At 42.7% G+C, this 119,149-nt stretch overlaps 2 protein-coding genes and 1 long non-coding RNA gene across 4 annotated transcripts; 2 read left to right on the top strand and 1 right to left on the bottom strand.

The window, feature by feature from the left end:
* Positions 1–1,798: 1,798 nt before the first annotated feature.
* LITAFD (LITAF domain containing) lies at positions 1,799–6,657 on the top strand. Its single transcript, XM_068206342.1, has 4 exons — positions 1,799–1,901; positions 4,020–4,085; positions 5,204–5,363; positions 5,827–6,657. Exons 1-4 carry the CDS (start codon positions 1,799–1,801, stop codon positions 5,933–5,935), a joined length of 438 nt encoding a protein of 145 aa, XP_068062443.1. The 3' UTR covers positions 5,936–6,657.
* A 4,948-nt stretch (positions 6,658–11,605) lies between these two features.
* Positions 11,606–82,881, bottom strand: USP7 (ubiquitin specific peptidase 7). Of its 2 annotated transcripts, XM_068206719.1 has the most exons (32): positions 81,968–82,881; positions 51,909–52,013; positions 51,488–51,520; positions 46,014–46,212; positions 44,495–44,633; positions 43,712–43,800; positions 42,882–42,990; positions 36,936–37,066; positions 34,493–34,547; positions 33,885–33,965; positions 33,700–33,790; positions 32,841–32,923; positions 31,788–31,897; positions 30,781–30,937; positions 29,761–29,905; positions 29,047–29,177; positions 27,811–27,945; positions 27,504–27,605; positions 26,707–26,812; positions 26,273–26,365; positions 25,412–25,479; positions 24,390–24,490; positions 22,892–23,045; positions 21,522–21,589; positions 20,363–20,471; positions 20,193–20,270; positions 19,754–19,854; positions 19,064–19,163; positions 18,079–18,198; positions 16,770–16,841; positions 15,737–15,827; positions 11,606–12,990 (listed from the first exon to the last, which is right to left on the bottom strand). In XM_068206719.1, the coding sequence occupies exons 1-32, from the start codon at positions 82,047–82,049 to the stop codon at positions 12,884–12,886; spliced, it is 3,345 nt and encodes a 1,114-aa protein (XP_068062820.1). In that variant the 5' UTR covers positions 82,050–82,881; the 3' UTR covers positions 11,606–12,883. The 2 variants fall into 2 exon arrangements, with proteins under 2 accessions (XP_068062820.1, XP_068062821.1); XM_068206720.1 differs by lacking the exon at positions 51,488–51,520 and having other exon boundaries at positions 81,968–82,880.
* A 2,884-nt stretch (positions 82,882–85,765) lies between these two features.
* Positions 85,766–89,212, top strand: LOC137483539 (uncharacterized). Its single transcript, XR_011004503.1, has 3 exons — positions 85,766–86,951; positions 87,134–87,264; positions 89,022–89,212. It is a non-coding gene; the product is annotated as an uncharacterized lncRNA (long non-coding RNA).
* Positions 89,213–119,149: the final 29,937 nt, after the last annotated feature.

The raw sequence follows: 119,149 nt of genomic DNA on the forward strand, positions 1-119,149 counted from the left end.
TTGCGCTTGCACTCAGCAGTTACCTTGACAGGTTCTCGCTGTGTTAGCCATTATTGTTCCCTCCTACCCTGTGCCTCTTGCAGGCGCCTGCCCGGGCTTACAGGCACTGGATGGAATTCAAAAGCTCTTTCCTCTTTTTCCTGTTTCACGGCGAGATGAATTCTGCAGAAGTGTCACCCAAATGGACACCACCCAGTATTTAGTGTCCCAAGATAGGAATAAGACAAAAACTTGGAGACTCCCTGTAATTTTCCCCACTAATCCCTGTCCCAGGGGAGCAGCTCTTGGCCAACACCCGCTAATGTAACATTATCTATCACCGCGCTCCTGAGCCTTCAGTCGCTCCAGACAAACTATTTCTTCTCCCTTGGTTCTCACAGCTTCATCCTACTCTCCTATTCTCTTGACCCATCTTTTTTCTTCTCAGTGGGATCCTCATTAAGCTTCAACAATGCCCTATTAACACCTCTGCCATTCTCAATCCCGCGGTTGAGCTCATTTATAACAATTACACTGAGATGCACCTTTCTCCAGCCATCCTCTCCAATCCATGTATTTGCAATTTCCTTGTCAAGGCATCTTTGGCCTTAACATGGCCAATGCTGTATTTCTGATTTTTTCTCTACACCACCCTACCTATTCCCTTAATGCTTCATTCTGCTACCATTTTTCATATCACCTGCCGCTCATCCAGATTTGTGAAAATTACGGCACGTCTTCCCTGCTGATATTTTCAAGTTCCTCTTTTTTTTTTTTTTCTCCCTGAGGGGCTGATGCTTTAACTCAGCACTACTGATCCTCCCGCTTTTGTCCTGCCCGTCCAACGCTCCTTGCAAACAGACGTGCTGAGGCCGTCCTGCCTTGCCCAGCAAATCCTCTGCTGCTTTTCTTTGACCTCACACATTCGGGCACTTTGTGTATCTGTGCTCCTTTCCTCACCAAAACCTCTCTTTTCCCCCAAAACACTCTCTGACCTGTGCAAAAAGGTTGTGCCTTTCTTCTGCAAAGGACTCTTCCAGTAAATGTTGGTAGGAAATGAACCTGTTAACACCGGTTCAAGGGGCAGCTAGGAATAATAATCGCCTTTCGGCTGACAGGGATACAAACACACATCTCTAACCCTGTCCTCTTCCTCCCACCCGCCTTTATTGCGAAGATCAGCTCCTGCTAACACCTGCAAAACACACATTTTGTGGCCTCATCTTGCTCAGAGCCTCAGGCAGTGCAGTCACCCATAATAAGGATGTTTCCCAACAAAAGCCTGTCACCTACCGATGAGACAATAGTTTCACAGGACAAAACTGGTCACGATAACGATGATGATAAGTTTGCACAATAACCCGAAGATAGACGGATCCGAATTGCCGCTGATTGCACTGACTTAATCACACGTGAAGGTTTTTTCACAGGTGCTCCAAGTGTGCTCTTCCTTTTTTTTTTTTATTACTTTGACAATCCATAGAAAGAAATAGGTAAACTTTTCTGCACACTTAACTCTTTCAGTCCCGAATTTGCAGACTTTGAATAGTGTTTTCTAGGGGAAAACTTTAAGCGTCCCATCACAAAGAAATAAGTTAAGATGGTATTTTCTGCCCTTCACTATCCTCATCATGAAGCGCGACAGGAACTGACTGCTCTCCCACCTACAAAAAACCAGAGTGTGAGAACCGCTAATTTCCCTCTAAGAACACCCGAGTGTGAGAAGCAGGAGCTACAGAAGCACTGGCAAATGCAGGGCAGGGAGCGTCAGGCAGGGAAGGTTTTATTCTGCCCTCCCTTCGGCAGGTGAGCCGCAGAGATGTCTGGAGAGAAGCAGCGCCCGGAGGTGCCCATGGTCATGTACGAGCCGCACCACGAGCGGTACCGGCCGGAGCCCTCGGCCCCGCCGCTCGGCCAGGAGGGTAAGCGGGGCTGGGAAAGGGCTCCCGGAGGGGTCCTCGGGCTCGCTGGGGGTTGGTGTCCAGCACAGCACCGAGCACATTTGGGGCCCAGCCTTGCCAGGACGTGATGGGTTTAGAAAGCGTCTGCGCCAGCATATAAAACCCAGGGTTGGGATAGCATCTCCTAATAGGAACATCATTAAAATGTTTCTGCGCCTTTCAGCACAGAAAGTTCAAAATTTTCAGCATCCACAGTTCCAACTAATGGCAATAAATATTTTGTTGGTTTAGTTAATAATTAAAAACAAACAAACAAACAAACAAACAAACACGTGCTTTATTGCGGCTATATCGCTACAATAATTCCACATTCCTAACGTGCAAATGTTCAGCCAGCAAACTCTGTACGTGGATGGGCTTTGTCCTGCTTAAATTGTCATCTAGTTTGACAGAGGACTGGCCTTTTCCCTACCATCCCTGCTGGCCAAGCTGCCCTCCCCAGGCTCCGACAGGGATGAGCAGCCCCTGCTCCCAGGGAAGCGCTGACAGTTCAGCTCCAGGGCTGCAGGAGGGTGCCACCAGCTGCTGCTCTCCTGGGTGGGCTTTTCCTTCTGAAGCCAGGCACTGCTCTCACACCTACACAAGCACCTCAGAGCACTCCCCATCCTCAGTGATGGCACCTTCGTTACCTTCCTGCTGCTGAGGAAATTGCCATTTTCTGGACAGGACTGGAGGAAAAATCCGAATGGGAGATCAGGCAGTAACTAATAGGGCTCGATGTGTCAGTCGTGGGCTTCTAAACCTGACTCATTTTCAGAGCATTTCTCTCTGATCAGCTCTCTCTGTAAATATTTTTGTCTTCCAAGATCTCTCTGGCCTCTTTCTAAGCTCAGCAGAGCTCTCAGCAAGAGCCTGTGGAGAAGGAGTCTCAGTTGTGAGACCCGGCCAAGGCACAGGCACTGCCCACTCCCAGCGCTGAGCCGCAGGGTCGTGTCCTTGTGCAGGCAGCAGATCCCCCACCAACACACAGCGAGTGGGAGCTCACTTGTACTAAGCACATGCCTTTTCTAAATCAGAAGGGAATTATTTAATTTTTTGACAATTTTTCCCCCTACAAATAACGTCCACTAAAAACCAAGCAAAAAAAACCAAACAGAAAACTCTTCAAAACCAAAAACTAAACACCACCCCACCACCATGAAACCTGAATGCCATTGCAAATCTCTACAACTTCTGGCAAGCCATTCAAGCAATATTGCTGACATTTTTTTCACCTTTGCCACTGTATTTTAGATCACTCTGGAAAATTCTGGTTTTATATTCCATTTGTATCCCTGTGGGCTGGTTGCACCACATGGTTTGTGAAAAGCTTGAGCACAGGCTGGACTCCCAGCTCAGGGCTCTGCCTGGGGGTGAGGGTTTCTCCAATGCTGCCCAGGCTTGACCAACCAAGACTTCTTTTAGGGACTGTCCTGTCCCAGAGCAGTCCTGTGTTTGGTACCACATCCACGCCAGCTGGCTGTAACGCTTTTTACATGGGTTTATTTTGAATGTATTCATGAATGTATTCTTTAATGCAGTCATTTATTTCACCTCAGGTAGGCTGATTGCATTCTTAATTTGAAAGATTAGCAAAAGAACTGAAAAAGCTTGAGGTGTCTTAGTCACCAGCTTCCCTTCTCCCAAAGCAAAAGGAAAAAGATATTTTAACTTTTTTTTTTTTCTAAACAGAGTATGATGAAATATCTTTGTTGAAAGCTGATAAAGTTTAAACTAGTAAAAAGGCTCTTAATACTAAGTAGTAAGGGTAATTATCACCGAAGGTAGAAGTACTGTGGGTCCTTTATCAGTGGAATCCTTAAATTAAGATTGAGTATCATGACAGTGTTATGCTGGAATGATGGAGTTGCTGCCTTTCCTAAGAAATGATTTGGTTTCCCAGCTTTTGTTATAAAAGTGAGGCCAGCCAACCACTGCAGCTCTCCTGGCTTTGAAGACCCCGAATCAGTTCCGTGGCTGTTTCTCCCTGTGCTGGATTTGGCACTCCCTGCGAGGCCCCTCTTGTCTCACTCCACGGGGCTTTTGGGAGCCAGAAGCTGTTGGCACTTACAAATTTTTGCCCTGTTTTCCTTTGCACAGGGGGCTATGAGTATCCTTCTCCCCCACCTTACTCCTACCGAGAAACCACCATCATCGAGGAGCCCGGTAAGCCCAGGGGTTGTGCTCCTGACAACATCTGGGGCTGCGTGCCAACAAGAGTGAAATGGGTTTGGTTTTAATGTCAACAGGGAGGATGGGAGTTTTCTGACCCAATCATAATCTAATAAGCTGGAAAATCTCCACAGAAATGTCAGAAGATAAACTAATACAAGGAACTCAGACTTGATTTTCCAGCATTAGCCAATCTACAGAAGTACCCATTAAAAAAACCAAAACCAAACCAAAAACGCCAAAGCCAGGCTTTCAGAACAAATAATTTTAAGGCTAGTGTTGCTGTTCTAGTCACCTTTATGAAGTGGAGAAGCTCAAAGGACTTGCTGAGGAAAAGCTTTGAAGAACAGTCAGCAACACCTCATACAGGAGCAAAGGAGACATACATTTTTAAATATCCCTAAAACCAGAAGGCACTTAACTCAGACATGCTCTATCCTGTCTATCTAACAGATACATTCCCACTCCTCAAGTTTTGCCTCAGGCTACAGTGTGAAGTTGTACCCTAAACATGATTCGGGATCCTTAAAATGGTATTTTTTTACTGAAAACATTTCTGAAAAAAATATCCTTCCTGTACCTACAAGGGGTGTGCCCCTCAGGCAATATGATAGTCGAGTCTAGACTGCAAAAACATGAGCTAGAGACTAACTGAGGACAGCACCAGCAGCTGTTTGAGGGCATTTAGGTGTAACTGCTCTGATGAATTTCTCATACCTACTGAGAAGTTGATCCAAAAAGTTCCCCAACCTCCTTCAAATCTCTTCTTCAGGGAGAACAAGCATTTTCATATCATTTGAAATATCAGAAGACAAATCCTCAGTGTCAGAGTACATCCAGCAGAGGGTGTGGGGACTGCCTGCCTGGGGATTATCCCACAGACAATTCCCTGTGTTCGTCCTTGTTTGAGTAAACGCTGCCTGGTTTTAGGTGCAATGTATTGGGATACACAGAACAACCAGCACAGTGGCTCTTAGAAATTCACCTGAAATCAACAATAATAACATGAATGCCACGTTAAGATCCCACATTCTCCCAATTAAGGCTTTATAACTTGCAAAATATTTCCCGTGCTTCTAATTTGGCTGCTTCTCCTCTCCTCCTGAACTCAGTTTATTTGGTGCCCCAGCCTCCCATCATCGTGGCAGGGATCTTCTCCAGCAAACCAACATCCACAATCTGTCCTTCCTGCCGCCAGCACATCACCACCCAGGTCACCTACAGACTGGGCAAGCTGTCCTACCTCCTGTGCACCAGCCTGTGCATGGTTGGGTAAGTTTTCATGGGCACTGTGCAGATTCAGCACAGCAGAAGGTTAAAAATGAGTAATTAAAAAATCAAAGTTCTGGTTAGTGCCTATACAGACAGTTTGCCCTTCTCCACTTGATGAGAAGCCATCCTGTCCTTTCTAGATACAGTCATCATGGCTACAGGGGATGCAAACTTGCTAAATTTATCCCAGTATGTTTCACTTTTCATAAGACAGGCAGAAATTAGTACAACATTGTCTACTTCCCAACTGCAATTTAGAATCAGGCTCAGAAACAGATTCATGCATAAGACGTCAGAAGCAAAGAAGATTAATTTTTTGGAAGATAATTCAAACATTAATAGACTTGGAAAAGAAGTGGATTCACACAGTGAAAAGGCAGACAGAACAAGGCAGGGGAATATCACAGCTGTAAAAGGGAAGCAGTAATCATTCTGTGCATGTCCATCTCCCCTTTGGCTCTAGGTGCTGCTTCGGATGCTGCTTCGTCCCTCTCTTCGTGAAGATCTTCAAGGATGCAGATCATTACTGCCCATGCTGCCAATTTCACATTTATAGATACAAAAGACTATAGAAACAAAGTTTATGCAACCAGATGATGTAAAGCTTCCATTTCCTAATGGCATAAGATTCTGCACATAAAACTACTGCTAGGAAACTCACAGGACTATGCTTAGGTTCTGCAGCTCCCTTGCTGGTGAACCCACCTGGTAAACTCCAGTTTTCCACCACATGGTTGGACTGGCTTTAAAACAAAAAACACTCCAAGACTAATTTGCACTATCATTTAATTTATGCTCTATTTGATTCGCTGGCCTGTGCTGTGAAGTTTCCAGCTGGTGAGTTCTTCAGCTCCTCTCAAATCTCCCACCCAGCTGGGACACAGACTCCTCTGGACCTCTCAGCCCACCGCTAACCAAGGTTTGGACATGGATGTTTCAGAGAAGCTCTTACCTTCTCTGCACTGGAACTGACTGGCTGGGATTTCATTTCTCTCTGCTCTTCTCCCTACAGGATCTACCCCTGCAGGGCTGTGGGTGGTACAGTGTAGCTGATTATTTATTAACAAAACTCTAAGTTATGAGACTGTCTTTACTCTGTTAAGTTGAGGTAAGAAAATAAACCTGTTATTGTTCACAATACTGGCAAATCTGCTGTCTGCATTGCTGCCATGCCCCGTTGCACCCGGAGCTGAGATGCAGGTCACTGGGACACCCCCTTTACATTAACAAGCTACAACGCAAAAGGCAAACACACAAAAAAGAAAAATCAGCAAGCACAGCTTGAAAAAAGTCACCACAAGGCCTTTATTTTACCTCTTGGCCTCACAGTAGTGCATCATCTCTCAAGGCAGGGAGACTTTACCTTCACACAGAACTTTACAGTCACTTATCTTGGGCAATCAAATATCTGCAATTACAATGCCCAGGAGGTGCCCAGACCCCTCTCAACACCGACAGTAGCAGCAGCTGTTGCAGCTTATTGCTGGCTGGAAAAATAAATAGAGAGAGAAAAGGAGAAGAGAAGAGAAGAGAAGAGAAGAGAAGAGAAGAGAAGAGAAGAGAAGAGAAGAGAAGAGAAGAGAAGAGAAGAGAAGAGAAGAGAAGAGAAGAGAAGAGAAGAGAAGAGGAGAAGAGAAAGAAGAGAAGAGAGACTCGTGTATTTCCATGTTATAACATCATGAGTACTTTCACACTGGCACATGGATTGCTGAGGGCAGGGGGGATGCAGGGCACTCTCCAACCCTGCTGGGCACCGGGGCTGCACTACCGGGCACTTAAAGAACTTAAAGAGATCCTTACCAAGCCCTGTCCCTGTGCAGTGACCAGTGTCCCTGTCCCTGTGCAGAGACCAGTGTCCCTGTCCCTGTGCAGAGACCAGTGTCCCTGTGCAGTGACCAGTGTCCCTGTGCAGTGACCAGTGTCCCTGTCTCTGTGCTGAGATCAGTGTCCCTGTGCAGAGACCAGTGTCCCTGTCCCTGCGGTGGCAGTGGGCAGTGTCCCTGCGGTGGCAGTGTCCCTGTGCAGTGTCCCTGTCCCTGTGCAGTGTCCCTGCAGTGTCCCTGTCCCTGTGGTGGCAGTGTCCCTGCGCAGTGTCCCTGTCCCTGTGCAGTGTCGATGCGGTGGCAGTGTCCCTGTCCCTGTCCCTGTGGTGGCAGTGTCCCTGTCCCTGTGCAATGTCCCTGCGGTGGCAATGTCCCTGTCCCTGTCCCTGCGGTGGCAGTGTCCCTGCGGTGGCAGTGTCCCTGTCCCTGTGCAGTGTCCCTGCGGTGGCAGTGTCCCTGTGCAGTGTCCCTGCGGTGGCAGTGTCCCTGTCCCTGTCCCTGTCCCGCCCTTGGGTCACTCACTGACCGGGGCCGCAGCCGCCGTCCCGGGGCACCGCCCGCCACCGCCCCCTGCCGGGCACGGGGCGTACTGCGCGCTCCGCCCGCGGGGACACCGGGACAAGGACACCGGGACAAGGACACCGGGATAGGGACACCGGGACAGGGACACCGGGACAAGGACACCGGGACAGGGACACCGGGACAAGGACACCGGGACAAGGACACCGGGACAGGGACACCGGGATAGGGACACCGGGACGGGGACACCGGGACAGGGACACCGGGATAGGGACACCGGGACGGGGACACCGGGACAGGGACACCGGATAGGGACACCGGGACGGGGACACCGGGATAGGGACACCGGGACAAGGACACCGGGACGGGGACACCGGGACGGGGACACCGGGACAGGGACACCGGGATGGGGACACCGGGACGGGGACACCGGGACAGGGACACCGGGATAGGGACACCGGATAGGGACACCGGGACGGGGACACCGGGACAAGGACACCGGGACAGGGACACCGGATAGGGACACCCGGACAAGGACACCGGGACAGGGACACCGGGACGGGGACACCGGGACAAGGACACCAGGACGGGGACACCGGGACGGGGACACCGGGACAAGGACACCGGGACAAGGACACCGGGACAGGGACACCGGGACGGGGACATAGGGACAAGGACACTGGATAGGGACACCGGGACAAGGACACCGGGATACGGGCAGGACACTGGGACAGGGTCTAAAGGGTCAGGGACACTGGGCATAGTCCAGGTCAGAGTCGCCAGCACTCGTCCGGCGGCTGGCACAGCGACCCAGCGAGGGCAAATGGACACTGGGGTTGAAGGCGGCCATCAGGAATGGCACTGCCCACCAGCGCTGTCACCCCAAGCCAGCTGTCACAGTCCGCACCACAAACTGCCCCTACTGAGCTGATCCCAGCTCAGCTAGGCTGGGCCTATGCACTGATTCTTACTTCAACATCTACACATCACTGCAGCCTTCAGACCACAGAAACCCCAGTCTTCAGACTGTGAAACGTGAAAAAACGTAATCAATACACGTAAAAACTGTTTAACAACCATTTTCCCAGCCCTACATGAAACTCAGAGCCAACATTCTGCAGCCTCCTCAACACCCAGGCCATTCCCAGAGCAGCTGCCCCAGCTTTCACTCCTCTGTACCAAGGTCAGCGATTGTCCCCACCGGTCACCCAACCTACCGTGACTTAATGCAATACAAACACACAAGGATGAAAGGCAGCCACACAGATGGCAGCACAACAGGTTTTACCAATTCACACATTTTTTTAGGATGTTAAGATTTTTCTCTATTTTAAAATCTGGCTGTGAAACCACAAGCATTGCTGTTAATTAGTGGTAAATAACGCACCAAGTCAGTGACATTAATCAGGAAAGGTGCAAAACCCAAATTCACATGTACACACATAGTAAAACATAAATATATGACTTGAGATGTGCAATAGGTATTTAACAGAAGTAGTTAGGACATTTTTACACCGTTATTTATAGGTACAATAGTTTTACACAACTATTTAATAAAAAATAAAGGCTTCCAGCCTTAACAAATTTAATTTCCTGCTGTGCTTGGTATACAGCTAACTTCAACATCACCTGGGACAGAAATTAAATAGAATACAGGAGCCAGATTAGGACATATCACATGTGAACATTTCCCCCTTTTTCTGACCCCAAAGAGCAGGCAGGTTTAACAGCCAACAATAAATGACGCTTGCTGCTCTCACATCAAACAGTGACACTATCCACCTCAGTGTTTCAGGAAAAACAAGGGCTCAAAATGTGGAAGCTGACATACAAGTCACCTTCTGGCCAGCACACCTCACATTATGAATGCCATACCTGACACACAATTTGGCTGAATTTTGTAAACTTCATCTACTTGATCTAACCAAAATCTCCCCGAGTTCTGAGTGGCCCAAGAGCCGTAACTCCCACTCCTCTCCAAAATGAAGAGCCGAGACACCGATGCAGTGTTTACCCTGGGCTGTTTTATTTACAATATGTACAGTTCCTACAGAAAACGATTTCTCACAGAGGATATCAAACAGCAACCCCCCAGCGTGGCTCCGATGTGGGCGCTGCCGCCTGCAGGCAGCGCAGCGCCCGCGGCCGGGCGGTCCGAGCTGGAGGCTGGCACGGGGACGCTGGCACGGGGACGCTGGGCAGCTCCGGAGGGCAGCAGCTGAGGTAGATCCGGGATGCGGGAGGCACTCGCTCTGCTCGTCCTGCGGGGAGGCCACGGCCGGGCCCCGGCGCGTCCTGCGGCAGCACGGCCTCGTCGGGTCGGGGTCGGTGAAGGGGCTGGGGCTGGCTGTCACTCTCTAGTCAGCAACTATCACTGGTGTGATCTGCTCAGATTTCACAGAATGCTTTGGACTCCTTTAGGATAAAAGGCACTATGTAAATCTACAGGAACCACGCTCTATTTTCATAGGGAGAATTCGGATGGGCTGTTAACAACATGTTGCTCTGATGCTGTGTACCATGAAATTACATCCTTATTGCTTAACACTTATATTACCATTACCTTATTTAATGCATTCACTATTATCCAGAAAATTCCAAAATCTAAATAAAGAAATGGAAAGCATGGCAATTTTGAAGACTGCATTCTTGTAAATTTTTTTAAATTAACTAAACAAACATACTGCACCTGAGAAACCCTCCTGTCCTCCTCTTCATGGGTGTTTCCACATTTCAGTAACAAGTTACTTGTGCTCCAAAACATTTTTTTTAAAGAAAATTCTTCAGTAATTGAAAACTGCATATGGAATGCCTCAAAGTATGGACATCACCAAACTAGTGTGGGAATAGCACAAATACTGAAGCACATAAAATCCAGTCATCTAAAACCCAAAAGGCACCCAAAATCTACTGTTAGTGGCGTTTTCTTCTGAAATACGAAGGACTGTGTTTCTTGAGATAGTCCCTAAAAGCTGCCACCATCCCATAAATGAATGTGAAAACTTAGTGACATTCAGATACAAGCTCAATTTTCTATCAGTCTAAACAACACTAAATATAATTAGGGCTTACTAATGCTGACCAGAGCCTCTGATTCACAGAAACAGTTTGGAAACAAATCCTGACATTTACAAAAAGCCAAGTACCAGTAAAAACACCCCTGGGATGGTGCCATTCTCACCAGCCTGATGGAAATGCAAAGCAAAGGAAAGCTTTCTCCACTTAAGGCATGCCAGTTAAGCACTTCCCTCTATGCTAACCTACACACACAGACAGCAAAACAAAAGTAAACAACTAGTTTGCCTTGACTGGAAATAAGAGACAGTTAAAAGCACTGCAAGATACAAACTAAAAAGAGAATCAAACGTTCCTAGAACTTGCACCTTCTGTTTTGGTTATGAATACAGGGAACACATTACGGAGGGAATCTATCACTCTATGAAGACACCTTACCTTTAGAGACTCCAGATTTCACTTTACACCATTTAAAGTATTAGACTTGAGAATCTGGACCACAAAATTTTGTACAGGCAGCCAGAGTCCAGTCTACCACAAAGACTCCACTACAAGCTTTACAAACAAACTAGTAAAATAATTTTTCCATTTGTCTTTTTTGTACATGGCTCCTTTCCTGGAAAATCTTTTATTTGTTAAGCTCAAATGTGACTAGTTAGGACGTAAGAAAACCAAACCCCAAAAAACCTCCAAACCCCAAAATATTAAACAGAAGCCCCCACAGAGTTTCCCCAAAACAACGGATGAGGGTTATACAATTGTCAACACTTAAGGAAAAAGAAAACCACACCTTTAGCAAAATGTCATGAATGAAAACGTTTCCCAAAACTCTGTTTCCAAGGAGAGGAGAAATCTTCTTCAATGTCCATGTCATCACTCATCGAAAAAAATTTTATAGAAAATTTTATTCAACATACAACATTTTCCAGCAAAAAAAGGCAATATACAGGAAGAGGAGTTGTACACTGCGGCTACAGAAACAAAATAAAATACTGGAAAAGAATGTAAAATTAAGTGTGAATTGCTGATTCTATCTTTACTGCACTCAAAACTAGACACGCGGCTGGCATTAGCTCCAAAGAAAAGGAAGCAGTCTGGGGACTGAAATAAAACTACACACAATGAATATCAACATCAGTGAAATTCACTTGCAGACTCACCCAATAAAATTAACCTCCAAGTGTTAAATTGTACATGTTCATTCATTAAATATACAATTGCTTTTTTCGTTTTTTTTTCCTCTTTTTTCGTTTTTTTTTTCCTCCTTTTTTATACAAAGTCAACAGCTTACTAAACACTAGTGAGCATGCCCTCTGTGCTAAAAGGCTAGTTCTTGTGTTTTCCCCATCTCTTCCCGTGGTAACTAAATTAATGATATTTATAATCTTTTCACTTGCTTTTGCCAACTTTTGAGTGTCATTCTATTTGCCAGAAGATGGCATAATCAATTGCAACGGTATTTCTCAATGGCTGGAAATTTCATAAAAAACCCAAATATCTCTTTATAGGACTCGGGGCATCCACTTGGTAAAACAGGATGCAAAGTATTGACTAAATTAAATGAAAACTAGTTTATTAAAAAAGATTCTATGAAGCTGGAGGAGACAAAAATCCCGAATAAGTGCCAACAATGTACACAATAAAGTAGAGATTGCTATTTATTGATGATGTGAGTTTTTCTTTTGCATTTACAAATGCACAAAAATGTCATTTAAAGTATAACTGAAGGAAATAAATCTGATGTGAGTCTAAACATAAGACTTACTAGCTGCAGTGATGGTGAACACCACATGGGAAGGGCAGCCAGTCAGCTTATGCCATCTATAAACGTACTACAGACAAATAATTTTGCCAATGTCAACTGTTCTACTAAACTCTTCCCTCATTATGCTGACAATTGCCTTGCATTACGTTTACCATAAAATAACTCTCATTGGCATCCAAGCTTTTATAAAAACACCTTCATTTTGCTCAAAAAGGGCAGTCAATAGATACAGAGAAGCCAAACTGAACAGCCTCAACAAAATAAAATTAACATCAGCAGCAAATCCTCTTGCTGAAGACTTCAGATATAGTGCACGTGTACCAAAGTTCTACAGTTGTTAAAAAGGTGCACACACACACTTATTTTTGTCCCTTGCCTTGACAATCTGGTTAAGTAAGTCAGTTATGGATTTTAATAGCTTTTTCAAGGTAAGTGTAGCGACTTCTCTTTGGGGCTTTATTGAAATGGTCAAGCCCTAGCCATGGCCTTGGATGAGACATGTTGCCTAGAAAAGAAAAGAGAAAAAAAAATAATGAAGTTTTAAGACTAAATTGGAAAAGTGTTTCCATTACACAAACTAGTCCTGCCCACAGAGCGATGGGAATCACGGGGAGGGCAGAGGAGTGCAGAGCAGCCCCACAGCCAGAGGGGCAAAGTTTTCCTTCCAACAGCACATTCCCCAGCTCCTTCTGCAGCAGGCACCTGCTTTTTCTCTTCTTCAGTCACCTACAGGACTTCCCAGCAGGGAAGGGTGTGTTAAAGCAAGATAACCACTGTTATGGCCACAGGCACATCACAGTACCAACTTTCACCCAAGTACTGAGCCTGTTTCAAACAGGGAGGATCTGCATTTGAAACATGACAACCAACAGTATTTGTCATAATCTCTGCTATTCCTATCACCTGGTTTAAGTGGGAATATCTGTTTAATTAACGCAAAAAGCAAGTAATGCTAATTAAGAAATCATGAAACTGACCCTCCTCTTTATTTTCCAAGAAAAAACCCTAGTCACTTAGATTGCAAAGAAAATACACAGATTTTTTTTCATTTGTTCAGCTCAATATTATTTATTCTACTGTTAGATTTAATGAAAAACCACATACTTCTTGCAAATGGGAGAAATTCTCTTTTAAGATGTTCTCAATGGAGAGCATCCAATGCTCTTTGAAGTGAAATGATAAAGGCAGAAACTAAAGAGGCCCCCAGCAAGGAAAGTACATTCTACATTCAAACCATCAGCTGCAACCACTAAAGCATAAAACACATGACCTTGTTGGTTACCTGCATCTGCATTCTGTGATATATTTTCTTCAATCAAATTTTTTTTTCTTGTTTGACATAATGGTCAATATCAAATTAAAGGAGAACTGCCAATCTTAGTGGGAGAATTTGAATGTTTCTGAAGAAAGAAGATAGATCCTACATGGTTGGTGCCAGCACAGCTATAGTTAGGGTACCTTGGCAACAGCAGAGGGACACTACTGACATCAGCTATGCCAATCAAACTGGACAATGCCCCAGCTTTGGTTCCATCAGTGTAGCGTGTGTTAAAATTTGGCATTTGTAGAAACTAATTCTATCAAAGTATATTCTATCACAGGGGTGAAATCAATGAACAATCAAATTAAAACCTTTTGCTGTCACATTCCCTACAATTCCTACAAAGAGTTGAAGTTCTCCCTCTTCAACATTCTGACATGTTCTGTGCCTTTGACCTGGTCACCTGGTTAGTTTTTCAAGCTGTTTTGGCACCACTGGCTCTGCCTTGCTCACCAAGCCCATTGCCTTTCCCTCCCTGACCCAAGAGGGGTGACTCCCAGAATAAAATCAGGACTCTGCCTGCTCTGACCACACTGGATAGAGTTTATCTGTTTGTGGAGAAATGTCCACCTCCAAGCTGACCATCCAGAGACCCTTCACAAGTAGTGCACAGAGAGGTCCTGCAGTGACACACTCCTGGGCTCTGGGTGACTTGTGCAGCTGCAGGCACTCACAGCTCTGGCAAGCCACGAGCACACACAGCAAAAGGACTGTCGGCTAGGCTCCTGTAATAACACAGGTCTAACTCTCTGCAGGTTTTGAAATAAATGGACAGTTACAGGATTTCTTTACAGCTGTTACATCAATCCAGAGCACGCCTGGGAAAAATTGGAGAAAGCTCGACCCTAGCAAAACCTACCAATAAAAAGCAGGATTCCCAATTGTCAGAAAAATAGAACTGCAGCGAGTCAGTGCAACTCACAGAGAGGAACACTCAGCTAAGCTGGGAGAAGAAACCCCAATTCAAGGGAATTCAAGGGTTTCAATGGATCCCTGACTGTGGATCCAAAGGTGCCATTCCCAAACAGAACTCTCCAAAGAGGAAAAGGAGAGATTTGGATTTAGAAACACTGGTGCAGGTTGCCCAGAGGAGCTGTAGCTGTCCCACCCCTGGAAGTGTCCAAGGCCAGGTCTGATGGGGCCCTGAGAGACCGGTCTGGTGTGTGGCATCCATGGCAGGAGAGTGGAATGGGATGGTCTTTAAGGCACCTCCCAGCCCAACCCATTCTATGGCTATGTAAACACTCCTGGGGTGGAACTCCTGAAGGATTAACCTGGTTTCTCCAATGTGTAAATGTCTAAGAAAATAGAGGTTTAAATGTCAGTCAAGTAAACAAGATGGCAGCCCACCAGAGACAAATTTAGAATGGAGCTGCACTTCTTCCTTGGTGAATTGTTTCTTAGGGGAAAAAAAATCTAAACAGCATCTAATTGACATATTTAATGTTCTTGTTATAATCTTCAGATTCTTTGAGGATATCTTATTCTTGATATCTTTCCACAAGATTTTTTACAAGAATTTTCTTTACAAGATTTACAAAATTCTTTACAAGAATTACCTTTCCACAAGAATCAAACATGCAAGGGGGTAGATGGACAATAAAGACAAGGTGCAACTGATGCTGTAAAAGTGTGTTATACTGACACTGCACCCATTTGGTCATTCACATGCAATCTTTTAACTCAAAAGGAAACAGATTATTTATCTAAATGCCTGCAAAATACATATTCTTGGACTAACACATTCATGTAACACTGCTCAGTGTGCACACTGGTGTATATAAATACTTGCTTGGTCACTACATCTAATGTAAGTCACATAAAAAGAACAAACTCTTTCTGCATCCTGAGTTAAGGATGAACACATCATAAGAACTGGCAGAGCAACTTCAGAAGGCCAAAAGAAAAGTGAGGTTGTCTAACAACTTACCAGGTTGGGACTCAAAATCTTTCAAGTTCACTTCATACTCATCTTCGTTGAGATACTGGTGTCGGCCCATCATTACAATGGCAAATTTAAACTATGCAAAGAAAAAAAACCCTCAAAAACCAAGTGGTAGGATATGACATTAAAATTAAGTCTTCAAGCCTAAGTTCACAATCTAACTTGCAGCTGGTTATAAGTAAAAAACTTGTAACTTCAACTTATAACTTTCAACTTCAGGAATTGGAAAAGGCCCATCCTGGTTAAAACCCTCATCAACAACCTGGCTAATGGACAAAATAAATGCACAGGAAATCATGAACTCACATCCTGGAATACTGTGTCCAGGTGCAAGCCCTCCAGGGAAAAAGACAGGGCAACAAAGCGCAGCAAGTGCAAGCAACAGTCCAGTGAGACCTGGGCTTCCCCCAGAGAACTGGGGGGGAACCTGGCATTCAGGAACCTCTGGGAAATGGCGTCTGTTTAGCCCAGAAAAGAAAAGGCTGACAGGGTAGCTATAGTTTTTCACCACCTGAAGGATGGTGCACAGGAACAGGCTCTTCTCAAAAAACTGCACAGAGGTGACCTCCACAAGTTGCAAAATGAAACATTCTGATTATGTGCAAGGAAAGCAAAGCCTTCCCAGTGATAGTGGAAATACTCTAAAACAAAGTGTCCAGAACAGGGCACAATTCCCATGCTTGGGAGTTTACAAACTATAAATAAAAAGCCTTGCACAACCTGAGTCACATTCTGCTCTGAACAGGAATGTGATGTGAGGTGTCTTCTAAAGGTCCCACACCAGCTACACTTTCCTGGGTTACTGTAATGTTTTGCAGACTATCTCTCTTGATGCAGTACAGAAATACTGATCCTACCCACCCTAACTAATTAGTCCTAGGAAAAGCATTATTTCAGTCAAGCAGCTGTTCTATCATGCAAAATCTACACTTATCCCAAGTCTGTGGTGTTCCAACCTACTACAATAAACTCATTTAGGGTTTACAGCCAGCAATAAAATCTCCCAATCTGAAATTACCTTTTCAAATTCTTTTTCTTGTATGTCCAGCATTGTCTGAATCCGCTTCATAACCTCTCTGAAGTGTTCACCCTAATTACAACAAAATTTTTATGTCAAAAAAATACAGGAAAAAAGGGAAGCTGTTAGTATTTCTTGCTTTAAGCTTCATTGAAATAGATTGCCTCAATGTCTCTGTTATTTACAAAATTACACAAGTGTCAACATCATTCTCTACAATAGGAAACAACAGAAGTCAATTTGCTCTACATTCAGGAACTTTAAGTCTTATTGATTCATCATTATGCAAACTGCCCCACAGATTGGCCAGGCACTGCCACTGATCTGTCCAAGCCAGGTTAAAGTTAAGTAGCAAAATTAGAAAATAGGAATTTGTAAAAAAACCTCACATTCTTGCTAAGCTTGTTGCTACTTTTTGAAGTATGCTTCTGCGCCCTGACTATGTAAAGTGCCCCAAAAAGTGATTGATAATGTCAACTTAAAGATGAATAATATATATTAACTGTCACAACAAGGAAATGCAGAACAAATGGTTTCCACCAAAAATAGCCAAACAAGTTTTACTCTTTCATCAAAAATAAGGAAATTAGTAAAATTATAATTTTTAGAGGTAGAGAGATATGGACATATTTCTCATTCCAAAATTTTTAAAGTAGGTAGTTTTCATACAAAGTAACATACATGAACCAGAAAAACCTGAGAAGCAAATGGCTAACTGCTCCCTGAAATACACTTTGATATTAAGAGAATCAGGGTGACATTCAGCTGGAACAGCACCACAGGAAAAACTTGAGAATTTAAATTAAGCTTTGAAAATTAGCTTTTGTTCTTGTACCAATTTTCAGCCCTAGAAGATAAAGCACATCAAATTACAGAAGAGATGAAATGCAAAGTCATCTCGGAAAGTGATGGCGAAAGCAACCCCATTTTCCATAATCCTGTCTCAGTGAGAGCAACCATGGCAGGGCCACTTTGGCCAACAACTCTGCGCTGCAGTTACTCAAGTGCTGCTGGAAATAGGGTTCTGGCTTGTTGGGGGATTCTGCAGGGGGCAGGGGATGACAGCTGCTGCCAAGTGACAGCTTTTTACGTGTTGCACAGGCTCGCTGGAACACTGAACAACCTGGATATGCAAAAGGAACGGAGATGGGAAATGATTTAACATAAAAAGGCACAGATGAGGCAGAGCCTTTGATACAAGAGCTATATTTTCCTACACATTTCTTATATTAATGCATTTCTTCAACAGTACTTAAAGAAAACATCATCAGTATAATCCCACAGGGAGAAAAAGAGAGGCATACTGCACCTGGTGTATCCTCAGCAAGAATGGAATTCCAAATGTCCCGAAAACCTCTTTGTGGAAATGTGCCACTGTGATTAGCATCTCATTTTCTTTATCTATATCTACCTGGTCCAGAGGAATTTCCTAGATCCAGACAGAGAATTGTGACTCCAATCAGCTAAACTTCCACAAAAAGAAACTAATGTTTTGAAGTTATTTTTCTAGTTATTGAGAAACTGAAAGCATTATTGATGTATTGTTACTGATTTCAAACAATTCTATTCCAAACCAATTAAAAGAGCCATGTTGTTTGACAGTTTTTTACCAGAGTCCCTCATCCCTGGCATGACAGCACTTCAGCTTCCCCTACTCAGGAAATATTCTCCTGGCTTCCCTGAAAGGCTTTTTTGACAAGAAATCTTCTATCAGTGCAGAACTAGCTGACAGTAACACAGGCCTCTTGCCAGCTCCTCATTAGAGTTTACACTAGAAACTTTTTTTTCATTTCTGATCTTAGAGGCAAGTTAGTAGTTCTAAATGATGAGATGTTTAGAAAAAAAAAATCACATGTTAAGTATCAAATTTGCTTCAAGAACCTAGTGTAAAGAAGAAAAGGAAACAAGAAAACGAAACAAAACCTTCTAGAATATTAGAGTACAAAAGTGGATTCTAAGCATAAACATTTCTATCATGAACTCTCAAACAAACCTTGGAATTACTGACAAGACATTAAATGTCCTTTGGACAGGCTCTTGCAAAGTCTTCACGCATTGTTATAAAAACATATGTAAAAATCAAATAATGGAACCATTATAGGAAAGCAGATGGAACAAAGGACTATCTTTTTAAAAGCATTATCTTTAAAAATACATGTAATATCATAATGTAATCTTAGTACAAATATCACAGTATTTAAAGATCAGCACCCAGAAAAATAAAGTTACCAGTTGAAAGAGTTTTCTCTCTCCAAGTCAGGTTTCAAAGCTTCTCAAAGACAAGCACAACTTACCTCTATTCGAAACGTTCGACTTGTTGCAGGTGACAAACACTCTAACAGCTCATCCTCCTGATGGACACCGATTATTTTGTAACTTACAATTTCTAGCAGCCTTAAAGATAAACAGGAAAAGCATTTTTAAGAAGTGAATAAAAAAAAATCCAATGCAACATTTCTTTCTCAAATCTTGAGAGAGATTATTGTAGAATGTAAACTGATGCTGCTATTGTATTTATAAAATTTAAAATTAGATCTTTAGTAAAAATAAAACAGTAAAGCCATAAGAGGTTAAATTATTTCTGGCTCATGGCAAAAAGCCAAGATGTGCCATTACAAAATATAGGTTTCTAGTGGAGATTATTTTATACATACTCTTTAAATGACCTCACTTTTAACCCCTGTAACTCCTGAGAAGTGAATAGCATGAAATGCTTGGATGGGAAACAGTAACTCATGACTAACAAATGCAACTGATGAAACTCAAGGATGTAACTTTATCAAACACAAAATATATAAATAACTGTGTAAAAAGTATACTTATAGCCAAGAAGAAACCTTAACAGGGGCAATCTGGAAGCTTTTAACACAATATCACATTTCATCTGTTAACAATGGTTTCTACAGTATTTTAAATTCTACACATACTTTGCTGCATAAAATCTACATGATCACATAGAAGAAAACATTGTCTTCCAGCTTTACCTTAATTTCCCTGAACCTTTTTCAGAGAGTTCTACAACTTTTTTACATTCTTCTAACAGGTCCCGCACACACCCATGCTTATCTGGATATACTGTTATTTCCTGTGGGATTTGAAACACAAAAATCATTAGAAAATCTGAAAAAGTAAACAACCACATTAAAGCACAGAACACACCAGATTGTTCCCCTTAACCACTCATCTTGAAAAGATAACTTAAGTCAACATCTATGTCATCTTCAAAGTTTTTGTTAAGAGATCTCATTTTTTTCTTTACATTTTTTGTGCTCTTTGGGTTTTTTTTGCTGTTGTTTTGTTAGATCTTTTTTACATCATGTACAACTTTGTTCTAATTCTGTGTTACTCAGGGGCAGATCCATAACCACAGCCACACCAGCTCTGACACAGAAATGACAGCAAGTGTGTAATGGCTTCACTCACCTCTTCCCTAAACTGGCTATTTAGCCATATGCATTTAAAACTTCTTCTGTTTTCAAAATCAGTTATCTTCATTTTGAGCTTAAGAAAGAAAAGAAAAACACTTTAGGCATACTTTGAATAGGGCAGAATTATTTTTATAACTCACTCCAATAAAAAGATAAGACTCTTACCTGTTGATAGTAGAGTTTTTTTGGTTGCCTAGGCTTGAAGAACTGCAGAAGATCTCTTAGAGTACCTTCATAATTATGTCTAAGAGGATTACCAGGGCCATCCCTATAACTACAGAAGGAAAAACATGTTCTTAAACTCCATCTCTTCAAAATCCATTACTGCTCAGTAAATTGAAGCACCAAGAACATTTTTATTACTGGCTTCCAGTTTCATGTAATTGCTAACACAGCATAAGCAGCACAGCACACAGAACTTTAGTGACTTTTGAACACAGCTGGGCTGTGGGAACAGAAAACCATTCAGGGTGTGTGTTAACTCTCCTGGATGTTTACAAGCTCTCTGATGTCAGTGCTGCAGGCTGGCAGACCTACATTCCTCTGGAATTACTGGCATAGCAGCACATGCTTTAGATTGTGAAAGGTTAATTTGTGGAGCCATATGACACAGCAAATTCCACAGTGACCACAGCACTGGAAACTACAAAGAGCTATTTAAATTCTCACTGATGATGAAGGGAGATAGCCTCAGGTAACTAAAGAACATCTACACTCCATGAATACAGAGAGCTGTAAGTTTTGTGCGTGCATTATTCCTGAAGCACATACACAGAGCTATAATACACTACTTTCTGCTCTAGTTTGATACAGATTAAACCTAGTTTTACACAAACATGTAAAACCACCACTTTAACCAGAAATATCCCTTTGAGCACATGAGAACTTGTTAGATTGTAGTCATCTTCATAAAACCTCATTTGCAGACTTCAAGGGAGGAGAGGGGAATTCAGTGACGTAACTCCTGCATTTAAACTTGTAAACCAGCATGAATACTGTTTTTACGTGCACTCGATTCTGCCCTCCTCCAGTCTAGAAATCTGCATTCACTGAAACAGCACTTGCATTAGCTTAGCAATTTATCCCACAGCATCAGGCTTTGAAGTAATTAATGTTTTTTAAAATGACATTTACTAGAACTCTTCTAAAACATGCAATTCTTTGAAGCTCCAGAGACAGATATTGCAATACTTCAACTGTCAAAGCAACCTGCTGTGCTTGCCAGAAAGGTAACATCTTACTGGTAAAGAATTAGTTAATGACATAGAAAAGGCTAATTTTTGAGGAACAGCTTCGACACAGAATACTAAAGAATTTGTCTTACCCTTGGGACTTGAAAAATTGTAATAGCATTGGATCCGTGTTAAGTCTCTGAGCAACTGTCTTTGCAACCTGAAAATAAATTTTTGGTAAGTTCTGAATTGTTTCACACAGTTATGACATTGCTCTACAATCATAGAGTCATTCATTCCATGACAGGAACATTATGCTACTGGAATTCTGAGAGAACCCACTATGCCTACCTCCCCAAGGCTAAATAAACTAGTATTGTTAGCTTCTGAACAGTTGACACAGAATAAGATATTCTAAGAAAAAAAAAAGAGAGGAAACTGTTTTATTACAGTACATTACTGTTGTCAAAAGGCCACTATAGCCACAAGAATTGCTCCATTCTTATTTTGCTTGATTTTGTTTGGTTGCTTTTTGCTGTTGTTTTGGATTTTTTTTCTTAATTATAGTATAAGGAAAATAAGTAAGACTTACTCTGAAGATTCCCACTCCTTTAATTCACTCCAAGTTAGTTAGCTTAGTGAGTAATAACACCACATTATTCCCATGAGTACACTTCACATCACTGCCTCACAAAAGGCAGGGGCATTCTGGTTTTGCCTTACCAAAAAACCTCAAACCATACAGACCTTACACTTTAAAGTAAGAGGGAGCAATTGGCCTAAAAACAAATAATGAGAACAGTATAGCAAAACTCATCCCTGACTTTTCCTATGTATGCAGATGCTCAAAGTTTCTGCCTTTGGGGACAGAAAATAAAACTATGTGGTTTTAAGTAAGTTTTTTTTTTGACATTGACAAAAGCAACTGCAGGACAACTGCAGGGAGTTAAATCTACTCAGTCTCTTAATAGATCAGACCAACTATATTTCAGTTTTTTTCTTATGTTTCCATGTCCAGTTTTTCTCATCTAAACACCCCAACCCATCTATTATCAACACAACAGGTTTGATCTGTTAGTGTCACTGTGCGTTAAACGTCACTGTGTGAAGAAAGCAATACAGCTTGGTCTACAAAATAAATACTGTTGTTGATATTACAGACACAAAATAGGTAATCACTAGATTCCCAAGGTATTTTCCTTTTAATGGCCAAATAAGCTGAGCAAGTTTTACCTATCACTTTGAAAGCAAATGCATAATTTCATGAGAATATCATTTCCCTGACAGAGCAGAATGGTCTACCAAGAAAGAACCCGATTATCAAATAACTCATTATTAATAAAACTGTGGGGTTTATAGTATTTTTTTCTCAAAAGCCTTAGTGGCTTCCTTAAATGTACACTATGCAAAAAATGTATACGGATGGTTTAAGAACTTTTCTGTAAGTATGTACAATGCATTTGTGAACTATTGAAAAAGTTACTTTCCAAACAAGGAAACAAAAGAGAAACAGGACACATGCCTGAAAGTAATTCATCCTATTGGATAAAGTAACAACAAAGCCTGGGTCATTTGGGATGGTTTTATCACAGAAAATGACATCCACACGGTGATAGAGGTCTCGGAAGTATTCCTTAGCTGTTGGGAGCTCACTGTTATCATTTTCTGGGTCATCCCTACAAGAGCAAACAAATGATGATACCATTACACATCACATTGTTACACAGGCAGTTGGGGCTTTAAAAACATGTTCTACAGTAAGTCAGCAACAGTGGAGAGATACAGAGATGAAGTTTAGAAACCTTTTGCAAGAGCCACCAGTGGTACACAGTAGGACTGTGCAGTCAGCAGTGACCCAGAGCCCGGCGTGTCTGTGCGCTGCAGGGCCCGGTGCCCTCGCCTGCTCTGCTGCCCCCCTGGCAGCCTGGCCCTGCTGGGCTCCTGTGGGCTCACAGCACCACTGCAGCAGGAGCTGTCCCTCCCTCCCACCCTGGCACATCCCTGTGTGTCTGTACTAATGCTGCACAGCTTTCCATGAACCCCTGTATCGATCGCTTTGCACAGAGGACAGATGGACAGCATTCCTTGGCACAGAGAGGCAGAAGAGTGGGCACAGGGGCTGTTTTGGGTCATTCCTGACTGGTACCCCAACTTCTCTGCAGAGAAACAGCACCAGGGTACAAGCTGTGCACTTACCCAGGAGTCAGCAGCCAGCCAAGGGTGCATAACACCAACTGGGTCAACTGGGAATGCGAGTTCCAAGGCATGACATGAGAAATACATTCATCTCACATAATCTGGGGTAAGAGTGCTGAAGATAGACTAGCTGGCTTCCACCCACTGTCAGCCCATGGAGAGAAACAGAGCAACACAGTTGGGTGTGACCATCAGGAGTGAGAGCATAGACATGCTGATTTATAGCCCTGCCAAGCTTATGGAAGATCCCTTTATTGGCTACAAGATGCAGAAGCTCCCCTTTTGCCTTGGAGAAATCTCCAGCTGAAGCACCAGTACCTACGAGTGGCACGTGCTCAGGCAAACTAGGAGCATCTCATCACTGCAGACCAGTAAGGACCTGACTGTGAGCACAAGGGAGAGGCAAAAAGGGAAAGCAGTTCAGTGTAGTTCTGGGCTGAAAGAGCTCCAAGAGCCTTGTCCAGTGGCCATGGTATCTGAAATGCTGGAAGGCTCTTCGATGTCTGCGTTACAGTGGCTCCAGTAAAAAGCTGCACAAATCAGATGCATTGCTGAACACACTCTGGTAATATTTTGAGGTGTTTTAGGTTATTGGTTTTCTAAACTAGAAGGACACCTTTTCCTTAAGTAATGTGGCACATGATACTCAAATACCACTGATATTTACTCATTTCCCCTTGGAATAAACAAATGAGAAGTGCAGAGAACACATCTACTATTGGAATGTAATACTTAGCTCTTGATAAGAAAGCTTAAAGGGAGTTCAGCTCTCAAAGTGAACCAGGTGATATAATTGCAATAAGATGCCCCCTTAAAATACATACTTTTGAAACACTATGATGTCACCATCCATGAGTTCATCGAGAGCTTTATCAAGAGATACATCATAGTCTTGAATCCTTTCTGTTAAATTGGGTTTAACTTCCTGCAATAAAGAACAAAAATTATTGATCACACAATAAAAGACAAAAATAAAAGTCACAAATAAGTCACCAATAGTGAAGAAATCAGATAAGGTAACCCATATATTCTTTCAACTGAAAGAAATGGATAGATATGTATCTATACAAATCTAATGTATGTGTTATTAAATATCTATATGCATATTACATATTTATACTTGCTGACCTCTGGGCTGACCCAGGGTTAAAAGCACCTGTGTAAACAAACTGGAATGCCACTGTAACCCTGGCCTGCCCAGAGCAAGGAGTACAGCTCTGCTTTTTAGGATGGCAGTGTGTGTGTGCTGCCCTGGAACCACCAGAGAGCAACAGGACTGCTACCAGAAATTGCAACAAAAACCCAATTCCTTTTTCTTACTCTAGCAAGGACTTTGCCTTGGCAAGATCTGCATCATCAGCATGCAATAAATGTATCAGTTATGAAGATTCACTGCTTGTGTATTTGTGCAGAAACAGCATAGCAGACTGAGGATTTTGTTTACTGACTTTGGCTTAGGGAAGGAAGGAGAAGATGAAACATTTTCTCAACTTCATTAAGGTGGGCACTGGAAACACAATGGCCAGTAATGTCAGCAGCATTAGCTTCTCTAACTCAGCACCACAGGTTTAGCACAACAAAGCTGCTCATACAGGACCTCATGGAGATAGTTTTTTTTTTTTGTTGTTTTAAAGCTTTACACTTTTATCTGTTTAATATAAAATCTGTTTTGAAGTTAACTCTCTGTTGCTACTCTTTTGCAGCACTGTAGACTTCAAAGTTACAGATTATAGTGCTGATAATTTATTAATTACCATTGTTATGAGCAACTTTTTAAATTAATAAATATTTTTTTTTCTTTACAGCATGCAGAAGACAAAAAAGTGACAAGTCTATCAGTCCAAACCTCATAGAGGATAAGGTTAGTTTCTTGTGGAAATCCTGCTCTCTCACACATAACTGGAAGCAAGTCACCTGTTGGAGAAAAAAGAAGGAATGTGAAATGTGTAGCACTAATTGCTAGTGAGACCAACCACAGACAGGAGAGAACCCCTTTCTTTACCCTGGGTAGATGGTTGTACAATGCCTAAGAAAGAGCCTTCCACACTTAAGTTTCCCTTGTTGACATTCAACCAGCCACACATTTATGGTTCCTTTCCACTTCATTTGAACAACAAAAATATGTGCAAGTTCATTGAAAATCCAAGAGATTAAATAACACTGCTCCTTCCCCAGAAAAAAGGTTTACTATCTTAAAAAAAAATCCAAACAGCTAAAAAAGAAAATTAAAAAATATGTATAAGTTAACAAAATGAGACATTCAAAATGAAAAACTAAAACATTTTTAGTCAGTGGGTATTTGCTGAATTCCTTAAATGGACCCTATATGAAAATCAAGGCTCACACATAATTGAGGCTGAGCAGCTGCTCAGGCTGCCATAGTGGAAGGTTATAGAAGAGTTACGTGAAAAGCTATTGGGAGGGAAGTATCAAATCCCAGAGCTTCACAACAGGTCTCAAACAGCTGTAACACCTGGTGAGTACAGCAACAATGAACTGACCACCTGTGGGGTTTTGAGGCTCAGACCTGCAGAAAATGTCACTGACACCACATGAGGAAGAAAACTCTCATGTGCTGGGTGAAATAAGAATTTGCTTCTGTGGTGTACCTTTGGTTTCAGTGATGATATTACTATTAAATGAAAAGTGTGTGCAATCTACTTTAAAAACTTCAATGATTACAATGAAATTCAAATTCAGAACTCACGTATTTTACAGGATATAGGGGTGTAGATATGTCCACAATAATTCAAACTCCGAGTTTTCGGATCATACATCTTCAGAAACAACATTACATCATCTACAAAGTAAAAAACAAGATTTAATTTTTAGTAAGGCTTGGGATGGGGGAAGGAGATCACCTGTTTTTATTTACACAGTAACAAATATGTGTCTTTATTAATTCGGTGCCCTTAAAATACAGAGAGAAATTTATTCAGTGAGTCTAAAAACATGCAAAGCATGCCTTCCACTTCAAGAGAAATGAAGGAAAAACTGCATAAGAAAAACTAATTTCAGCACTGTAGCAGTTTGATGGATACATCAACGACATTGTTGAAAAAAGGAGTGCACAATGATTTTGGAGATAAACCCAAAATGAAAGCATTTTGTATTTTAGAAATGTTTAGTCCATATGCTTACGATCTTTATCAAATTTGGGTAATGTTGCTCCAGTAGCAGCCATCTCTGGATCTACTGTTTCCAAAAATATTGTCCATGGATTCTCATTGTCACTGAGCTCAATCATCTATACAGAAAGATGTGAGAGAAGAAAAAAAAAGTCTCTGAAGATCCTACTATAACCTGGTATCTGCATTTTAATCAGATACAAGAACGTTATGACATTGTACAATAAGTGGGAGAGGGTTTTTTTTAAAGTTGTGTTAAAGGAAGTTTATGGAATTTATTAAGACAAACAAATATAGACATGAAACTACCAAAAGCTTTGATGAAGCAGTAACAGTAGGTTTTACTTAAAATGAACCCACTTTATCTTTCAAAAGGTTACCTACAGCTATCTTTATAATGACAAGGACATAAATTAATTTTAAAAGGATAGTGAAACCAATCTCCGTTTTCTGTAGTATTTAGACACATTTTACACAACAGAATTCCTTAAATCCAGATTTAAGAATCCTTAAATCCAAAACTGTCTTTTGTCAAAAAGACAGTTCTGTTTTAATCTAACGTAAGAAATCATGATTACATCTTTTTCCCACAGCAGAAAAATCATGCACCAACCACAATTCCTGCCTCCTATCCAAACTAATCCACTAAACACCAAGTTTTCCCAAGTACCAAACTTTCCCAGATACAATGAAATTAATTTTAAATTAAAAGCCTGAAAAATCTTATGTCTTAAAGTTAGATATTCTTCAAGAGAACTAAGAATCACAGGAGATGTACAGAAGTAATATCATCTCTCAGTGACTACTTACCGTTTTATTGCCATCTGCTTCATTATCTAACATTGCAGGTCTTTTTGTTCCATTACTTCTAGCTTGCATTGGCCATAATCTGATTTGATCCTGGGGAAATCCCTAAAAGAAATAAAAATTGTGACAAGAAACTAAATCAAAACAAGGGACAAATAGGCTAAAATGTTTTCATTAAACTCAAACAGATCTTCCGTGTTACAAGGTCTAAATTATGATTGCTGTCAAGACGTGGAGAAGGTACGGGCTATAAAACAACCATAATGTAACAAAATAAACACATGCAGGTATTCAGCTACAGAAAACTCACCATTGTTTGAGAGAGGTTTTGAACAAATTCTGTAAGCGTGGAGTTTTTTAATACTTTGAAAACAGTGTATTTCACTTTTTCTTCATCATACATATCATTGCCTTGGTGACCACAGAACTGATCCTCTGCCACTATCTGAAAAATGACATTTAAAGATTACTTTTCAGATCAGCCCAGTTGCACCACATAATACCTTCTCAGGATGCTTTACTATACAACCTCACTGGCCCTCTGGCACAGTGCTAACACTATTCATGTATTCAGGAAGCAAATTTGCAAGAATACAGATTACAATGAAATTTAAAAATCGTGATTGATAATCTTATCAGTGAAAGTAATTAAAATACCTTAATTCTTACAAATCCTGAGCAATTAAAAACCAGTTGTGCTTAGATCCTGAGTCTTGGAACATGCTCTAACAATGCTGGCACTTGAAAAAAATAAAAAGGCTACATAATTCTGTGACTGCTGCAATGCAAGGAGGCCACTGAACCCCTTCCCTGTATTTCCCACAGCTCCCCTGCACTCTTTGTTAACAGAAGCACAAATAGTGCAATACTGCCAGTGTCCCACTGCAAACTCTGCAAATGCAGGGCAGAACAAGCTGGACTTCACCAGTATCTCTGCTTTATCAACACCACAGAGAACAGGCAAGGAAGCATGGAGGCACATGGAAAATGGGTTCTATTTGCCTGTGCCAGATGGGCTCTGGAAAGAGCCATAAACAGGGTTCCTTAAGGCAATTCATAGCAATCTAGTCCATCTGGCTTTTCCAAAAAGATAATTGCAAATATAAGCACTCTCTCCTTCTGCTTCTACTTGATGAGCTCCGTTTGGCAATAGTCCAGACCTGCAGCCTATGGCTAGATACATTCTAATTTTAGAAAATAATTCCTGAAGGAGATAAAAGTGCAGTGGCAGGGCAGCCATTTGAAATAACCTGGTCCTTTTCCCTTTCACCTGAACTTACTATTTTTATTCACAAGCACAATAAATTCTAAAGAAAACAAATGTTTATAACATACAGTACAGTGTGTTTTATTAAGATTCATTGCATATATAAATACACTTAAAAGCACTACAATTATAATTTATCTTCAAAAGCTACTTCAGAAGAAAAATGAAAAAAAAAAAAAAAAAAAAGAGGAAAAAAATCAAAGTTTGCCTCCAGGGTGGTTCAATATTCTAAATTTTCATGGTAAAGTAGTTGTGACTTGATCTGTTTCAAAAACTGACCTGCACTTGCATATAGAGGTGAGCTTCCTGCCTCTCCTTCCTCTTCTGAGCTTCTATCCTTTTCTCTTCTTGTAGCCTTTCTACAAGTTGTTGAGGAATATCATGGTCGGTGACAGGCTGCAAAACTTCACCTACAAAGCAGATTTTATGATGTTATTTCAAGATCTACATCAAACAAGTTCTTTTTCATACACGCTTGACTTCCTCCTGATTTGAAGTAAAAAAAAAAGCTTTCTTCATCTTTCACTTAAAAACATGGTTTGATATCATCATGCTTTGGCAAAAGAAGCACTTCTACGACAAGCCAAAATGCACTACACCCATGAAATATGTATCATAGACTTTTGAATGAAATATTCAGTTCAGAATTAAAGAAATATTTGCCACCACTCCCTTTTTAAAGCATATATGTAGCTACATGTCTACAACCAATTTGATTTAATTCCACTACCCAAGTCAGTTCACTAAGTTTTCCATCCTATCAACCAGCCAAGGTTGAAGCATTTTGCAGGTGCCTTACTGAGCTAAAAGATGACCCAGAGCAGCACATGCTCTCCAAAAGTGAGAGAACGGCTGGTAGATCCCACGGGATCTCTACGTGGCGACTGTAAATAAGGCAGTCCTGCTGTGCAGGAACACAGCCAACAGTTCAGAGGTAGGGCAGCCCTGAGTGCCTGCCTGTCAGTGCCCTTAGAGCACAGAGAGGGCACGTACTGAGCTTGGACTCCCTGATGTACACCAGCATGTAGGCGTTGGTGCAGTGCCGCACGGACAGGTCGTCGTCGTGCCCCCCGTAGTTGTGTTCGATCGCCTCCTCCTTCGTGCACCTCGACACAACGTCGTCATCGAACTTACACCACTAGGGAGGAAGTTTTACAGAAAGGTGATTTTACACGTAAAAACATGTTCCTGAATGATAAATTAATCCTATTTCTGGCATGTCTTTCAGCTCTTTGAAGTAACTAAAATTATCTTCAAGCGGTATGACTTTTAAAAGAAATCTAGTTCAGTATAATTTGTGCTACCTGCTACTTGTGCTCAGCATAAGGAAGCCCATAAATACCAAACCTCCACTGAACATTTTACAGTGATTACCAAAAGCACAATAATTATTCCAATAAGCTTCTCTTAAGACTTCAAATATCTAGTATTTCTGTAAGAAACAGAAAATTGACTTTATCTGTTGTAAAATGAAATAAAAAGCAGTGATGCACAAGACATCTAGTAATTCTTTATACATTTAGAGCAATATACATCAAATTTTAAATTAAACCAATAAAGCCAATTAAGACTAAATTAACAAATAGCAACAAATTCACAGTAAAATCTGACTTCTACTCTTACTGTGAACAATCATGTACACACAAAATCAGTCAACTCAAGGGAAGAGGCACCTGACCTATAAATGTCCGATCCAATCAAGTCACCTAAACCTGGAACAGTGGGACTTACACAAACATGCTGAACTTCTGAGTCACAGAAACACTGGAAATACTCATATTTGCTTTAGCAAAGTCAGTCTGAAAAAAATGCTGGATAAAATCTGATTGCAGAACTTTAACACATACACAAACACATGATGGGATTTCCTCAGTTAAAAAGTCTTTTGTTAAAAGCCAAGTATGTATGTACTCTTCTTTTAGGGGAAAAAAATTCTGAAGATTTGCCCATTATAGAAACTGCAAGTATGCATTTTCAACACAGAAATACTTTTAGATGCTTTTCAATACTCACTTTGCCATCGCCCTTTGGATTTAAATAAACAACGTAATGTCCGCCATGGTTATCTCCACTGTGTACTAGAACTGCATGGAGAATGTAATTTGCAGGATCTTTAGGATCTGTTTTTTGCAAAAATTCATCTAATGGCAACTGTTCAGGAAATTCAAACCTAGTTTTGAAAAGAATGAAGACAATTTTATTTGTAGTTAAGATAAACATGCATTATTAGGTACTTTACGGAACATTATGTGTACTCCTAAAGCAAAGGATAAAAATTGAACATGTTACTGTTACAATGCCACTTCTATCCAGGACATGCTGCACACAATGGCAGAATTTATACTGTTTAAATATGGAATAAAAATAAACTTTTCAAGCAGCTCAGGAAAGCATGCCCTCAGTAACAAGGGCAAGAGCACTTCAGCTGAATTAGGGCTGGTTTGGATTCACTGCGTCAAACAAAAGCTTTAAAATCTGTTATTTTCTAGCAGACAAATGCAGCTTCCCTAGCACAGGTACCAGTGGACTGGAACACTACTCTGAAATATCTCACCTTGTTGAGAATGAGATAATTGCAATAAACATTTAGCTTACAACCAACCGTCTATCTCCTCGAGAAATTATCAGCCTCTATTTACAGTGAGTGGGCAAATGGCTCTCCCTCCATCCATGGAAACAGATGGAGGGCAAGCAGGTAACTCCTTACTCATCCTGCTTACTCTGGTGGCAGCCTGGCCACACACTGCACAAAGAATGCTACACAAGCCATTAAAAGATGCAGGCACCTGCTCATGGTCAAAACAATCACTATGGATAACCAAACATTCAGTTTATCATTCTGAATTTCAACATTCAACCAGTGCACCTTTAGGGGACCTCCACTGTGTGTGACTGCTCATGCCTGCCTCTCAGAGCTTAGTCAAAACCAGGATTTTGGGAAGCTATTTTTTGCTAAAATACATTCACAGGTCTAAATGCTACAAAAAATCCCAACCCACACACCAAACCAACCCACTTACCTATCATTTATCTTGATGTTTTGGTCAGTCTGAGGATCATACATAAACCTCATGAGCTGTAGGTGTAACACTGGTGGCAGTGTTAGGAACTTCACACCTTTCTCTGCCTCCTAGACATTTTAAAGGAAATAGAGGGTTGAAATTGCAGGATTTTTAGCAACTCAAAATACTTGTTTGTTGCAGACACTCTTCACATGGACTTCTACAGATCTGACAACACAATGTGCACCGGAATGGTTCAAAATTTGGGTGCAATTTGAGTATCCTAATGCTGCACCAACCTCCCATGAGCTACACCAGTAACACGAAAACTCAATTAAATTAAATTTAGGCCACTCAAACAAGGATATGTGGACACCTCACTGCATTAAGAGCAAGTTACCTGCATAAAAATAAAACTGGGAGAATATGGAGGCAAAAGCTCATTTTTGCACAATTAAGAATTTCATGTTCATTGCATCCTGCCAGCATGGATTTGGCTACTGTGCTATACCTTCCTAAGAACAGCTAAAGAATATATAGAACATTACTGACAAAACCTGGTATGTCAAAGCTGCAGAAACAAGCTTTAGTAAAGTATTATTTATAAAGGACTTCAGCTTACTCCAGCGGGTGCAGCAAAGTGCAACTGAAGAGCTCAGAAACACGTGCACACATATAAATGTTTAATTTCCATGGGTTCACTTGCTGTTCTTGCTGGGAATACAAACATAAGCTGTCCAAAGTTACTTTTAGAGTTATGCTGCTTTTTTTTACTTGGCACATGGAAAAACAGACTACTCATAGAGGAACAACTTCTCAGTCTTGAGATCAGTGCAAAAGCAAACCATTCTAGCAACTGAAGATTTGGATCTATAAAACTCACAACAAATTAAATTGTTGTAAAATCTGAGCTCCATTTTAAGAAACCTAACACCAAATAAGAGGTGGTATATAAAAGGTTTGTCTAAGAAGAAACATCATCAAAATAATTCGATAAAAATCTAGAATGGGTTTTGAACATTGTTATTTTATCAAAGATAACGATTTAAAATCAGGTTAAAAAAATAATACCTGCAAGCCATGTTCTCCTGCATCATATTTATTATCACCATCCAACTGCTCCACTGCAACGTAGTCAATGAAGGACTCAAAAACTGAATGAAAAAAGATTGGGCAATTGTACAGGTGAAGGAAAAAATGTAAGTTTACTCTAGTCTGCAATATATTAATCAAATGAAATATCAGGAGAGGGGAGTTTGTGTTTGAACATTTCTGTCCTTACTTTAAGCATAGTTTTATATTGTTTAAGAATATCAAGAAATGCACCATATTGCAGAGGCATACCTAAGAATACCAGTGGATTTTAAAATCGCACAGTTACAGCTGTCTGCCACGACTCCTCACTTCACAACTGTTAAACATCAAGCCAGATGCCTCTGTTTGCTGGACTCTTACACATCCTTTCCGTGCCCCATACCCCAGGTGCTCAGTAAAGAGATGACAAGGGACCACTGTTATGCTGTTCTGAGTAGTTACTTCTTTTTTATTTCTTATTACTATGGCCAAGTCTAAATAAGAATCTATTTCATCTGAGTTCATCTTTATATATAACTACTGTGACAATACCACTGTGATCACCATGGCAGTTTTATGACATCAGAAAACTCCTAAAGTTCTTAGAGTTTTATGAAATGATACCAGTGAGAGAATTAGGGATGAAGGAGCAGGGAAAGGAAATGCAATAAGGAAAAAAAAAGAAATGTAATGCAGGCAAAAACATTCTCTGCATTGAAAATGTTTTCAATAAAGTGTCCTAAAGCACGTATTTCCAATCACTCTGCACCAACAAATCCATTTGAAAACAACAGGCACTAAAGTTGTCCAACATACTGAAGTACTGGATGGGTGCATATCACAATGTATCACTTACTATTTTTCTTTCCCTTTATACTTAGCTGGATGTCATAATAATCTTCTATTCGTTCAGATCGGTAGTCTACGTGCTTGCATTGGATATAAGACTGGAAAGAAAACCAAAACAACACAGAAGTTCAATTTTATAAAATTAATGAGAGCTAATTTAAATTATTTTTGAGAAAAGCATAAAATACATACCACCATCTTCCCTCTGAACAACTTAGGGATAGTGCCTTCTACACATGTGCCTTTCATTTTATTTTCCACATTATCAAGCAGCTGAAAGAAAAGTCAGTTTTACACAAGATAAACTTGTAGTTTTTAAATTTATTCATCACACACACATGACTACTTAACTGGTTAGATGCTAAGTCACTTGGACAAAAATGAAATGTTAGTCTGTTTGTACTGCCATTTCCTTTCTAGTCCTTTAAATCCCCCTCTTTCCCCTAAAGTAAGGGCTACTCCATTCCTTTGAGTCTGGAAACCCCCACAGACGTAACAATGCATTTCATCTTCAAAACTGCATTTCTCTCCATGGCTATATAAGTACCACTAGCACATGTTCCAGCAACTTTCAAGCTTCCCTACTCTTTACAAATTCCTAACCCACAAAAGGCCACAAGTAATCCCATTCTTAAAGAGAAACCAAGGCAAAAACTCTGCCTTTGAGACGTAATTTAAATTAATCAGGGCCGCTATTACACTGATAGTTCCTTAACTATATTTTATATATATATATACACACACAGAATATCAAGAGAAACTTATACATCACAGACCAGCAAGAAATAGTATAAACATACCACTCGACATAATTCCTGGACATCATGTTGCATGAAGCTGTCTAAAGTTTCCCACCTTTGTAAGGTAAATAAATAAAAAATTACTAATTAGGAAGAAAACAGCTCAGAAGACATTTTTTGATTTCTTTGCAAATCAAGAATGTAATACACAACAAGCTGTACAGACTGAGATTTAAGCCTGGCTGATGCACAGGTTCTCCAGCTGTGTAGGAAGAAGGGGCAGTGAACTTGTGAGAGATTTTGGCAGCTGTTCTGTGCCCACCCCACTTCTCCTGTGTGGGACTGGGGCAAGGACAGCAAAGGCACCCAGAGCCAGCTGAGGAGGCCATGGCCAGGCTGTTGCTCTTCCAGCCTACAACCCAGTCTCAGTCCGTGCCAAAAAAAACTCTTAAATAAAGGCTTGGGAGCAATTCAGTGCCATCAGTTTCCACAGCAGGTTTCCAGCTGCCTCTCTTCTGAGGGCCCTTCAGGTGCAGTCAAGTGGTGTTCAGGGATTATTTCAGCACAGGAAAGGAAGCAAATGGATTTATAGCAAAGACTGGCTCCTTTGTGCTCATCTAAACAGTTAATCCTGGGCATGCAGCAACTCCAAGGAGGTATTCAGCTTTCTGAACTGTGCAAACCCACGGTGTGAAAGCAGGGGTGAGGGCAGCAGGATCTAAATGCCTCATAGCCAGCATGGCACACTGCAACACGGGTGTTCAGTACTCCTGCCTTCAATAAAACAAGAAGTATTAAGTGTTTCTAGTTCCAGCATTAACTACACTGGTGAGAACTGTAACTTCAGCTCAAGAAAGCTTTTTAAGTTCTAAGTCTCTGACAACTTTTTTTGCAGCAGTCACCACTCCCAGTTGTACAAACTCTGTTGACTGCAGGCACCAGCTTCAGTGTGATGTTCCACCCTGGCCCTGGAACCAGCAGCAGGGTGATCAGGAGCAGTGCTGACTTTATCCTTCCTCCCACTCTCTTCTCAGTGACTCACCCCCACTGTCACACGGCACCAAACTAATCTCCAAAGTGTGCCAACACCTGTGTGGGGTCCACACTTAAACAAGCTGAATCAAGTGACCTGTCAGATAATTAAGAATAGAAAATAATGCCCTGACTCTCTAGGCTTTAAACACTAACCAGCTCATAGGACAAACGAAAGAAAAAGGTCACACACTAAAATTAGGATAAAGAAGGGTTCCTTCAGACATAGCATCATTTTCTACTTAAAGAACTCAAACACAGAAATTCACAACACTCAGTAAAAAGGAATACCCTAGTAATACCCAAGCACCTAAGGCTCACAAGGCCAAAAACCCCTCTCTGATTCAATGATGAAGGAAGGGGGAAACCTAGACCTTCAAACACATTCTAAAATTCTTTTCCAAGAACAAAAGCAGGCACAAACACATTTTTAAAACCCTGCTGTTGGATACAAAATTAAGCACCTGCAATGCTTTCCCTTGGGAAAGGCCTCTTCAAGCTACTGGATATGACACAACTGGGATCTGAACTCGAGATGAAATATTTACTCTATCACCAAGTCCTGTCCTGTAACAGGAGAGCAGGAGTACTGATACACCAAATATACAGTGTGCTAGTAGGAAGAGAGTATGGCCAGATAAACAGACAACACTGAGGCTACTGATTTAAGATTCCCCTAAAGGGAAAGAGTCAAGGCTGAAAAGAGGTTGTTTTAGGACAGAGCACGATTACAGGCTGTAGCAGCAGATGCAGGATGAACACAAGGACAACTGTATGAAAAAGATGATACAAAATGTGTTTTGAAATAAGATGTGTTCCTAATGTGTTTTGAAATAAAACAGGGCTTGTCAGTATTACTACAAGACTAGCCTATAAATACAGTGAGACAAAGTAATACAAAATAAAGTATTTTAGAATGGATTTTCATAAAATCCTACTCCACACTTACAAGATATGCAAAGACAAGACTCGTAAAGGTTATACAAATGTTAATCTTTCTGTCCTAACTTGTGTCTTCAGTATTTTGTAGGAAAAGTGTTACAGCAGCCATCAATGGTCAACAACATGGACATGCAAATTACTGCTGTTGCACTAAATCTAAAACAGATTCCATTTTTAAAAGACATTCACAATACATGAACTGCCATGTTTCAATGACTATTTTGTTCTGAATTTTACCTAAGTCAAATGCATCATACAATGTTCAGGTAAATGATAACCCTGCTTTTAACAGCTCTGTTTCTGTACCATTCCTCTTCCCAAAAAATCTGACTTTTGGATCAGCTGTCTTTAGTACTGGCTACAAATAAAAACCTATGCAAGTAGACTACAGAAAATTAAAAATTAACACCATGTTACATTAACACTTCTCTGCACCTCTCTAAAAGTAACCTTATTAAAATAGAATATTTTTAAAGAAAAGCTTTAGGAAGCCTTAGTCCAATAAACAGTCCACGTTTCTGAAACTTACCCAAATGATTTTGTTAACTTTTTAGTTCCAACTGGCTTGTCACTATGTTGCAGCTCATAAAACACTCTTTGCAATGCTAAAGGAACACTTTTGGATGAATCATCTCCTTCTGTGGGCATCATGTACACAGCCTGAAAAAGCATTTAGTTCAATTAGTATCAGAAAAGTTTATTGCTCATCCTGTTTAATGCATACTTTCCTCTTCAGTGACTTCCTTCATAGAACTCAATTTAATCAACACTTCAAAAAAGTCTGAAAAAAATCTTGCACTGTAGTGTAAAAACATTAATTGTCTGGAACAATTCTCCTTAGAGCACAGTGGTTAGAAAAATGTGAACAACAGACTCCATTCATGGTTATTTTATCTAAGTAGTTCCCTTATTCCAGCCTAGAATAGTAAATGCACTAAAGCATTTAACACCTTCAAATACCTTCTCATGCCTGGTATGTCTGTGCAATCATCACAGTAGGACCAGATAGAGCAGTCAATACTACAGACTTGAAAATAACTGGTTTTGTGAAAAAGCAACCACATGAAACCATAAAGGGCAACAAGTGAACAAATCCAGAAACAGTCCACATGGAGAAAGAAGTCAGAGGAAGCTCTGAGAGTCCCTGATTCATTCATTCCCACTTAACATCATCGCTGTCCAGCAAACAAACAGCTTAACAATTCAATTCACTGATTATACTGATCTGGGAAGGATTGGGAACAAAGAAATTACACAAATAGACCAAACAGGGATTAGCAGAGTTCAATAGTCACTGAGATGAGATTTACTTTTTTAAAAGTGTACATCAATACATCTAGGGGAAAGGAAGAGCAAACAAAAGGGAGATGTTCATTTGAGAAGTGTAAATATAAAAAGGAACAGACAGCACTGGAAGGAGATTAGGCAACAAATGAAAGTAAAAAAGACTCCAATATTAAGTAGCATATGAGAAAATAACCTACTAAAACCAGAGAAATTGCCATCTGAATTTTTGCCTATGAAACAACAGGGAATGATCCACTTCTGTGAGTGAAGTGCTGAACTGGGCCTCAGTGCCTCTCCCTCAGTCTGTGCATTAGCCAGAATTCCTGAGGTGTGCAGCACATCTGGCTTACCCTGGACTCAGTTCCCCACACACAGCAAGGGGAGCACTGCCTGCAGGCAGCTGGGGACTCTGCCAGGCACTGCTGCAGGACAGCTCAGCACACAGGGCTGGCAACCACGTGGGACACGCACCAGGTTAAGGCAACACTGACACAAAAACAATAGAACCATGTGGCAAAAGACAAAATAAGAAAGAAAAACAACAAAAGAAGTGCCTAAAATGTTGACAGGCCAGTTTTCTATTCCAGTTCTGAGGATCCACTACATTTTCCAAAAGTGCAGCAACAGAAATACTTCAAAGAATAAAGAATATAATCAGAATAGCTACAGTAAGATGAAATAAGAGAAACAATTTCATTAAGAAAGCAAATCCCTTCTGACAGAAAAACAATGGTTAATTATGCAACTGTAAACTACTATGATATGTCACATGACATATCATTAAATGTGACATTTAATGTGACATTAAAAATCTTTAAGATTTTTAATTTAATTTTCAGAAGTTACCACTTACTAGAGATGACCTAAAACAGAATCATGAACACAAGTAACTTCTAAATTTTATTTCTCCTCAGTTGCAAGCTACACCGTTAGCAGTACTTACACATATTAAAAGGAAGCATTAATAAAAATTCACTGAAATTTATCATCAACTTCTTTCTGAAGGACAGTGAACAGAAGTCTTCGCTAGGGTAATTTTAAGAACAATAGCCCAACCTCATCCTAATGACAACAAAAAAAAGTTTTCTTTTTGCTTCATTTTGAGATTTGCTTAAACTGCTTGTATAAATTTTATAAATTGAAGAAAATAGCATCTTAAATTTTATCACTGGCAACAGGTTTTAACTGTTGAAACTCAAATTTTCAACTTTCTAACGTGTTAAGCACAGCTTCAAGAGTTTCTAGTGATGCAGTCTGGAAGAGAACTCTCTAGGTTCTGATCTGTTTCTGCCTACAGGTGCCAAGTTCAGACTGGGGTCCAGTTGCTCAGGATCAGATCCAGTTAAGTTCTGAGCATCTCCAGGAATGGAGATCCCACCACCTCTCCATACATCCTAATGCAAAGCTGAAGCACCCTGATTATGAAAATTTCCTTCCTAAAATCAGAACATTCAATTTCAGAACAATTCAAATAAGCTAATAAAGTCAGTCACTTCCATCTGCTTTATTTTTATCATCCAAATGCAGAATCCCAGTTAACCAGATCGATCTGGGCAAACCCCCAATATCACTAGGTATTAGTTAGACCTTTGATTTCACAAGCAAAAGTTATTTCTTGCTTGAAAATATCAACACCAGAACAAGTCAGCACCTTGAAGAGTTAACTTTAAACCTCTTCCTGTACCTGGTTTATGTACCTTTTTAAGAGTGGGTGTCACTAGCTTAAGGTAGAAACAGAAGTAGTTGAATCAGATCTTCCAAAACTCTATCATCAGCCCCTATTAACATTTCTGAACATCTTATAAAGGCTTTTTTAAAAAATGAATATATAGATACTTGCTATGTTTAAGTAAATAGAAACAAGGCATGAAAATCAAGTGACGAAAAAACGCAAATACAGTCAGAACTGATGTGTTCAAAAATAAATACTGAAATGCTGAACCTACAGCAGGCTAAAAATCAATCTTGTGATTGACTCTTCCTTCAAAAATGCATCAACTGGAATTCAGAATACCTTGATAATTAATCATAATATAATCCTTTGCCTTTAGTTCCCATTTTTTAAAATGCTTTCCTCATATACCATCTGGACAATTAATTCCCTTCCTATAAGTCTTAAGTAATACTCAAATAATAATTTACAATTTACTTATAATTACTACATTCCAGCTGTCATTGAATAAAAACGCCAGTTCTATTTCTTTGGAAATTCTACATGTGTTATGACAAAGCAGATATTTAACACAGCCTTTCTTGGCTCTTCATTCTGTTTCTGTATTTAGGTAATATTGGAGCTTTCTCTAAGTTTAAGTGTTTCTCCACACTACCACTTTTTAAATATTATCCTCTTCAAACCTTTATTTTTTTTGTCTTACCCTCCCAGATTCTGAAAGCCTGACCTTACGATAAAGGAGTGAGGCATTCTGATCCATGTAAAAAAGCAGGGTCTCTTATTTAACACCTGAGAAGTTCCCTCAGGAAATGAACACTAAAGAGGGATAGGGACATGTAGAGGCATATTGAGAGATATGAGAAAAATTTTAGATATTTATATAATAATAGAATGCTACTGGTAACTTTGAACACATTGCTTAAAAACAGGAATTACTTAAAGAAAGGAAATATATACTGTGCATGGAATTCCAAGGTAAGGTAAAATTCACTGGATTACTTGAGAAGAGCCAGATCAGGGAGAAATGGACCAGCATTTACTATTTTAATGTATTTATATAAACATTCTGTAATGTTCTCATGAGTTGCAGGGACTTTTACAAGGGAACCAGCAAACAGTTCTAGAATGCAGCACAAGCGCTGACAGGCTGGAGGCACTGAAGGGACAACTCAGGTGACAGAGCCCAGGCTCAGACCTGGATCCCTCTGGGAAGTCACCACTGCCCCTTGCCCGCTGGACTGTGGTTAAGCACATATTTATCAGTCCCAAACAACAAATAACAATATGCTCTAACGTGAAAGTTCCTTTCTTTATTCCCTACCACTGAAGCCACCTCTAGCTGCTTAAAAGGGAGGCCTCATTTCAAACACCCCAGAGCCTCCCATGTGCTATGTGGAAGCAGAGCAGAGAAGAAAGGACCTCTCCATCAATCCTCACCCACGCTTCCCCAGGGCCTGACTTGCCATAGGTACGTGCCTGCCTTTGCCATTGTTCATTGCTTCCCCAGCTCTGCTCCTGACAGCAGCTTCTCCGTGAACAAAGCTCTAAGTAACAGCAACAGAAATCATTATTTCTTCCAAGGAAGGAGGATTCACTGAAATTATGGAAATGGTGAAAAGCAAACCAAGGATACTGCACGTTTTGTTTTATTTTACTTTGGTTTAAGAGGAACAACAAGTTCGGTCAAAGTGAAAACAAAATTGCAAAGAATACTTTTTTCAGACAAAGCAAAAACTGATTCTTCCTGATCTGTACCGATGGCAGATAAGTGCTAAAGCTGTCTAAAACTGCCACTGTCATCTGTTCTGTTTGGAGGGGCTCTGAAAGCCTGAGGAATGAGCAAGGAACTGAACATTCCAGCTGATGTCCCAGAAGACTTGGGAATAAAGGAAGCTGCAGCTACCAACTCTAGTAAATGAAGTTTTCTCACATGGTGACTAGCCAGATATTAAGAGATGCTAAAAGTTGCTTTTATTTTGGGGCTGGGGAAGAAGTGCAGGGAAATGCCTGGTAAAATTAGTTCAGTTGAAACCAATCTGTATTACAAAAAGAATTTCTTCTTCGCCACTTCATGGTACATATTGGTTTAGCGACTACAAGACAGTCTTGAACAAACTACTCAACTGCATTAGATGGAGCTATTGCAAAACCACTTTTTTTTCTCTCAAGAGCAAAGTGAGCTGTCCAAAAGAGTAAAATGCACAAACATTGAGTGCTGAGCAAAAAAAAAAAAAAAAAAAAAAAATAGGCATTATAATGAGTGATAAACAGAATTAGTAAATTATACCTCCTGCAAAAAAGGAACAGGTGCATCATTTAAAACAAGTCAAGTATTTATCTGTTGTCCATGGCATTGGGAAGACCTCAGTTACATTCTATTGGAGTTTGAGGCTGGGGTTTTTTGTTGGTTTTTTTGTTTTGGTTTTTTTTTTTTTTTTTTTTTTTTGGTTTTTTTTTGTTTTTTTGGTTTTTTTAGCACTTCAGAGTAAACAGCATTGCAAAGAGAAAAAAGAAATGCCAACTGGGACACTGACAGGCCACAGGGATATCAAAAATAAGATGGTGGAAAATTAGAAACAGCGGAAAGCAGATACATCAAAAAGGGAAAAGAAAGCTTAACTGAACTGCAGCTAGCCTACATAAGAGAAAGTCCAAGTTAGAACAGTTCATTTTCACTACAAGACAGACAGTATGTGCAGAAATGCACAGAAGGATGAATTAGGATCAATAGGAAACTCCAATACACTGAATACTGCCAAGCTGTTTTTTCTCCAAGTACATCCCCTCTTCTAAATAGCCACCTCCAATATCTAGTCATCACTTTTGTTTTTAATCCCAGTAAGGGTACTGCACCGTTTTAAAATTATACATTATCTAGTATATTTTATCCTGGCTTTAGATGAGATATTTATTAAAAAGGTATTTAAAGAAGATCTTTCCAGCAAATAATTAACATCTACAGTAAACAAAAAGTACTACTAAAGTAAATATAAAATTATTGCTGAAAATTACTGAAAATACAATGCTTTCCATCACTACAGAATGGCAGCCATAGTAACAAAAAAATTCTGCTGCATAACAGCATTTTCAAGATGGAGCAAATATGTATCTTTGTGCATTGTTTATGGGCTGAGAAGCCAGAATTCCCTATTTTAACTATTTCAGAAAAGGGAAATTGCTTCCATCTTTTACCTGCAAGATTAAACTGTTTTCCTCGCTCCCAGCAATTCCTAGAAATATTAACATATAATACAGTCAAAGAAACATCCCCTAAGCTCAGGTCTTCTTCAGGTGCTCTGCCTGCTTCCACAGAAGACAAAAGCTTGTGTTCCACAAACTACAAAAGGGAGCTTCCTTTACTCTGCCTGCAGTAAGACATGCATCACCATGTAAATCACAGCTCCTCTGGAAGGATAAAGGAGGCAAAAGGATCACACAGGTCTGTTCTGAAGCATTTATAAATGCTAATTAAAACAACCAATGTTATAATCTCATGTTCTTTCGTGTATTACTTACCTTTCGTAGCTGATTTGTGAAAAATAAAGTCTGTAACAAACTGTTCATGTAACAAGTTGCTCCCTGGTTCTTTAAGCCAACATATCCTGTGTGCTTCTTTGAATCCCACCTAGAAAATAGTTTGTGGTTAAAAACAAGGACGTTCTGTATTCCAATAATAAAGAGTGTTTGTTCTAAGGTAGTGCTGCTGGTAGGCATCAGCTACTCTCCACTGCTACTGAAGGTTCAAATAAACTCCACTTCACTACTGCTGCCACTAACAACAGTCTGTGCAAATAGATGCTTAGTGATTTTATTACTTCTTTCTTTAAAATATGTTCTACATGGCAGAAAAATGATGTCCTGTGAGAGTGTCCTGGAGCTCAGAGCTGTACTTTTAAGGGCAAGTCTGCACCTCTGTACAACCCCATTGTTTACAAGTGCCATGAAGGAGAACAACTGAGATGAAGCAGTTTGACAACAACTGTAAACCAAGGCAAGTTAGACAGCAGAGCCACTTGGCTGCACCTGAAACCCCATCAGCTCCCACACCACAAATACTCAGGCCAGAACTGCAGAGGTGTTAAGTCACAAACCAACTCACACAGAAGCTGAGGCTCCACAGCATTTTGCTGACTGATGCAGACAGAAATTTAAGCTACACAAAACCTCTATGTGACTATGAAAATATTGCCATGTGAGAATTCATCAACTAGTAGTGACAAAGTGAGAATGTCTGATGGGAGCTACAAATGGCAATAACACAGAATACTTGAATGATCACAAGCAACATAGTAATACTAGAATTAAGAATTTTTAATATTGTTTTGTTTTAAATCACAGATACTTACGCTACTCCGTGTGGAGCATCTGCTTGAACATAGACTTCAAAAGTAACTTTGTCTTCTTCTATAAAGCCTTTTTCAGGATCAGTAACTTCCTGTAAAACACGAATGACACAGGAACATGAAAAGTGGAACATGCAACATGACTGCAGTGAAGCATCCAGTTAGACATCACTATCTAATTTCCAAGCCTGAGCTATCTTTAGTAATAAACTGAAGAAGAAAAACCAAAGAACACCAAAGCAGTCGTTTTTCAGCTTAGTAGATTTTAATTCTTTTTTAGTGTCTCAGTGCAGGAAACTTGTTCCTGCCTTACAAAATTTTACAGCAGTTTTTCAGTTTTCAATGATGTAGGAGTTGGTAATCAAATGTTCTGCTGCTTCTGGACAATATTCCAAAACCTTTGCAAATGCTTAAAAAGCTCCCACAATTCAAGAGAAACCTTAGTAGTATTAGGGCATTAAATATACATGCACATATACACAAAGAACATACTGAAATGCAAGCAAATTTATGTTGCTTCAGAATGTCAGTGACTATCACTTAGTGATAACAAAACACAAGCACTCAGGCAGAAAATAATAATGAGGGACTATTTAAATTACAACATAAGTAAAAGCGCTCTGCAAAAATCAAATTAATAGAGTAAGAAATTGAAAAGAAATCTACAACAAAGATAGAAAAAAATAACAGCTTGGGGGAAAAAACCCCTTTGCTATCAGCATCTCAGTATACAGGTATAAAACTGCTCCTACCTAGCAACAGATTAACACATGTCCAACTACTTACACTCCAGGCCATGAAGTTAGAAAAGCCCCAGTCGTTCTCCTTATGAAAGAACAAGTGACTAATACGACGACTGAATGATTTTTCATCATCCTTGTAGTTTATTATCTTGAGAACTGCTTGTGCATGACAGGACCATGACCTACAAATACAGAAGAAACACTTGAAACTCCTTCAAAACCAAGCTTTTTATAGTCGTTACATAAGTTTTTTTGTTAGGAATTTTTGGTACATTACTTTCACACATCCGACTTTTTTTCCTTATTAGATGTTAATTGTTATTGAGGGCATGAACCTCTGGGGCTTTCTGAAGCCACATTATGAACCTGGAATGGAGATTTTCTTATGGCAACAGTGTTGACAAGAAAGTGTGTCAGTGACTTGCAGGTTGGTTTAAGAAGCTGACAGCTCCCCCAGGTGAGTTAGCTCTGATCTGCCTCACTGCACATGGACAGGCCAGCTCCAAGTGCTCTTGGTGTCTACAGAGTGGGAGGTCTCAGCCTTTGGTAAGCAAAGGATGAGGAGCTTCTACTCTCCCTTCCACAAGATAAACTCCCCAACACTAATTGTCTCAGCAGCACTTCTTCATGACCATTGGTGTTCAAAACCGCCCTACTTGTGCAAGGCAATCAGTCCGGACACAGCTCGGACAAGGTCCTGTCACTGCCTCATGCAGTGGCACTGCTTGCTCAGCTCCCCCAGCTGCACCTTGGTTGGTACTTCTGAAGATCACCCTTTTTCTGTAAATGCTTGGAGGTGAATCACATGTCCTGTGACCTGTTTATACACTTACAACCTTTCCTTTACATCCTACCCTGAGCACTCACCTCTAAATTCTAAAAACGATGAAGCAGGGCAATTTATTATCCAGAGTAAACAACAAGCTTTGTGAGATTCAGTGCCAGAATGGAGTTACCCTATTGGAAAGGACACCTGAGATGTCTGCACTCTTCCTGGATAAACTACAAGAGTGCCCCAGAAATCTGTCGTTATATTTTTAAATTTTTCTTTTACTTACAAAAGTGGTCAAAGGTAGTCAATGCTGATTTGCATGCAGGACTCCAACAACACACACGTGTTCAGATCCTTCTGGATGAGTGATGAACTCCACTTAAGGAGAGGACTCATGCCCTGCTCTGCCTGCACTGGTAGCAGTTCACATGCTTCACAGGGCAGCATTTATAGCTTGGCATGGTTAGAGAAGCTCCATTTTCATTTGAAATAAACCCAGAACATTTTCCATGCCAAGAAAACTGTCAGTCGAGGGCTTCTCCTTCAGCAAGCATATATGTAAATTCTACCACAAACTTCTAGTCACACAAGTTGATTTTAGCTCATCCTAAAGAGGGGATTATTCTTATGCTTTGAGATTTAGAAAGGTGGGGGGTAAAGGGCACTCAAACCCTTGCAAGAATTCTTTCCTCTTGCAGAAAGTAAGGGATTTTTTGTAGATGTTTGTATTTCTTGCAACAGATTAACCAGTATCAAGTGAGGACTTGTACAATAATTAAAAGGGTCTTACGTGGAATCAGATTCAGCATTGCACTGAAGGAAGAATCCTACGCTTTTCTGGTGTGGTCTGTCCGGGTAGAGTCGTGGCATTACCATGATCTTCCATGGCAAATTCCGAACGAAGCAGGGAGGGCTGAGCACTGACTCACTCAACCTGTTGAAGCGTTCCACTGTAAACTGAAATGTTGCTTCTGATCGCCAACTTGTATCTGTAACACACACATACCACTGCTTGAAACACCTCACATTCTTCACTCCAAAATGACCAACATCATGTAACATGAGCATGTTTCATGTAGTGGAATACTGGAAGCAACAAAAACATCCCCATCCCAGAGGGACAGTGAGCTACTTAATTACTGGCATCTCAATTTTTTCATTTTGAAAAACACCACACCTCCATTCAGGCAAACATGGCATTGCAAGACACATTCCTTTTGTACACCATTTCCTTAAATGCTTCTTTAGGATTTGTTACCACTCCAGCTTCTTCTAAAGCAGCAGGTGCAGTAAGACAGACACATCAAATGCTCTACAACTAAATCACAGCCCACTCTAACTCTTCTTGTTGTGTAGCATCTCCACAGCCCAGTTTAAGTCACTTCCCTGCGTGAACCCATATGCACAACAGAATTTCACAATCTGTTCAAATGCCCTGTTGATATCATGTCGCCATTTAGTTGGTTTTGGCTTGCAATAGTATATTTTAAAACAGAGGAATGTCATAGGTTGGTTGTTGGATTTTTGTAAAATTGTATTAAGTTTGCTGAAAATCAACTCAAGAGTAGGGTCCTGTTTTCTTTGTGCTATGCAAAGACTTTAGAGATTTTTAGTGGTCTAGGACTTAATTAAATGAGACTTTTTTTTTTCCAAAGAGCTTATTTTGACACACACAATTGAAGTAATTTCGCCTTCTTCCCACATACCCAGATTTTCACCTACCACAATCTGTTCTGCTTCTGCAGTACACAGCTATAACAGGGTGCTGGAGACTGTGACCGCTTCAGCAAGGCGCAAGGCCAGGCTCTCTTTACTGTGGCACGCCTCATATTGCACTCAGGGAGAGAAAGCCTGCAACTTATCTCAACAACTCGACAGGCCAGGGATGCACAAGACACTCCCTGGGATGCACATGACACTCCCACTCCATGGTTCCAGTCTGACACCAGTGTAACATGGAATCCTCCTGGCTCTAAGGAGGCTGGACTAGCACCCAGGGCAGCAGGCAGCACCCATGGTCACTCTGCTGCTCTCCCTGCACCCACGGGGGATGCACAACTGAAGGTGTGTCACACATGCAGTGACACCCCAAATCAAAGAGCACCGAAGAACAACACCACTGAGCCAGAAGTCAGAGTGTGAACTGTGACAAGGCACACAGTACAACAGATGTGTTCCTGCCATACACAGACAGCAGTCATTTACTCAACTTGGCACAGCATCAGACAGCACTGAATCATTTTTCCAAAATACAGGTGAATCCTGATTGCTACCTTACTTTAAAAATTGAACACTTGATTACAACATGCAACAGGGTAAAAATTATACATTTCATACAGAAAATTACCAAGTTTTAGCCACAACTGCCAGAGAGCTATGACAGATTTCATTCTTCTCCCTTGTGAATCAGTTTTCAAGCAGTTGTCCTACTCCTGAACTGCAACACAGAATATTTTTTTGTGTATGGTCTGACAGCCCTAAGCATTCCAGTTATCTCTTGACAGTACTACAGCTCAAATCTGCTTCCTGTCCCCTCCACTCCTGCAAAGACCTTCGTGTTGCCCTGTGCTATCAGCTTCCTCAGTAACACAAGAGTTCAAAGGATTACTTTCTCCTTTTTCCTTGCCTGGAAGTGCAGCTAACTAGCAGTCTGTCACCTACTTAAAAATGCTCTCTTCCCAGTTTCACTACTCACTGCCCGTTGACAGAGTGAAGAGCTGATCTTCTACACCCAAGAACCTGACAGGCTGCAGACAGAGGAGCTCTAACTTGATTTGCAGCCAGGATAAAACAAATCTGTAACACGCTTAACAATTTAAAATCAGTCTTGTATGACACGTGTATCTCAAACCAACTTGAGGCCACCTCCCTACTCACAATCATGATATCAGTGCTTCTGGGCTCAGTTTGAGCTTCCAAAAAACGAGCCAAGTTTGCTTTCTGCCTCCTTTGATGCACTTTCAAAGCACTTCAGCACAAGGGTGCAGCAGTGCTGCTACAGTGTCAGCTAAAAAATGCAGCCCACGCAGCATCTGCAGATGCTTTGGAGAAAGTTTGCCTGTATTTCATGATTTCTTTTCAGGAAAGCCTGTGCATGAGAGCTCACCAGGGAATGGGAACTCTTCTCTGTAAAATATTTGAGCAAGCACTAGTAACTGCTCCATAAAAACACAGCCTTGTAACATAGGTCAACCCTAAAATAGAAGTTTCTTTAAAAATAACAACCTTCCTTTCCTTCCAGTAAGCCTATTTTTTCTTAGGAAGTATAATGGATTAAAGGATTAATTTTATTAGAAGTTTACATAGCAAACGTGAAAATTATTTTGAGAACATCAATAAATAAAGCCTTTTTTTTGCCATCTTGAACATGTCCTCCAGATGCCAGTTAAAGACTGCAACTGGCAGCAGGATAATTTAGTAGTGACTGGCAAGTGAGACTTTTATAAATCCCAGAACTACAAATTGAACACAAGGTCAAAAGGACTGATCCAGCTGACAATACTTGGAGAAATTACATGCAATGGACTGTTTTTGCTATGTGAAAAACATTTTTTCATTGATGTGATGAATGTCACATTCAGCATCTTCACAGAAGAAAGATCCTTCAAATCAGAGATCCAAATACTGAACAGGATCCATTTTAAGGCTGAAACACATATTTAAATGTTGATACTTTTGGGAAAAGCAGTTTTCTTTATTCTCTTAGTAAGTGTTGCTACCTTGAAAGTGCACTGGAGTTATTAAAATATTCTGAACTTGAATTATTAATGGAGAAACTGGCTGAATATTCTATGAATATTTTAATAATGATCCAAATACAGCATGCAATACCAGCATATGGCTAAGACTGATGTTTCTGAAAGCCTTCTTGCTTCTGCAATTCTTCATAGAAATGAGACTTCAGGAGGTAATGGCAAAGCTGTGATTTTATGTTCAGCTAGGGACTTTCTGTTTGAACTTTAACTTCTAAGAGAATTTACTCTATGTGTTGCTTTGAATACTGATGCACTTGCAAACAAGTTTTGATCAGAGCCTTGTTTTTAATACTTTTTACTTTATTTGCAGAGGCTGCTATTCCGGCTTTTAAAGTCTGGTTCATTTAAGTCCTTCTCCATACAAAGCACAGCACAACCCTTCAGCTGGTTCTTTTTAATTGCTAAGACTTCACACAGAGCAGCAACAGGTACTGGTCACAGCGCTTGAGAGAACACAGCCTTATCTGAAAGTCCTGCTGGTGCTCCACTGCTGCTCCCGTTCCCTGCGCCTCACAATGCCTGCAGCCTGTTGCCTAGCAAAGGGGATGAGAGCTGCATTTTTTTCCCCCAATCTTATCAGTCATTTCTTTATGTGGTAAGCTGGAAGAACAAAATCAGCTCAAAAGTTTCTTGAACTCATAAAATCACCAGAAAGCCGATTTCTATGATCCAGCTGGAAGCATCAAGCTTTCATCTTCTTGTTCACCTCTCTCACAGGAACTATTAAACTCACTAATTTCGCTGAAGAGGTATCTAAATTCTCCTCATGCGTTCTGTATCAGCTCAGACTGATGCCTCTTTCTATGGGTAACAGCAAAAGAAAACTGCATGTTTATCAGAGAAGCCCCTATCTCCTATTTTCCCTGTCTTTGGAATCTCTGAGCTGTCCATTACCCATGCACATCACACTGCAAACCAGGTTAGCAAGAGCACAAACAGCAAGAGAACAATTGCACTGATGTGTAAATAATGCAACAGCAAGCAATTAATCTGATTTACAAGACTTGGAAAAGAGGCATCATCCACTTATGTGATGCAAGTCTTCAGGAATGTTTTTGCAACTCTTAACATTTTGCAATAACACTCTTCTCTATCTGTGTCAATGCACTGCTGTAGCAGCACCAACATGTAGCCAGACACTCCTTATTCAAATATGATAATGAGGAACTACTAAGAGCATTGCTTAATAATCACACTTGATCCCTGAAGGATGTCCCACTACAGAGTAAGCCCAAGCTCCTGACCATGCTGGAAGTCCATAAAGGCATGAGAAGCTTTCACAAACCTTCTGCCAAATGCCTTCAGATATTTCTTCTCCCCAGTGCAACACCTTCAATACTCAACTCTGAGAGGAGCCGAACAGTTGGGAATTCACACAAACAGGTGCACAGCAGTTTTTTGGCTAAAGGGTCAGTGTTATTCTGAATGAAGAGGTGAATATCTGATTACTTGCCAGCCCTGATATAGCCTGGCTTTCATCAGCTATTCCTGCAGTTTAAGTCCCTATTTTGTCTAATTTGTGCAAGTATATACAGACCAACTAGTGGACAAATGATTTTTCTAATTCACCAATGTGTTATGTACTGGTTGTATCAACAGCAAACACTATCTGTCTTTCTACATATGAACATCCCTACCAAAAACAGAGCTTAAACAGATCTGTTCTAGCCAGCTGGTGTCAACCCATGTGGTCTTCTCTTGCCACCCTCTAAATACCATGGCCTCACAGACATTTAACATCTTTTATAACAGTTTTTCATAAGAAAAGACTCTGAGCAATAAATCAAAACCCTCAGAATGAGATTAGGTAATCACACAAATAAAATTCATAGGCTAAGCAGACTACTTTTTTCTTTCATTGCAAGAATCTGGTCATAGAAAACTTTATCTTTGCCAGTGATAGAAAGGTGATTCAACCTTGAGATGCTTTTGTTAGGAATTTAAACCCTATTCTTCTTCACTATTTTTTATCAATATTTTATGTTCCTTGAACACATGAAAGTAAACACTTTTTTGACCTTTAATCTCAAGCTCTGATTTTTCTGGGAAAAAAAAAAACCACTCAAATTTTTGCACAAATCTAACTAAATGTTTAAGCCTAGTCCTAAATGTACTCTCACAAGATATCATGGGATATGGAACAAATCCCACTCATATGTTGTTCTGTTCTCCCAACTCAATTTTACTTCATTCTTCAAAATGAGCAGTCCCTGCCCATATCCTTTCCTAGGAAAAGTAATATCACTGCACATTTTCCTCTCTAAACATAACAGATTTAGAAACTTGTTACCTTTCTTTAAATATACCCAGAGTTATAATTATTTGATCTTCTGCAAACTGTTCATTTTATTTTCATTTAATGGACCAAGAAAAAGACTTCAAAAACACATGTCCCCTTTTATTAACAGGACATGAGTACATATTTTTTCCTTTGCTTTTGCAAGTAAAATTAGGTGTCAGAACTGATAACAAAAGATGTTCATCAACAGAATAGTTACCACTGACTTACCACACAAAGACAAAACCAGATCACAGCTGCCACCTGATAAGAGAGCAGGACAGATAAGGATTCTAAACACCCTGAAGGAATTGCATAACTGATAAAATTACTATTCAGCAAAGCCCAGCTGCAGCACCTTTAAAGGGCTGTATCACAAAACATAACAATGGACAGTAGTACTTTCAGCAATTTTTAAATGAGTATCTAGAAAGCGGAAGAAAAAAATCGCAAGCCTTCAGAAGTCTAATCCTATTGTACAGCTATGTCAATAGGATTCCTACACAGAAAACCAGCAGCCATAACTACAGACAGATTCATTTTTTAATGAGCTGCAGATCACAGGACATAGGTAAGAGATGGACTATTTTCTCCTCAAAATCATAATAATAAAGAAGCAAACCAACCATGTGTTTATCAAATATTTACTTACCATCTTCCATGTCTTCCTCAGTGTTGTTGTGTCCGTCAGCCATCGCTACATTCCCATTAATGACAGGATTTTGAGTAATTCTTGGAGGATCATCTGTATCTCCAGCTAAGACAGAAAAAAATATGTAAAAATTAAACATGTAATTAATAATCAGAAATTGTCTCAGGTAGTGTTTATGAGACAGATGAATAGTGCACACTTGCACAGAACAGTATTTAATTAAGTTATTGCTCAACAGTTGTACTGGTATGTATCTAAGGAAAATTCCACATATAGGTGAATATTTATGGACAAAGAAAGAAGTCCACATTAATGTGGAATATAGATACAAAGAACATAAACCAACTTTTAAGTTTTCAGATTGCCTTGCAATCAGTATCTCATAGTCAAATCACATTAAATAAGAACTTTCTCTTTTTTTTTCTTGCATTATTAGAATGCAAAAATTTTTACATAAGTTCAAGTTTCTAATAGCAGACTTTCTAAATTAATAAGTTACTTTAAGACTTCTTCAGTGTTACTGTTTTTTTTTTAAGAAAAAACTGAACCTCTAATCAAATGTAATGTAAGATTTAAATCTTGGGAAAAATTGGAAAGGAAATATTTTTAGGATTAAGGAACATTTTAGATATAACATTTTCCAGTTTCTAGCCATCACTGCCATTAAGTTTTGCTCCAGTGATCATTACACATGTAAATGCCACTAAACTAAGAGATATGAGACAACCTGACAAACTGAAATCCCACAATTTCTAAGTTGCATTGCCTTGATTGAACAAGAACCTTCCTGATTCCTCCAACAACTGAGCAACACATCCTTCCATTGCTTCCACACCAAAAGCCAGTGGACGGTTTCAGCATGATTCCAGAAAAGTGGATATATTCTTGGATAAACTAAACGGGCTTCTATCATCAACCTGTAAAACCTATAAGCCCTTGCAACCATCTCAAGGACAAGCATCACTTAAAAGATACTCTAATTTAAAAGGTCTGATGAGTTTCTCATTGCTGTACAAGTCATGCTATTAACTTATATATTCTACTACCCCTCAAAAGCCCCAAGGTCACTGATTTGTGTAACCAGGAGCAGTTTTATACCCAAAAGCTTCACACAAGTTACTGACCGTCTGCACTGCCGGGGATGCAGGTGACCTGTGCCACAGGATGGAAACCGGTCCCAAGGGACACAGCACGATCCCAGCTCCAGCACAGCAGCCTGGCCGTGCCCTCGCCCGTCAGCACCCTGGACAGAGCTGCCCTTGCCACCGGCCCCGCCGCGCTCCCGGGCGGCTCCGTGCTCCACACGGGCACGCGGGGATGCCGAGGGACCGGGCTGCCCACGGACCGGGCTGCCAGGCTGTTTGCAAGAACTGCCAAATAGCCCGGACACTTGCCTTCTACCAGAATGAGTTTCTCCTGGGCAAAAGAGACAAACACAAGCGACAACAGGAATCGCTGTGCGATCGACTCCCGAGTCTTTTAAAAGCCAGCGAGCTCCCACCAAAGGCAGGACAAGCCACGGGAGAAGTGCAGCAGCATCAGTCACCAGGAGCTTCGGAGCGCTCCCTCTCCTCAGAGCACGCCATGCTTCTGCAGCCTCATTCCAATTCACAGCACACAAGAAGATACTTTCACACCCGACACTTCTATTCTGATTGTTTACTCTCCTAGTAAATCCACACAAGTAGTAACCTCTGCCCTCGGCACGACAGAAACAGCTCAGGTTAGAGATTTACCCCTGGATTAGAGCTACGCTAGATCACAAACTTAAGCTCACCCACGGCTTTTGGACACTTATTAGGGTGCAGCAGACCTCACTGAGGTACCAGTGAACGGGGTGCTGTGAAACACACTGCAGCAGTAACACATGCACTTTTCTAAATTCTCAGCTTTAGAACAAAAGCAAAATCAAGTATGACTTGAAATTTTGGCTTTTGTAAGAAAAAGGTTTGCACAAAATTGGCTTGTGTGTGGTAGAGCCTCAGGGGCCCCCTCAGCAGCAATCGGCACTGGCAATGCTGCAGTAGAACAGCAACTCAAAGATTTACTACAACAAAATTATGGGGGTCAGGTTTGAACTCCTGCAACTTAAGAGCAGGAAAAATGACAAAAATCAAGAGTGAGAAGGAAAGATCTCAAATTTCATTTCAACATCCTGCCTTTCCCCCAGCTTTTTTAACCTTTTAACAGCACGTGCTGGTCTAAACAGAAAGCTGTCCACTGGATCACTGCATTCAAGAAGCACAGAGCATGTTCTCAAAATGCAACAATTGTTTACACTAAATTAATACTAAGTTTTTAAAAAATTATTTTTCTTCCTAAAGTTATCATCAGTGCAACTTAGTATCTGGAAACAAACTGAAGCAAACACCTGAGGAATAATTCTATTCGTCACTAAAAGCATATCTGATGTTACTTTTTAAAAGGGAATTAAAATATTGACCCCATGTTTCATAGGGAAAGAACTGTCCTTAACCAATAAAATAAAAAGATTTCTATGAGACACTGCTCTATCCGAAAGTATGACTTAGAGATCATAGCAACAGCAATCAACTTAAACAGAGACAGCTTCTGAGAGATACTGTTTAGTGATAAGACAAATGAACCATGATGAATGTCCCTGCTACTTCTTCTGACATAGATGGACACAAAGTTTGTGATACAGCTTTCCGATATGGAAACCAGATAACACCCGTCAATGGTTTTTTGCTGCTGTGAACAAAGGAAACTTTTTAACTGCTAAAAAAAGTGAACTAATCCTTTACACAAACAAAACACAATCCCTCTTCAACAGATGTACTAGCAAGCAGTATAACAAAATACATTTGCTGGTAGAGCACTGAAAACAAGTAATTTGTGTTTTTCTCTCTTGTCTTTAAGAGCTCATAGGAAAGAATTGGAAAATCATACCAAGGTTTAATTAAGAAACATGTTTTCCTTTGCCTCAAGCAGAGGCAATGCCAAAGACTTATTCAAATTATACATTACAGGATTAAGAAGAAGAAAAAATACCTGTCCACACTGGCCAAGAAAACCTTCCTACCAAACATACCACTTAATACACTGCTGTCTTTAATGCAGCTTAAACCACAGTGTGTCAACATCACTCCAGTCATGTCACCGTCTAATTCCACATCGGAATACCCAGTTTTAATGACATCCCAGGAATAAATTTGAGATGCGGTCTATAAATCAACTGAAAGTTAGTATAAACCACATCAATTAAGGAAGTATCACAACAAAGTGGCTTTAAGAATAGGAATTTTTTTTAACTCTTTAAATACATTACTGCAATATTCAATGCATACAGCTCTCAACAGCAAAATTGTAGACATTGTAAAAGACTGTTTGGTAAGCAATTCTTTTTCTCCTCCTCAAAATGCAACACATAAATCTCTGTAGATATTCCTTCATTACAAAAAGGAATGCAAGGCAACACAAAAAACAGTGATGACAATTTCTTCTGCAACATTTAACATCACATACCTTTTTCTCTCTGCCCATGGCACTTTGTTACAAATTAAAAATAGAAGAGTTTACAGGGGATCTCTGAGTTTGGAGGCTAAGACAACTTCCAAGAAGAGACATTTCAGATATTAGTGAGTTTGTGCACAAAAAAGAGCTTTCTCTTAGTTACTGAAAGATCATGAATGCTGAAATAAGTCTAAACACTGAGATATGCAACTGGAACAAAACTGAAGTGTGACGCCAGAGTTTGGGAAGCTGGTAAGAAGTGTCAGTCATCTTACACAAACAAATTACTGGATTATATATAAGTGACTCTGCAGGTGCACACTTCTCATCACTCATTGACTAAGTCTGTCAACTGAAGTGCTGAGATGAAAGGCTGAAAGCAAACTGGCTGTGGCAATTGCTGCAGGGGAAAGAGGGAGAGAGAAGGGAAAAATCCAACTAAGTTCTCTGAAACTATAAAATTGCCATATAATGACAGACCCTACAGAAAGTATATATATGAAAAAAGCCCCTGCTTGTTATGGACTAAGAGCTCAGTATTATCATATTCAAATACACTATTAAGCAATCAGAATTAAAACAGCATCACTGTTTTTTTTAAACTGTATTCAGAAACAAAAAAGGCTTTTCTGATGGATTCAGCCTGTTTAATAATATGAACTCAAGTATCACAGTAAGATACTTTGCTCTGTTGTTCTACTGTTCACAGCAATTCAAATCTACAAGGAAGGAATCTCAGTTTGCCATACTTTCTTCCTACCGATGAGAAAGTGGGAAAAATTTTGTCAAGTTCATGTGGCTTCTGGCATAACTTAAATGCAGTTCTAAGACAGGCGCAGTGCAGAGTGCTCTGTCCCTAAGCTGCAGGACACGTTGCTCAGCATAAACACGTGTTTGCAGTCACATGTGGCCAAAAGCTACAGAATGACTCCACAAGTGCAGCAATTCCACTACAGCAGAAACTGCCTCTATTTAACAATGATGACAGTGAGCTCTAACTTTAACTAAGCTTTCAGTCATGACTCACATCACAGCGTAGTCAAAGTCTGAAAGCTTATCCATAATGTTTGTCATTAGCTTTTTAGCTTTTGGAGCTGGCAGCCACACAGGAGAAACTGAAGCAGTCTCAGTAGCAGGTTATGAAACATTTGTTTCCTTTTGAGGTTAAGGAGACCACAGTGGAGTAATAGTGATACTAAAAACTTGGTTACAGTTATCACACACATCCGCCTCACGCTGGAAATCACTGGGACTGAGGGCTTTTACAGCCCCTGTGCACAGCTTGCACAGCTCCCCATGCAGCAGTGCCACAGCAATCCCAAAATGAGCAGGGAGTTGTACCAAGGGCAGCATCAGCAGCCTGAAGGGAGTCAGTCATTCACTGCCAGCAGCAGCTTGAAGAACACCATGAACTTAAACATCCAGGGTCTTGCTTTTAGTGGGGGAAAGCAGAAAACAACACGACTTTCCCCTCTTCTGCTGGACTAAATGGACATTCCAGAATTAAAGCCTTCATAAAGTTTTTAAAGGACATTTTTCTTTTAAAATATAAATACAACACTATATACAGATATGATAAAGGGGTGTGTGCGTGAATTCAAGTGGATGAGTGAACCTGCAGTAAACACTGGGAAAAGGACATACTGAGCAAAAATATCAGGTGGCAGGAGATAAGAATAAACTCAGAGAATGTAAATGAGCAAAATCCATGCTGTAGCAGTCATCCTACATCAGCATCAAGGATATCCACTGCATGCTCAACACATAGTCCAGGTCTAGCTTTGCATCTCAGTGTCAGGACTCAAAGATGTCACACTCCCTTAGGGCAGCCCAGCAGAACCATGGTCCTCTGCACTCACTATAGAACACCACTTCTATTGCGGAACAAACCATAACCTCTTCAAACATTTTTTTAAATTATTATTTTAAAATACATCAATATTTTAAATAAATCAACATCTAAAAGTTTATTTCAGTCATAGTTTAAAATACCAGCCGAACATGGATAATAGCACACAAGTAAAAAAAAAAAAAATTAAGAAATCATCACTTACTAGAAATCATAATGAATAAACATTCTGTGATTTCAAGTGCTATAATAAATACCACCTCTTCAACCACCAAATTGATCCTTGCTATTGGAGCTATTGGGCAGCATATCAAAATACATCATTGAGAAATTCCTAAAGCAAGCAGTAAATGCCACACTTTCCGAAGCAGCTACTGAACTGTGGTGGTGCAAAGAAGACACTCATGAGACTCAAATAGAAAGTAAGAAAATTGTTTTTTGGAAGCAAACAAGAAAGTTTGAAAAATGTGAAGAAGATGATGAACAAATACCTGCCTTAAGCTGGAAGTAACAATGCCAACAGTTTACTTCACAACTCTGGAGCACAGACTGCCCAGACCATGCCTGTAAGGGGGCTGCAGGTACTCCCGTGGAACTGGTTTTTTTATATGGCTGTAACAGCTCACAGGAAAACTTTTGGGCTCCAGAAGTTTGCTTCTCCTGAAGTCTGGAAACCATTGCTCTGAAAGCCAGATGAATAGAGTAGCTCCAAGGAGGGCGGTGTTTAAAAAGAACAATCAAAATCCAAACAAACAAAATACCAGATAGCCAGACCAAAAAATAAAACCAAAACAACCACACATGCCAAAATTAGCCAAACAAGCTCCCAACTCCATGATCTGAATGGAATTAATTTACAGAAGTCAATCTTTGAACTACTAAATGTGTTCAGAGCAAAAATTTCCCTTCACTTACTCTGAAAGAACTCAGCTTTCCCAAAGTAAGAGAAACTATTTGGCCCCTAATCCCTACCTGCAGTTAGAATACAAACACCACTTACTGCACAAAGGGACTCAAGAGAAAGGGAATTAAATGAAAAGCATTCCACACAGTTTCATTTGTGCAAGACAGTCCTAGGTTGCTATAACGAAAAATCTGAAGAGGAATCAAGCAATTTCTGTACTGTGGCGGCCTTTGAAAAGGCATCCAAAAATAAAGGAATTCACCTAAAACATTTCAAACATATCAAACAGTAACAGAGACTGAGATTAGTTTGGCCAGAAGAATGGAAGGAGGGAAAAGGGAAGTACACAAACCCCCATGATCCTATGGATCAAGATGCAGATAACTGCTGTCATGGATGTTTCCATTACTTGTAAATATTATGTCATTTATCTTAGTTAAAAGTTAATTCTCCCATTAGCAAAAGTGGGGAAAATTTGCTTTGGCTTCATTTATTATTTTTCTCTTTTCATAGTTCATTACTTGACCCAGTGCCAAAAGGTGTATCTAGTAATGTATGTACCTTAACAAGAAAGTGATGAAGGACAATGACTAAGTCTTAAGGGGGAAAAGCTTCTAGAGAAGTATCAGGAGACAGTGCCAAGCTTACAGACTAAGGGAAAAAGGTATTAGGGGCATAGGAAACAAGGGGAGTTCCAGCTAGGGCAACAAGGTTTAAAGATCTTCAATCCTTTCAAAATTTGCTCTTTTACATTTAGAAAGAAAGGAGAAAAGACATTTATTTTCTAAAGAGCAAGTAGCCAATGTTAAATCATTAAAAAAAAATGAAGCAGTATTATACGGAAGTCTTTTGCTCTCCAATTGTCATCTGAAACAAGTAATTATTGCATTATTGACTGGGAATTGCAAATCTCCCACAGAAGAAGATGATGTTACACAAGACAGCAAATGAAGAACTGGGATGGGACAACTTCCTGGAAGCAGACTCATCTCTGCCATGCCCACAGAATATGTAGCAATGACTAGACAGACAGTAACAGCAGTGCAGCCACCACTTATTATTACACTGATCAATCATTATGTTGCTGTGCCTTGCATTCCCATCACTGGGTCTGCCTGGCCAAAGAGGACATTTGACAAAGCACAGGATGGCCAGACTGGTTTCTAACTGCGCCAAAGTAACTAATGAATGGGAACAAAACTGTATTAATAGACTACATGATTGCTCTATTCTTAGATAAAACAAAGCAGTTAGACTCTGAGAAGCCCCTGAACAACATGCATGAACAATGCCAGTCTGTAAGGTAAATAGTATCAGAAGCATCATTCCAATGATACAGTTATCTTCATGGGAAAATACATGGAAGGTACAATGTAACTTTGTGGACAGAAAAATAGCTGAGAACAAATAGCCCATGCAGAACCTGCTCTATAACTAAGCAGTTTGCTCTAGCTACTCATTTATCTGCCGATCTTCAAAGACAGGAGCAGCCTGATGGCACTTTACAAAATGAAACTCTTATAATGTTTTTAAAATGTGATTTAACTTCCTACTGACACATAAAAAGCATTTAGGGTATTATCGATACAACTACTCAGTGGACTTTAGGCTGCCATTGAAGAAGTCAGCCCAAAAATTTACTGATACCAAGAGTGACTAAATTACCTGCTTTCAGCAGTTTAATCCTTTGCTCTATGAATAATTCGGTGTCAGATGAAAGACTGTGTGAACCAGTGTTCAGTTCGGACACTAACAACACACCTATAATTACTGAACAAAATTACAACTCTATGCTCTTGGTGAAGAGTGTGTATAGGCAGCCTTCACATTTCAAGGGATCTTTCAAAATCTTTTTAAGCCCCAGGTGTTTAATAAATGGGGTAGACAGCAGCATTGGCACGAGTTTTTCTTCATTACAGTCAAATTATTTAGCAGAAGATACCAACCTGTCTCATTATCCTGGCTTTATGCATTGTACAGTGTCACAACTTCTTGGCAGTGATCAGGATAAGAGAAGGTCTGCTGAAAAATCTTTCATAGTTCCTTTTCTTAGTCTGAAGAGCTTTTTAGCTCAGGCTATGCTTCTAGAAAACTATCAGATCAGGAAGAAAGGCAGGAAGACTGCTTCTGGCTACCCTGTAATACTCAAAAAACAGTAACTAGAACAGTTGACAAGATAAATTATTTTCTTCCATGATCAGGAAAGGCCAAAACATCAGAAGTGTCATGACCTATTATGGCAGCAGCTCCTGGACTTGCACTACCTTCTCCTTGCTGTATCTAGAGCAGCAAGGCTACAGAAGCAACTACCCCAACTTGTCACGTCCTGTCTCTGCACATTCCAGAGATGGCAGTGTGATTACATCTCTGCTGCAGGTCGGGCACTCGGTCCCAACCTAGCGAACACACCCTGAACAATGTGTTTTTCCAGTATCACACCCCTCTTTAGGTTTTACTGCTCTACTAAGTAATAGCCTTCTCTACTGCAACAACAAAGGCTACCATCTGTGGCATCACTAGAGAGGCTGCAAAACTACTCACAGAAAAAATGAAGTTCTGAAAGAGGGAAGAAAAGGATGCACCCTCAGCTGGAGCCGGAGCAGTCCAAGGGCCACAGAGTATTTACATTTGTCTGACACTATACCCAGCATGCTACAACTCTGTGGTCATGTTCTTGGTGTGTTTAAGACAGACAATTAAAAAGCAATTAAAATGAGTATATTTGGATGATAATATAAGCACATTATGTAATTAGTGATTCTGCTCCCTTTAGCACCTCCCTCTTTCCTAGTGGAAGTCCAGAAAAGCACACACCTCCACCACCTGGACCAGCCCGGTTTTTATTACTCAGATACATAAATTTTTCAGAACTCACTTCTCTGTAATTTTGGATGAGTGCAACGCACATTCTCAGAGAGTCTTGGAGTACATCTATTTAACTAAATACAATAACTGAACACTCACCACATGCTTAAGCAGCAAAAAGGTTTTGCACATTCACCAGTAGCATAAAACATTGCCTTACATGGGTACGATCACACACACCACTTGCCCAAACCAGCTCTGAAGGTACACTGCTTCTGCGCAGTAACTTTGCTACAAAGTATTATTCATCACTATTTCAGATTCTGTAACTCTGTTTTGAGACCAGATTCATCCTTACAGCAAATGCTAATTGCACTGCTCACGCCTGAACTCAGCCTTGAAGCACGTTGAGTTTTGCTCACATTAGCAGTAGCACAGGAAGGTAGCTTGAATGTATTTTCCTAATAGTGACGTAATTTTTAGACTGTTGAAGCACTGTTGATCTGCCCATGTTGGAGTTTAAAAGCAAAATTAATTTCCTAGTAGAGAATAACGCTGGATAACAATATGGATTTGCACTGGAATTAATTTTATAGGCACTAGGAGCAAAAAATATAAATCACCTACTTTAGCCCCATCTTTTAATTTATCTTTTAACAGAAAAGATCACTCCAAGCCACAGAAACTGTGCAACGTGCCCAAACCCTCACATTTAGGGATCTAACATCTCCAGCACTTCAAATACTTAAAACAACAGTACTGTTATTTTCAGTAATGCTTTTAAAGGTCTTCCGTTATTATTGGAGATTTGCTAACACTGATCTTGTTTTCCCTCCTCTTCCTCATGCTCCCAGCTGTGCAGAGAAATGGATAGATACATAAGGTATTCCAGGCTCACGGAATCTGACTCAGTGGTTGCAGGCAGCTGGTAGTTCTAGACTAGGCGAGAAGAGGGAAAGACAAATAAATCATATTCAGGAAAATAACATTAAAAACTATATAAAACTGTGAAAAAGCATGCAAGCACAATAAATCATATTTCCTTCTCACCTGACAACACAAACAAGCTTAAATCCAGGCTTCTTTGCTGCATAGTAAAGGAGTCAACATCAAATACACTCACAAGAAAGTATTGCTTTGAGGATAACTATGGAATGTGTTTCAGAGGTGGCTGTTACAGCAAAGCAGCCTGAAATCCCAGGCCAAAGCATCTCCAAAGTTCATCTGTTAGTCCCATGGCGAATCTAGAAAAATGCAAAAACTGTGTCCCTGAGGACACAAGGAGTGGTGATCTCTGCCATGCCACTGGATGCATACACTGCCCAGTTGGGATGCATAACTGGAAGATCTCAGTAGCACCAGTATCTGATTACATTTTCCTTGAGGTGGTAGCTTCTGCAACCAAGAACCACCACAGGCCCTAATTAGCACAGTGCACTGAGTACTAGAGCAATATGAAATGCAATATGGAAGCAGAAAGGTATTGTTTATACAGAAAAACTGTAAATCAAGACTGTTGTGTGTGCTGGTTTGGCTTCTTCATGAGTAGAGGGGGATATGGGATTTTCCACTACTTATAATACACAAGGGACTTCATACTAAATTACCAGATTGCAAGTTTAAAGAAACAAAATCTGCTCTCCAGACTTTTAGCACATCTTTCCTCAGTTATCCAGGACCCTTCCCAGTCTACTCGGACAGTACCTCTAAAAGGCCATTTGATACCTTGTACCATCTTTATTTTCCTTGTTGTAACTTCACTTCTCCTATACCTTTTCAAGATGGAGGAGGGAAGCAAGGCTGTTAACTAGGGTGCACACAGTGCTCGAAATGCAGCAGCACAGCGAGCTTACACAAAGCTTTTGTTATTCCCAGTTCACTTCCAAAGGCGATGCAGTGAATGGAAAAAGATTCTGAGGAGCAGTGAAAAGGTAGAGGCAGTGTGGCCAGGCTCAGACACCCTCGGGGTGTGCACAGCAGCGAAGGGAACTTATCATCCCTCCCCTGCACTCATGGTTAAAATCAGCATCTGCCACTCACAAACCTCAACACACCAGGTTAAACAAATTTTGCTCAATCCAGGCTGGCTAATCTTATGCAAATATTCAGGGTTTCCATAAGGAACTTTTGAACATTCATGGAAAAAACCTGTTACTAGCCTAAAGTATTTTTAAAAACCCAAAAATTCTTGACTGAGAACAGTTTTGCAGAATCTATAAAACTTTACTGTAGAAAAGAAATGCCTACGGCCGAAGTGTTTGGCACTTTTCATTCAAAACAAAGAGCAGGCCCAAGTCATACTTCTCTTCCACTTCAGGAAAAGCATGCCCAGTTGTGGAGAAGCATGCAGGCAGTGTGGGGCTGGGAGCAGGATCAGCCCCACACACCCAGGTGTGTTTCCTCCTGCTTTGGGCAGGGAACTGCTCCGAGCAGCCTCTGCTCTGAAGAAGCACCTCGGCAGTGAAGTGCAGAGCTGAACCAATTAGTGTGGGGTGCCTGGTGCTGATAAATCCTAACCTCACATCAGGGTCGCTTTTACAAGTGTAGATTAACTGTGGGGGAAATGACAACAACAATTAAACCATTCAAAGCCTGAGGTTTGAGGTTGCTCTGTTAAGTCCTTTATGTGAACTGATACACGTGCACAGCCTGGTAACACAGGAACATTTACTGCTTCCTGCCAGCCATACAGGGAGCACTGCTGACAAAATCCTTCTTTTCTACTGAAATTCAGTTTTCACTGTATTTAGTAACAGATACATTTCAAGTATAATAGTAAACCATGATTTTAAGAGATTGCTACAACAAAAAAAAAAATCTACACTATGGGTTAATTTTAACGTTTGTTTTCATTGTAATTAACAAGAAGTAATTACGCTCTCATCTAAAATTAACAACTGCAAAAGAAGCAAAACAAAAAATGTTCCTTTTTCAAATGGGATGATCTGGAAAAGAAGTTGCTTTCTTGTTCTCTAAGACATAGATTTCAGAGCTCTATTCTCCACTAGTTTCCCAAATTCCTAAAAGACATGGTTCCCAGGAGCTTTTGAGGTTGCCCCTTAATAAGCTCAATTTTCCAGCCTTGCCTGTTAGTGCTGTGCCATGTCCTACAAAAGCTTCCCTGACCAAAGAGGACAAACACAGAATGACCATCCATGGAAAGGGCGCTGAGCTGGGATGGGAGATTTGGTGATGCCCCTGCCTTGAACACGAAAAAGGCTCAGGGCTGGTGCCCCAGGGAGCAGAGACTGTGGGGTGATTTACCCCATCCTGCTCCCATTTGGAAATCCCCTTCCCTCCCTCAGTGTCCCCGTTTTGACTGGAGTCTCCATGAAGATTTTTGGGGTCTAGACACTCCCAAGAAACCTTAACCATTAAATTTCTAGCCAGCCTTAATCTACTGAATCATCTGCCAGGTGGCTGCTTTCTTCTGCTTTGTAGCATGAACACTAGCAATCATTAAAACAATTTTAGAAGCCTTAACAGAGCATTGATTCACTAGTTTTCCTCAGTCTCTAAAACAGAACCATTAAACCCCAAAGCAGTTTACACTTTCTTCATCATTCGTTTTAATTAAGATTTAACCTTTATTTTCCCATTCCATTCTGACAGCAACCTTTCTACCCCCAAGTGTTAGTGGAAGAAAATTATTACTTAGGCTCTAAGAAAGAGCTGATTATTGTTGTAAAAAGATCAGCTTCACTTCACTGCTTTGAAGATGAAAGTTACTGTACTGAAAACATCCAAATGTTAGCAGACACCAAAATTAGCACTAAACAGTGTTAATTATTTAATACTACCTACATGGAGAACAACTTTCTTCAAACAAATAACACAGCTGAAAGACTTTTGTATGGAATCTCGGGTGTCAGTCTCCACTATTTACCATGGAATTCTTAAAAGAATGCAGAACAGGAACTTTATAATCCTCAGTTAAGCACTCCACTGACAATTTTATCACTTTTTCTTTGTCAGCAATTTTAAGTCACATTCTTTTCTTACTGAAAACAAAAGAAAACTTTTAAGTGACTGAGAAAGCTTTTCCTGTTTAACTATTCAGCGTTAAATAGCCAACCAGCTGTTCTGGTGCCAAACAGGCTGCCATGGGACCAAGGAACCAAGTCCCTGTTTCCCCAGGCCTATTAGTTAAGCAATCACAATCAGGAATGAAGTTATATTCTCTGTATTCTAGAGAAAACAGCATACAGACCCAGCCATATACAGATTTTGAGGCTAACTTGCTTTTCCAAATCCTAACACAAACACACTGAAATCCAAGAGGCAAAGAAACTGCTGTGTACTCCACAGGCACATTAGCTGTGAACAGCCAAATTCAGATTTCCAACCCGAGCAACTTGTAATACAAACAAGAATAAAGAAGAACCTACTGATACACACTGCAACACCTCTAAACCAGCAATCTTTTAGAACCTCATCACAGACAGAGCTTCTTGAACCCTGTACCTCATACAGTAACATCTGCAGCTGCAAACTTCAAAACTACAAGGTTTGTGCAAACAACTATTTCAGAAACAGAAATTTGAAAGATGCCTTCAAGAAGGAAGACTTCACACCTATGTAATTTTATTTTTATTTCATTTTAAAGAGAAACCAAATGGCAGGAGTGGAGGGATAATGATGCTTCTGATGGAATTTATTGTATATGGTGGGGCTCTTGGATATTTCAGTGTTCTCAGTAATGTCCTGATGTATCACCATCCCAAATAATTACCCAGATTAGTTTTCCCTTGTAAAGGGAGACAAAACAAGTTGGTCAAAATTCTTCTCTTTCTGTGGAAAACCAAGTTACTCCACATGTGGCAGCAATTATAATTAACACATTTTTCGTCAGAAATTCTGAAGAGGAAATTGTATTTCACTGCTCACATGTTTGTTGCATATTTACTGTCTTACTACATATTACATTTATTTTTTGTTTCATGAGCCAAATCCTCAGACAGTATTTCAATAGCTTTCTGGTCAACTATTCTTAGAACATAAGGGCAACAAAACAGACTTGAAAACACATTTTAGGACAGTTGGCTACTGCATGTCACTCAGTGAATTACATCTTTCTTACGCTTTGCAGAACACCCTAATTCCAGAAACACATTCCCAATCTCAATATTCTATTCTTTCTGGTAAATCTTCCCAACTGCTTCTACTTTCACTCCACTGCTCCTGCCACTCATCTGAAGTAAACTTTGAGGACTTCCAAAATTAATTACTGCCTTCCTGCTTTGCCTCTGGCTAGAAGCTGGTATAAACACCATCACCAAATGAAGCTGTATCTCAAATTCCTATTGAGATGATGAATGATTCTTCCTTTGTCTCAGGACAACACAAAGTCCCTTAAGTATACTCCACACGCTGCATTTTTCTCTCTTAATAATGCAGCGTTTTGTGGTCTGTGTCATCATCAGCCACTACAACCTCACACACAGCTGGGACGGAAACCCTCACTACTCCCACTTCTTTTGCTCCAGTTAGTCCATTCACATTTCCTGCTACGACTTTTACCCCACAAATGCTCTCCCTATTTGGAGTATATCTTTGGAGCATACAAGAGCAGATTTTTCTGGTCAGTCCTCCCCACTACTGGATCCTCATTGCCTCTCTTTTTTCCTGGACTACTTTACGTGACTTTGGAACTGCTAACAGTTTTCCTTGAAGGGGTGTGAACATGGGATAGTTCGTGGCAGTGGATCACAGGGGAGAAGAGAAAAATAAACCCAAACACAGAGGTACCCCACAAACTGTCTAGTATGTAACTCCTGGCACTTCCTTAGCTCCAGACCTTTGCACAAAACAAAAACAAAACAAAACAAAAAAATAATTAAAAAAAAAACTAAGAAGCCATAAGGATGTTCCTTCTTTCAGAAGCAGAGAGGACTTAAGAGATCTTGTTGAAGAAATAGAAGTATATACAAAAAAAAGTATCTGCAATTAATGTGCATTATTTGCAGGTTTTTCCACTGAAAAGTGACTATTTTTTTATTCATTAAACTAACTGAAATGAAGCAGAGAGTTCCAATTTAAATGCCATTACAGTCAGGTCTGACCCAAACCTCAAACAAGCTCCAGATGTTACTGGTCAAAATCAGAATTAGAGCAGGATTTAAGAATTATTAGAGACAGTAATAATTTAACTGCAACTGTTATCCCTTCCAGAGGGGGAAACTTTTTCTCTGAAAGAAAGGAAGAGACACACTGTGCCTTTGCAATAAAGGATAAGAAGAGATATAAAAGACAATTTTGAAAAAGGAGAAGATAAAATAGGGACTGAAAAGAGAATGGTTACTTTAGTGGTTATTTTGCTGGAGGTTATCAGGGAGGAGAAGCTGCTCTCTGGAACACAGCTCTCTGACCAGCAAAAGAACCAAAGCGACCCTTTCAAAGAATATTCAGTTATTTTACCTACGGAAGCCAGGTGGCTACAAGTGGCACTGCTGTGTTTATCTGGGTGGTAACACAACACTGGCATACCTCAAACAACTAAGCTACACAACAGGAAATTTATCTCTGCACATGTAACAGGAGAGTCTTTACCTGTTTAAGCTTGTTCACAAACCCCATCAGACACAACACGTTGTCTAGATTTTTACCTAGCAGATGTACCTTTTTCCCCCCCATTACATCCTTTGACCATAAACATGTTAAAATAAACATATACTGATAATTCATATGGCCAAGCTCAGGTATCTTAATGTTCCTTGTGGATGTTTTGTTACTGATGCATTTTCAGCAAGCTTTAAGATCAAAGAAACCCCACAAGACCAAAAAGAGAGAAACACAGACAAGGGGACAGGCTGAGGACTCTGTCTCACTCTGACTTGGACAATCTGGGTAAACAAGATATTTCACTAAACATCTAGATGATAATCTGTGGGATTCTAGAGACCGCTGAGATTCTATCAGAAAACTTCTATCAAGCTGTAGGATCTCCCCATCCTGCCCTTTCAAGGCAGGGCCCTAGTATTTAAGCCACTTGCAGGTGAATTGTAGTAGAGAGGCAATGCACCCCAAGGACCAGGCTGCACACACAGGAAAATACCACATCCATTACTGCTGGGTTGCACAATGCAAGACAAAAAGGTGCTCCTTCAGTGTTCAAAACACTGCAAATGCCATTCTCTCTTCTTTGAAAATTAAAATATTTACTTCAAAGAGCTGACACAGAATAAATGACCCCAGAACAAAGAGAAACACCTTTCAATTAACTCACAGGCATCTGGCTTTAGCTTTTGCTATTGCCATCATACCTAACACATACAGTGTTCACAGCCAAATAAGTGCTTATGCCCAGACTTAATAAATCCTGAAGTCTGAGCACATTCCCAATCCCTGCAAACTTCCTTCTCAGGCACAGTTCTGAACTCACCCTAATGAGCTGTACAGGGAACTTCCACTTGAATGCTGAGCTCCAGCTACTAGGGAAGAGGAAAGATTATTCCACATCTACCAATAAATGCACCCCCATGCATTTGCACACATACAGACAAACTCAAGACACTGGTCCCAAGCACTCCAGCAGAATCCTGGCATCCCTCTGCAGCTGAGGTTAAGAACCAGCATGGACCAACAAACTCCTGCTACAAAACAGCACTGCCTGCATTGCATCAACTACAAGCTACAACTGCTGTTCTAGGGACAATTAGAACTTTTTTTAGGAAAAAAAGTCTGCTGGACGTGCAGAGTTTCCATGAGATTTTTGTTATCAGTTTTTAACAACTATGCAATCAGATTGGATCAACAAGATACAGCTTTCACACTTTCTGTTCTGTGAGGACTAAATCAGACACAGTAGTATTGATATTATTTATAGAATTTAGATTATTTTAGTATTACTGACACTATTACTGTAATACTTGATTTACATAAATACCTTATCTGAGATCAAAGAAATGATCCTACATTTTATTTCATATACTAATGTACTTGGTCTGGCCAGATCTTGAACAGGATCAGCAATCCAAGTGCCAGCAATGCAGTTTCTCAACATCCAACAATCAGCATCTGTGCTCTCACAGGTCCATAACCTTCATGATACTTTATCTTCCGGGGCAAACAGAAAGAAAAGCAGGAGTTCTAGGGCATTAAGGGTTTTCAGTTTCTGAGATTTGTTCAGAAATACAGAGAGGATGAGTGAAAACCTCACCAGGTACATGGTGTGCACACAAGAGCTGCTCCTGCCACTGCTGGCTCCTGCTATCTCACTGGTGCTCTGTTAACTCTTTAAAATGGTAACATGCACTTCAATATAGCTCCAACAATTTAACTCCAATCCTTGTATTTACTGTTGCTTGAAAGAACACATCTCAAAGAGCTGGTAGAACTCTGTGGAAAGGAGAAGGTATTTCTCACCACTACAAGTGGCATATCTACAGCAATTTGTATTTTCTCCCAAATCTTACAACACAGAAAGTGATTAAGCAATCTGGGTAGGCCATAAATCAAATTATTCAGGTGCTGTACTACCATTAAAATAGCATCTTGGAATAGCTTTTGCTGCTGCTGAAGATTACAGAGACAGCCGAAATTTCTCTGCAGATCAAGGAGGCAGCTGCATGCATTCAACCACTACAGAACTTAGTTACAGATCTTGGTGAGTGAATCAACATGGGAAAGAAAAACAGTATGGTGAGGAAAGCATTCCAGCTCCCAGAAAATTCAAGGCCACTCAACATAGCCAAGTATACAGCTAGCTATCTTTTGAATATAAGCTGAACTTCTGAAGTGAACATATACCACTTAAAATTCCATGTGAGCCGAGTGCTGGCAGCACTCCCTGCCTGGCAGGCAGTTAACACACCATCTTCTTTCTCGGTGGCAGCAGGAAAAAGGAGCAGGTATCCCTCCAGCCTCTCCTCTGCTCAGGCCCAAGGAGCACCTGGACAAGGCTGCAGCCAAAACAAGGCATTCTTCCCAGCTGCCCACTTCTCCAGGTGCCCTTCTGATCTGGTCCACGAGGTAAAGCACAGTTTTTCTTTTGGAAGCAGCTACATATTTTCAAAGCTTCTCCTCCCAAGGCAGCCCTTCCTCTACCTTTGGTGCACCCTCACCTGGGAAACACAAGAGCACAGAGCAGTGTCCTGGCATCCCAACAGGTCACCCAGCTGGGAGATGGCTCCCCAGGAAGGAAGCGCTGTCAGGAACAGGACTGCTACGGGCTGCAGTACATCCCCACTGGAGAAGCAAGTTACCAAATGAATAACCCCTTCCCAAATTTCTGAGCATGATGTAGAAATCAAAATTGCACACTACCAGCAGTGGGTTTACAACACCAGTGGGTTTACAACACTAGCTTCTCACAGAAGGCAACGGTCCATATTTAGGGTAGAAATCAACCATAATTGCTCAACAACACCACTTTAAAAATTTTCTTACTGCAGAAAACACAAATACCTATTTACAAAGCTGTATGCTGCCAAAATTTTAAATACTTCTATTGTACACCCATCCTTTGATTTAATAAAGCATGCATCTGAGGTGGTTAACGTGCATTTCAAGGTATATTAAAAATGAGAGATCAAAAATTAGCATTAGCCCAGGTAATCTCTGCCAACATTTTGCTCCAGCTATGCTAACTAGACCCTGTCTAGCATTAAGCTCATCAGTTCTAAGTTTTACCTTCTTAGGTCTAACCTGTGAATGTGATACTAATAGCAATAAGCACACTTTAAGCTGAATTCAAAATGACAGAAATTTCATGCATCTTCTTCTGCAAACTTTCCAGATCAGGAAGCAGGTTAACGCTAAAACTCGCTGCTTCTAACACACTGCTAAAAACCTTTATTATCCAACCATCTTCCAGAAATCAGTGTCTCCTGTATAAATTAGTACAACCACAATGGCCAGAAACCTTGGCTGATCAAACAGCTACAGTAAACACTAACTCCAGGTCTGAATGCAAACTGGAAATTTTCATCCCACACAAAAAGACAACTTGGACAAGAGTCTAAAACCCCCACAAATAAATTTAGATCATAATTTAATTTAAATTATTATTTAATTTTATATTTTATATTATTATTTAAATGTATAATTTAAATTAGGTAACTGTTTGACTTTTTAATATGTACTTGAAACAGAAAATAGTAACCCACTTTGTACAGATGAAAAAACTGAAGATCCTTCAAATATATCTCCAAGCTAGAAAATGCAAGAAGCTATATTAAACTACAAGGAATACCCTTGCGGGAAGAAAAGAAAAAAATAAGTAAAAGAAATGAAGACATGCAGAAGCAGACGTGTAATAGGAACAACTTCATCCCCAGAAGTGGTTTGCATCTGAACAACATTCAATTTTTATAATGGTAAAACCATGTGTCTGCACAAGAGCTCTGTAAACTTGGATTTTATACCTTTGGAACTTTGCTACAGTCCTGCAAGGCATTTCTTGGGGGAGACAGGCCCAGGTGCCCAATAAAGGGTCTTGGGTATGTTTTAAAAACAAGTTAGAAAAGCCATTAATGGCTTAAGAATTTTCTCATCCTCCTGCCTCCTCAGTACAGTTGACCCACTTGTCTGTGGGGCCAAACAATAAAGCAGACCAGTGAACTGAGCCATGTTAAAAATAAACACAAAATAAGGAAGTTACTTTAAATTCAGATCTCTTCATTCATCTCCTTATGAGCAAGGAGGCAAAAGGGAAGCAGAGAGGTCAAAAAAGCCTGCTCTAGAACACAACCTCTTCTCTGTAGCAACATTGAAGTGAACTAGACACAACTCTTCCCCTGGCTCTCAGCAGCATGTAGAAGTCATCTGATATCATGAAATCTGGTGCCCAGACCAGAATCAAGGACCTTCCATGCAGTTTGTGCTCAGTTTTGGGTTAAGTTCCTCTTTCTTGCAGGCATTATTCTCAGCTGGACTGCTGCACAGCCACCTGACACTATACCAGCCAAGAGACTCCTTGGATGTGGGAGATCTTCTGTGGAGCTTGGGCTCCAGAGAGGTCAAGCACACACAGCTGCTAAGTGGGCATCTGCCGGACTAATTTTAACAAAAGCCAGGTGACAATAATAATAAACTTGAACAAAATGGGCCTTCAAGATGGAGGCTGTGTTGAATTCAGTGCTACTGGTACAACTTCACCAGCAAAAGCAAGTGTTTACACATTTGGTTAACTAAGGCTGCTATGGCTCATGTTCAGATCTTGAGTAAGCTTTACTTCAAGGAATCACATACCATATTCTTGGATTTGACCTCAGTTTTGCTCTTCAAAGGTGGCATAAAGTACCTAAAATTTTATTTGTCTTAATTATTAGTTGAAATACAGATTAACACAAACACTTCTGGGGTTTGTATGATCTGAAAGACAAGAAACAGATACACTGAGAACCACTTGAAGCATGGGCTCTCACTACACTCAGTTCATTGTAACTGCAGGATGCTGAAAGGTCTTATAGAATTAGTTGGAATGTTTTCTAAATCCAACAAGAGAGGGCACTGACCAATAAAGCTGAAGTGTTTTTATCCCGAGTTGAAAAGCCTGAAGACAGATGCTGAGGTTCCACACACCTTTCCTTCAGTGGCAATGCCAACAGGCTCAGTCCCACTTCCACACCCCAACCTGCCCCAGAGCCAGCTCAGCTCCTGCTCAGCTGCAGGGACTGAAGAGCCCCTGGGTCTGACCCTTGATCTCCAGCCCAGCACAGGGGACACAGCAGCCATGGCTTATCAACAGGCAACTGACACAGGCACAACGAGACCCATTCTTGTGCAACTTTCTAATTACTTTCCCATTAACCTGTGCTATTATCAAAATCAAGAGGGTTTCCCCAGCAGAGCTCTGCTGATAAGCAAAGGAGCTGCACAGCTTTCCCTCCTTCAGAGGGAAGCCACAAGAATCCTTTCCAGTAAGGACCACATCCTTCCCATACCAACCCTCTCTCCTACGTTGGGTAATACACTCCAAGGCACAGGTAGTAGGTAAAGCATGAGCCTGATGAACAAAATAAGTTGAAAAAACAATACAAATCTGCTGAGGATAAGGAAATATTTTAAAATCAATATGGAACTGAAGTAGTATATTTGAAGGAGAAAAACAATTATTATAAAATTCTGTGGTTAAGCTTTCAGAACTAACTACTTTAAAGAAATTATTAGTCAGTTTTTAGTTCTGACAGATTTGGGGTTGATTTTACTGTTGCTTATTTTTAATTCCTCAGCCATAAGGACACTTTCAGGAAGAAGAAAAAAAAAAAAAGGAAAAAACCCAACACTTAAGCTTATGGTTACCTTTGTGGCATGACAGAAATACTACAAAGTGTTGTATTAGTTTTTAAGGGGACTGGTTTTTTGATGCAGAGTGCAAGAAGTATTTGAAGCAGTCAGACTGAAATAGAGGAGGTGAAAGCCACACAGGAAGGATAAGAAAGAGAGAAGAGCAGACGAAAACCATGAAACACCACTACGCTAATTGCTATTAACACGAAGAGTTTTGCATGTGCCTTGTGACCCACTATTTAATCCATATAATATACAGACACATTTGAGTTATCTCCGTCTTCAACTTCTAATAGTTTCTCCTGTTCTCTAGAATTAGGTTCAGCCCTTGATATTATTAAGCAACTAACACTTAACCAGGTGAAGAATTCTTTAGAAGAGGTCAGTTTCTTGCTATTCCCAAGGGAGAAGGAAATCTAACTAATCCTTAGCTTGATTTAATGAACAATAAAAGGTTCACACAGACTCTGCTTAAGCAAATTTCCTTTCACAACAAGTACACCTCACATTGTCTTAAGACCTGAAGCCTCTATACCCACACAGCAGCATGTGAGTGTCCAGTCAGCTCCATCTGTAACAGAAGCAAAGTAACCATTTATCTTGAAGAAGTAGGATATGCTCTGAAGGAAAACTTGTGCCTAAAATTGTTACCTGATTGCAGGTACCAGAAATATCTGGTTATAAGTAACTGAGACACATTTCACAGGTACTGAGCAGCAAAGAGGCAGCTGCACCAAGAGCACTGTCTGGATTTGTGAGCAGGAAGGGAGGATCCTAAGTTCTGCTCCACCTCCAAATGAAGTGATCTCAGGTCTTGAAAAAAGCCAAAGATGATGCAGAAATCACCATGGCCCTGTACTAGGATTTAGATTTCCACTCTAAGACAATATGCATTTTTAGATGGGAGGGGAAGGAAAAAAATAATAAAAAGATAAGAAATGTTTGGGGAGTGAATATTTTATTTATCTCTTCATTCTTTTCCAGCAACCAGAAACTGTCATGACTAAAAAACGCAACAGGTTACTGTCCATACAGAGGGCTAAAGAGCACAGTCATACAGGGGGCTGAGGCAGCCTGGTAGGAGCAGGTCCATAACGGTCCCTTATCACAGCTGATGAGCAAAACAGCAATGCACAGAAACAGAGATCCCAGGCACAGGGTGGCCAATCTTTAGACCCTAATACCTGCACACTGGAATGCTGCTATACAAGCCTCTGCCATTGCCACAGCCACGTCCAGCACAGTGGGAGAACTGCAGAACACAGGTGAGTTCAAAGCATCCACCCAAAAGTCCTCCTCCTCTGCTGAGGGATACAAGCTCAGCTGCACATAGGAGCAACAAGAGGGGGTGGCACAGCCGCCCCAGTGCCTGGACAGGGTGGCTTCTTCCCACAATAATGTATTGGTTGTATATTGCAACGTTTGTTTCTCTTCTTAGAAATGTAACTTCTCCCTTCTTAAATGTCATATATTAAAATAAATAACATCATTTATTACCTTATCTACTAAAGATAGATGTAATGTCTGTACCTTTTTAATTCACTATGTATTTTATGAAACCAATTTACAGCACTAATGCTTGATGTATTTATCAGAAAGACTATTAACCTCCTAAGTTGTATTTGGAATTTAAAGCCATCACCAAGTTTTAATAGGTACTCTCACACTTCATCAAAATCTCCACCAAAGTTCTCCTGAACAGCATCAGGAATATCAGAAAACTCACTGAAACACATGGGGAGGAAAATCTCTGTTGTGGGAATACACAACCATTCCTTTTTTCAAACATGGCAGAAATTCATCCAATTGTTGTAGTAGGGTAACATCACATTTAGAACGCTAAACCAGAACTGTCCTTAAACCTTTACCAAAACACACATGCACAGCTGGAGATGCCATGTTCTTAAAAAACATCCTTACACTGTGCCTTGTGAAATTATCAGATGATCAAGATTAGAGTTCAGTGAACACCAATGACACTCCTACACATCCTTTGCTATTTACACTAGGAAAAGGGGAATTATGAAAAATGACAATAATTTTCACAGATTTCTGCATTTAAATCAAGTTCTACTGAAGTGCATTAAACCACTTAACACACAACATACAAAGCTCCAAGTTCTGTTTCCCAGCAAGTTTATGTTTCATATCAAAGATGTGACTATATTAAAAAAACTCATCACCTCTCCTAGGCTTCAAAATACTGCAGTACTGCTAAAAAAAAAAAAAAAATCTATTTTGAACATTCTCCTCATACAACATCCCAGCTCACTATCCACATCATCCTCCTCTGGCTTGCAATGTGCTTTGGAGTGCCAGCGAGGGGCTGGTTCTGGTGCAGAAAAGCTGATGGTGTTCAGGACACCTGGAAGACTGTCTAGCTCCATACACCAGCACATATGCAAGAACAGGCTGAGGGAACAGTGTTTTTTCTTCCCCAAGTTAAGCACGGTGCTCCTGGCACACCTTCTCTGAGTGGCATCACTCTGAAGCTCAGTTTACAGCTGCAGTCAGGGAGAACTCAGGTTTGCAGACAGTGAACATCCTGTTCTCCTAAGACATTTGATGCTACAGAGCATGATGGTTTTGTTTAAATCTTCACTATTATATGGGTCAGGAATTACTTATTTTGGTAACATTTCAAACAGCTGCCAAACAGCAATTAAAAGCTGAGCTATGCTGTATTGATTACACCATGGAATTTTAATTTTCTCAAAATTTTTCACTTAATCTCCATATTTTTAATACATTTTGCCTAATAAATATGCCCATGCTGTTACACTGGACAAAAAAATTGTAATATTCTAGATCATATCAAATCAAATATAAAACAGTTTTCAAATGTATTTTTAAATTCTGAAGAGACTCCCCAAGATTCTTACACACTACAGTAAGTTTAACACTGTCTTCCCCAAACTTGAAATAGTCCAGTATTTTCAAAATCCATCTACTGATTTCTAGAAGCCTAATTATTTCTAGTGGACAAAATCTCAGCCTTCTAGGGAATCTAGGCAAATCAAAGTTAGAATAAGACACTATTTCCAAGCTAACCATTCTTCATTTTGCTGGCTAGTCATTCAAACCCTATTCAGTGTTTCTAAACTTATAGAAATAGTTTTACTACAATCAGCAAGGCAAGATGAAAAATAAATGGATTAGCAGAAATGTTAAAATGTTGCAGTCTAAGCCTGCAACAATATGCACATATTATGCTACAGCCATCACCACTTATTAGGTGCACTTTCACTCTTTTTTCTATTATATGAAATTAAAATACTATAACCACTGCAGCAAAATACATTAGTGACCAATGGAAATGTTTCAGAAAACAACACTATATATTTAATAACTTGACAAATGAGATAGCCCATCTCCAGCCTCCCTTCTACTTATCAGATTGCTTTTTAATAACTGTTAACCTTGTTTCTGGTAATGTCAAATCAGTATGTAGCAGATTTTGAATATATTAATACACATATGTATTTCAGGGCAAAAAGCATACTTGCTATGGATTACTAATAATTTGTATTGTAAGCCACCCAGTATTTTACTCCTTCACAATCAACAGCCCTAAGCCCTACAGCCCCAAGATACAAAGTCAAACTAAAGCAACTGATCTGAGGCACCTCAAAGCACAAACTATCACAAACAATGTCCTATTTTAAATTTATTATCATTCAAGAAGAATTGGATGCTTCACAAGCTTTAAACCAGTTCATTTTCACCCTTACCCCAAATATCAGATGATGTCATGCAAGATGTACTGGCTAAACTGGTTTAACTGCTACAGGCTGGATGCACTGTTTAGATTTTCTTGTGATAAATTACTTTGCAGCAATGAAACTGATTCAGTTAGTTTTAAACAACTATCTTCACCTGCTTTTTAAAAATAGTTTGGGCTCTTATTGATTCTCCTCACACAACTTGACAGCTTGCTACATTACTTTGTTTAACTCCCTAGGAACAACGGAGCAGTTTTTACCACTTCCGAATTCAGTCAACAGCATGGAACAACTGGAGTGCTCTAAGGAAGTCTGAGATACAGAGCTCATCCTGAGGAGTGTGGGATCTGCACTTCCCTCTGAAGCTTGCACACATTTTCCGCTATTCAACTATTTCCACTTCGTCACAGAGTCTACTAAATCTGACAACTTACTGAGAAGCCAGTTTATGGAGAATGCACAGAAGGAACTCCAGACACAGCTTGCACTCTTCAGAAGCCACCAAGGCCGTTTTCGTGGTTGGCATGAAGTGCCTACTTGAGAATGATCCAATGCACATCATCTCCCAAGGCCAAGCAAGCTGTTTCCAGAGCTACCAAACATGATCATTATTGTGAGTAAGAGGCCAGGCCTGGTTCTTTGCTCTAGGTATAACCCCAAAATTAACTTAATTTTGCTCGTTGTCCACTCCAGCAGCATTTTTATATTCCCTCACTTGACCATCATCTATTTCACGGAAAACGCTGCAGAGGGGATGGGGCAGGAAGAACACATAAACAAGCAGATACCCACAGCTGTATAATGAAATTAGTCTGCATATCCTCCTCTCAAACACACAGCCCCATTTTATCACCACCTGGCTAAAAGCAACATCGAAGACAGCAAAGGAGTGCAGGGAAAAAGAGGGATACGGGCCTTCAGGAGGAAGGCATAGAAACAAGCAGAAAAAGTGAACACGGGTTTATATATGCAAATGATATTAAATTGCCAGGAATTGAGAATACTAATGAGGACAAAATATGAGAGGGAAGCAAGCATTCAGAAGTCAGGCAAAAATAAGTATTTGAGACCAGTATTCTGCAGTGGGTCTGAAATCTAGCAAATTCTGTCAGTAATGAGCAAAACAGGAATGAGCAAGGAGCACAAACTTTCAGCTGCATGGAAACAGGAAAATAGCGTGATTTTAAACTTTTCACATACACACAGACATGTCAGGTTTTTCCTGGGTTTTTTCTGTACATATGTTGCATCATTTCACCTGCAATTCAAGTCTCAATTTTAAATCCCAAACTAAGGGAAAACTTAAAGATGGCATTGCCTGAGAGGCTGCAGAACTGATACAAAGACAGAACACAAGTGTGCAAGCTGAACTACCAGTCACTGCATGTTCCCTGCCGGTGACACTGTGTTGCTAAGCCTGTGCTGGCTACTTCAGGAAAGAAACTTCCCTAATGAGAAACACACGTACCAATGGAACTATGGGCAGAGGCTGAACCTACATAAAACCAGATTCAAATTATAAACAAGGGAAACGTACAGTTATTAAGCTGCACATGAGACTTTTCATGAAAGAACTCTATGCAACATGTAACTGTAGATTTGTATTAAGCCGAGTTCTTTGAAGCTCACGCATTTGTGAAAAGATGTTACAGAGGAAGCATATATAAAGTATCAGACTTGGATTCAATTACACTTCATAAAGCAACTCACTAGCAACGCTACAGCCCTAATTTTTTGTATGCTAAAGCAAACTACACACCCTACTTACAGTACAAAAAAACTATTATTTATTTCTTCCACTAAATTTATTTAGCATACAAATAAACTCTTCAAAATTTCCACAGGATAATTTACTAATCACCACCCCAAACTGTTAATTTATCTAACACCCAGGCACCAACGGCTCATCTGCACACTCCCACTCTGTTTCGGCCCAAAGGCAGCCAAGGCAGCCAGAATCACATGCTCTTATGCAGCAGTGAATAAATGAGGGGTGCACACAGAATCCAGGAGCAGTGACAGAATTTGGCCAGGTAACTGTCAGCATCTGTGCTACCTCAAGCTGCTCTTCTTGCTCCTTCCCACCCCAATGCCCTCAACCACATTCACACAAGGCTATATGGGACTTCAAGGTGAACCCAATTAACAACCCAAACTGCATCTTTACCCCCCACTTTCTGTTTGTAGTAGTCCCAGGGAGGTGCACTAGCCCAACCACTGGTGTGGTACATGAGGGGACAACCAGAAGCAGCAAACACTGTGATGTCCAAGTGTCCCCTCGGCTTTGGAAGTAGCTGCCTGCAGCTACAGGAACACAACACCTACTGTGCTCTGCAATTTAAAGCTCCTCTGTCCACATATCACTACTGCCAAGCCCAAGTAAGGCTAAAGCTGATTACTAACACCCACGGGTAACAGGACTAAATACACAGAGGGGTGACAGCATTGCAGTGAGTACTGCAAGCAGGTGAGGCTGCACCACCCTGGTGCTGCTGAGCGTGTACCTGGCCCTTACCGCGGCTGGCACTGCTGCTTTCCTCCGTCATGCAGAGATTAAGTTTTCTTTCTAAAGCAAATGTCTTCATCCCTTATGAAGTCCAAAAGCCCTGTTCACTAGTACTTTCATTTACACAGAGTGCCCATAAGGTCATCAAGGAAGAGTAAATTAGTCATAAGGGAAAGGGGAGGGGAAAAAATAGGGACATGAGAGCAAACACTCAAAATACCATATCTGATTCAACCCTGAAGAGTTTAATTCCACACTTTGACTACTACATCTGAAATTGTTATGTCACCCTTTAAAAATCGTTCATCTAGTGTAGCTGTACACAGACTAAGCAAACCTTCAAGTAATTTCAAATCAAGATGTGCAATTTTCCACTGTGCATTCTTCACATGCCTCCTAAATCTAATGTGATCACTCACTGAAGAATGGCATCCAATACTGCTCTGTGCATGTTAAAATTAAGCTAACTACATGTTATTAAGCCTTTTCCTCACTGCTTGAAAACATCTCTAAAGAAAGCACTAACACCCATATATTAAGATGACAAACATTGTTTTACACATTAAATTAATATCTACCCATGATGTCAACTTTTAATAAAAGTTAGCAATAATCTGATCTCTGCAGTCCAGTAAAATTAACATGTTTCTCTAAGAGAAATAATGTATGGGAAAAAACCTCCACAGGCTAAACTTTTCTGGTTTTGTTTTTATATAAATGGACAGTTCTGTAAAGTCTCAAAAATTACCAAATTTATCATATCAGTTGGAATCAGCTGTGTGTGGTCTAATAGATTTCAAATAGATTTCTGAGACAATGATGCATTCTCAGTGTCACTACGTTGACATGTGAAGAGACTCTTTCCTCCAAAGGAGGTGGCCACCAGCATGATTTTCACAACCATCAGTGATTTCTGCATGTATTCGGGACTCCTGTATTCCCAGTGGCAGAGGGGGTGCAATCCAGAGAAGTTCAGGATACCCTTAAAACTGCAATAAAACGTCCAGCATGTCACAGTGAGCTCAGCATGGTAGAGCATCCAGCCCACAAAATTCAAAATAAACACAGTAAATACAGTCAAAATTCTGAAGGACTTTAAAAGGAGAAAACACTGAGAAAATGCAGATTACTAATGACTGTCAAACAATCTGTTGGAAACTGCAACCCACAAGATGCTAATACATGTATGTATACAAATATGAGGTATATTTTGAATCAACTCCTTTTACTTATTTGTCCCATTGTATAGAAACATCACTCTGGAGATTTCACTAAAATAGAACTGAAGACTTAGATAGTTAGTAAGTTCTAGCCATTATTGTATGAAATAGACACCTATGTTTTAAAAAGCCAGGTTTTATGTCATGACCTTCTAATACTGAAATGTAATCTCACAGTCACTGTGACAAACTTCCACTGAAACACCTTCCCTCCTGCCAATTTCAAAGGCTATTATTTAGCAGAAAGATGCATGTACTAAGTCGATTGTCCCGTTTTCAAGCAAAATATCTTGTGCTGGCGAGTATTTATGTCATTTTTGACTAAAACGGCTGAATGAGAATTGTCATCTTCACAGCCAGGCATTCTAAACGATATTTAGATAGTTGGTGGTTTTGACCTCCAAGTCAATCGGTACGAGTAGCTAGCTCACTGTGGCGGTCTTTCCTTTGGGAACGAAACCCCGCCGCACATTTACCCAAAATAATCTTACAGCGTTGAATTCAGATGGAAGGTGTTGTCCAGAGGAGGAGAGGGCGTACAAAAACAACACCACAATGCAAAAAAGAGAAAGGAAAAAAAAAAAAAAAAAAGGCCCCGCTTAAGGCACCACTGGAGACTACACCGGACGGGGGTAGGAACATGCAAACGTAGTGCCTCCTTTATGGAGCCAGCGCAACTGCATGACGGTGCAGGATGCGGGCCGCGGGCTGTGCAGGCGCTACACATGGCCAGCGCTGCCCGCCGACCCGCGCAGGCCCGGCCGGCAGTGGGTTCTGTAAATAACCCTCGGAGGAGGGTTAATTAAAAATGGCGAGCAGCGTAGCTGCCTGCATACAATGAGCGGCCGGGCAGGGCAGGGCTGCAGCCCCCCGCCCGCCCCGCCGGGGAGCCCCGCGACAGCCGCGTCCCCTTCGCCCGCCCCAGGCAAAACCCTGCCCCAGAATCACGGCAACTACTTTGACCGGACCCCCGTGCCCCCTCCCGGGCTCGCCCCACGCCCGGCGGGAAGCTCCGAGGGTCCGGGGGCGCGGGGCTCCTTTTGTAGCGGCGCTTCCCCCGCGCCCTCCCCCTCCCGCGGTGCAAATTCCTGCGGAGCCCCCCGGGCCGTCTCCCCCAGGCCCGCACCGCAACTTTCCCCGGCGTTCCCCCGCAGCCCTGCCGAGCAGCGCTCCCCGCGCCCCGGAGGTGCCGGGGCCAGCAGGAGCGGCCCGGGCCGAGCGTGTTTACCGCGGAGAGCGGCCCAGGATCCCCGAGGGGACGCGGCGGTGGGGGAGCCCCGGGAGCGGGGCAGAGGGGCGAGGGTAAACTCTCCGCGGAGTTGAGGGCGCGGGCCCTGCCCGGCTTTACCTTCCATCTCCATGTCCTCGGGCTCGCTCAGCTGCTGCTCCCCGGGCTTCTGGTGCTGCTGCTGCTGCTGATGGTGGTTCATGTCGGGCTGGGGCTGGGGCTCGGCGGCGGCGGGCTGGGCCTTTCCCGCGGGGGGCTGCGGGCCTGTGTCGGGAGGAGAAGGGGCGGAGGAGCGGCGCGGCCTCGGCAGCGGCCGGGACTGGGCGCCCGGCTCGGGGGGCTGCGGCGGGGCTCCGGCGAGTAGGGAGCGGGGCGCCGGCGGAGGCAGCGAGACGCGCACGTATTTACTCGCTATTCGCCCAATCTCGGCGGCGGCACCCGGTCGGGGAAAAGGGGCTGGGAGGAGGGTCCGGCCGGGGGCGGCGGCTTCCCCGGGGGCCGGAGGGGAGGGGACCGGGAGGGGGGGACGGGAGACCCGGAGTCAGGGCCCGGCGGCGCCCGGCGCTTCCCCTTCCCCCGGCGAGGTGTCCGCGGCGCTGCGAAGTCGGGGAGGCGCCGCGGGGCCCCTGCCGTGCCCTCCCGCCCCCCCCGGCGCCCCGGCACCGCCGCTGGCCGACGCCCGGCTCGCCGCTCCCGGCCCGCGGGCCGCCCCCGTCGCCCGAGCCCCGGCGCGCTGCTGCCGCTCCGCCGCCGCCAGCGCTCTGTGCCTCAAAATGGCGGCTGCGGTAACGCCGTGAAATGTCACATCCGCATGAGGGGGAACAGCCCCGCAGCCGGGGAGGGAGGGAGCGAGCGAGAGAGGGAGGGGAACAGCGCCGCGGCCGCCGCCGCCGCCCCAGGAGGCCGAGAGGGGCGGGGACAGGGGCCGGCCGGCGCTGCCGCCGCGGCCTCCCCGCAGGGCCGCCGCCACCTGCGCGGGGAGCGCCGCGGCCGCGGCTCTGCGCTGCCCGCCGGGCCCTTCGCGGCCGCTGCGGCGGAGACCCCGCTGCTCGCCCCGGCTCTGGCTGGTGGGGGCCGCGCCCCGTGCTCGCCGTGCGGGCCCGGCCGGGAGCGGAGGGAGACGGGCACGGCCGCGCACCGACAGCGGCCGCCTCGCGCGGGACCCGCGGGGCTCCGGCCCGGCTCCGGCCCGGCTCCGGTGGGCTCGGTTGCCTCTTGCGCTCGGGCCCGCGGGTGTGTGGCTGTGCGGGGGCTCATGGCGGACCCTCTCCCGCACGGGGCTGCAGCCGGAGCCGGGGCTGGCCGGGCCGGGGGCTCTTGGCCGGGGTGGGCCTTGCGCGGGGCTCGGCCCGTCCGTGGCAGGCACCCGCTGCCGCTTGTGCGGCATGGGCGGGCGGGTGAAGGACGTGTTAGTGTGATGTGTGGAAAGGGAAGAACTCTGCTGTAAACAAGACTTCCTCGCCTGCATGCCGCTGTTTCTTCATGGGCCTTGTCTGGAGGATGTAGTTGCTGTCAGAGAAGAGACCTGTCTGTTTTCCCAGGATGGATGGAGAAGGCAGGGCTGCGGGTGAATAATATATGGTTGGTCCAGGCTGCAGTAGAGCAGTGAAGGAAGCAACTTCGTTTAAGGATGAAAGTAGTTGGAAGGCCGTGCAGAGTTCATTAAACAGTCCAGTGTTTACTTCAGGATCCTGGGAAACAGGCAGCAGGATAGTCTCCAAAGGGAAGGACTCAGAACATGCAAAATTGGGCCTCCTGAAGGGACTGAAAATGTACCTAAGCAGGCAGTGCTGGTCTGCCTGCGAGTAGATAAATTATTTTTAAAAACTATTTGTTTTTCTAGTCTATAAAATGAGCAAAGCAAAACCAATTTGAGGGGAAAATTCAACGTGTCTGGCTTCTCAGCAGCCCAGGAGTCTACAGGGGTGGACAGGGGAGGAAAATAATTTCCAACTGCGGCATGTGAAACCCTGCCTTAAGAAGTAAATTCCAGGTCTAGAAAATAGAAAAATAAGCAAAGATGAGGATAGTATTGGGAGGATCAGGTTTTACAAACACTTAATTTGATAGTTTGCTTCTCAAAAAGTATATTCTGACTTTCCCTGTTGTTCCTCTGAATTTTCAAAAGCTTTTTAAAGGAAAATAAATTACAGATCTGGAAATTATTTGTTGGGATTGACCCAGGCAAAAAACATGACAAATCTGCCAAATCTGGGTTTAAGTGTCTGAGCAAAAGAGGGAGATTAGGACAGATGTTCAGACAGAGATTGATGCACGTATCTTTAGTCTCCTCTGTGTCCTAAACTTTGAATTCCCCACTGCCAGTCTTTCCCTATAATTACCTCCCAGAACAATTACTCTTTCCTAATGACTTCCATTCCAACCTCCTAAATCATACACAGGTTTAAACTCATCCCTCCATCCTCCCTTCCAAGTGATCCCCAATACAGGATGAACCAGTATGTCACAACAGGAAGGTGGCTATGGGTTATTACCTGATTCTTCAGCCACAGACACTGTGCTTGTGGGCAAGGAACAACTGAGGAAAACAATTTCACTACTGCAAAGAACAAGTCCCCGAAACTAACTGTAGGCTGATGTTATCATAAGCCTTAAAAACATTGTTTTGTATGCAAGAACTTCTCTGAGCTTCAGTTCATTTTAAGGTAGATAATTTTCCAAAATTGTTGAAATAATGTTCCAAAATTCCTACTGTTTTAGGGGAGTAAAAATTGTGCAAAAATCATCTGTACAAATCCTGTACTGTGGAAAAGTGTAAAACATAGTATTGAAGAGAAAGGCAGGAATTTTCCTGTCATTAGCTGCGTGTGGGAACAATGCATCATCAGTTTGTGAAGGCAACATATCAAAATCCAGCACTTGACTCTATATTCCTAATTGAAGTCAACTTTATCTTTTGAGAGTCCAGCTACAATAAGGTCTAAAGTACCTTAAAATGTTTTGAAAAGACATATGAAAATGTGTCATTTATGTTGTGCAAAAATAGCAAAATTCTATTAAGAATTGATTCAAGTATTTACCTTTAAGAGGGAATAAATTTTAAGTATGGGTATATAGTAATGTTAAATGCATTTATGAAATAATTAAATAGCAGGCATTTTATACCATCAGCCAGCGATTGTAGCAGTGTGACTTGATTGTTTCTAAGCAGGAAATAGAAATCTTATTAACTGTTGAGCCTAAGGTGAAGTCTAGATCTCAACATATGCTAACACTTTATCCTAAATACATGAATAATACGTCTGCTGAATATTCCTGACCCTTTAGCACTCCCTCCTGAAATTTTCTGCTCTCCAGCACAAGACATGAGGGCTCTGTCCTTTGAAGGAAAGGATGGTCACCTTTGTATAACCACCTGACCATGTCGCTGCTGCCAGCACTTCACACTGCCTCCATTCCAGCACTGATTCCAAATCACTTACTCATCCAGCTGATCCATAAATGCCTCCTATTTTCTTACAAATCTGTTTCTGCACTGCACACCACATCCTCCGGTGACTCCTGTCCACTGTAGTTCTGATGGCAAATTCCTTGTGCAGGAAAGTTGGGCAAATCTCTGGCATAGGTTACTGACATTTACAAGAAACTAAAGTAAATATCATTAGCAGAACATCGTGAATAGAGTCTAGGTATCCATTCCTTTCATTCTTGTCCTTGATTTTTCACTCCTTCCTTTCATTTCTTACACCCACTAACAGTCTTCTCTAAAGTTTGGCCTCTATCCTGTCTCCAGCCCAGTCCCTCTTGGCCCTGTTCCCTGCAGAGCACTGGTGAAGCTGCACCTGAGCACGGGATTTCATCTCCCAGGTGCAGGCCATGGGTCAGCAGGCAGAGGGGATCCCCTGTGTGCCCGGGTCAGTAGGGCTGGCTGCAGCCTGGCCACATTCCCTCCACATTAGTCATCCTAATTAGAGGTTCTAGCGCCTTTAAAATGCCATTGAAGAGATGGGCTTTGTTTTGCGAGGCTGACCTGCTCCCCAGCCTCCCTGAAATGTAAAAATAAATCCAAGTCAGGCTGTTTATTTTTAAAACACTCACAAGCCCGTGTTTGTGCGCCAGGCTGAGCCTTCGGGACCCAGAGAGAGCCCCGTGTCTCCCTGTGCCTCTGCCCTCCAGGAGAGAGATCCTGACCGAGGCAGAGCCGGAGAGGTTCATCCTGTCCTGGTCTGGGCCACCCCCTTCTTCAGCAGGGCCTGATGGCCACAGCTTGGAAAACCGTGGGAGGGAGCTGTGGAAAACTGAAGGAAAGGAGGAGGGTGCTCAGCCCATCCTGTGCCCTGTGGCAGAATCAGCCAGACCAGGCGTGTTTCTGCCAGCCTGCTTGTTTCCTCCCTGCTGCAGGAAATCTTGCTTCCCACTTGGCTCCATTTGCTTCCCTGGCTTCAGCCTAGAGATGGCCTCTCCTGGCCAGAACTCATTTCCAGCACCACGGATGGTGCTCCATAATGTGTGCAGGTGGCCGTGTCTATAATTAAGATGTATAGCCATTTAATGACAGAAGGGCAATTACACCAGCACACACCCTTAATATAGATGCACTAAACCAGCAGAACTGGGGTTGCTGCTTGTGCAGCTTATTCTGCTATGTTTGTGGATGAATATCCATTAATGCAGACGTGCCTCTGTGCCAGCAGGCACTGACACACACTCAAGCCACTGAGTGTGCCCCACTCAGGCAGCCTCTTCTGGTCTCTCATAGTTTTTCTCCTCCATCTCACATATGCACAATCAGACACTTGCTGCCACAGTGATAAAAGTTGTTTGAATTATCTCATGGTGGCCAGAAGCCCCCTGTTCTGTTGTTCATGATCCTTCCAATGCTTTGCCCCATTGCCTGTGCTGCCCAGGTTGCTTTGTACATGGAAAGAGTGAAAGGAACCTTTATTTAGGGACCCAGAGAAGCATATCCATTGTCCCAGGTGCTCTAGATGAACATAATTGCAAAGCAGAGACCTTCCAGCTGAAGCAGGTGATCAGTGGCTCAAACCCCTTCAAGCTGAGTGTAGGGAAAGAAACAATCACAACCTCCTGCAGCACATGAGACAGGAAGCCAACAGGCAAAAGCCATAAAATGCTGATAAAGGTTCAAAATGAGCTGAGAAAACTAGGTTATTTGTTTGACTGCAGTGTATGGATTTAGCTATAGCAACTTGTTCCACAAGTAGTGGGATGGATGAAGTTTCATGCCCTGTAAATATATTTTCTATGTTTTGTAACACTCAATATCCTGCAATAACCTCAGTCTTTTATGGCTTTTCTTTCCAGTGGCAAATGGCTCTGAATAACCCCAGTCTTTCTCTGAGCAAGGGCCGCACTCAATGACCTCTGAAAGTTGCTCTAAGCTGCAATAATTCCATGGCTCTTTAATGTGCCAGCAATTTCCACAAAGTATGCAGGTCTTTCCCACTTCAGTTTTTTATCCCTTTACTGGTTGGTGGTTTTTTTGAGACTGATGGACAGGCAGACCGTGCAATAACCTAAGCTTTGTTTCCTCAGAAAACTAGGGTAAAAATACATAATTACAACATTTTCAGGGATGTTCACAATACCGAGATCTTTGGTTTGATGATTTCTCTTTGTCACACAAATATTATATTTTAAGGAGAGATATAAATCCTTATTCCTTAGTAATAAAAGGTGGTGAACCCATTGCAACTAAATGCACCATTATTCAAATATTTACATTATTTAAAGTATATTTCATAGTAGCTTTTCAAAGCCAAAATTTTTATATGGTTTTCACAGGCAATCAAGACATCTGATGTCATAACTATTAAAAAAAGAAGAACTGACAAACTTTAATTCTCACAATAAAACCAGGACTGTTTTGCTGAAAACTTGAATGCTTACACCTAAGCTGGTAGGTGGTGATCAGTCTCTATTTACCATCTTTGAAAAGTCCAATGATTCTTTTTTCTCATCATATTTTATTGGACACTGTAAAGTATAAAGTCAAGTATTACAGTGATAGACATCCAAAGTAAAAAGGGAGTGGAAGGTACTTTACCAGTCCAGAATGTGAGCTGTGGGAAAATTAAAGTGAGTTAGTGGCCTTTTTAGAAAAAATAATGGTTCGTATGTTCTATCCATCCCTGTATTGCACACTCCAACAGAGTAGTGGGATCAAAATGAAGTGAATTCTTCATTTAGCATAGGAATTGATCACCCTGCTGCTAAAATTTGATTAATTTTTAATTTTCTGGATTTTTGACATTAAAAGCAAGGATCACCTGTAATGGCATTTGGCCACTTTTATATTCAACTGAGAATACCAAAGAATTTATGTGCATTTTCCCAGAGAGTTCTTGAACACAAGAACAGAAACTTTCCAGTTAAGGTACCACACTGAGACTTAAGAGATGGTACTTCAGCTCTTGTCTTTGTCACACCTGTGTCACACCTGTGTCACACCTGTGTCACACCTGTGACACCTGCTCTGCAAAGCACCAAATGGCTGACCCAGAAGACCACAGCACACTTTTAAGCTGATCTTGCCGTCTAGAGGCATTAGTTGTGTGTCCACAAATCTATTTCTCTGCTTTGATTGCAGGAAAGGGACACAGAGATAGGCAGGTACTGTCTCTGCTAAACAAAATGCTTTTTTCCTGCCAGGTGTTAGTGCTGCTCTGCAAACAAACTGTTAAGGAAACTACTGTGTTAAAATTAAAATGAATATAAAATAAAACATGAAAAATCTGGGTTTTTAAAATTTGAGCCATTTCTCCTCCCTGAAATCAGCTCCCTTTGCCTGACTGCACATCACATCCCAACCTGGATGCTGAGTTTAGCTTTTGGGTACTGTGAAGTTGATGGCAGCCCAGGCATCAGCCTGAGACTCACCCTGCCATCTAACTCCAGCAATTTCCTTTTTTCCTTCCTATGCCTTCTTCCTCAGAAGAAAAACCTGCCTTCACAAATGCCTTCCTACTTTCAAGGCTCCACATTAATGATGACCTCCTCTCTGACCCTGGTTCTTCTTCACCCTGGTCTTCACTTCATGCCCACACTTAAACAAACCAATGCAGGTCAAGGACAGCATAACCAGGGGATGCCATGGCTACATCCAATCTGTATTTGTCATATTAGAATAATCTGTTGTATAGTAAGGGGTAGATTGGATTTCTTTTCCAATGTGTTATTTACAATCTGGCAGAGTTCAGTACAAATGTAGGAACTGATCCTGCAATTTGATCAGCCCCGGCAGACCCAATGAAGTCAGTGGAGTCTGCATGGATGGATCGGATTCCAGTATTGAAGAATATTCTTGTAAACTGTTTCACAAGCAAACCTCACAAAATCTGTAGTCACAGAATGACTAAATAAACAAGGCAAGTGACATCTGTAGTTGGCATTTTTGCTTCATATGAGTGTCACAGCATTGGCTGAATTGATTCATTTTTAAGTGGCAGAGAAAAGACCCTAGAGAGAATAAAAGAGAAGAACTGAAACTAGTTACAGAGAGAAACTTTTAAAAGTTAAGCTGGAGAAGACACACCTTTTGCTTTGAAGTGAATAAAACTAGGTCCTAGAAGACAGAACTCTCTATCACATTCAAATGAGAGCCATGATCCTGGAGGGAGCTCTGGGCAGGAAGATCCAAGAATCAATGCAGTGTCCTTCAGAGTCTCAAGTTTTTATTTCAGGTCAAAAATTCCCAGTAAAATGAACAAAAGTATTTTTCCTTTTTTTTTTTTTTTTAATCAGAGTTATGGAGCTTCATAATTCCTAGACGAAACTCATGAAGTAAAAGCCCTTTGGCTTTTGATAAAGATGTGACCGCTGCATTTAGCCCAGAGTAAGTTCTTCTATTATTAAAAATAAGAGTTCAGTAGGAGAAAGAAGTAGTTTAATTTTTTGATTGCCCTCTGATTGTTCAGATATCAGCCTTATTGACATTGTCACCCTCCTGTTTTTCCTATGCTATCTGCCAGCCAGCAAAGCTGGAGAGGTCAAAGTGCAAGCCAGCCAAAAACCCAGGATAGAATAAAAAATGGTATCTTTAGTCTTTTGTCATAAAGGCCTTGAGAAACAAATTATATTTTTTTTCGCCACCTCTTCCTTAAGGTAATTTTCAGAAGTAAATGCTACAGACATTTGAGCAGGAACTGAGTACTAATTCTTAGAAAACTGCTCTTGACTGTTTTTTGAGGAGGAGGAGGAGTTTCTCAACCCAGCAATGCCTGGGTTTTGTAGCATGTTGCAGAGAGGAGGAAGATACCAATTAGAGTAATAGAGAGAGCAGGGCTTGGAGCACAGAGATAAACATCTGGAGAGCTCCTTCAGGCAATTGCATTTGAAGACTTGAAAATAGCAGGGATTCATTTAACTGGGATTCTGAAATGGAACTGAAACTGGAGTTGTTTGCTGGTGTAATTGTATTTCTTCCTATTGTCAGTGGCAGTTTACATTCAGAAGAGTTTGGGAAACTGGACTTTCAAGAACAAAGAAGGAGAACTGACAATAGTGTGGGAAGCAAGAATTAAGCATGAATTAACATTTTCACGGTGGTGAAGTCAAAGCCAATTGTGACATCTGACTACCTTTATTTGTGCTCAATATTTAGCCATGAATATGAATGGTATTTAATCAAGCTGGTTTGTTATCTGTCTAGGAGATATTCAGCTGGTGCTGACATCGGGCTTACGGCAGGCTGCACTGTTTCAGCACACCCTGCTTTCTGGGCACCCCCTCCTATGGCCACTGGAGTGGGAGTGAAGTGGCCTTTCACTCAGGCTACATTTTGGTTGAGCTTGGGTTTAACAATAAAAAAAACCATTTGATTCTATTGAAAAAGCTTGTGGGGAGGGTCAGAGGAGGATATTTGGAGCAGTTTTAGATACATCGTATTTGAAAGACTTCTGATGCATGGTGTGATCAGTAGTAGAAGGGCATGGGAAGGAAAGAGAATTGTCACTTTTATTTTTCAGATTTGCTATGCACAGAAAACAAATAGATATTTTTTCAGTATAAGTCACTTCTTATTCTGGGATCTTTAGGACAAGATACTTTTCAATAACTTTTTGCAGTTGCTGTATTAAACAAAAAGCAGTATTCCTATAATTCCTTTACTGTTTCTAGCAAGCATATGTACATGTATATGAAAATTTCATGTCCCTCCTAATTTCTTCCTGACTGTGCCTGGCAAGGAAGGGCTCACCAAATCACCGCAGCTTTGCCAGTGGTGAAGGTTGTTGCCTGGAGTGTTATGATGCATGTAGGAGCCTGCTTGGAACTTGATTTCCCTGGCTGCTCTGGAGGCTGCTCCAGTGTTTTGGCAGTCTGGTGGTGCTCATTATACTTCTTGCCTCAATGCTCAGAGTGCATTGATACTTCAAAAAGCTTTTCTTTAATATCTTAACAATCAGAATCTTCTACAAAAGCTTTAAGTTGGTGCTTCTAAAGGCTCAGTAGCACAGCTTTTTCATAGGTCCATAGGCCCAATAAACTCTCACCATCAAACTGGATGCTTCTGCCAAGGGTTTACTCACAGAGTCATCTGAATGATCAGGGTCAGGGGTTCTTATTTATTAATAGGATTTTATGCTTCTGAGTAGCTGCAAGGAAATCAGTCTCAGGGATCCTCCACAGCAGAAGCTGAAGGAGCAAACACCATCTTTCAGCACAGCCGAAGGCCCAGGAGGCTGGAGTATTTAAAGTTCTTGTCAGGAGCTTTCTATCAAAGACAAATCTTTTGCTTCTGCCCTTCAATCATAACAAGGAGAAAATTTTTGAGTGGTGATCAGCTGGATTTCAGACTTGGGAAGACTACAGCTGCAAGTTAAGTAGAACTGGTGTTTTCATTTGATGATTCCTAGATGATTTAGCCCATCATAGCACAAAGTTAAGGCACTGACCTTCCCCAATGCATGTGAGAAGCAGTATATACAGGCAGTCTGGCTCCTTGATGTAAAAATGCCAAAAACTTTTACCTGAACTGAATTACTCCAAGGTAGAATCTTAAGACTTTGTTGTGAGTTCATATGGCATTGGGTATTTTTGAAACCTGCTACAAAAAGTTCTATTCTAGGGTCTCTGTGAGGGTCTTCTATTGCTGACTTCCTTGGATCTAATCATTGTCTGGTTTCTCAAAGAGTTTTTTGCTGACAGCAAGTGAGTTTCATGCATCAGTCACTTCTTTATCATCTTTTAGATTTTAAATTGTAGAGTGCTGCAGAGAACTCATCTGAGAGTCCCTGCAAAGAGGAGACTTGAGATACTTTGCCATTTTTACCCCGAATCTTATAGTGAAGCCCTCTTCTAAATTGTTGTTAACAACCAGAGGTAAAGTTGTAAAGGCCACTGAAAGTGAGCTATGAGGACTTTCTCCATGCCTCTACAAAACCATTATGCTTTATATTTGGTCTTCAGCAAGAATTCCTATTTTAGTCATCCAGTGCTGTGGAAATTGTTTCTGATATTATAGAAATCAAGCTTTTCAATCCAGTAGAAACTTTGTCTGTTTCAGGATAACATTCCTTAGCTCTGAGTTGCTTTTGCTGTAACCTTGCATAGATCTTTCAGAGAATGCAGTGCTATGATGGAAATCTCTCTGAGCTAAACCTTTTGTTTCAAATATGACTTGGCTTCTGTATCCATCCCTTTCTCCCAATAATTCTATCCTGACATGGTTTTTCTCATAGTTGTAGTTTCTTTTTTGTCACCTCCTGATACTCAAAGGGTAAGAGTTCAGAGAGCCCTCTGGAAAGGGCAGCCACTCACTAGAGCTGAGTTCCCTGAAGAGACTCTTCACTCCTGTCCTTTAACAACAGTAGAGTCTGATAAGATACTGATTTTTTAACTTCTGTATTGTTCTGTCAGGCCTCCTTCCCACTCTCATCCTCTTTTATTTTTTGCCCTGTGATTTATTTGTCTGGTAAAACATTGACTCCTGCTCAAACTGGGAGCTGCATGGAGCAGCTGATCCAGTTGTGGAGGCCACTGGTTTGTGCTTAACACTTGTACCCAGCCACCACCTCTCTGGGTTGTAAAGGCTTGTGTTTTTCTCATTCTGAGAAGTCAAGATAAAGAACTGAGAATCTTCCCTGAAATGAGGATCTGAATGTTCTCCTCCAACAGTAACCATTTCTTTTAAGGAGTTGATATTCCACAGTCAATACTGTTTGGGTGTTGCTAGTGCACTATAAGATCTCACTAGGCATTCACAGCACTAATGTTTAACCAGAATTAAAGAACAAACCAGCAATTAGGAAAAACCATGCATACATTAATTTAAAAATGTGTTATTCTATAGAATATTTCAGATTTACACAGGTACAAAATAAAAAAAGAGTTATTATTTGTTCTGGGAATTTGAGTAAATGTAAGAGAAGAGGAAGAATATTTTCAAAAACTTTAGACTGAGTATATGAAAAATGCCTTATTAGTGCTAGACATTAAAGCACGGACATACCTTTCCAGGACATACCTTTCCACAGGGAAGCCCGTGCCTAAAGGGGTTTAAAATAGTAGGAAGCAGTCCTGCACAGGTTACACAGACACTCAGGACCTGAGGAAGGCAGACAATGCCTCAGCCAGCACAGGTACAGATGGAAGAGGAGGAGCCCTGGTGCCCTCAGGCTCACACAGCTTTCCAAAGGGGATATTCCTGTGCACAGCTTCACACATGGCCATTTGCAGACCTGCAAATCTACGGCAATTGATTTCTTCCTCTCCATAGCCTATCATTTGAGAGCTGAAAATTACTTCTAGTAGAGGGAGTGCTGTCTAAATGTAAGAGCAACTTGATGTTTAAATAGGTTGTTTTTCAAAGATTCTTCCAACTTGCTGCTGATCATCTCTCAGTCCAATAGCTCGGCACTGGTTTCAAGGGAGTAGGACACTCTTTCCAGTCCAATGTCCTCATTTCCTGTGTGTCTGAATATAATTTATAGCAGTGTCACACAGTCCTAGAAATATTACGTTGCTGTTGTCAAGGTCAGTATGTTTAATGATGTCACCACTGTGCTCACCTTTCCCATCCTCTTGCCAGGTGTCACTGCCCTCAAAACAAGGACAACTTTTTGTGAGTCAGCGCTGGGGCTGCTGCAATTCTGTATTAAGGCCAATCCAGGCTGGAGTCATTTTTCTTCAGCATATTGGGCTGACAGTGGCAATCTAGGACCTGGTTCCCCAGAGGATCAGATGTCTCTGCCTTGGAGAGGAGCAAGGCTGAGGGTGGTGTAACCTCAGACTGCTGATTTAATCTGCTGGCCCAAGCATGCTGGAGCCTGGTTCAGCATCAGATAGTGGCAGTGGTGAAGAGGTTCTGGGCAACGTGGCAGGGACTAGAGGCCAGGTAGATTGTTGGTCTGTTTGGCTGGTTGTGGAGAGCTTGTACATGGTGATAAGCCATTTTTGAATCCTGCCAGGCAAAAGCTAGAGGACTAGAAATCCATGGGACACCCTCAGTCTTCTGCCCCAGTGGAGAGACAGAAGAGTGAAGTAGATACACACAGCAGCAGGGCAGCAAGGAAACGTGGAGGGGTCATAGCTGGAAGGACTCCAGCTGACTCTTGAGGACTTGTAGGAACAGCTGTGATTTTGGGAATTGGTGGCTGAGCAGGGGGAGCTACATCTTGGTGTGGAGGTGGAAGGCGGCCAGAGTGGAAGCCCAGGCCTGAAGGGAAGGGAATCTCCAAGGTTAGGTTGAGGTCCTGGTGTGGATGGGCTCCTGAGAGCAGGGCAGCCCAGGCAGTGCCCAGGGGCTGTGCCAGGGTGCAGCTCCAGGAGGGATCTGTGCATCTGTCACGTCCTTCCTTTGGCCGTTGGGCAGTGTGTGCCTGGCCTTGGCTCTCTGCCTCTGGTGGGTCTGGGCACTGCCAGGGAGCTGCAGCTCCACAGGGAGACCTGTGCCAACACATGTGCTTTGTGCACTGCCTGTGCTCCCACAGTCACCTTCTCCTCTTTCTCTGTTACATAAAATTCAGGCTCATTGCTTTTCTTTCCCTGTTATTTTGGTTAAAAATCACATTTTTTGTAAAAAAAAAAAAAATTGCAACATTTTGTAACTGTCAGGGAAGCCGAAACTTTTCAAAGCCTAACTCTTCAGAGCACTTTGGAAATTCCTACCAGAAACATCATATGAGGCAACTGGAGGGAACCAAGACTGGTTTGGGAGTAATTTATTGGGATATTGGATTTCAAGGAAGACAAAATAGCAATAACCTGTGAGAAAGACAAAGGCCTATTGTTCTTCCTGTTCTTCTGGCTCCATCAGCTCTCTGACTGTTCCTGCCCAGAGGAGCTTCCTTGTTTTTTCCTGGTTATTTTTCAATCCACTTCTTTCCATTTCCAAAAGACAGAATGTGAAGTGGGTCAATTAAAAAATAACAAATCTCAGGTTTCCTAACACCAAGCAAATACTGCCAGAGCCCATCTGACAATGGCCAGAACTGGAGGATCCCTTTGGGAACACCAGCTGGCACCAGAGGGGAGCTGGAGATGACCAGACTCAGCAGCAGCAAGGCTGACAGAGCTCTCTGTCCCCTCTTGAGACTGAGGGAATTAAGTCTTTTTACAAAACTTTGTGGAGAGAATTTTATTTTCATTTGTTTTCCTAGATTGATGGTGTGTGATTCTTCCTGCTTTATTTATGGAGAGATGATTTAGCCACATGATTAACTAACAGAACAACCAATTACACACATATTGTAGTAATTGTGTGTTTGCATACAGAAAACTCACCATGGAAATTACATGAATCAGGCTCATGTCAGTGAAAAGGAGGAAGACTGCCTGTTAGAGCAAAAAGAGTGTCGACCACATCCTCTCATACAGACCTGTCATCTTGCTTTACTATAGCACTCATGGAGATTCTTTTCCCAAAAACACTTTTGGTGACATTTTAAACCCCCTGCAGTTTAATAGATGCTCACATTTGACATTTATTTTGTCGGACAATGACTCACATAAACTCCTTGTGGCCTGTGTTTGTTACTAAATGTTTTTACTGTGCAAAAGACACTTGAATGGGGATGTTACAAATGGGAGGTGTTTGTGTGGTGGTTTGCAGCCAGCAGAGCCAGTGTGGCCTCTGCTGCTTGGGACACTTCCTTAACCCTTACACTGGAAATAAATAGATACATATAGGTACTGCAGAGGCCCTGTAGAGCAGCTGCTCCTAAGAAATACAAGTCTTTGAATATCAATGACTTCCCTGTTAGGAAGTTTGAATCATTCCTTGAAGGACTGGATACTTAATGGTTGAACCCAGGAAGCAGAAAAATAGGATAAGTAAGTGAAAGAAGCACAAAATGATAGCAGTAACCTGTAGACAATCTCAGTTTTTCCCAGAGGAATATTGTCACTGAAAGGAAAATGGTTCTGAGATATATCTGGAATTAAAAATTCACAAATTCAGACTACCTACACCCACTCCCAAATTCATTTGCTGTAAGGTTTATCATCATCTCAGCACACTGATGGTGAGCTAGGAGAAATGCCAGCTAATTCATGAACAGAGGGGACTGGGCAGCAGAGTAAAGAAGATTAAGAGTTCTGTGATTTGTATTTCACTCTAATGAAAAAGGCCAACACCAAAATAGCAGTTCTAAGTCTAATTTTTCTTTATGGATTTAAACTCATTGTTGTACACCAAGGAGGCAAATACATCTGTGTATCTACACTATTACTGTCAGTGATACTGAGAGAAGGAAAGACATTTGCTACCGTCACCAGAAATATAAATACAAAATTAAGGTTAAAGATGGATGCTGAAAACTGATAAAGGGAACCAATAAAATTACTAGAGCATGTCCTCTGAATATCCTGGTCTTTTACAGAGAGCACAGGCTGGAGCAGCAGAGCAGAGGATCACACAGCAGCTCACCCTCCAGCAGCAGCTCTTCCTGCAGGAAGAGCCCAGGACAGCCATGGGTGGGAACAGTCCTCCCAGGAGCTACAGGAGACTGATAACAAAATAAATGCAAAGCTCACATAGCTAACATGCTATAGGCTTTGCAAGTGACATCCCCAAGTTCTGTAACAGGAGCAGTTCAGCACAGCCCATCCATGATTTCAGTGCACTGGAGGCTTTGGGGCTGTTACACACCCCTGGTGCATCTTGCAAATCTCTGGTGACGCCACATTCCTGGAGAAGCACAGTAAAGGGGAAAACAATGTGCCATAAACCATGGCCATGTTCAGCCACCAGCCTCAGGTGGCTTTCCACGTAGCCTTTACAACAGCCATAAACCAGGCCTGTGTCACCCACCCTGCTGGGGGAACCCTGTGGGGACACAGACACCCTCCCTGCAGAGCCAGCCCTGCCCATCGGGTGCTCATTTAAATACTCAGGAGTGATCTGCTCACTCGGAGCTTTACAAGGGTAAGTGCTGGGATGCTCCTTTGGTGACCTGAGGTCTGGGTGTTCTCAGTGTGGGATGAACCAGGAGTGCTGGGAAGGGCTCCCTGCTTCCCTGGCGAGCCACGCGTGCTCTGCGTGGTTGGAGAAGGGCCATGGGAAACCTGTTAGGGAAAAGCTTCCTGTCTGCCTTATAAAAGCAAAGGTGAGCCCCATGTTAGGCACGTGGTGTTACTTGTTATTGCCTGGGACCAAGGTCAGGTGTGCCACCCTCCTTCCAGCAGCGAGGAAGTGTCCTCTGTGCTGGTCCTCAGCGTGTCTGTGAGGGGTCAGGCTGTGCCCTACACATTTGCCATTTTTTTTCCAAAAGCAGCAAGGAGATTAAGTGGATACATCCAGAGTGCTCCATGTGTCACTACAACAGTGTGCTGTCTAGGGGAGAAACCCACCATGCCTCCCCAATGATAAAAGCTGCAAGGAAAGCAAAACTGTGCTATCAGACATCAGAGAATCTGGTCTGCACAGGACAATGTGCAGAAACCATGTCTCCTCATTTCTGTTGTTCCTAGAGCATTGCTTATAAGCAACATTTCTCCCTTTTGTAGAGTCCTTAGACATAATTGACTGTATTTTATCAAGTTTCTTGTCTGTCTCCCCTTGTATCTCAATGGGTTGCCATGCTGAGAGCATAGGAAGCAGCCTCCTCCATTCCTTTCCCTCCTGCTCCCCTGGGGATCTCTCCCTCCCCAAATTGCAAGCAGATTGAGACGTCTGGCATCCAGAGAAGTGGGAAAACAAACGAGTCTCTCACAGTTCCCATTCTGCTCCCTGTGGGCCCAGCTGGGCTGTGTGTGCTGGCTGTGCACAGGCCATGAGCTGCTGCAGCCAGCCAGCCCTGCAGGGCCGTGGGGAGCTTTGTCCCAGTGCTCCTGTGAGAGACACGTGCTTTGACACTCATTCTGGCCCCTGTGAGAGAGCTTAGACTCCTGAAAAACTGCCTACCTTAACTTTATTACTTTTTTTTCCTGTTCTACAGGCTGCAGCATAGCGGATTAAACATCCACAAAAAAGTGCTGTTGGAATTTTTTGCAGCTTTCAGTGGTTCAGATGAGATGAGCAATCAAAGGGCAAGGCAGAGGCATGGCTTTTCATTGCTGCTATAAACAATCAAACTCAGACTTTGCACCATGTAGAAGGCTGTGTTATAAACAAGCACGGCTGCTATCATATTACCATCCCCAGGCTGATTTATATAAACTGCCTTCTGAGCTCTGATTAGCTTCAAACACATGTGCTGTATAGGCAGAGCAGATTGCAGGAATAAAATTTTCAATAAGACTTCTAATTATTCAGGTGCCTACTAGTGAGAAATTTCTGTTCCAGGGAAGTTGCATGCAGTTTCTGAAGTGTTTTAGGAGGAAGGTAGTTAAGCAAATGAAGATGGACTGGTATTTCTCTCTGAGGAGGCTGTATCTCTGTGCTCTTCAGGCTGTACAGGAGTCAGGAGCAGTAATTGTTCTAGAGATTGCTGGAGGGGCAAATAAATGCGTTGTAAAGTTAAGGTAGAATGCAAACATCTGCATCAGGCCCTTTTAATTTATTCTATGAAAGGAATATTTAGAGCTAGTGAAATCCAAGGAGTTTTCAGGCATTTGTTCAGAGGTCATGATCAGGACTGCTGTAAGTGAACATGCACAGCTCAAACTCTACTACAAAGAGACTTTCTGTTAAGGCATGTCATAGAAAGAACACCCTTCCACTCAGTAGGTCAGAAATCACACATGCCCTTGATTATGGACTTATATCCCATGATATGAACCCCTCTTCCCCGTAAAGATTTCTGAGGCAAAGTCTCCCTCTGCTTTTGTGTGCAGAGCCAGACCTACCTATGGCCGAGAATATATCAACTCCTGCCTGTTCAAATGGCAGTGCAGTGAGGCTGGGGACACAAGAATTAAACATTATAGTGGAAGGGTAGCTGCTCAGAAAAGTGTTGCAAATGACTAGGAAACAGCTGTCCCAAAATAAACTCGGGAAGGCGCAGCGCTGAGCTGAGCCCTGCATTACCAGAGCAGCGGCGCAAATGTGCGAAATGGGCGAGCCTTTATCAGGCAGCAGTCCCCGCTGGCCTGGATTCCCCTGCAATTGAAAGCAGAGTCATCTGCAACAATGGGAGCTTTATTTATCCCGCACAATTGCTGCCAAAGCAGTCCTGGGACGTCCATGAGACTGCTATGAATATGTTTGGAGCGGGATGGATCTGGCAGCGCGCTGCGAAACTGCTGCATCACCAGTCTCGGGTCTGCCGGCTGGCTGCACTGACTGGCAGTTTTTGTGCAGGGTTGCTAAGGAATTTTTAAAGCTTTTAGGAGCCTGAAATGGCACTGCTCAGCCCGCCTGCCCCTGTGGAGACTCATGATTGCTCTACCCTCTAGGGGCAGTGGCGAGGATGTAATCGCTGCCGTTCTGGGAGCTGATGGAGACTGGGAGCCGGGGCTGTGGGATGTGCCCGGCCGCATCCCCCACCGCTCACAGCTCCCGCTCTGCTGGTCGGTGTTTCGAGCAGTAATGCAGAAAGAGACAAGTCAAGGGTGAAATGGGAGTCGTTTTACATCCTTTGTCCGAGGGCTCCCGGGACCCCATCGTGAGGTTGCCTGGTTTGTTCTTCATTCAAGGTAGAAGTAGGTGTGTACCCAAGGAAGGAGTATTTCAGATTTTCCTTTGTCAGGGACGTTTGGCACTCCTGATGTGCTGCACGGTGCCTGTCAGCAGAGCAGAAATCCGTGGCCATCTGAGTGTCCTACTGAACTGTGCTTAATCCTGTTAGCCTCGCTAATACGACCTACTTCTTCCCAGGACTAAGAGTCATCCGGGTTTCATGGGAAACAATCATGAAACTAAATCTGCTTCCAGCATGTAGGACTCCTGAAAGAAGAGTCACTTACTGACAAGCCTGGACTCGGTACCAGAGAGGCAGCAGCACCGATAAGTTCACACCAGAAAGCAGCTCTGCAGGCTGGAAAACTTTTCACTGGACATTATTTCCAAGTTTGCAGGGCCTAGGGAGCAGTGAGAATTTGGGAGCATCAAACTGATAACTTATCTGAAAGACCATTGATTGCATCAGGGAAAATGGAGCCCTTACAGCAGAAGGACTCAATATTCTACAAGACCTTGGGAAGAGACTTGGGAAAATACTTCACTGCCTCATGGCCAGGGTCTTTCTGTAAGAGAGTTTTCAAATCTTCACTGAAAATAAAATAACAGGAAGAATTTTAAGGGGAATAACCTTTCCTGTTTTGTGAATGTGCCTTTTCTTTATGCAGTCTTCCTGGCTCTTCACTACATGAACCCTCCAGATGTGAGGGCTGAGGCAAAGCTCAGACAAGATCAGGATGGCTTTTGGCGAACAAAAAGAAGTAGGGGACAGCAAAACAGCATGACAGGTACTCTCTGAGGTGATGCTGACCTTATTTCCTAATGGGCTGAAAAGAGAGAGGCAATAAGCAAATACAAAAGGATAAAAGGGAGTTTTATATTAACTGTCCACTTGATCTCTTCCCAGAGTGAAGGTGAGAACCTTCTTGGCAGCTTCCAAGTACCCTGGGTTCTGCTTCTGGGTAAATGTAAATGATGCATTGTGGAAAAACCACTCAATTCTACAGTTTGAATTTGGCTAATTAGAGGGAGCCTGTTTCTTAACATGTGACCCTTCCCATGAGAGGGGCACACTCAGAACTGGAACACCAGAGCAAATGTAGATGCCAGGTACAGCCCGAACCTGAGAACCAGAGTCTCCAGTGCGTGGTTACCCTGTTCCTTAAGAGAAAGGCTTCTATCCTGCACTGCAGCCCAAGCCACAGCCAGGTGGGGGATAGAAAGGCAGACTTTGAGATGCACTGCCCAAGCACAAGAAACTCGGATAGACCCAGAATCAAAGCCTGGAGTATCACAGGGGCAAGCCCCTGGCATGCCAAATGTCACAAACCTCTCAGCAACGCTCAGAGATGTCACCAAAGTTTCTGTGCAATATTCAGTTGTCATTTCTCCTTGGAGACATGCAGGAGGACACTGTCACAGCCTGCAGGGCCACCAGTGTGAGCTGTGCAGTGCGTGGGAGACCATGGAAGAGTCTCCCTCATTATCAGATGCTTGAGAGAGTCTTTGTCATCTTGATACTGAGAGCAATAAGTTGATAAATCAATGGACAGCAAAGCTTGTAGGTTGACAGTGGCTCAAAAAATATCTGGCAGCCCCCAAAGCGTTCATCTCCCCCTCCCATCATCACCTCCAGTTTGCTTAGTGCTATTTGCTTCTCACTTTGGTTTAACCTTCCATTAGTTCTGGTATAGTGGCAAACTGTGAGACCATTCAAAACCAACCTGCTTACCTCTTGCCTGGGCTCCTAAATCCCAAACTGTGGGACATCTTGCAGGAGGAAGAAAAAAATGTGCTGCTTTATTAGGAGACTGTAGGGATCCACAGTGCTCCAGGGAAAAAAAATGAGAGGCAAAACTCAGCAGTGAAGGAGGGTGGAAGGGCTGGTAGGAGTTTGTGGGAAGGCTCAATAGCAGAGACCAGAGCCCATGTCTTCTCCCTTGTTTTAGGCAAATCACTCTCTAAATGTGTGTTGCAGGGCTGTCCTGAGCAGCTCAGTCTGTGTTAGAGGCAGCTGTGAAACAGCACTCAAATATCGAGGTGGTTGCTTGACAGTGATAACACAGCTCAGTGGTGGAAGCTCCTCAGTGGGGAAATGGACATGTGGAGTGGAATGGCAGGGGAAGACAAAAGGTCATGAATGCTGAACTAGAAATGTTGCTATTGGTATGCAAAAGGATATAAACCAATCTCTTAGTATGAAAACATGAAAAAATAATGTAATTTTCATTGAACAAAATAACACAGGGACCTATTTGGAACTTCTCTTCTTCAGAACTCCCAGAATCAGAAGTATTAGACAAGTAATTTTATTTCCCTGTCACAGCTCATTATGAGAGGACATGGCATGCTCTGTACCCTCTCTGGTTCTAAGATTGGTCTTTATCTCATAATGTTCTGTATGTGAAAGTATCCTGATCTTTGATCAGCATTAGACCTACACAAATAAAGTTAGAGCAATTTCACTGGACCTTATCTCCAGAGAAGGCAGGATTAGGAACAAAAGATTGATTGGAGGTGCATTGACAGACCTGGATGCTGAGCTGTGTCTGAGTGTTTCTCTGAACTCTGAACAAGAGCAGCACATGGCTTCTGTGCTGTTTTCCAGCTGGTTCTGCTCTGCGTGGTGACTAATGTTACACTGATCTGGTGGAATAACATCAAGGATCATATGAAAATAGTCCTTTAAGTACAGTTTGCTACCAATCAAGTGGCAAATGAGGTGAAAAGCTCGAAAGAAACATTGACTCACTAAGCCGAAGCATTTTGGGCTTCACCCAAAAGTTCCTTTAAAAACAAAAACAGCTTGGAGAGTCCTCAATAGTGTGTCCTCTAATAGTGTGCCCCAAATTAAGAAAGTGTACAGTGATACAGACTCTGCTGTAGCAGGATTTCTTGTGTGTGTGTCACTGCTGCCCAGCAGCCAGATGTGGGTCTGCTCCTCCAGAGGCTGCCCCTGTGCTGCCTCTCCCACCCTGCTTGGATCAGTGATGCTGCCCAGTGCCTCAGAGGCTGCTGTCAGGGCCTGTGGTGAGATAAGTGTGATGACTCACTCCTCTGCTCTGTTCAAGAAAAGTGTAAATATTATACAGCTTCTCTCAATTCAAAAAGAAAAAAAAAAGAGAGTTTTTAGGGTTTCTGAGCACAGCGCATGGCAGAGCCACAGGCAGACTGGATTACGTCCCTGTGAACTCACAGATTCTCTTCTTCTTTATGGGAGATATCTTTCATTTCTTCCACCAAGTCAGGGGAGAATCATCTCCCTGTCCACCTCCCATTCAGTCCTCCTCCCATTCTGTCCTCCACAAAAATGTTTCACTAGAACATTTCTGATGGTGCCAAAACCTGATAAATGGCCCATAAAATGCAGCATTATCCAAATATGAATCAGTCACGAAGCACCTCACTTATGGTGAGGTGACACAGATTAAAAATCAGGCTGGGGAATTCCTGATGGATTTTCTGGAGCTTCATCTGGAGCTTCAAACTTATTTTACTGTTATGCAAAGAATAAAACAAAGAATATCTTTATTTGTGGAATGCATCAACTTGCTTAAAACAATACAAGCAAATGAAAACACAGCCCTGCCTCCTTTTTTTAGTAAGTTTGCAAACCAGCATGGTCTAGCCATTCATCCAAGAAAATTCAGAGGAATTTGAAACCCATTTCCTTGGCAGCAGTACGGAGGACTGAATTAAATGGGAGAGCCAGCTCTTGACAGCAGAGAAGTTCTCTTCTGTATGAGACATAAAGCTCACATCCTCAGCTGCTAGAACAGGTTTTTATACTACACCAGGCACTCTCTTTTTCTCAGGTTGACTCCAAAAGTGGAGATGAAACAAAATAGGAACCCAGATAAAAATAGAGTTATTTAAGCACTGACCTGTGACTGATTTGGACAAATAAACTCCTGTCACCAAATGTCCTGGTTGTTTGAAGGTGCCATGTGCCAGTGAAAGGCCACTGGCTTTGGGCTGGACCTGTTTGTAACCAGAGGTGCAAGAAGCCACCCAAGAGACCCTGGGCACCCATAAACCAGAGCCCTTGGCCCCTCCTGCAGGTGCCAGAGGGACACTGTGGGCAGGAGGGAGTTGTTCTCACTGCCAGGGAATATCCCTGACTGAGTGCAGCCTGGCAGGACAGGCTGGCACAGGCACTCGCTGTGCAGTGAGGACTCTGCAGGAGCCTGGGGCAGTAGGGTCAGCCAGGGACTGGTGCCATCCCCACCAGCCACACCCCACTGGGGGAAACCAGGCTGGAGTGTCTGAACAGCACCGAGTGGGAGGGGTGGGGCTCCACCTCAGCCTCACTTGCAGTCCCCTCTCCTCTCCAAAATCTCACTCATGGATGACCCAGTGCATGGCAGTCATCAGGCCAAGGATCCTTATTCACTCCTATGCAGTTAGAATCTGATTGATTTCCATCTGGTGATTTCAGAAGTGGTTGCCATGCTCAGATTGCCTCGGGTCATACATTTTGTAATGTATATCCTTGCAAAGGAGAAATAAATACAGGTAGATGACATGGGAAAGTGCCCTGAACCAAGCAGAAAGCTTTAGTGATAGCAGTTTTATCATGTGTAATGATAAACTTAATATTGCAAGAAATGCTAAAAGGGAAAAGAAATGAAGACAATTTGTATCTTTGTGGATGAACTGTAAACTACAACACAGCACTTCTATCCAGAGAACAAAAACCCACCCCCTCGCTGGTTTCTGTTACACTCAACAGTTAAAAAATGATGCTGGTGGGTAAATCTTGCTGCAGACAGAATGAAGCATGGCCCAGCTGCAGTGCAGAGCTTGTTTCCCTGCCTGTGTGTGCACAGCGGGCACTCTCTGTAATGAAGGATAATTGTGTCAGTACATAATTAGAGATAAAAAAGCAGGAGGGTGAGATGCCAGTGATGAGATCAGCATGGCAATCCTCCTAAAGAGATAGATATCTACTTGCCACGTGTTTTGGGGGCAGGACTGGGACTAGGGTCAAGGAACTACATCTCTGTCTAGGCTGTTGCATGAACCTGAGGGGAACATCTAACTTCTCCTTGTCCCATTTCCCACGTGGTGTGAATGAAAGCTGATTGTTCAAATGAATGTCACCTCTCTGCGGAGGACCCATGAAAAATTCAGGCAATATTTGAATCATTTAAAGGTTCTTTCCAAGATGCACTGGAGCAAAGTTTACAGAGCAGCTCAAAGGCTGGAAGACTTGCAAAAAGAGTTTGAAGGGATTATTTATGACTTAGCTAAGCACTGATTAATGGACAGTGTGTCTGGAGGCAGTCAGGATCCATGCCTACAGGGAAAGAGGGAATGGGCAGCAGTGAAAGCATCAGTTATCTTCTCATAGGTCAAGCTCTTGACACATGACTGGGAGAAGTGTAAGCTGTTCTGTAAATTGTGGTACTGAACATGAGACCTTATTCTAGAGACACAGTATCAGAAGGGTTAAGGTAGGAAGAAGGATTTGGGAAGAAAAGGGGTTTGCAGAAGAGGATAAGGTGGGAGAAAGGGGAAAGGAGACAGTAAGAGTCAGACAGCAGGGTCAGAGTTGGTAGAGGCTCTCCCTGGGCATCCAGGATAGCAGAAATCTCTTCAGCCATGCCTAAGAGGTGGTGGGACCTCAGAAGTGAGACCCCAGCACAGCTGGGATGTTCCCTCCTCTCCCTCCTCTGTGACTGCAGTGAGCCTTAAACACTTGGTCTGGGCAGCACCTGGATCTAAACACCAGTATCCTGTTGGAAATGTGCCAGGTAAGGACCATGAGTGCTAGAGCCCTAGATAAAGGGCCGTTTTTACAGTGCAGGTGGTCTCATGGTCAGTGCCATGAAGAGGAGGGCCCGAGGAAGCCCTGAACTTGTGAGGAGCGCTCAGCCGGCAGTGCAGCTGAGTGCAGAGAGAGCAGGGTTATTGTTAAAACCACTCCGTTGTGGGACATTCCTTTTTTTAAAGGCCATTCATTTAATGCTGGAACAAGAATGGGAAATGCCTTGTCTTGGGCTTCCTGTTGTAAGAGCAAAAAATGATCCAATATCCTCCCCACGGGCTGGCGTGCGCCCAGAACGCTCACGAGCACGAGTGGGGCCACGGGGCTGGGGCTGCTCCTCCTGCCCATGGGCACCGTGCCTCCTCCTCCAGCTCATATTTTATTTTTAATTCAGCTACTCAGAGGGATGCAGGGAGGAAGAGGTGGGTGCTGCCCTGGGTGGAAGTCCAAAGAGCATTGTTTTCTCATTAAGAGCATTGTGTTGCCATCGTGAATAATCTTACATCTCATTTCTTTTTTTTTTTTTTTTTTTTTGGAAAGCCACACAAAAGCACCGAAGGCAGAAACTTCTTGGTGACAGCCTAGGAGATGTCTGTTGTTCTTCCTGACTGTATTTTATCTTATGGGGATTTGAGGGTATTGCTGTGGAAATGCCAGATATTAAAACCTCATTATACTTCTGTTTGCAAAACAGATCTTAATCACTCACCATCCTGAACAATTACCCTGGCAGGCAAATTCTGGAAAAATTAACAGCCAAGAAGGATGAAAAATCTTTTCTTTTTTCTTTGTTGAAACAGCAAAATCTGCATGCAAATTCACATAATCAGCCAAAACGCCCTGCTAATGCAGCCCTATTCCCAAGGAGGCACTTTTCCAATTTTCTAAAGTGGAGCTACTTGTGTTTCCTAAACCTTGTTCCAACTATAGCTATAAAATAAAGTTCAATGTTTTTCTGCAACCTGTCCCAACATATGGAGCTGTGCTATGAAGCAGAGGGATGCACTCCATCCTTGGCCTCACTGCCTTTCCTGTGTAACTCCCAGGAGAGGTGGGAAGTGCAGAGCCCCACTGGCCCCGGTGGTCAGCACTGCAGGTCAGCACAGTCTTGGCACTAAGGATTAGCAGGGCAGCACTGGTGATTTCTGCTAGCTCCTTGTCCAACAGGAAACATCTCATGCACTTTTACTGAGGCTCCTAAGTGATTCTCACTTCCAAAAATGATGCAGTAGGACTGCCATGGATTTACTGGGAAATAAGTAGGGAAGTCTAGTAGGATTGTCTTGGTTTCACGGGGGTTCCAGTCCTGGAATTCCTGTCCTTGTGTTTGACTGAGTTCCCTGTGGTCTGTGTTACCCCTTGGGGTCTCAGCTACATCAGCCACAGGTCTCCTAATTGTCAGTTCAGGCTGTGCTTAAAGCAAAACCACTCTCATGAGGTTCAGAGGGTATTGCTTTAATGGCAGCCACTTCACTAAGTGATGAATTTTATTTGAATGCTTACTTGCCTTGGAGAAGATTAATCTCTTTTGCTGATCTCCCCCTGTAGAGAGTAGCCATTCCTCCACTCTGGAGAGCTGACTTCTAAAAAGCCTGAAGTGAACGGTCTGAGTGCTGCTGCTCCAAGCCAGGGCACCAGTTGCTGAGATTAGAGCAGAGTCCCCCCCAGGTGACCTCAAGCCGTCTCTGAGAGGGCCGTGGGTCAGCAGCAGCACAGGCTGCTCTGAGCCCTGAGTGCAGGGCTGGCCAGCCTGCTCCTGCTCACAGCCCCTCCCTGGGCTCAGGCAGAGCTGCTGACCCCCCAGCAGCACCCCCTTTTTGGGTGGCTCCGTGGGGAGCCAGGGGTGCCCTGCACCCACCCGAGGGGAGGGCACACTGCCCCCGGGCCCATCCAGCAGGATTCTGCAATAAATTACACACACCTGATTAAGCTTTGGGAATACCTGAAAACTAAGAGTGCAGGACCCCGTGTAGGTCCGTGGGAGAGATGAGGGGCGAGTACAGTGCTTGGGCTGGCTTTGGTTTAGCCACATGTTGAGGCTGATGACAGGATGACAGAGGGGGGTGATGTAACTCCTCTGGAAGACTCTTCTTGCCTTGCTAAGCACGGCACTGACCGTGTGGGTTAGGGAATTTCTGAGATCACTGCTCTCCTTTAGGGGCTGTAACTATTAAAAAATGCCAAAAGATAAATGGACATTACAAATTGTGTAACTTGATGTTTCATGTCTCAGCTCCCGGTGGCCAATATTCATTTATTTATTTATTTCGTGAAAGTTTAGTACCTGGATGGGAAGCTGAGGGCAGGTGTGAGTGTTCCAAGCACTGAGCCAGGACCTCTGTGGCTGCTGAAGGCTCCAGGAGGAGTCCAGGGCACAGGGAGCAGGGAGCTGGATGCTGGATGCTGGGCTCTGGGAGTGGGGAGCTGGATGCTGGGAGCTGGGTGCTGGGCTCTGGGAGGAGGGAGATGGATGCTGGGAGCTGGGTGCTGGGCTCTGGGAGCAGGGAGCTGGATGCTGGGAGCTGGATACTGGAGCTGGATGCTGGGAGCTGGATGCTGAGCTCTGGGAGCAGGGAACTGGATGCAGGATGCTGGATGCTGGGGGCAGGGAGCTGAATGCTGGATGCTGGATGCTGAGCTCTGGGAGCTGGATGCTGGATGCTGAGCTCTGGGAGCAGGATGCTGGATGCTGAGCTCTGGGAGCTGGATCCTGGATGCTGGGCTCTGGGAGCAGGATGCTGGATGCTGAGCTCTGGGAGCTGGATGCTGGGCTCTGGGAGAAGGATGCTGGATGCTGGGCTCTGGGAGCAGGATGCTGGATGCTGAGCTCTGGGAGCTGGATGCTGGATGCTGAGCTCTGGGAGCTGGATGCTGAGCTCTGGGAGCTGGATACTGAGCTCTGGGAGCAGGATGCTGGATGCTGAGCTCTGGGAGCAGGGAGCTGGATGCTGAGCTCTGGGAGCTGGATGCTGGATGCTGAGCTCTGGGAGCTGGATGCTGGATGCTGAGCTCTGGGAGCAGGGAGCTGGATGCTGAGCTCTGGGAGCTGGATGCTGAGCTCTGGGAGCAGGGAGCTGGGCGCAGATACCTCCCCGCCCCGTTCTGAGCTCCGGGCTCTGCTCAGGGCGACGATTTAATGCTAATTTGAGCTGATGGCCGTGATTTCCGAAGCACTCAGCGTTATCGTGCACACCTTTTCAATCTTCTCCCTTCGCTCAAGCCACAGGCTGCGGTTTGCATTGGCTCCCAGCTAATCCCGCCGTCCCTGGAGCGGCAGGCAGTGCTCAGGAGGCTGGACAAGGACCAGGAGCAGGAGCCGAGCCGGGCCAGCTCATCCATCCCCTCCGTTCTTCCGGCACCCTGACCTCCTCCCCGCCTCAGCGGAGATTCTGTTCCCTTTAACAGGTGTTAGACAGAGGTTTATGTTAAATATCAGCATGAAGGTCCCTGAAAATTATTTCTTCCCAGGAAGCAACACATCCACTGCTCTTGAAGCATTTGCAATGGCATTGGTCATTCAGGATCTGGTTTGGTTTTCTTGTTTCATTAGAAAGACATAACTGTAAAGCTGCACAACGTAAAAAACCAAACCAAACCCTATTAGGACCATAAGGTGCTCCATTTGAATTTGGAATGTTGCTTTAGATACACTACACAGGGACAGAGGCACCAAAGACAGAGATTATGCAGCACCTAAAGGCAAACACACAGGAGAGTGTTTCTGGTGAGAAGGTGCCTGTTGAGACTTTTCACGCTTCTCTAAAGACAAAACGCTCTAAAGACAAAGTGCTCAAATCAGCCTGTGCTCAGTGTCTCCCCGGTGCCGCTGGACTCCAGCAGCCGTGCAGCATTCCCGGCACAGACCCAGCTCCCCGCTGGCTGCCACAGCCTGCCAGGCACACGCCTCACTGCCATCAGCTGAAGGGACTTTCTGGGCTGCTGTGCCCATGAGGAATTGGCCTTTATCGAAACACCACATTAACCCTACTGCCTTCAACCTGCCCCTAATGAATGCGGGTATCAGCCGCCGTGACGCAGCGAGCTGCTCCCGGTGCCAGTGCTCTCCTCTTCCTGCGTGCGGGACAGGAGCAGCTCTCTGCTGACCCCGCCGCTGTGCCAGTGCTCGCTGCCGAGCCCCAGGCACAGCCTGTCTCTGGCCCCGTGGCTGCCACGGCTGCCCTCCCGAGAGCCCCAGCCAAAAAACTTCCATTCTGCAGAGATATTTCCATGGTGAGAAGAGTGATGCAGGAAGGGGACCTGCTGAATGCATCTTAAATTTGCGGATCCCTCTCTGATGTTAGACAGAGACGAGCTCAGAGAGGGGCATCTCTGCTCCCACTTCTGGAGAAAAGGAAATTTCATTGTTTTGCCCACAGGCGATGGCACTGACACAAACATTTAGTGTGCACAATGACAAATACTCTGTATCTGAGCACATGAATACTTCGAGAGTCACCAAGAGGGATTTAAGCACATCTGAATACTCAGCAGGAATGGGAAGGACAGAAGATTGTGCTTAAAACTTTGCAGCCTTGCCTTAACAAGAATTTCTGACAGTTAAGAGTCAGCCTGCAAGGAGCTCCTGCCAGGTATTGTATACGAGTCCCCCTTGCTGCAGGAGATTTTTAACAAAAAAAAAAACATGTCCCTTTATATCAAGCGAGTGGATGCTGCCAGTCTGAGCAGAAGGATGAGGCACAGCGCAGGCACAGGGACGCAATCTCAGGAGCGAGTGAACCATGATCCATCTCGGTGGAAGCTAAAAACAATGCAGAGCTAAAGCTGTGTAAAAGCTGCAAGTCCGAGAGGAGCTTTGGGGCTGAAAAGGTGAATTTTGTGTGGGAAGGGCGCCGGGGAGAGGGCAGCTGCTGGCCCAACCCCCAGCCAGGATGGATGGGAGATGTCTGCTTAACAGGCCACATTCCTGGGCTCTGCCAGCTTCCCCTAATCTCCCGATTTTAACAACAACCACCTATTTGTCCCTAAAGTGGGCTGGCAGGGGACAGAAAAGGCCTTTCAGGTACACAGGTTCCTGCGGCGTTGCTAATTCTCAATTATTATATGAGGCATTTCGCAATATTTTGTGTAATTGATTACTTTTTTTTTTTTTTTTTTTTAGCTTTACACGCTGGTATTGTGTAAACGTGAGAATTTCAGGCCAAGTTTTAGTTAATTTTCTTTCGTAACCCGCATCTTGCTCTTTCAGAGGTAGGCAAGGTGATTTGGGAAGCTTTGTGCTTTTAGAAGCAGTGCCCGACAAAAGCGCTCCTAATCACGGCCTGAGCTCGGGATCAGCGCCATCAACCCGAAGAGCAACTTCCCTAAAACCCGGGAATCTGGGGGATGAGGTGGGCAGATACAGCACGGTGTGTGACAGGGACAAGAGGGAAAAAGACCTGCTGCTTCCCCTGCAGGAGGGTGGGATGGAGGATGGAGAGGCCGAGCCGGGCGAGGATGGGGAGCCAGCCCGGGCTGTGCAGGCGGCCCAGCGGCTCCTGGGCTGGGCAGAGCCCTCCCGAGCAAAACGTGTCCCCCTCGAAAGGACAGCAGCCCGGTTATTTTGTCATGTCCGGAGTGGTGGTAGGAGTGCAATCTTCCTTACATCCAGAGGAAGGAAAAACTTTTTTGGCACCATCCCATAGAAAAGGCGCTGCCAGCTCATCTTCCAGCGTGAGGAGCCAAAGGTGCCGCAGCACCGACTGGAACGAGAGAAGCGGACGCAGCAGCTGAAATAAGATGCAAAACAAGTGTGGGCCAGAAGCTGTGCTAAAGGTCTGCTCCCAACTGCAAATCCCAGGGAACGAGGCACTGCAGTTGATGCATGCGGGCCCGCGAGGGACTCTGTCTCTGCCTCTGCCTCACCCGCCTCGAGCACTAACGACGCCACTCAAGGGCTAACGTGCAGCCCATCCGTTCCGTGCCCCACACAAAAGCCGCTGACCTTCCCTCATTTGCACCTAAGAGGGCTTGGATGGCCCTGCAAGTAACCTGGAGCAGTGATTGATACTCCGGGATTTCTCTCCGTCGTATTTCTCTAAGTCACTCCTTACACAACTTATTTTAACTCCAAAAGGCTTTTCTTTCCTGGAAACAAACACTCTTAAACAGGTTCCCGAAGTTAGAGCTGCGTTAGTGTTTAATAATCTTTGAGGGTAAATTGAATTCTCCCTCTTAAAGCAGCAGGGAGACTTTTATCTGATGGTTTCTATTAAAGGAAAAGGTTCCCTGTGAAATTTTGCCGATGCGTTCAGTGGAGTGCGAGAGTCACATTTATGGTTAGTTATTCATGTTTTCACTTTGAAGTGTAGGGTGATGCTGTGGTAAATCCCGCAGCGCTGGGAAGCGTTTATTTTGGAGGAGAAGTTATTTTTTGGAATTTCTAAATATATTTGGGGTAGATCTTAAAATAGTTAACCCGCCCTGGAAGGTCAGTAGGTGGAAGCCTGCGGGGAAGCGTGGCCACCCTTCTCCTGCCCTGGAGGTGGGCGTTAAGCTAAAGAAAGGAGGAAATGTTGCTTAGCCTGAAGTTACATGAAATAATTTCGAAGTCACCAGAGCAACTCTCTTCTCACAGGCAGCGTGTGGCTTCGGGGACACGAGCTCCCTGCAGACGCCCCTGGGAGCTGGGGAAGCGCTGGGCAGCGGCTGTGAGCCGGGCTGGGACACGGGGCTGGCCGCGGGCAGGGGACAGCAGGGGACAGCAGCGACAGACAGGACCTGGCAGCAGCGGGAAGGGGCCAACGGGGGCAGTAGGGGACAGCAGTGATGGGCAGGGGACAGCAGGGGACAGCAGCGGGCTGCAGGGGACAACCCGGACAGCAGGGGACAGCAGTGACGGGGAGGGGACAGCAGGGGACAGCGGCGGGCTGCAGGGGACAACCCGGACAGCAGGGGACAGCAGTGACGGGCAGGGGACAGCAGGGGACAGCGGCGGGCAGCAGGGGACAGCAGAGGACAGCCAGTCCCCTGTCATTCACCTTCCCAGATGTCTTTCCGTGGGTTGCGTGTGCAGTAGTTGGCATTCCCAGCCTCTCCTTCCCTCCTCCCGCTGAGTGCTCCGGGCCCCGGGAGAGCTCAGCTCGCGCCTGGTTTGACCCATACAGAAATCCGCCTCTGAGCGCTGAAAATCAATGGGCAGTTTCCAAACTGGCGCAATAATAATTCATTGCCGGTTCCCCCGGAGCGCTGCGGGGCTCGGAGGGAGCCAGCAGCATCGCGGCTGCTCGGCCTCTCGGCGACAGGAGGGCCCGGGGGTGCCACACCGGCCGCGGTCACGGCTGTGGCCTGAGGAACACCAACACGGTGCAACTTAACCATTCCCATGTCTGCCTTGGCTTCACCTCCCTGAGAGCTGCGAGCGTCCCCGCACCCACACTGTCCACCCCGGGCAGCGGTACAGGCGGGCAGGGTGCCCGGTGTGCCAGCCCCAGGTGTGCTCCCGGAACACGGAGCGCTGGCCGGGCTGGCAGCAGCGCCCTGCCCGCGGCCGGGCTGCGGGACACAGCCCGGGGAGCCGAGCCTCCGCCGTCCCCCAGCCCGGGGCTGGCACCGGAGCACTCCCCGATGCCCGTGCAGGAGACTGTATTTACAGCTAGAGACACAGGAACAGAGATAGGCTGCGCCTTCCACCGGGAGTGGCTGTTCCTCGTTAGACCCTTGGACCCAATTTCCTCTGGGATGTGTCATCTTAAAGCGTTGCCAGACATTTATGGATTGTATCCAGATAGGAGGTGACAAGCACAGTACAACCAAATTATCAAATGAATCAAGCCAGTTGTTATTTGAAAGAAAAAGTGCTTCTCCCAGAGCTCATAATTTATTAAAATCTGAAATCAAGAGCTGAATATTTTTAGTTTACTTTTGTTGCTCTTTCCGGAGCTCTCTAGACAGACATTTTGTTCAGCTGGCCTAAAAAATTAGATCTGCACTCAGAATGAAGAAACCTGAAGTGCTCTCACAGATTTCTTTCCTTCTGGAAGATAGTGAGAGTTCTGCCCATGATTTTTCCATTTTACAAGCCTTCTGGCCTTTAGTGACTTTGGGCATGGTTTTTGACAGCATTGTCCAAAGCACAGCTCACAATGTCATGCCATAGCCATTTTAAATTGCAGTGGTAGAAAGAATAATTATTTCTAGATTATCACCTAAATTGGCATCTGCCTAAGAAATGGGCTTATTTCTCTAAAAATCTCTTTCAGGAGTGTTTTTTTTTGTTTTTTGTTTTTTTTTTTTTTTTGTTTTTTTTTTTTTTCCTAATTCACAAAGAGTAATTCAACACCCACTATAGAAACAGATCACCTATGATCATAAGCACATCTGGGCTTATTACTAAAGGCTGCTTATTCAAATTGTGCTCACAAGTAGTTCCTTCAGGAAATGAACTGAACCTAAATCCAGGTAAGGTAGCTATAGCAGTCCAAACTTCTTGTCTTAGTGCTACCTTAAAGCTTAAACACGAGCAAATCCCCTCCAAAGTCAGCTTGTGTCCAAGGGTGGGCAGCAGCTTTATTCCTTCTATCCCAGTGAAATCCCTACTGAGGAATGAAGTAGATTACATTGAATCCATGGACTTTATACTCACATTCAAATTAATGAAGCTGTACCTTTACATGGAACAAAAGGATCCACATGCTAGTTTTTAACCCTGAGTTGAGGGCTCTGCATACATGAGGTGAGACACACACACAGCCCTGGCTCTGCAGAGGAACAGCACAATTCAAAAGGTGAGGAGGAAGTTTTAATAAAACTGGTATGGTATGGGGCAAAAGGCCAAATGAGTAGGAATTCATCTCCTCAGCACAGGCTGGTCCTTGGAGCTGGTCCTATAGATGTTTTTTAACAGTAAATGTTTTATGTCTTTTGGTGCATGTCAAAGCCTCCTAACACAGCTGGGAAGTTTAAACTAGCAGAACTCTCTGTAAAGGCACCTGCTCAGGAGAGAAAACAGTGGCAAAAGTTACAGCTGAACCAGTCCCTCTCTGCACTGCTGGAGTTCGGGAATTCTAGTGCAAACATAGGAAAAAAACTGTTCTATTTACACAGACAGAAGGCCAAAGCCCTGGCTGGAGCCGTGTCTGCTGTCCTCAGGGGCAGCACATCAGGGAGGGCATCAGCTCTGAAGGCAGAGGTGGCAGAGGGAGAGGCAAGTGCAGCAGGATCCTGGCTCTTGTGTGAGATCCAGTGCCCAGTTTCCTCACTGCTGGACATGTTTGTTTGGCAGGGTTTGGTATTATCTGACAGCTAAGAGTCATCCACAGGCTGACCTTCCAGCTGGACATGTGAGGAGTACAGGGCTACAGAGAGAGGCCTGACAAAACACATGCAAGGACTGCACTTCTTCTCTGGGACACAGATACCTCCAGTGGCAAGCTCTTCATCCTGTTGGAGACACACTCAAAGTATGGTATTTTCTCCCTGCTGTTGAGATTGTTGCTGACTTGGACAGATTTTTCTCTGCTTAAATAATATCTTCAAGTCAGAAGACAGCACTAGGAAAATCTGCTTAGCAGTCATCAGCAAACTTCTACCCCCGAGTTTTACACAAGGAAGCATGAGCTGCCCAGAAATGCAGAGGATCCACACTTATGCTCCAGGGTAACTGGATTTTCCTCCCAGCACTAAGATGCTCATTTGCCCGTGGGTTATTCAGCAGGGAGGCAGCCAGTGGCTCGCCATAGGCTCCCTGCAGCCTCTGCAATTATACACCAGAGCAGTGCTGTGCAATTACACAGCCTCTGCCATTCAAATGCCGCAAATCGTTTTGCAAGCACTCATTAAATAACTTGCACAACAACCTTGCTGATAAAGTACACATGCTAATCATGCCTGAGCATCACAGGCTGAGGCACAGAAGATTCAAGGACTTGCTCAGGGTCACACTTTGAGGATCCATAGAAGTCACTGGTGACTTCCCTCTCATTACCCAATGCCAGCTCTTATATGTAACATCCTCCTTTGGATTTTAAATACAGATGACTGATGCCTTCTTTCTATTCCTGTTGGAAAGAATCCATGTGTCAAATCTGAATGTAAAAATACCATATTTTAATACAAACATATGCCATAAAAGGAGATCATGCTAGTAGAGCTTGCAAATTCATAGCTCTTTAAGTCCTGAAGAATCTTAAAGAGCTCTTCCTGAGTATTTATGTGATTTTCACTTTACCACCTCTCAAGTGGAACATAACATTCCCTTAATAGCACACAGCAATACCCAGCATAGAAAGTGAAGAACCACTTCCAAGGATAGGTCTGAAAATGAGGAGGGATTTAAACACAGAAATAAGGTGGTGCCTCAACAAAAACCTTGATCTAGAATTCCAAATTATTTTCCCTGCTTACCAGAAACTCTGTTATGAAAATCTGATTTTCTGCATATGACAGAGTAGAGGATCTCAGCCACAAAGTTTCAGACCAGGGGAGTGTCACATGTGCTGAAGGGCAGGGTTCCCATACTCACACCTTGGTACCACAGCATCCTTCTGCATCATCAGATTGCACTCACTCCCGGGTCAAAGAGAAGGAAAAAAGGCTGCTTACAGTCTGGTTTGCTGAAAATGGTCCCATAGTATATAACTTCCCAGCAGCTTTGTTTTTATTTATAAAGGGGAAGATCAGCATTATTATTATTGGAAATGGATGGAGCCATGGACTGAGGAAGTACATAAACCATTGCTGTGGGAGTGTGCACCAGGGAAAAGCCGCTCTGTACTTGCCTCACTGCTGAAGATGGTTGCCAGATTCTTGCAGGCTTTGTAGTGGGAACTTGAGGAACTCCTAAGTCAGAAGAATCCAGACCACTGTGATGCTGGTAATGAATCCGTTAATTTCTTTAATCCCTTTATTTTGTTTCTCCTGTATTCCTGATGAGACCCCTGGCAGTTTCCCTCTCCCATGACTGTGCAGGTGCAGCCTTTCCCAGTGCAGCATTCCCAGTCCAAGGGGAGCTGTGGATCCACAGGGCAGGGCAGCCCCACAGGCTGGGTTATCCAGGAGCGGGTGCTGCTGCCCTGCTGGTGCCAGGCTCACTGCCCCATCTGCTGTCCCCTGTGCATGCCAGGGAATCCCAGCTCTGCCTTTGTAGGGTGTGCAGGGGTGAAGGGCATGGACACTGAGGTGATGGGAGGATCAGGCAAGGTGAGAGAGAACATCTGGAGGGAATGCCTGGAGATCCAACTGCACTGCAGCTACTGGCCTAGCTCAGAGCTCATATCATAGCTCTCAAATCTATTTGAGAAAGACAATATGAGTTCAAAGCTGGTCCAAAAGCAGTGCAGAAACAACCCCTGCTGTCAGTGACAGCGAGGAGCCATTTACTGTCACTGTGTGACTTGCACCATGTGAAGCAAGGACACAGCCCTGCACAGAGCAGAGGTGAGGCCCCATCACACCCAGGGCTGAGCCTTCTGTCAGTGCCTGAGGCTCTGCAGGAACAGCCTCTCTGTCACCCATTCCCTTCTCCCCCTCAGATGTCCTTTCCCAATGCTTTTGCCTTCCTGGCCTTTCTGACGAGCAACATCTTCCACAGATAGGCTTTAGGGGTGGAAGGCACCCACCTACGACCGTGATCCTCACCCTCGTATCCTCTCCTGCCATGGCTGCTCCTGCCATGCAAAGGCTTGGTGTGCTCCCTGCTCCAGGAGTGCAGCACAGGAGGAGGAGGCACCACTGCTCCCTTCTCCCTCCCACACAGCCTTTGTGTAAATGGGGAGTTTCTGTTCTATTTTTTTAATCTGGTGTCCTCCTGTGAATGCCACTGGGAGTAGAAATTCAGGAAATCAAGTTTTAAATGTTTGGATGTTCAGATCCTGTTAATCAAGGCTGGAGTTTCTTAATGAAGGAAAAAGAGCAGCACTTTCATTTCGTTTTCATTTCTGTGCAGAGGGCTCCAGAAATTAAGTGATAATTTCATTAAATTATTATCCATAGAAATACACCCAGATTAGTGTGATAACTCAGCTAATGGCGTCTGTAATTATTTGATTACACATGCTGAATTATGGATCTATGAATATTAAATATATTAGACACTAATATAAAGCCAAGGGATAATCTAACTGTCATGAATTCAGATAAAGCAGTTGTAAAAAGCATATGTGCAGTATTAAGCTCCCCAAATGAAAACCAGCAGTACATCCCTTCCCAACTCTAACTCAATGTGAAGCTTCTAGGCTATTTAGAGAAACATATTGCTTTTTAAAACAGAATAATTATCTTTTTCTCCCAAATATTTGAACATCTGTGCACTGACACACACCTTCTCCTCCATCCTCACCCCCAATATCCCTTGAACTGCCAGCTGTGGCACAACATGAGCCAAGACACCGAGTCTGCTCCAGAGAAGAAAATGTTAATACATATCCCATATGTATTTTTACAATCTGTTTCCACTGATTCAGAGGCACCTGGCACACTGACCTTAAGTTGACAGAAATAAATACAAATTAAGCTTTTGAAAGGGATATATGATGATATATGATGGTTGCTCCCTCCAAAATGGAGAAAACATTATGTAGAAAACATGATGTGCCATGTGGACTAGAACAATTCAGTTTTGAAAAAAACTAACAAAACAACAAAAGAGGTGGCAGCAGGAAAGCATGACTTCAGAGGAAGAATAGTAGGAATTCCTGGGAAGAAGTGAAATGTATCAAATAGTTGATCTCATTACTGTGCTCTGTGACAACTGTTGGGTTTTGGGTACAGGAAAACCCCAGGCCCAAAAACACTTTATAAAATATCCAACAAGACCCATCTGCTGCCCCTGAAAACTCATCATAGGTACCTTGCAGCCAGGTAGAACTCACTGTACTCATTGCAAAGGTACCAAAACTGCTCTGCTCTGAATGGGCAAGTTCAGTCTCTTCAAACCTGTGGGAGACTTGAGGCAGCACAGGAAACCAACCCAGTGCTCCAAATGATGATACAGCCCAGGCATTCCCAGCCTGAGCAGATCCCACAGGCTCTTGTCCACCTGGCACCCAGCACCAACCACAGACAGCACCTTCTATCTGGCACGAGGGTACTTTATCCCAGATAAACCACCTGGATGGATGGCAGTGATCACCCCTGGGCTGGCAGGGCTCCAGCTGACACAGCCTGCTAAAGCCAGTGTGTGCCAGTGGGGGCACAGGGAATTTAAAACAAATTTCAGCTGAGTTTTAGAATGCCTTATTTGTTCTACAAGTTGTACTGGGGTTATTTATGATTTTTCCTCACCATTTCAGCAGACAATTTTACCTCAGGGAAGGCCAATGTTTAAAAAACTCTCCTTCCCTTAGCTTATTCCTTCTTCTTTCCTCCCAAAAGACAAGCTAAAGGTGAAGGAATTTGGCAACTAATATTTTACCTGCAGAAGAGAAGAATGACTTAGAACACAGTATTTAGCTGCTGCTGCTTGATGACATTATACTGATTCATGTCTGCTCTGTCACTGTAATGTGTCTCAGCACCTCCATACTGCACAAAGCCAATGACCAGCTTGGGGAACCAATTTGACTAAAAACCAGTACTTTTACAAACACAGTAAAATGAAAAAACTGCCTTCAATCTG

This window comes from Anomalospiza imberbis, chromosome 16 (genome assembly GCF_031753505.1).
Source record: "Anomalospiza imberbis isolate Cuckoo-Finch-1a 21T00152 chromosome 16, ASM3175350v1, whole genome shotgun sequence".
NCBI classification, from domain to species: Eukaryota; Metazoa; Chordata; class Aves; order Passeriformes; family Viduidae; genus Anomalospiza; species Anomalospiza imberbis.

Excerpts from the sequence above, each read along its gene's own strand:
- LITAFD (XM_068206342.1), top strand. The coding sequence starts at position 1,799 with ATGTCTGGAGAGAAGCAGCGCCCGGAGGTGCCCATGGTCATGTACGAG. Across the intron at positions 1,902-4,019 it reads CCCGCCGCTCGGCCAGGAGG|GGGGCTATGAGTATCCTTCT; the intron begins GTAAGCGGGGCT and ends TCCTTTGCACAG. Across the intron at positions 5,364-5,826 it reads ACCAGCCTGTGCATGGTTGG|GTGCTGCTTCGGATGCTGCT; the intron begins GTAAGTTTTCAT and ends CTTTGGCTCTAG.
- USP7 (XM_068206719.1), bottom strand. The coding sequence starts at position 82,049 with ATGAACCACCATCAGCAGCAGCAGCAGCACCAGAAGCCCGGGGAGCAG. Across the intron at positions 26,366-26,706 it reads ACCCAAATTTGATAAAGATC|ATGATGTAATGTTGTTTCTG; the intron begins GTAAGCATATGG and ends TTTACTTTGTAG. Across the intron at positions 23,046-24,389 it reads GACATCATAGTGTTTCAAAA|GGATGACCCAGAAAATGATA; the intron begins GTATGTATTTTA and ends TTGCTCTTGTAG.